The 144,179-nt window shown below is 41.1% G+C and overlaps 1 protein-coding gene across 3 annotated transcripts; it reads right to left on the reverse strand.

The window, feature by feature from the left end:
- Window positions 1-23,136: 23,136 nt before the first annotated feature.
- LOC140734825 (muscarinic acetylcholine receptor M2-like) lies at window positions 23,137-97,476 on the reverse strand. Of its 3 annotated transcripts, XM_073059399.1 has the most exons (3): window positions 96,306-96,952; window positions 95,225-95,306; window positions 23,137-28,619 (listed from the first exon to the last, which is right to left on the reverse strand). In XM_073059399.1, the coding sequence occupies exon 3, from the start codon at window positions 28,587-28,589 to the stop codon at window positions 27,177-27,179; it is 1,413 nt and encodes a 470-aa protein (XP_072915500.1). In that variant the 5' UTR covers window positions 28,590-28,619; window positions 95,225-95,306; window positions 96,306-96,952; the 3' UTR covers window positions 23,137-27,176. The 3 variants fall into 3 exon arrangements, with proteins under 3 accessions (XP_072915500.1, XP_072915502.1, XP_072915501.1); XM_073059401.1 differs by lacking the exons at window positions 95,225-95,306; window positions 96,306-96,952 and adding an exon at window positions 97,380-97,476; XM_073059400.1 differs by lacking the exon at window positions 95,225-95,306.
- Between the last annotated feature and the right edge of the window lie 46,703 nt (window positions 97,477-144,179).

A 144,179-nucleotide genomic window follows, 5' to 3' on the forward strand; every position in this document is an offset into this window, starting at 1 on the left:
TTGATTATTCTGTGTGCATTCAGGTGATTATTCAATGTTTGCCTGAGCATTCAGCATGTCCTCTATCACTCCCAAGGCACCATGCTCAAACTCTGTAAGATTTCAATTACTTCATCAGTCAGTGCACACTTATAAACTCAATGCACATTCGATCCCCAGATGTGAAGCTGAATCTCACGTGGACCGGATCATTTCCTTTGCACTCTGCTACCTAGTGCGCGTGAGAACATTTGACACACGTCAGTAAATCAGCATGCACACACCTGTACCCTCGACCTACATTCCTGTGACCTTTTGTGAGTTCTCCGCTCAGCCTGAACCTTCTTGGTTGCATTCCTAGTGTTTGTAACCTCAGAGCAGGACCTCAGAATGAAATCAACTGGACTTCATATTCAAAGCAAAGGCTCCTATCCATGTGAATTGGCCTCGAATGCAATTAGCAGAATAGCTTATTTGAGAATAGGAGGGCAGTTGTGAAATGAAGTCCTTTGTTCACTCCTACCAAATAGCCTGTTTTTTAAGTTGGTTATTTGTTTTGAAATGTCTATCTCTATTTTAAGACTCTTTCTGTTTGGAATTAGTCTCAGTATGCATAAATAATTCATATCGTCGCAGTGTGAACAACACTGGTTATGCAGATAAGCAGAGTTTTAAGACTTCAATTATACTTTACTGAGAGTGATTTCCACACTAACTTTCATCCTGCAACTATTCAGCACCTCTTGAGCTTTCCTCACAGCTCCTGCTGAAAATCTCTTTGCTCTGTAGGGACTAATGTTAAATTAGTGGAGAAAATGTGGGGCTCTTTGAAGGCAAAGTCTTAAAATCATTGCATTTTCTTGGATCTGCCTCGACATCTCTACACCTATGTTTGCTATAGTAGTTAATGGTGCAGAAACCTGAAGCAGCTCTAATGTGCTGTTTGATGCTTACAAGTGTGCATTTTGGTTAGGAAACCCATGAACGAATACTTCGGTTCAATGGTTCAATTTAATATCAGACTATCTATACAGAATACAACCCGAAATCCTTACTCTTCACAAACATCCACAAAACAGAAAAAAAAGCCCAAAGAATGAATGGCAGAAAATGCTAGAATCCAGAGCTCCTTCTCTCCCCCCCCCCCCCACGCACAGCAGCAAACCCGTCACTCTGCCCCTCCCCCCACTTGCTCCAGCAAAAGCATCAACCCTCCCCCCCACCCACCCACCATGCAAGCACCAACAAAGCCCCCAGAGACCATGATCTAGAGTCCCTCAAACGCTACTGTCCATCCCAACACTTCAGCACGTCAGACAGGCTCCCTCTCCCACTAACGAGAGAGAGGGATATATTGTTCCTGTCACAAAGAGAGGGTTGACCAATAGCCTGCTGTACCAACGTTACAATCTGCCGCGTCGCTTGCCCGAGTTCCCTGACTCGAGGACCAGCGGACTCTCACTCACCATCGAGAGAGAGGGATTGGTAAGGGAGTTCGCCCATGTAGTTACTTCCCCTCGGGAAGTGTACAGAGCAGGCAGATTGTGACATCAGTTCATGTCAATGTTGATTTGGTGTCACTTGCAACTCAATGTTCCAGGTAATTTTCTCCCTGAACGTCACACACAGAGCAGGTGTTTGAAGCAGGAAGGATCCCACCCCTCAGTTGCTTAAAGAGAACCTTGGGTAAGTCGCTGGTTGATTTTCCTTGTAATAGCAATGGCTTTATGAATGTTTGATGCCTTCTTGAGTTTTAAAAGCAGTTTAAGTGTACAGGGAATGGTGTGCCAGATGCTGAAGGGCTTCTGGCTGGCCTTCAAGGCTCCTGCACAAAATCAGCTGCTTGCAGACGTTGGAGGGATTAGTAGTGCAGCCTGACTGGGAGAATGGGCAGAAAACATGGATCAAAGGATGACCGCTGAAGGTGGGAGGAGGAGAGTTTATGTCCTCAGTGGAAAGGTATATCCCAGAATTTCCAGGAGAAACTCCTCTGACAGAGGAACAGCATACAAGCTGCCTGGTTTTTACAGTGTGGAAACCCTCGCAGAAATCTGCTCCCGCTTCAATTCGGAAATAATTTCAGTTGCAGAGTGAGATTTTGGTCACTGTGGCTTTTACAGGTCAGGTTCCCTCCTGACGGGAGCTCAGTTTGTTTGCAACACATCACAACACCTTATCTATTTCTGCATGATACATACTATTTAAGCAGACCAAAGCTCCCTTCACTCTCTCTTGCCTGAGAACAACAGGCAGGGGTCTGTCTCTACAGAGACTGCAGGGTCACAGGTGACACATTATGAAGCAGATTTAATACATTGCTTTGTGACAGCTGAGAAATGTTCCGAATCCAAGAGGGATTCCATTTCTTTATTCTCCTCTAGGTGTGCTCTGAACACAGAGTGTGGCACGGGTCAACACTCAGTGGCTTGGCAGCAGACTAATCTTATTATAACAAAACAGAGGGTGACATCTAGCCAGCACGGGTGTTAACTATGCACAAAGGAGGAAAACACAGACGCATAGATTAACTGAGTCATACCTTCGGCCCAATTCATTCATACCTTCCTCTGTTCATCCCATTTGCCTGCATTTGGCCCATATCACTCTAAACCAGGGGTTCCCAACCTTTTTTATACCATGGAGCCTTATCATTAATCAAAGGGTCTGTGGACCCCAGGTTGGGAACCCCTGTTCTAAATCTTTCTCATTGACATACCTGTCTAAATGCCTTTTCAATAATGTAATTGCACTCAGCACTACTGCTTCATCCACTACTCTCTGTGCACAAAACTTGCTCTTTCAGTCTCCTTTAAATCCATGTGTATATAGTACACATGGGATGCAGTCATGGGGAAGACTACTGGCTTGTGAAAACAGCGATTCCACTGCCTGGAGCCTCTAGATAAGTCCTCCAGTCGGGGAAAGGATGAATGTAAGGATTTGTAGTGCCCCTGCTGAGACAATGGCCATCAATACAGCCCGCAGTTCAGTATTCTAGAAATGAAGGGAAACGTATTACTGAACAGTTTTCAGTAACTGCACCATGGTGATGAGGCTGAAGCCTGGACTTATAAGGGAACAAGGTACACTGTTTCCACTGTAGCATTCAGAGCTCTCCTGGCTCCTGGTTTGTTTCCTAGTGGACCATCAATTACTCTTCTCCAATTGTACCCATATTCCAGATCTATGATATGAAAAGTAGCCATTTTAACTCACTGAGCATGCCATTTTGCCCAGTAAATCCATCAATCCTATTTCCTCAATTATTTCCCAGTGACTTGTTCTCTCTCACGTACCAAGCAAATTCTGCTACTACCCACCTGGAGAACAGGAAGCAACCGCATTGGACAATTAACCTTCAAACCAGCTCATCGTCGGGTGTGAGAGCGGAAACCCAAGCGGTCACAGGGAGGAAGTTAAAAGTCCACACGGACAGCACCCAGGGTCAGGATTGTACCCGAGTCCATGAAGCTGTGAAGCAGCAGTGCTAACCGCCATTCCACTAAGCCATTGTCACGTGGAGGGTTGGCTTAGTTGCCGGTCGAAAGCCTCATCTGCCGGGTTGGTCATTGATTGGCCTGGGTAAACGGTGCAGCTGCTGTTTCTCTTTGGCTGGCTTGCCCTATGCAGCACAAGCACCCCAGAGGTAGAAGAATAGTAGATGCGGGAGGCCTGGTCCTTCTGTTTTCGTCCCCAGGGTTCGCTTCAGACAGAGGTCACGACCCATGCTGAAGAATCATTGGAAAAGAATGCTCCAGACTAAGAAGGCCTGCCTACACTCTTAGCTAGGTATCTATTTGTTGAATATTAGTTTTGTTGTTTGTGTCACTCGGGGGAACTTCAATGTTTGGTCAATTTTTTTAATAAGTAAATGATTAACATGCCTATGTGGAATCAATAGCTTCTGTGTCACACCAAATCCGTGAACTTGCTTCCATGTAACAGCCACCTGCCTGATGTACGTAAGCCGGCTGTCTCGTTATCTGTAGCAGAGACCGTGTGAGCAGCCGGTGTGGAGAGAGAGCTGCCACTTTCACTGAGCTGCCCCTGCGCTGACTGCAGGCCGCTCGCAACACCGACTTGCTGTACACAGACTCTGCCGTTGGTTTAAGTTCTAAATTAAGTGCGGTTTTAGTAGCTGAGTAGCTTATGGCTCATCGATAAAAAAAGGAACTATCCAGGAACAGGGATGCAGTGATGGAAGGCCAGTGGAAACTTCTGGAGAACATAAGAATCTCTGCTTAAAATTTGAAAAACATGTGGGATGATGAAGTGATGGGATGTGAGAAAGGAGATTAGGTGTGTCAATAGTTTCATTTTAGACTTGTGTCATATAACAAAGAAAGAGGCCCACAATATCTATGTTGATCACCCAATACCTATCCATACTAATCTGATTTGCAGCACTCAGCCCTTAGCCTTTTATACAATGGCAATTCAAGCGTTCTAGTTGCTTCTTAAATATTCCAAGTCAATCTGCCTCCAGCACCAACTTCTCAGTCAGTGAATTCCAGATTGCATCCACTCTCTGAATGAAACAACTTTTCCTCAGCTCCCCTTTAAACTTCTTATATTTCATCTTAAATGTATGACCTCTAGTCCTAGACTGAGGGAAACATTCCTTTCTATCTACCTATCCACACCTCTCATAATTCATAATCTTTTGTACCTCATTCAGTTCCTGCTCAGCATCACCTGCTCCATGGCAGACAGACCCAAACCATCCAATCTCTTGTTGTAATTGTAATGCTCCATTCCAGGTAACATCTTGGTGAAAATCCTCTGCACCCTCCCAATTCAGTCAGATCTTTCCTATATTGTGGCAACCAGAATTGCACACAATATTCCAGCCATGGTCTAACCAATTTTGTTTGAAGTTGTGCCGTGACCTTAATGATTTTATGTTCTGTGTTGTGATGAATGAAGGCAAAGATCTCACATGCTTTCTCCCCGACTTTATCTACCTGCGTTATTTTTCTATGATTAGGAATAAACAATGATTACACCTTCTCTGCCATAAAGAGATGTTACAGCCAGACCTGTGCTTCTCAGGTTAATTGCTGCTACTTAATTTTTTTGCATCTTCTTTACCTAGCAAAAGAGAGGGTTGAGCATTTTTTGACTGCAGTGAGTTTGGGTGAAGTTCTTGGGTTAGCTATGAGTTGACAGAGATTATTGGTGAACATGGTGGATGTGTTGCTTTCAGAAGTGTGTGAAGCTGGTGATACAGTTGTTGGCATATACCAATCAAAAATGCATTAATTGACACCAAGAACCAATCCGTTGTGAGGAAAGGAATAGTCGATTTTTTTTTTAGTCAAAACCCTGCAAACAATGCATTAATTAACTCTGGTCACACATGAGATCTAACTGCATACTTGCAGCACTCCGTTGATCTACCCATCCATCCTGGAGACAGATTCCTGGTACTGACTGCCACAGTTAGTGCCTCCCATTGCACAAGGATTGGCTGCTTCCCTGTAGATAAAGTGTATCTCTGCTACCCTGATCTTTTCTAACATGTTTCCAATACAGGATAAGAAGACTGATGGTCTCCAATTTAGCCATTGCTTTACTGCCCAGAATTTTATGCAGTCAAGTTAAGGAAAGCCTTAATAGGATTAGACACAGTAAAACTGGATGTGCCTCAATAATATCCTAAAAAAATCCTTTAGAGGAATCAGAGACGGGATAGGAAAAGACTCCTGACTTTTAGTTCCTACTGCTCGACTTCCCTTCTCAGTGAAGCTCTGAGATGTTGCACTTTGGGAAGTCAAATCTAAAAGGAAAATATACCATAAATTGTAGGAGCTCTGATATGCAAATAGATCTTGGAATGCTGTCCATTGCTCTATGAAAATGACCACATGAGTTGAAAAGGTGATAAAGAGGGTGGACAGCATAACTACCTTTATCAGTTGAGGTTTTAAGTGTAAAAGTTAAGAAGTCATGTTGCAGCTGTATAAATTTTGGTCAGGCCACATTTTGAATATTAAGGGCTTTTCTGGTCACTGTATTACAGGAAAGAGGTGGAGGATCTGATGTGGGTGCAAAAGATATTTATCAGGATGTTGCCTGAAATAGAGAACATTCCCCCTAAGGAGAACATAGACAAGCGTGGATTTATTTTCTCTGTAGCATGCTGTGTGTTGACTTGATAGAAGTATATAAAATAATGAGAGGCATAGATGCAATTGACAGAGTTTTTTCCCTGATTGGAAATGTCAACACCAGAGTGACATTTAGTTTCGGGTGAGGGAGGAATTTTGATTTGAGATTTGTAAGACAGTTTTTACACACAGAGTGGTGGGTGCTTAGAACTCTTGCCTAGGGGAGGTGGTAGAAGGAAAGTTATTGTGGATTTGACTGAAGGGATACAGACTTTGTGCAGGCAGATAAGAGTAGTAGGATTGGCATCCTGGTCAGTACAGAATTCTTGAGCCAACAGGCTTGTTTTAGAGCAATACTGCTCTCTATTCTTTATACACTATATCATTTGAGCAGGATTGCCACAGTCACTTGTTTTCTGAAATGCTCTCTTCTTTAAATTCCAATATAACCCTTGTCCTGCTTGCTTCCTGGGTTCAAACTAAAACAGAACATCATTCTACCAGACCATCAAAGGCAAGGAGTGTATGCTTCTTTCAACTGAATCGGGCACGTGAATCCAGATAACATTCACTAAGTTATAGATAAAATCAAAATCTTCATCATTATGCTTGATAACAGAAGTCATGTGTTGAGCCAGAAATGTGTTTTTATTCTCAAGATCATTGCTGTGGACAAATTCTGTCATGTTACTTTATATATCTATTAGATTTCTGAGCCTAGCATTATGCTTTATTTGTGATTTTTATATCGTCACCACCAGTACATCCAGTTTCCATGGTGAAGTGAATTTTATTTCGCTTACATTGTGTTTGCACCAATTCGATATGAGGTTGAGATAACCGTGTGCGAGACCCACTGTAAATGACAGTTGGCTGTAAGACGTTACAGCCGTATACCGTGAACGAAGCTGAGTTTTGCAGATCCCTGTGTGCACAACTCAGACAATTACCGCAACTACAGAAATTATCATAAATATAAAGTAATTAAATACAGCCTAGCAGCTAGAGTACATTGAAGATTTGTTCCCTAATCAGCTCTTTTATCTTGAAGTGAAAATGCACACACATTCCGGGGATGACATTAAGTATCAGAAATCCATGATCTATAACGTTTCTGGAGCTCTGGTATAATTACTGTTCAGTTAAAATGAAAGGCTTTTCACCTGGTATCAGTCAGAAAAAAAAACACAATCATAAATTCTCACAGTGACACTCAAAGATTGGGGAATATTAGTAGGTTTCAAAATAAATGTTCTGTGATGAAAATGCTCTGGTGACTACATCACTAAGTGAAATATTGTGAGTACAAATGCCAAGACAGTACTAAGTAAGTCTTAAAGGACTAATGCTCTTGTGTATATAGGAAAATGTGTTAAATATCAAATTACAGTGGATGCCTCTTATACAAAGCTGAGACCATTTCCGTGCTATAAGGCTCTAAAGTTTACCTAGAGAATCCAATCAGTGTCCACATCAATCACCAAGATTGCGCTATGCTTCAGTGATAACCTGCATTTCTATCTCTCCATTAGATTTTATTGGCTGACCTAATTCAGCATAGTTATGACTTTAAGGCCACAAATCCCAAGTTGGATTAATCACACTGTTGCTGCCCATTTATGACTTAAAACGAGTTTCCAGAATTACCTCACGTCAAATATTTTAGCATTTCCCTGCATTAAGTCGGGCAGAGCAGCAGTGGAAAATATGCGAGGTAATCCACAATTTCTTGCCCTGGAACTCTTCTGCTCATCACAAGACCTCCTCTGGGTGCTTCAGCTCTGTCTGCTGGGACCTGTGCTCTCACTCCATTTCATCCCTGGAACCAGCATTCTCCAAATGTGCTTTACGTGTTTGGGCCATGTTGGTTAGAGCATTGAGTAATGGACCAGGTTTAGCTAACAGCTGAACAGCGTGTGTGAAGATCTATCCAAAGGCAATCATCACTAGTGTATTTAAATGAGAAGAACACAAACAGCTAATGAGGTTGTTAGTTTAGTGTCAGCTGACTTCCATCAGAGACTCCTTATGGTAAAATGGCAAATCTGCCAATGGGCAAATATATGGGAGAATAGTAGGTTATATTCATCATTGAATTTACTCTGGTAAAAAACTAATAAATGTTCCTAAGGAGCAAAATCAAAACACCTGCATGACAAGAGAGGTAAAGGACAATATAAGTCAATGAGAAACATAAAATTGAAAAGCAAATATTAGTGCAGATCCTCTTAGCTGTAAGAGATGCAAAATAAAGCCAAAACATAATAAAGCAGATTGCAAAAGCTACAAAAAATAGGGAGTAAGAAAAGAAACTTGCAAAACCAAAGTCAAATGCTATTATTTCACAACAATTTTAGGAAAAAGGAAGTGTTCAGTAGTAAGGTGAGGGTTGTATACTTAGCAAAATTACTCATGAAGTCAAGAAAAGTGTCATTACTTGGACTGCACCTCCTCCCATTCTGCTTCTGTAGGACACCATTCCACTCCCCCGGTATCTATGGCTCCATCATGTCAATTATGATGCTGTTTCTATCCACTCCAGTTCTTCTAAAATGCTTTCCCTTCTCCTCACCTCTGGCTTCCCTCCAGGAACTCTCAAATGAGTTCCCTTTCCTTAGACTTCTATTCTCATCCATTCACAGCCCACCCAAATTAAAGATAAAACCTTCCTTTGTCCACACTGACTACCCCACCAGCCTTCGTATTCAGCAGGACAAAGATTTCTCGACTAACAATATCTTCTGCTCCCCTTCCAGTATTCTGAAGGGATCACACCCTAAACAACATCCTGGTTCCCTGTTCCATCTCCACCAGTGCTCACCCCTCCTACCATGGCACCCTCCCATAAATCTATTTGAAATGTAATACCATCTTCCTTTGCCAGGAAAAGCAGCAAATCTCCTGCACATTTTTCAATTTCTTTACCTGTTTTTTCTTGACACCATCTGGTTCTTCCCCGAACTGGGAATCACAAGTTGGGTGAACATTTTGGCCAAATACCTCATTTCAGTACAAAATGTAACCAAAGGGAAGTTACCAGTCCCTTTGATTCTTCATCCCACACTCATATTGACCTCTCCGTGTTCCAACTCCTACACTATTCCAACAATGTAATCTCAAACAAATAACTTGTTTTCTAACTTAGTCCTTCAGACTCGATATTGAGTTCAATAATTTCAGATAATCAGCAAGGTCATGCCGCAGGACGAATTTCATAAAGTTACAACTTTGCTGCAGTCAAGAAAGACAGAATTAGGAGAAATTTAATTTACTTCTATGAATTCCAACAATTTTGAAAAGTTAATTGGCATATTTGTTTCTAAGGGAATAGAACTTAAATTACATATGCATTTTTATGCCATTAAAATACCTCAGTGGGATTGTTTTATCTCAGTAACTGTTGTTTGTTATGCACGTCCCTGACTATTCTGTTTTTCATTGCTCTAATTTGGTCTGTATGTCTGCTGCAGAAACAGGACATCTGTGGGTAGGCAGCAAGCTCCAGGAATGGCAGAGAGGGAGATCAGGAGATCAGGACACTGTGGACTAGCCAGAGATGTATGAAACAAGAATTCTGGTCCACTGTTACAACCCTTTGTTGTTCACAGATGTTTCTTTTCCATCTTCTGTCACAAGCACCATCAACAGTGCACTCACTCTCTCATACCTTTCACCTCACACAGCCTTTCCCTTTCATTTTCTCCACCTCACCATCCTTGCATCTCCTTGAGTTTTGCACATCCATGTATAATCTGATGACACTATGATATCTACACTTGTACTCTGTGAGGTGATGGGAGTTGTATCTACTGATATTCCCAAGAAGCGGTGGTCCTTTGTTCCTATGTCCTGCAATAAGGAGTGGGAAGACAGAGAACAGATAATGACTAATGGAATCATGGCAATGACTTGTAAAGCTGTCCCAGACATGTGCGTGTGCAGTTGCTCACCAATTTACTGTTCATCTTCCTATTACATGGGATCTGGTCAATACCACCACACATATAAACCAGTGATTGTGCAGAGGTTCTCAAGCATTGTCAGATCTGAGTTCTGTCTCCCTGCTTTGTGGCAATTATGGGGAAGGATTACTGTTTAGAGAAAAGGATTCAAATTACAGGGAAAATTAATGAATGCTACAATATTAGCTGCAGTTGCCAAAAATGAAGCACAGCTATCCTCGGTCTCTTTGACAGCTGTGGGAGATGATGTGGGTAACATCCTGCTGGGCTATAGATGATGCGGCAATCATTGTAGAGCTCTGAGCCACTTCCCAGTTAATGAGAGCTTCCTGAAACAGGGATCTGAGGCAAACTGCGGACAGAAGTTCTCAGCTCCACGTGGTCCAGAAAGGTTCAGCTTCTTGTGAACAGCTCCTCTTGTGGAGTTCCCTCTGATGTTGCCACCCCCTGGAGCCTGCCTCCTCCCCTCAACCCATTCTTCAAGGCTCAATAATGGTGAAAGCACCAAATTCACTGAAGCTACAGGAATATGTTGCTATTTCTGATCATTCAGCCCATCGAGCTTTTGACTGGTCTGTGTCTAACACATTGGCTGCTGACCTACAATTATATACTTTATAAACTTTTACAATCCTTTGTGTTTAGAAACATTTTCTAGCTTCACTTGAAAAGGACCTCACATTAATTTTGTAACATGCCCCCGGTTCTTTATGTTTTAGTCGGCCAAAGTAGTTTCTCTTCGTCCACCCTGCCAATTCCAATTAACTGCCTGATCTTCCTGGAAAAGCCTGATCTATCCTTGTAAAATAAACCCTAGCCCAACAGCTCAATCTAACACTCATTGCAAGACCTTGAAATACTTCCTGTTCGCAAAGTTCTACAGTAGTCTTGCCAGAACTACAACAAATGTTTCTATTTGCCATCAACATAGAGGATTGCTTCTTGTATATTCTCAATAGAACTTAGCCATCCAGTTTCTTACCTGATAGCACCTGCATTTCTGTCCCTCAGGCTCCGGTCTGACATTTCACTGTCCTGCTGAAGGGTTGAAGACCAAGTCTTATCACATAGACTAGAGACTGCTGGGTACAGAGCTGGGAACAGTGGATACACTGACGGGCCGAGACAAGATTCCTAGCAAGGGCCTTAGCTGAGCCTGAGTTGGGTTTCAATTGATTTTCAAGCTTGTCTTATCTAGCTACTGTATGTCCAAGGACTGTTTCTGGAGTTTTACTGTCGATACATTATTTTCTACAATCTTTTAAGATCTATATTGGATGGCCAGAAGCTTTCCCCATTGAATTCCATTGTCCATGTATTTAATCTCTTAATATGCACTCAGTGGGGTGTATGGGGCATCCAGGGAGTGGTACACCCCTGGTGAAGGGGCTTGTCATGTCTATTCTAGGGCAGCTCACTCACCTTTGGTCCCCACCGGACACACAGCTCTCACCTGTGGCTCCAAGTAGCTGTTTGCATGCGACAACGGCCACACCCTGGTACACCACTTCAACAGGTGGGCAAGGGCAGCCAGCAGCCTCATACCCCGGTGAGACAGGGACACACCTGTCCGAGCATGTGAAGTCAGCTCTGGCAGACGGGACGGATGGGATCTACAGTGAGATTGAATGCCCAGGAAGGGTGGCTCTGCAGTGCACCGTGGAGAGCAAAGGGCACGGCGAGGCACAGGAGAAGTCATGATCATCCACTACAAACAAGGAAGAGCCCAGTCTTGATGCTAGTTCATACCACTGGACCTGGACTTCCGAGCTTGAGTAGGTGTGACTGAGCAGCTTTTCTACTTTTAACAACTCTCCTGCACAGGTTTCCTATCGTTGTCGGATACAACAGGACAACAGGTGGCCACTTTATTAGGTACACTGTACACCTGCTTCTTAATGCAAGTATCTAATCAGCCAATATGTGGCAGCAACTCGATACGTTAAAACATGCAGACACAGTCAAAGGTGCAGCTGTTGTTTGGAGCAAATCTCAGAATGGAGAATCAATTTGATCTAAGCGACTTTGACTGTTCCTGGCTTGCTGGTTCCAGATGGGGTGGTTTGAGTATCTTAGAAACTGCTGATCTCCTGTGATTTTCACTCACACAGTTTCTAGAGTTTACAGAGAATGATGTGAAAAATTAAAAGAAACATTCTTTGAGCAGCAGTTTGTGAGCGAAAATGACTTGTTAATGGGAGAGATCAGAGGAGAATGGCCAGACTGGCTCAAGCTGACAGGAAGGTGGCAGTAACTCAACCAACCACACGTGACAACAATGATATGCAGATCGGCCTCCCTGAATGGACAACGTCTTGAACCTTGAAGTGCATGGGATACAGCAGCGGAAAACCATGGACATACACTCAGGTACCTAATAAAGTGGCCCCTGGGTGTATATTTGGAAGTTAATATTTCCATCTTCAGTGCAAACAATCTTGCGTTGTCAGCTGACTGGATGTGTGGCTTTCTGACCTAACTTCTACAAATAGAGCGCATAGTTGAGTTCCAGATCCCATTAGGAAGCCCGTCTATTATCTGTCCTTTCTATCCCCTGAGGAGATAGGAAGAGATTTAATGGCCAAGTACTCTAATTGTCAGCACGTGACTAGTGGCATCCTACAGGGACTGCTGCTGATGCTGTAACAATTCACTGTGTTTATTAATGACTCAGATATGACAGACCGTCATTAATCCAGGTTTGCTGATGGCACAAAGATAGGTGGCACTCTAAGCACTGTTGTTGAATATTTACACATAAAAAGATACGTATATTTTAAATAATTGAGCACAACTGCGGAAAGGTTTGATTTCACTGTAGGTCATTTGTGTGACTCTCAAAGGATAGATCAGTATATGTCCAGATGGTGAAAATGCAGAAATAGTGGCGTTCCAGTGGACTTAGGAGGAAAAAACAAAAACACCATAGAAAGTGAAGGCAATAAAAAGATCTGACAAGAACTGGTCCTCAGATAACAGAGCTCAGATCTCACATCGCACTCTCCTGTTAGTCCACGTATGGAGCAATTTCAGCTTTTCAGAGCAACATACCTTAATTGACCACAAAGGAGCTGTTGGGAAGATTTGTCAAATTGATGCCTAGACTCCGAGGGCAGAGTTAAAGTTAGCTTTCCAGAATCAGGAAGAGTACCAAATGACTTGATCATAGTTTTTTATGGTATTAGGAAGAAATTATTTATACTGAGTGCTGGACCTAGATCTCAGGGACATTGCCTAAAAATCTTATTAGTACATTCTAAGGGACAGTTCAGAAGTAATTCCATGTGTCAAAGTTGTTAAAAGTTTGGTAAATCTCTTCTGCAAGATGTAGTTGATTTTCAGTCAGTCGAATCTGCGATTAACAATCCAACAGCTAAGGGTAGGCAAGTAGATGGAGAGAGGTCATAGGTCAGCAATCATCTCATCGATTGGAAGGATAACTGTAAGGTGCAGTTGACCTTCTCAGAAACCCACGTTCCTACAGTTCAGGGGGATGTGGAGAGTGGGTGAAGTAAGCTAGCGGAGGCAGAGGATTGGCTCTTGTCCTATCTCCCTCATTTTCTTTGATGCTGACTGATGGTACATCATTACACATCCTAGCCAACCTACAACTGTTTGGACCAGCCTTGCTTGGAGCAGGAAATGTTTACACACCCTGAAAACTCTGTGTGTGTGTGTGTGTGTGTGTGTGTGTGTGTGTGTGTGTGTGTGTGTGTGTGTGTGTGTGTGTGTGTGTGTGTGTGTGTGTGTGTGTGTGTGTGTGTGTGTGTGTGTGTGGTAGAGTCGTCGGGGCACCGTCACTGATCTTTTTGGTGATTGCTCATCGTACAGCATGTCTTGGGCATCTGAAACCTGGCAAAGCCCATCCCTCTCCAGGCTTTTGGAGCCGGCTGGATTTGAACTCAGGAACCTTCACTCCGAAGCCTGGCGCTGATGCCACTACGCCACCAGCCGGCCTAATATACTACGCATACTATGAACTTCTTAATCGAACCTATCCTAACTTAATTGGAAATGATAAATTTGAAATCACAATACTGCTGAGATATTTTTAAGGCAACACTTCTGTTGTAGTTTATAATTGCAACTGAGTATATTTTTTCAGACTTGCAATGTTCTCTTCCAAATTCAATATCAGTTGCATTTGCAACAGCAACAGGGTCGAAGATTTGCCATTCTCTTATCATCAGGAAATCTACTATAAAAGTGATTACACAGACATTGAATGAATCGAATAATAGGTGCAGTAACAATGTCAGAACTTATTGATGCAAGCAAATCTTTCACTCTGTCACTTCAATAAACATTATCGCCAAGATAGTGTGACTGTAATTTGTTAATTTTTGCTTTTGCATACTACTGTTCTTTGATTGTATTCAAACAGCTTTTCTGAAGGAACTTACAAAGAGATGCAAGATCTTCTAAAACACAATTAAGGACAGTTAACTCTACTCGATACTATGGATTGGTCAAATTCTTCAGCCAGTTCTTACTGATTGGATCGTTTCATTCATTAACTTGCTCTTTGCAAGACAGGCTCAAAACTTCGTAATGCATGATCAATTACAGGATATTTCACAATTATATTAATATAGATTTCAAAATTATAGTGTATTAGTGTTATTTCAAAATTACATTAAATTATATAAAAGAGAATTCCAGCTGCATGGCATCAAAGGAGATGTGTGTGGGAGCATTTCAGCTACTGTGTGGCTGTGCACCCACACAGCTTAGAAGGAACAGTGATCCTAGCATTAGTGGAAGTTATCCCTTTACAATATAAAACCCCCCTCCTACAGTTTAACCTGTTTTGAGATGTCTGGTAAAATCACGAGTGACAGCCAATGTGTAGAATCTCCAACTTCAGCACCACCTACAGTCACAGAGGACGGGCAGTCCATTTTTACTTCTTTGTGTTCTATCTGCTATACAATCACTACCAAATGTAGATAAAACTGAAATTAATTAAGTGCAAATGATTTACGTATTATCTGAAAGTGAAGAGGCATATACTCAATGAACACCTCAAGGTAGAGCTGATAGTAGGACAGTATTTGTCTTAACACCTGTGTTGGGTCATGCGCTTCATTAATGCCGGATAGTGAATGTCAGTGGAGCGTCTCTGAGTTGAAGGACAGCTGGGAAGATTTTTCACTGCTCTTTCTTGACATTTGCCACCATTTTGATTTTTTTCCTGGTGTTAGAAAGAAAGTTGAAGTGACAAATTACAGGAGTTTGGTTCAGTTGTCATTTTATTCCCTGGTATTCAGTGCTACTAAGACAACGTGAAGATTTGGAAATGAAAGGTCACTTTAGATACTGAGAAAATCAATTGCAATAGGCAAGACATGCATTTTAAAGCTTCTGTTCTGAGACTCCTGGGAATGTTATGCCCTGGCATCATCATGGTTAAGTTATTAGACCAGCAGTGAGAGCTCTGGGCCACTGATCCAGGGGCATGCTTTTGAATTCCATTACTGCAGCTGGGAAAATCAAGAAATTTAACTAATCGAGTAACTTGGTTTAAAAAAAGTTCTGGTTCATCAATGACCTTCAGGGAAGGAAATCTGACATCCCTACTCAGCCCGGTCTTTACTCAACTCCAGACTCGCCACTGTGGTTAAAGAAGAAAAAAAAATCCACCAGTGCTGGGAATACAAAACTAAAGCAGAAGATGCCAGAAGCACTCAACATACCCGACGTCCTCCCTGAGGAGAGAAACAGAGGCAGAAATCCAAGTAATGATTCTTGCTGAAAAATGGATGTGAGGAAAAAAAGAGACCAGTGGTTGATGGGGAGAACGGACGGAATGTCTGTGAGAGACGCACGGAAGTTGTCAAGGTAACAATTACTTTAAATGCTGTGTGCTGGCATATAGAGATAGGAAAGAAGCAGTAAATTTAAAAAAAACACAATCAAAACTGAAATACTTGACAACATCTGTAGCGAGGAAAGGGAAACATTGGTTACTGAAGGTTATAGAGCTTAGTATTGTATGTCAAAGACTGCATAGTCCGCAAGGAGGAGATAAGGCATCCAGATTGGATAAACTAAATAATTGGGAGTAGAATACCCCACTCACTGCTCGGAAGTGACCCTGAGCTTCCACTCATTGTCATTTTAATTCTCCACTCAACACTCTGCTTTCTGAGTTGCTTCAGCAATGTCGGCATGAGCTTGAGAAACAGTACCTCATCTTCCATTTAGGCACATTGCAGCCACTGCGAGGTAGTCAGCATTTTGCATCTCTTTCTCTCTCTTGATTAGGACCTGGTCTGACTGCACCATCCAGGGACCCTGCAGGAGCAAATGAGGGAGGCCTGAAGTTGCCGTAGGACCAGAGCTTTAAAGGCGACTGAATCATGTGGCAGAACAGACATTAACCATGGTGGTCTGGTAAGGGTGAGAAGAAATTTCACTGGAAATTAGATCACAGACGTAAACATAAATTTATGCACATAACTGAGTGTTTGCATTTCTGGAAAACACTGAAAATAGATGTATTCATGAGCTCTTAAGATTACTTATTATTTTGATAGTTTGAATTAAAATTATTAATTTTTTAATAAATAAGTTGTGATCATGGCTGCCATTTAATATTTTCATGGAATTCTACCAATCCATATTAACAGCAAAGCAAACAGATTCCAAAGAAATTAAAATCCGGTGTAGACAGATAAGCAAACAGGAAAATCGTGGAAGTGCTCCATTTGCAAAACACTGATATTATAACAAAGTTTAGATTTCTGAGTGCCTCATTGTGTTGAGAGGTATCCAACAAATCAATAATCTCTGTGGGATTACTATTACTATACAACTCATACATAACTGTGCCAAAAATATTAACACACCCTTCATCTGCTTTTAGTGGAGGAGAAAGTTGTCTCCATACACGTGGAAGGGTACCTGCCTGTTTAAGCTTGCTACCTGTCAACTAGCTGATGCAAAGCTATTGGCTATTTAAAATTCCTAAATTGCCAGTGGGGCTTTTTCAGATACACTACCAATATTTCTTAGATTAGGAGAAAAAAAAGTATGTGTTTGGACTGAAGTTTTCAACTGTATTTGTACTGTATAGAATTTCAGGATGGATTTTTCAAGGATTGCATTTTACAGTTTTGTTTCTGAATAAACAGGGCCAAAGGTCTGGAATAATTGGAAGTGCTGGGTTCCTTTGTTATTATACAGGGCACTGGAATTTTTATCTCTGGTTTGTTAATTGTGCGACAGGGCAAATCCTCCTTCATAGCTGGGATGATAAATTGCCAGAGTTTTTATGCAACTGCAACAAAGCTAACCATTGATCCTTAACTTTCATTTATGTTTAAATCGATTGAAATTAAGATTGGGCTGCTCCTATAGTGGCAGCAGATACACCCTGCGAACTGAACACCTGGAGCTGTCAATGAAGAGCCAACGCAAAAGAGACAAAATGAAAATTATTCTCAGTGATTCCATCCATTTGTTCATGAAAATACAAAATCACCAGCTTTGATTATTATATATTATAAATAATGACAGGAAGACAGGGTGTTTCACAGGATCATAAATGCTTTATACCAATTTTCAAACACCATAAAACTAAACAAAGACACAACACGTTACAGCAAATTGACACAAGTCGGTACAGTACTGCCATATTTATGTTGCTGGCCTTGTAATTCATAGGCCCAAATTAATCATCCAGAAGTGCTTAAATGCTAATATGCTACTGTCCACATTTGAATTCAGCTTTAAAGTAATATGGAAATAAAAACCTGTTGCCAGTATTAGAGTGAAGCTGACAAGCCTTCATCAAATCCCACTGGCTCAACAAAGTCCTTTGGGGAATATCCTTCTCCAGCTCAGCCTTCTGTGAAATCTGTGTCAAACTAACACAGTTGACCGGAGACCATCGATTGAAGTGAGCCACCAATCTACCCAGAATCATGAGGGATCAACAGTGAACGCCAGAAAAACTTTCACTCCACTGATAAAAAGCAGCAAAACTGATATTTTCTCCAATACACTAAAAAACCCGATTGTAAAATAAAGGAACTGCATCCCATTTTTAGCACTGCATGAGCACACTACTATACATGTGGTGCATTACCCACCTAATATGTGCATGAGAATATAGCAAGCAATGTCTACTCATATAAATTACAATGCCACTTTTGGCCAATCTCATTTGCTGTACATAAAGATACTGTGGATTGTCCATATCAGCTCGGCTGGAAATAGGAACTCCTTTCATGGTGAATTTGCATTGAATAACTTCCTCGTTTCACATGCTGCTGCTCCTAAATTCTGTGCCACAGTAATGCAATGATTAAAACTAATCAATATAAATATCTGTACATCATGTACAACACAACCATCAGTCTTTTTGTTCTGTATAAATATATGTCTATATTCTTGCTCTCTTAACACTTATAAATATTCTATATACAGATTTATATCAGTCCCATAGTTAGTGCACAAGACATTCACCAATTAGTAAGAAAACAGTTGGCATATAATGCCATTTCACATATTTATCATTCTTAATTTGTTAATCCTACATTTGTATTTTTCCTATCAATAACTATGATGTCATGAATAACTTGTTTATTTTTTTTAGGTTCTAGTAATTTGTCATTAATGCATCATTTAATAAATAAAACTTTCATGATGAAATTATGTGCTATGTGCATCTAATGAGATCATTTACTGAAAGGCACAAGTGTGCTTCAATGCAATTAATCACTGTTATTAACAACGTACCTGCGCTTTGCAAACTGTAAGGGAAGCAAAATGCTTTATTTTTTTTAACCAAGTAATGAAAGACCAAGCGGCTAATAATTAGTTAGAATATGTAACTGAAAAATCTTTGATGGAAAATACAGTATAATCTACCTTTCTCAACATTTCAGTGCAGATTTGAAACTCGCCCATTTCCTTTAGTTGGTGCCTAGTGCCTGAATTGATGTTGGCATTTAAGTTTGCCATCAGATCCATTCCTCCTCAGTGAATTCTGGTTCAATTATGTACACCACCTTGCTGTTAAAGCAGGTTTGCCTGATAGATCTATCAGGAAGCCACAGTGCGATCACGAGTCAAGGGCTGCACCACTGCAATTCTTCTGCCCCTCTTCACCAGAACATTGTGTAATTTTCATACCACAGTGCCCAAAATCCAGCTTGAAGACTTTGTCTCATTCATGGATTCACAACGTAAGGCAGTCATTTCAAACAATGAAACTTCAACGAATCGAGAAGTTAATACACTTTCTGTGCATGCATATTGAGGGTATTAATGAACACCGATGTCAAATGACGTTAACAGAAATCAGAGAGACATCAGAGAGCATGATAGTGTTACCAAAAAGATGACAGTGATACATGTCAGTTTTACATTCATTTCATTCAATCACAATGAATAGAAACTAAAGGAAGGCAATGATGTGGAATGTAAGATGCAACAGGCACCTTACTTTAGCCCTATTGTCCCATGAAATTTTAATAGTAAGATATCGTTAATGATTCACTGGCACTGACCTGAAGGAAAGACATTTCCACTTTGACACATATTTGAATAAAATAAGCACTCTGCAAGTGACCTTGTCTAACAGCAAGGCAGTAATCATAGAGGAATCAATAATTACATATATTTACAGAAAGAGTGTGCTGATCATTTGCATTGAGAAGTTTGCAACCTATAACGCAGCATTGTTTCCAGCGTTCAGAATCAGAGGTAATCAAGCTGGAGAATTTCTAAAAAGCATAATAGTACAAAAGGTATTTTGTTTTTGTTATTTTAAAACAAGACATGATCAGCAAATTACTGTGGCATTCTCTACTTATTTGATCATAAAACTGTGCTGTAAATCATAACGCAGGATATTGAGTAAGGATACAGTCAAGTTACTGGAAACAAAACAGTTTTTCTCTCAATATTCATTGAAGAAGACAAATTAAGTGTGCAGTCTTTAAGGTAGATTATTTTTTGGAATCCATTTATTAAAATAGTAACAATTATTTTCTTTTATGTTGCCTGTGGCACCTCTTCCTTGAGGTTTAGTAAAAGGAGGTCAAATGTGCGTGGGAATTAAAATTCCATACCAGTTGCAGCATGACCAAAGTATAGTCCCTTCACTGCTATCTGAAAACAATGACTATTTTATCGATGTTTGGAACAGGTGGCAGGTTTTAGAGAGAACATCTTTCCTGAAACACAGATATCTGAAAAAACTGTTTCTTATTGATGTTTAGGAGGATGAATTGCTTCTGGATATTCCATGCAATTATCAAAGCCCTTTAGTGTTCATTCCTTCCTCTTCCTCTTTGAGTTGATTGCCCTCCTTCTCCAGGGCCTCACCTCATTCTTCATCACAGGAAGAATGGCTCCAAATCCCTGTCATATCTGGGATAAACTAGTTTCTGCATAAATAAAAGACAAAGCACAGGACACTGATCCCTGTGCACTAGCCCAAGTCTAGGAATTCAAGAAACAAACAAACCCTTGAGACACTCTAATCACAGCAAGCAGAAATCAATCAACAGCCTTGAGACTCCTGAGGACCGACTTTCCTTTTCAAAACTGGACAGCTATTTCAAAATATCCTGATGTGCAATGGTAATCACAAAATGTTTCTTTCCTTTAGACAGCTCTGCCGATACAAAGGTTCAATCCTTTCATCGTTGTGATAAGTGTCTATACAGAGCAGTGATGCATTCCTATTTATTCCAAGACACTTACAGTGATAACACTACACCTTTGAGCACGGCAGGCTATCTTGAAATACTCTCTCGCTTTTTGAAAAACCCAAGTTAGTTGAGACTATGCTGAGAGATTTGATTTATTTCTGATTGGTGAACTGGAAATCTACAAAGGTTTGGTTGTTTCTAACGTTTACCCTTGGGCAGTGTGCAGGGAATAATGTGCCAATCCACTCAGCTTTTGGCTTGACTTCAAGGCTGCTGCTCACACCAGTTTCTCCGAGATATGGGGGGGGGAGTGGATTAGCAGGTATCCTTCTTGTATGCAGAATGAGCAGAGAGCACAGAGAGAAGGACAAGCTGAGAGAGGAAGCTGCGGGAGGCAGCGAGAGAAATCTCTTAGAAGAAGGGCTCTCACACACAAAATATTCAGGAGCAGTTCTCTGAAACTCAGTGAGAGAACAATCTGCCAGGCGTTGGTGGTTCAGTAAAGACGCTCTCACTCAAATCTGTCACCTTCTCCAGCCATAATTAGAAGCTCAAACCTGAAAGGGCAATGCACCGGCTGTCATCCTCCTAGATACAGTCTCCAATGCCAGAAGAGCAAGCTTCTTCACTGTGCAGGGTGATCAGACCACAACTCTGCAGGTGCCACATTGAAGCCCTAGATCAGGGGTTCCCAACCTGACATGCACGATCCCCTTGCTTAATGGTATTGGTCCATGGCATATAAAGGTTGGGAACCCCTGCTCTAGGTGTAACTTCACCAAAAGGAGTAACCACTCTCTCGATGACTGAGCAGTGCACGAGCAATTGGTGCATTGACACAGATCAATGCTGTCGAGGTGGTTGTATTCTGTAACGGTCCGCAGCTGAACCGCCACAACTAACCAAAAGGCAGTTACGGGAGGTCAAGGGTTAACGCCTACAACATGGTCTGCAGCACAGGGATTCTTGCACACACAAATGCCACATGGCTACCAGACAAAATTGTGAAAGGGCAAACTACTGCTGAGCCACAATGAAGACTCTACTGCCTACGCCACCCAAGAGGAGCTCCGCAGTACACAGCAGAAGAAAAAGGGGAAAAGTTTAAGGGGAGCATGAGGGGAAACCTTTTCACTCAGAGGGATGTGTGAGTGGGGAACAAGCTGCCAGCACAAGTGGTGCATGCAAGCTCAATTTGAACAGTTTGCATGGGTACACGGATGATAAGGGTATGGAGGGCTATGGTCCCCGGTGCATGTCGATGGGGGTAGGCAGTTTAAATTTTTCGGCCCCCTCACTAGATGGGCTGAAAGGTCTGTTTCTGTGCTGTACTTTTTGATGATCCTATGGCTCTAATTCTGCTGTGTGCCACACAGGCTTCCCTTTACAGGGGCTCTGCTTCTGTTAACCAGCTCCACGTCAGGCAGCTAAACACTAAGAAAAAGTGGTGGAGGGGGGGTTCAGAAGGAGAAAGGGAACAAGAAGAAAGAGAAAAAGAAGCGGCATGCTTGGCCAGGCTGTCTGCTTATCCAGCTGCAGTACCAATTCATTCAACTGCAGCAGCAAAACACATCCTAATTCCCTATTCTGCAAAAATGTATTCAGCTGCAACATGAAATACAAGCCAACTCAGAATAAATATTCCAAACCGGTTTTATCAATCCAATCTTGGCAAATGGAATAAGAACATTTTTTCACCCTCAGTGTCTTTACCTAAGCGGATGGCGACAGAATAGCTCCATTGGTCAGCTGGAGCAGACAAAGGCCAACAACACAAGTTAATCACCAAAAAGTCCAAATTACTTATCCAAAGATAGGTAAGAAAGTGGAAATCAAAATTGCCATGGCAGAAGGTGCCTTAAGTAAATATACAGACACACTTAAGTGGAGACTGAATGGAGTTTGTGAGGAAGGAAATACGTTTTTCTGCTGATGGAGAGAGAGCGCCTGTGGTATGTCGAATACCGGGTGAAACGTGAAGTCTTTGGGGTAACTGCAAGTCTTTGTTTTTGCTGTTGCTTTGCTCACACCTGAGTGCTCGGTGGCGGTGTCGATGCCAATGCTTGCTGTTTTTTGTCGGTGGGGGGAAGAGGGATAGTTGCTCGCTGCCGCTTATGCACAAGAGGGGGGGAGCTGGGGGCGGACTTCGGGGTTCTCACGTTTAACTGTCGTTCATTCTTTGGGGCACCTCTTTGTTTTGGCGGATGTTTGGGGACATAAAGCATTTCAGGATGTATGTTGTATACATTTCTCTGACATCAAACTGGACCTTTGAACCTTTGATGGAATTATTGAAGCAAGTTGGGAGGAGATTCATGCAGAGCAAAATCAGTGGTAGGGCCGGCTGGGCTGAGTGTAGCCTGGTCGTGGAACTTTAGTGAAGGAGACTGCAAATGGCTTTGGTGTGCAATTGAAGGCTGTCTTTGAACTGTACCCTCCCACCAGGATTGGCATCATTTCTGATGAGAAGGGCTCCTAAATATCCTGTGAGGCTTGAATGTCCTTTCTCATGACACGACAACCGGCAGAATGACAATTGTTGGATAATGAGTGTAGTCTTCACTGCACAGTGCCACTGCTGCTCCCTCCACGTCACTGCCCAGTTATCCCAGCACTGTGAACGAGGTGAGATTGCTGTATTGTTGCAACAGCCTGTCATCTCCTTTGAACATTAGTATTCCCATCATGCTGGCCACATCCTGAGCTTAGACAGTGAAAATCCGAGCTTCCACATCAACACAAAAACATTTGGTTGGAGCCTGCCTGTGCTGCAACAGGATCTGAGATATCAGCTGCAAGGCACTGGGTCTTCAACCCAAAATGACACTTCTGTGAAGCAATGGATGGGCTCCAATCCCTTTGCAAGGTTGATGTGGATTCCTCCATGCTCTTTGACAATGCGCACGTTTTCTGGAATTAAGAATTTCACCTTTTAAACTTTCTTATCCACAAAAGTCCTTACTTAACTCCGCTTTACTAGAACGTGTCTGTGATCTACTGAATTATTTGCACATCCCCAGCCCAAGGTGCGGGCTGCGTGCCCAGAGTCACTCCACATGAAAAGATACACCACTGAGCCCATCTCTAAATAATGCACTTGGTTTGGTCACAGACTGAGTGAATCTGTGCCATCATTTAAATTCCTTTCCATCACCACTTTACTGGAGTGTGATTTTTTGCCAGCTGAAATGGACCGCACAGGAGTAGCAAAGTGTTGAGGGACACGGGCAAATGTGGATGTTGTATTTTTGGTAAAACAGGAGAAATTTGAGAAGGGTTAGGCTTTCAGCCGTGGTTTGACGATTGACCCAATAGGAAAGTCCCACTAACATGAAGCAGCACCTCTCCGTGAGGACATGTGATGCAATGTCTCAGCCATTCTAACTACTGCTCCCTGTCTAGTATCCCGGATGGACTGAGGTGGAATGAGATATCCTGCTTTATGCAACACTATTTGAATATTGTGTCTGTCATTGCTGAATTGCGTGCAGCCTATGAAAAATAGATACAAGACTTACTACGTGTGCAACTGTGCTACTGACTGTGTGGACCTGATTGAAAGACAGTGCTCTATAGGGCAATGCGACAGTGGTGCACAAAGGATGTCAGATGCACTGGGTGGAGTATGCTGTCTGAAGATGTATTCACTGAATGTGGGTGGTTTGCTTCCAACAGTGCGTTAGATTAGTCCAGCTTTTCAACTGGCATATATCGCACAGTGATTTGCTCGGAGTGTGCTAGGGGACATCCCAATCCTTTCTAGAAGCAGAACAGCTCTCCTGCTTTCCAACTCCTCCACCACGGCTCCCACTGCAGTGGAATAGTCCCGAAGTCTTCCCTTTCCTGTACTGTACCATCCGTGAATATCTCCCAGTTCAAAACGAGTACCCAAACAATTTCCACCACCTGGTATAGCTTAATCCCACCCCCTGGAAGGAGAACACACTCAGGCTTTGAGTATTGCAGGCTAGTTTAACTGACGTTTGCTAAACACAAATTTGCATCCATATTGAGGCACTCAGATAATAAATAGCCAGTGAAAGCTGACTTCAAACAACTATCATTCAGAAGTGCGGTCAGCACAAACTGACATAATTCCAACATTGGAAATTACAGGCATCAGGCTAATTGGGCACAATCCTTATGTTAGTTTTCTGAACCCATCAAATTTAGTCCCCAAGATATTGCCTTGACAAGATAGTGGTTTTTGGATGAAGTTTCAGTAGCAGGGAAATTTATTAGCAGTCTATGCATAGGTCTTTTAGATACCAACAGTCAGAAATTAGATGTTGGCTTTTAAAAAAGGGCAAAATATTATCCATGGGTACCTTCAGCTCCAGACTGAGGGTGTGTATTTTGGTTCATCATGTTCTTTTGGGACTAGTCATAGGAAGTCATTCCTGCCTGTGGCCATCAAACTTTACAACTCCTCCCTCGGAGTGTCAGACACCCTGAGTAAATAGGCTGGTCCTGGACTTATTTCCACTTGGCATGATTAACTTACTATTATTTAATTATTTATGGTTTTATATTGCTATATTTCTTCACTATTCTTGGTTGGTGCGGCTGTAACGAAACCCAATTTCCCTCGGGATCAATAAAGTATGTCTGTCTGTCTGTCAGTTCCTAGTGTGTTGTGCTTCTGGTTATACTGTGATTTTTTTTTAACCCTACATTGAGGGTGCCGTACAAATCTCTTTAGTCACCTAATCTTGTGGAGAGCACACTCTGCCAAGATCACCAAGTAATCCCAGTATCAGATAACAAAAGACAATATCCTGATGCCTTGCACTCTTTGACTAAACACACTTACAACAGGCTTTATAGCCAGGAAGACACAATGGAATCTTGTACACATCATCTCAGATTTCCAGAGCTGGAGCAGATAGACCACAAGATTTACATTAGCTTATTTACCAGTGTTAGTAGATGACTCCAGTCAAAAATCCGTGAAGGCTAAAGAAATTTCATTTTACTTACACCTCGTGGATTATGGATGTTGATCCTTGAATACTCAAAGTTTTTGTGTTCTTAATAATCAGAAGTAGATCTTAAAGTGTTGAAGGATAAAAATCCACTAGGAGAATCATTCTGGTATATTTTTATCAGCCTGGGCCACAACAAAATGCTATGAATTATTAGAATAGGAGACCATCTATAGAAAAAAGTGTTTTCTTTCTTTAAATCTAAATTCCAAATAACGAGTGATTAAGTTTCGAAGCAAGCAATTAGAACTACTAACTAAAAGGTAATGAAGTGTGTATCCAGTAGAAACACAAAGTTATTAAGAGGACAAGATACAATTTTTGATACTGAGTAATACTATAAAAATAAACATTACCCCTTGAATGTGCCTATGTTGAATTTTATAATTCAGTGAATTGGGATTAATTGGGCCATTGGTTAATTGGGGCAGCCGCTTTTTTAAGACAACACTTAATGAAAAAAATAAATTGAAAAAAATTAGGATTCCTTTGTTTATTTGGGAAACTATGCCACTTAATTGGGGCAGGAATCTGTTGCCAAACAGTTTCGAACTAGCGTCAGTCACATGCAAGTTATGTGGCCGTTATACACTTCACTGTAATTAAAGCAACAGTTTTAAATAGCATCACTTGCGTGTTTGTGTTCAAAAAGCAGTGACTTTTGTCATTGATCGTAGGCAGATGATAAATAGTAAGACAACTTGGAACTGTTTTGCTCACTGCAGTTTCAAGCATTGAGGCTTGCGGATGCCAGAAACGGCTGGGGTGAAATGAAACAATTTCACTACTTCAACAAGTTAGGTACTATGATGAATTTGAAGGTATCAGCAATCATTTTGAATGTTACAATTAAAACGAGGATTTGGTGGCTCCAATCATCGAAAGCACTGTTTGAAAGCTATCCACTATCTGCACTTGGTGTCTGTGACGATTTTGTTTATTTACAGTCAATCAAAAGAGCACGTCAGTGTACACTGAATGAACTCCAGCATAACAATCAGGAACTAATACAGTTTTATATACTGTAGTGATTTTGGTTGTGTCCTAATTTATTCTGTATTTCATTTCAATACATAATTTATTACTTATTTAAAGGGTAGTTTGTCATTTTTTATACCTTGTTAACTATTTCCATGAAACTTTGGATAATTGGGGCAGCCATTTAATCGGACCAAAATGTACAAGTCCCAGTGAGCCCCAATTAACTGGAACACACTGTTTTTGAAATTTGGGCAGATTAATTTACCATTTCGCACAGAAACATAATAATAATCAGCACACTCTTCATTCAAACAGATATTAGAAATTCATTGGACATAATTCAGGTGTGCTTTCACCATATTACATATAATGTCTACTTGAACCATAACTTGGCATGTTGAACATTTTACTTACAGACATTTATAGATAAACATTATGAAAGTCATCTTCAACATGTATAAAGTGTTCATGGAGATGAGCTTGTTGTTGATTTTATCTTGTTGCACCAATGTTTTTATATTGACACAAGAGGAGATGTTTGAACGTTTTCTTGAAGGTAGCGTTGCATAGTGCATAGCAGGCTGGGTTGATAGTACTGTTGATGTAACAGAGCCAGTATCCAATAGTCCATACTGTGTTAGGGACGCAGACTGAACAGAAAGTGTTAATGAGCACCATGACATTGTATGGCGTCCAGGTGATGATAAATGCCAGCAGGATAGCCAGGATGGTCCTGGTCACCTTCTTCTCCCTGGTTACAGCTCCCTTCTTTTTCTTAGCAGGGGTCTTTGTCATTTTAATGATCTTGTGGGCTGCGGCGAGCTCTCTGTCTTTACCATTCTTGGTGCTGTTGTCTGGCACTATTTCAACTGTGGTAGCACAGTAGTCACTCTTTTGGGATTTAGTGACAACCTTTATGCAGGAGAGCTTGGAGCTGCCGATGCTAAAATGCCTTTGTGCAGTGGAGACCTTTGTGCTCTCATCAATCGTTCCTTCCTCCTTCTGGATGGAAGGGACCACACTGAGGGAAGTCGAGTCATTGGAGACCTCCTTTTCCTCTCCTTGGCCACAATGATCCGTCATTACTTCACCAGCCGCCTTGCCGTTCTGTACTTTGACACTCTGCAACCCGTCAGGTGCACTTGAAATGTTGTTGTTATTCGGTTTCATTATTTTGCCTCGCACTAGATTGGGAGAAATGGTGCCCTTGTTTGACTCTGGCTCTTTCTTATCCTTCTTGATCCGACTCTTGCTAGCACGGGATATGTGCACGTACAAAATAGTCATGGTAATAACCGGGAGATAGAAGGCTGCTATTGCAGTGCCAAAAGTGACAACCGGATTTGAGAAGAACTGCACATGGCACTCACTCTCTTCAACTGTCCGCCCACCTACAATGAACTGCCAGAAGAGAATGGCAGGAGCCCACAGTATAAATGACAGCACCCAAGCTGCTGCAATCATCATCCCTGCCATCTTGGTGGTTCTCTTCACAGGGTAGCTGAGAGGCTTTGTCACACAGAAGTATCGGTCAAAGCTGATGATAAGAAGGTTCATGACAGATGCATTACTAACAACGTAATCTAGAGCCAGCCATAAATCACATACCACTGGGCCCATGGGCCAGTAGCCAATGACGATGTAAATGGTGTACAGGTTCATAGAGAACACGCCAATAATCAAATCAGCGCAGGCTAAGCTGAAAATAAAATAGTTGTTAATTGTTTGTAAATGTCTGTTTACTTTGATAGAAAGCATAACCAGAATGTTTCCGATAATGGTCACCAGACTCAAAGATCCTGCTACAATCACAATGAAGATTACTTCAACTGTTTTATAAGCGCTCCCTCTTTCAATGTCTGTTAGGTTGCCGAGAGATGCGTTTGTCTGTGTTGAGTTAGCCATCCTTTCCCTCTGAGTTAGCACTGAAGCGGCCTAAATGTAGAAAATAAGAGAAAAAGGAGAAAATATTAGCAAACAAGCATTAAAGGATTTCTAATTGAAGTCTCACCAGCAAGAACACACAAGACCATCTGTTGTAATAAACTTCAAGATTATTGCTGAGGGATTAATTTTTAAACAGGAATCAAAGAGATCACTTATTGTACATACAATTAATTATGAATTATTAGTTAATTACTAGTGCCTAACTGAATGAAGATGTTGATGCCTGACACTGCAAACATGTTTTCATTACAGTGGTCCACCTTTGTGCACTTAAAATGAAGGGAAACCTCTGATACTTTGGTTCTTTTAAGTGCACGTGCTTTAAAAGCAAAAACTACATGAATACGAGAAATCCCAATTGCCTACAGAAATGACGCATGAAGAACAGATGCGCAGGATTATCCCTCTCCTACAGGAGGAACAACCATCCAATCCAATAAACTTGCAGTCAGAAGCAGAAATGAAGCGAAGTCCAGCAGGGAGAGAAGAATCTGGGACTAAGTCACATCAGATCAACAGCATGTGTTTCAAAATAGAATACTACAGAACCATGTTAATGGTGGCCTAACACTATTGATTTCCCCTGGTTATGTAGCCCATGAGAATGCTAAACAATTATGGTCTAATTTTCTTGAAACTAATAGCCTAAAAAGGGAAGTTATGACCTGTAGAAAAGGGATAGGTGACACCTGAAGCCAAGGGGCACCAATATCCTTGTGGACAGGTTTGCTGGAGCTGTGGAGGAGGGTTTAAACTAATTAGGCAGGGAGGATGGGAACTGGAATGAGAGGGCTGAAGACGGGGCAGTTGGTATACAGGTAGATGCAGTGATCAATAAAGTATGTCTGTCTGTCTGTAGTGAGACTGAGGAAGTACAGGCAGGTGATAGGGCAAAGTTGCAGTCACTAGAATGAGTTGAAGTCTAACATGGTGGCAAAATTGAAAAGGGTGAGGAATACATGTCTAAAGGTGTCATATTTGAATGCACATTGTACAGTATATGGAATAAGGTAGAGGTTAGAGATTACAGGTATGACATTGTGGGCATCACTGAATAGTGGCTGAAAGATCATAGTTGGGAGATTAATGTCAAAAGATACATTGTATAGAAAGGACAGACAGGTAGGCAAAGGGGGTGGAGTGGCTCTGTTAGTAAAAAATGAAATGAAATCCGTAGAAAGAGGTGACATAGGATTGGAAGATGGAGTACCCTTGTGGGTAGAGTTAAGAAACTGCAAGGTTAAAAAGACCTTGATGGGAGTTGTATACAGGCCTTCGAACAGTAGCCTAGAGGTGGGGTACAAATTACAACAGGAGACCGAAGAAGCATTTAAAAAAGGAAATGTTACAATAGTCATGGGGGATTTCAATATGCAGGTAGATTGAGAAATTCAGGTTGGTGCCGAACCCCAAGAGATGGAATTTATAGAAAGCATACAATTTGGGTTTCCAGAAACGTTTGTGGTTGAGCCCACCAGGGGAAAGGCAATTCTGGATTAAGTGTTGTGTTATGAACCAGATTTCATTAGGGAGTTTAAGGTAAAGGAACCCTTAGGAGACAGTTATCATAATATGATAAATTCACCCTGCAGTTTGGGACGGAGAAGATAAAGTCAGATATATTAGTACTTCAGTGGAAAAATGGGAATAACAGAAGCATGAGAGAGGAGCTGGCCAAATTTAATTGGACGGGGACAGTACCAGGGAGGACAGCAGACCAGCAATGGTTGGTGTCTCTGGGAGAAATTCAGAAGGCTCAGGATAGATACATCCCAAAGCATTCTAAAGGGAAGATGAGGCAACCCTGGCTGACAAGGGAAGTCAATGACAGCATAGAAGGAAAAGAGAACAAATAATACAGCAAAAATTGTGGGAAATTAGAGGATTTGGAAGCTTTTAAGAACTAACAAAAGGCAACTAAAAGTCATAAAGAGAGAAAAGATGAAATATGAATGTAAGTTAGCCAATAATATGATACCAAAAGTATTTTTTCAGAAATATAAAAAAGTAAAAGGAGAGGCGAGAGTGGATATTGGACCACTGGAAAATGATGCTGAAGAGGTAGTAATGGGGGAAAAGAAATGGCAGGCAAACTTAATACATATTTTGTGTCTGTCTCCACTGTGGAAGACACTAGGAGTATCCAAAAATCCAAAAGTATTGGGGACAGAAGTGAGTGTTGTTGCTGTTACTAAGGAAGCTTGGGAAGCTGAAAGGTCAAATGGTAGATAAGTCACCTGGACCAGATGCACAACACCCCCAGATTCTGAAAGAGGTAGCAGAGGAGGAGGTATTAGTCATGATCTTTCAAGAATCACTAGATTCTAGAATGGCTCTGGAAGATTGGAAAATTGCAAATGTCACTCCGCTCTTTAATAAATGGGCAGACTATTATTTAAATGGAGAGAGAATTCAAAGTTCTGAGATGCCAACAGGACTTGGGAGTCCTCGTGCAGGATCCCCTTAAGGTTAACCTCCAGGTTGAGTCGGTGGTGAAGAAGGTGAATGAAATGTTGGCATTCATTTCTAGAGGAATAGAGTATAGGAGCAGGGATGTGATGTTGAGGCTCAATAAGGCACTAGTAAGACCTCACTTGGAGTACTGTGTGCAGATTTGGGCTCCTTATTTAAGAAAGGAAGTGCTGACGTTGGAGAGGGTTCAGAGAAGATTCACTAGAATGATTCCAGGAATGAGAGGATTAACATATGAGGAACATTTGACCGCTCTTGGACTGTACTCCTTGGAGTTTAGAAGAATGAGGGGGGACCTCAGAAACATTTTGAATGTTGAAAGGCATGGACAGAGTGGATGCAGCAAAGCTGTTTCCCATGGTGGGGGTGTCTAGTACAAGAGGGCATGACTTAAGGATTGAAGGGTGTCCATTCAGAACAGAGATGCAAAGAAATTTTTTTAGCCAGAGGGTGGTGAATCTATGGAATTTGTTGCCACGAGTGGCAGTGGAGGCCAAGTCATTGGGTGTATTTAAGGCAGAGATTGATAGGTATCTGAGTAGCCAGGGCATCAAAGGTTATGGTGAGAAGGTGGGGGAGTGGGACTAAATGGGAGAATGGATCAGCTCATGATAAAATGGCAGAGCAGACTCGATGGGCCGAATGGCCAACTTCTGCTCCTTTGTCTTATGGTCTTTAAGAAGGGAGGGAGGCAAAAGAAAGAGAATTATAAGCCAATTAGCCTGACTTTAGTAGTTGGGAAGGTGTTGGAGTCATTATTAAGGATGAGATTTTGGTGTAGTTGGAGGCACACGATAAAGCAGGCAAAGTCAGAGTGGTTTCCTTCAGGGGAAATCATGCCTAACAAATCTGTTGGAATTATTTGAGGAAATAACAAGCAGGATAGACAACGGAAAGTCAGTGGATGTTGATTACTTGGATTTTCAGAAGGGTTTTGATGAGGTGCTGCACATGAGTCTGCTTAACAAATTAAGAGCTCATGGCATTACCAGAACGATACTAGCACAGATAGAAGCGCAAACATGAGAAAATCTGCAGACGCTGGAAATTCAAGCAACACACACAAAATGCTGGTGGAACACAGCAGGCCAGGTAGCATTTTGTGTGTGTAACATAGATAGAAGGCTGGCTAACTGGCAGAAGAGAAGGAGTGAGAATAAGGGGCCTTTTCGGGTTTGCTGCTAGCAATTAGTGGTGTTCCACAGGGGTCTTTGTCAGAACCTATTCTTTTCACGTTATATGTCGATGATTTGGATGACTGAATTGATGGCTTTATGTCAAGTTTCAGGATTGCACAAAAAGAGTTGAAAGGGCAGGCAGCGTTGAGGAAGCAAAACATCTGCAGAAGGTTTAGGCTGACTGGGAGAATGGGCAGATGGAATATAGTGTAAGGAAGTGTATAGTATTGCACTTTGGTAGAAGGAATAAAGGCGTAGACTATTTTCTAAATGGAGAGAAAATTTAATCAGAGGTGCAAAGGGACTTGGGATTCTTTGTGCAGGATTATCTAAAGGTTAACTTGAAGCTTGAGTCAGTGGTCACATTCATTTCAAGAGAACTAGAATACAAGAGCAAGGATGTAATCCTGGGGCATTATAACCATTGGTCAGACCACACTTGGAGTACTGTGAGCAGATTTGGGCCCCTTATCTAAGTAAAGATGTGCTGGCATTGGAGACGGTTCAGAGAGGTTCATGGGAATAAAAGTGTTAATCTACGAGGAGCATTTGATGGCTCTGGGCCTGTACTCACTGAGTTTAGAAGAATGACAGGGGATCTCATTGAATCCTATCGAATATTGAACAGCCTAGATAGAGAGGATTTGGAGAGGACGTCTCTTATAGTGGGGGAGACTAGGTCCAAAGGGCACAATTTCAGAATAGGACATCATTCAGAATAGAACAGAGATGAGGAGGAATTTTTTTTAGCCGGGGGTAGTGTATCTGTGGAATTCATTGCTGCAGATAGCTGTGAAGGACAAGTCATTGGATATATTTAAAGCAGAGGTTGATAGGTTCTTGATTAGTCAGGGCATCAAAGGTTACAGGGAGAAGGCAGGAGAATGGGGTTGGGAAGGATAATAAATCAGCCATGATGGAACAGTAGGGCAGACTTGACAGGCCGAATGGCCTAATTCTGCTCCCATGTCTTATAGTCCAAAAGTATCATCAAATTTAAAGATGCACTTGAGACTGAGACAGATGCTTCATGCCTAAAGTCATAGAATACATCAAGAGATTTAATTAAAAGTAATACTGAGAGCTGTATTCTATTGGAGATAGAATGGGAGGAAATAATGAGGAAAGAATAGAGAAGGATCACAAAGAGACAGGAAAGAGTAATATGTAGAAAGAGTTGACAACTTTAGAAAATAAAGAAATTAAGGTCATATTGAAGATTAAGCAGAGGAGATGTATATAATCTTGGACAAGATGGACTATTTTCAATATTTATAGCAGATTAAAACACACAAAGAGAAAATAATAATTGTCTCCATGTCTTTACGTGTTCTCAGTCATGTGCACATGCATGAAAACAAACCAAAATAAAAATGAATATAGAATGTTTGAAGAAATATTATCAGCAGCACATTTACAGTATTTTGCACCACCTTGAGGAAGTTATTAGCCAAGTAAAATTACTCCTTCAACGTCCAGGTGTAAAATGAAAGTTTTGATTAGTTTTATAACTGCAGACTTGGTGTTGATGAGAATTCCACATTCAGAAATGGCTGAGGCACGAGGTACTTCTGACCAGTTTGCAGGTAACTTGTCAGTGAGATCTCCTACCAGTATGGAATTGGAACTGGTTTATTACTGTCACATTGTGCTGAGATACAGTGATAAGCTTGTCTTGAATATTGTTCATACAGATCGTTACACAGTGTGTTGAGATAGAACAAGGTCAATGTGTAACAGTGCAAAATGAAGTGTAAAAACTACAGAAAATATGCAGTGCAGGTAAACAAATATTGCAAGTGCATAATGAGGTTGATTTAATAAGGTCAATAATTCATCTTATACTGAGGAATCATGTTGTTAAGTTTCACGAATAGTTGCTTAATGACAAGGAGCACAGCAGGAGTCATGGCATAGGACAGCCTGTTGGCCCAGGACATTGTGCCAAACAATGGAATAGTAAAGTTTATATTTTAGAGGATGAATCTTTGTATTTGCAATTCTGGTGAAAACTTCTAACTGGTACAATATCCTCTAAAATATAAACTTTATTATTCATTATTTAATTTCATCCTTGCCATGCTACTTCTGGTAACTGAAACTTCCATGAGTTGTGCAAGCCAATGTCAGCTGATTACAATTAAGTATCCAATCCCACCCCAATCACCTTCAGAGTTCAGGATGCAAATCTTTTTTGGTCCACTTTCTCCTGACCACAGGTAGATGACAGTCACCACAGGTCAGTTAAAAAACTTATCTTGCAAAAATATTACATACAGGCGAAAAATCTCAATGATGGATGAGATCTCCTTCCTCCTGATTTCTTGAGCCAAAAGATAACTTATTTTTACTCCATTTGGAGTGAATGATTAGGCCACTGTGGGAACTGTGGACTCTTCCACAAATGGGGCCGGATGGATGGGAACATAGCTTGAGAAGTACTGTGTTCCTTCTGCTATTTACGCCACCATGCATCACGGATGCTCCTTCTCCACTTTGAGTTGTTATGGGGCAGAGAGTCCCAAAAGACAGTGGGGATGTTGTAATTTTCCAAAGACATGAAACTTTTCCTCTCTCTGTTTAGTCATCCTTTCCTGCAACATGGCTTAGAATAGCAGGCAAACACGAGGAAATCTGCAGATGCTGGAAATTCAAACAACACACACAAAATGCTGGTGGAACGCAGCAGACCAAGCAGCATCTACAGGAAGAAGTAGGGTCTCGGCACGAAACGTCAACCGTACTTCCTCCTATAGATGCTGCCTGGCCTGCTGTGTTCCACCAGCATTTTGTGTGTGTTGTTTGAATTTCCAGCATATGCAGATTTTCTCTTGTTTATGATTGGATCTTTACCTCAGATATCAGCAACATATTTCTCCGTACAACTGCTGTTCTGCACTTCCAGAATGTTTTGCTTACCTTTCCCTGTGTCTATCATTGCTGGGAATTAGATCACATAAGCTCCCGTGAAAGCTACCATTACTTTATACAGAACCCTCTAAGGAAATGACATCGAGCCTTGGTTTAGCATTTCAAATCAGTCTTTGATACCTTGGTAACATGAGGTCCCTGTCATCAGCATCGAATAATAAGCAACTCACCAATACAATTAGCATCTCAATTGCTGCCTCCTACCAGTAAATCTTTTGGCACTTCAGACCCAACACTGCACACTCCCTTTTTATGTATGCTTACCGCACACATTGCAATTGCCTTTTCCCCCCATTATTGACAAGAGTATTTGTAGATATTTAATCAATTGTACTCTGCCTTTTTAAGTTTTCCTTCATTTTCTGCTCTTCCTTCTAAATTGGATGCATTCTCCAACACTTCTGAGAAGCAGATCTTCACTAGAATAAGACGAGCCCTCCGTTTGGCTCAGTTATACTTCAACTCCATTTCCCTTGCATTTGCAACAAAACCCTCCACCCCTACTGAGCCCTCTCTTGAAAATTTCAGGGCTCTCGGCCTTCACTTATTTTATGGGAAGAGCTCCTGAAGTGAAAGGGTGGAGCAGCAAAAATCATGAACACAAGGAAGTCTGCAGCTGCTGGAAATCCAGAGCAACGCACACAAAGCACTCTGAAAAGCACCTATAAGTGGTGTACGAGGGGTAATTGACAGGTTTGTGGCCTAAGGTAGAATGAGATGCGCTATTAACTTCAAACTTTCTGCATAATCACTCAAACAGTTGACTTGCATGTGCATGTAACGTGAGCTGCATAACTCATTTCCTTCTACCTTAAGCCACAAACCTATCAATCACCCATCTGTGGACACTTTCTGGAGGTCCAAGATCCGTATGCTCCACGACTGCTGGACTAAGTGTGTAAATGTAGGAGGGGACTGTGTGGAAAAATAAATGTGCCAGGTTGACTCCTTCTACCTTAGGCCACAAACTTATCAATCACCCCTCATACATTACTGCTCCATTTGATTGTGTAACTAACAACTCAGGAGGAGAATTAATCCAGATGCTACTGTCCTGCCTCCTCACCGCTAACCTCAAACACGGGATCACCGCCTACCCCGCACACCGGCTGTTATCTTAAATGTGCAACCGCGCTGGAGGAACTCAGCAGGCCAGGCGGCATCTATTGAAATGAATAAATAGCCGATGTTTCAGGTGGAGCCCTTGGTTTCCCTTGCTTTCTGAGACCCAGGAGCCTGCAGATGCTGCAATCTGGAGCAACAACAATCCGTTGGAGGGCTCAGCAGGGTGAGCAGCACGACATCCCCAAAGCGGAATTTTGACTCAAAACATCGGACCTCCTTTCCCCATTCAGATGTTCCTTTGTTTCTTGAGTGTCTGGATTGAAAATAAGACTGGATGGAAGAAATGGCTATTAACAAAGATTTATGACTCGAAAGAGGGAAGTTGTATTGAAGAGGGTCTGATAATAGCTGGAGGTGTACTGCTATCGTCTTTGCACTCTGATCCAGACCCTCACATACTTTGTCAGCAGAGACGTTGAGCGTCTGCTGAATGTCTGATAAGATTGCAGCGTGCTCAGTCACAGCGGCCTCTCCAAGTTAAAACGAAGGCGTAACTGTTCCGCCTTTGCATCTTTTGTGTGATCGATAGATATTGAGAACAATACTGCAGGTCTGTCCCACTGGCGTGGTACTCAATGGCGGTGGAGCTGGAGCTACAGCCACCCAAGGAGTAAAGCATCTGAGGCAGTCCAATTAACGGCATAAATGATTGTCTTGGATGCTTTTCTTGTGATTGCAAGATCCTGCTGCACGTTGATAATGTAGAATACTGCAAGTCTGGTTCTCTGGTTCACTGGGGAGAGCGACGGTGGGGGAGCTGCATGGCCTCAGTTGTAATGCGGACCAAGCCCTCACAGGGTCACCTACAGGGAAGGAGGCGCTGGAGCCGATGTGGGCAAGAGCTGGAGTCTGTGCCGGGTTGGGGGCTGGCCCCTCCCGTCAGTACACTCTAAGTGATGGAGGAACTCAGCAGGCCAGGCAGCATCTAGGAAAAGAGTACAGTCAACGTTTTGGGCTGAAACCCTCCCGTCAGTGGTCGCTTGGTGGGAAATGAGTTGGTTGGATTGCTTTCTCTGTGACTGCACTAGCATGTGATGAGGACTGCTGCACCATCAATCTATAGGCTATGAGCTCGCTCTCTCTCTATATATATATCTCACTTTATAGTATGTTTTGCACCTTGGCCCTAGAGAAATGCTGTTTCGTTTGGCAGTACTCATATGTATCACTGAATGACAATTAAACTTGAATTTAACTTAACTTAAAACTAACCCAAGAACTCCCTGTGACCAAAAAAAACTGGCCACAGCCTGGAAACAGTGCGAGACACACAAAATGCTGGAGGAACTCAGCAGGCCAAGCAGCATCTATGGAAAACAAAAAAAGTACAGTTGACTGCCAAGACCCTTCAGCAGGACATGAAAACAGTGACATGATAAATCATCACCTCAAGGACTTCTGTATTCCCTCTACGGACAGGAACAAGCTGTACAAGCAGGGTCAGGTCTGGTAGAGACTCTGAAGAGAACCACAGCAAATTTTGGCTAAGGCACACAGGAAAGCCAGAAGGAAAGTGTCCAATGACTTCATATGGTGAACAAGGCCTTGAATGATTTATTGTTCTTACGCTGAGCTTTTCCAGTAGACCTCTGACAGGCAACTTTGGATGATTTACTGTCAAAGAGCTGGCAGGGCATCCTGGACCAAGTAACGTCCCTTCGTGCTGAATCACTCTGCCACTTTGAACCTCTTGTATAAAGCCTCAAAATACATCTCACAAAGGAAAGTCCACGCTTTCAGAAATGGGCTGCAGTGATGGTGGGTCAACTCACACCATTTCACAAATGTAACTAATTTCATGGGCTACTTTATGGAAGTTATTTCATGGGCTCTAATTAGCACACCCCCCCATCTTTCTGCTCCCTCTGGTTTGACCTCTCACTCTGCCATCCACCATATCTCAATCATCTGGATGAACACACCCAGTTCAGAGAATCTGACTGACTTCCCACTCCCCACCCTGAAATCTGCCAGCATCTTTAGTGTACTCTCTATGGGTGCCCCATATGAAGGAATGCTCCCTCCTCATCAGTGACACCAAATATCTACGGTCTCAGGCGTTACTGGATTAACGAGCAACAGGTCCACACCCGACAATCTTTAGCCTACTGATGCATGACAATTAATGCACTTCTACTTCGATTCAGGATTGCATTCTGTCTCAACACGGCAAGAAATCTCTCCATCTGCTACATTGGCTATAATTGGTAATGGCATCTAATTAACAATCAAATGGGCAAATTAAAGATGGGTGATAAATTCAATGATAATTGGACTGGTTGTGGTATTTGAACAATGTTCACTGCGCTGCATCAGTCTGTGGTCTTGCACAGATATTCAGGCCCCTTGCAGCCTGAAAATAGACCTGACTGCTTCCATCTTACATGAGTGAATTGGGGTCACTCAGGTTCCTCGTCTACCACTTAACTTCTTGTTATACTTTCTTTTTTCAAAGTTCCGATCCCCGTGCTCTTTCTGGAGCTGCGTGCAAGCTCACTTTCTAATGCTCTGTCTGAGGTGTCCATTCCTGACTGAGACCAATCCAGCTCCCTGATCTCTCTCCTCCGCGAGAGGTAGGGTGGACACCGAAGCATTGAAGTGAGAAAAGAGAGAGGAGAGTTTGAAGAAATGAGGGACAAAACCAGACGGGAATAAAAGAGAGGAAAGAAAAGAAAATGATCAAGAAAACAGGAGGAAAATTGATGTAGGACAGTTAATAGCAACAGTGAAGGAATCATTCAGGAGAGAGGGAGTACAGAGAAAAGTTTGACTGTGGAAATGATAGCGACTAAGTGTGAAAGATATACATGAATGTTGGGTGCAATAGAAACAAAAGCAAAGCTGTTCTTTCCTCTTACTCAAATCCAATACCCTTGACAAGTTAGAAGATGCCAAGGACTATGATAAAACTCAGTTGAAAACATTCTCAATCACTGCTAAGTAAATGGCTTCCTTCTAGTGGAAATAAGTATTGAATCTATACAGTCACACAGAGAATGTACAAACTCCGCAGAGACAGCAACGAAGATCAGGACTGAACACAGACTGTTGGAGATGTGAGACAGCAGCATAACTTCCTTATCAGTCACGAGCAGCCCTGTGCTGCACTACGGTGCCACCCAGAACGTTTTAAAAAGTTAGCTGAATTGGTGAATTCACTGCTGAATCTGGAAGGTCACTACATGCTCAGACAGAAGTCAGGATACTATACCTGAAGTTTAAGTTGGGCCTCATTCGAAGTGAAGGAAGCCACAGACAGATGGGGGTGGAATGGAGAATTAAATTCGAGTTATTTCAGATTTCCAGTTTATTTGATTTCTATGGGGGGAAAAGTCAGAGTTTCAAACTATTACGTGGTTTTCATGGCACAGAAGCAAGCATTTCAACACAATAGCGTTTGCGTTTCACAAAAGACTTACTTCACACTTGTGCACGTAACTCACCTGAAATATTCTTCCATTTCTTTCACTATCTCTTCAACTAACTTTCTTATTGGTCATGAGTGGCCCAGCCTTACAAGTGGAAACTTTCCCGTCAAGCCGTCAGAGGTGCAGAGTGGAGCAGCAGTTAGTACTGCCACCTCAGAACTCTGCGACCCAGGTAAGACCCTGGGCTCCTGCACACCCCCTCTGCGGACGTGTGTGCTTTCCTCAGTTGCTGCAGGCTCCCCCTCATCTCAAAGTCAAATTGATGCATTGACCGACCACTCTAAGTGAGCCTTGGTGCAGGCGGATGCCAGGTGAATTACAATGCAGTTTTTGGGCATGTGATTGAGAGTAAGTGACAGGGAAGTAGAAGAATGTTACTGATAGGAATTCTGAGAACTGATAAAAGGCTTGATGGGCCAAATGGCCTCCCCTTATGTTGTCAGAAATTGCGAAATATCTTTAAAGACTTAGTTCAAAAAAACCCTTAGTTTCTGTATACTTTATAGATTTTTAATGTAGACATTTAAAATTTGTCACATTTCCCTTTTGTTTCTGATTTTTTTCCCCTTTCATCTGCTGCATTTTCCCTCCTACTGTTTCTGATTTAACTCTAATTCATTCTTCATCACTATTATTCCTTTATTTCTTTCTCTGTCTCCAAATCAGAAGCAAGTCTGTTAGCTCCGTCGTTTTCTAGTGTTCCAGATAGATTATCAATTCCAGGACAGGTTCTGGATGGAAAAAAATATGGAGTCGGGGGGGGGGGGGGGGGGGGGCTGCAGGTAAACTCTCAGTGATTCAGGTACACTAATCTTGCAAGATTTGGCTAATGATTTTCAAATTGATGCTTAAAAATATCAATTAGTTTGTCCAATCGTAAAAGCCTCTTGTCATGTGTACTGACATTGTCAATACCAATGCATATATTACATCATTTTAATGTTTTCAAAGCATCATTACTAATTGACAGACAATTAACAATAATTCTCATTTGTCCGTGTAAAAATTTCCAACACTGACTTTCTTGCAAGATAAAAACAATGTTCATACAGCAATGAATCTAACATCTGCTCCAGAACAAACATTGCCTGCAGCCAAAAGAACTGCAAGTATTATGAAACAGGGGATATTAATAACACAGAATAAACTTTAAAAATTCCTTGTTGTCAACATTGAGGTGGGAAGCTGGAAGATGTGCATGGACTGGTTAGACGTGTAAAAAAGTGTCAAATGGAATTCTGTCATGACCACTTGAAGAGGTACAACAAGGTGAGGGGTGGATAATTGGGAAAATGTGGAGGAACAGATAGACTTTGGAAAGGATGACTCCTGATGCTGAAAGGTCACAGCATAGATCAATAAGGATGTTAAGAAGCATTCACAAAGATTTCAAGTTCAAGTTTAATTGTTATTCCACCATACACATGTATACTGCTAAACGAAGCAGCATTCCTCCGGGGCCAAGGTGCGAAACACAATCCCTACAGTCACACACTGCGTATCGAACAGAGAGATACAATGGCACATACAGTCACAAAATCATATTAACACAGTTTGCTGAGTGGGATGGCCTGATGATTAAAGCAGAGAATATAAAGCACAGAGATTCTCCACGAGCTGTCTTTCAGATGAGTTAAGAAACAACTACAGAATGGTGAACACATGACTGGAAGAATTAAAAAGGTAACGAAGAGCCTTAACTCAGGCCTGGAAATTTGTAGCTATGGAGATAGATTAGATAAATTAGGGTGAATCTTCACTTTACTCTCTGTATATTCATGACTGTGTCACCACCCACAGCTCCAATCTGCTATTTAAATTTGCTGATGACACTACACTGATTGGCCAAATCTCAAATAATAATGAGGCAGCCTACAGAGAAGAAGTCATCACCCTGACACAGTGGTGTCAAGAAAACAACCTCTCCCTCAATGTCACAAAAACAAAGGAGATGGTTATGGACTACAGGAGGAATGGATTCAGGCTAAACCCTATTGACATCAATGGATCTGGAGCTGAGAGTGTGAACAGCTTTAAGTTCCTCGGCATAAACATCACCGAGGATATCGCGGGGTCTGTACACACCAGCTGTGTGGTGATAAAGGCACAACAGCGCCTCTTTCACCTCAGACGGTTGAAGTAGTTTGGTATGGCCCCCAAATCCTAAGAACTTTCTACAGGGGCACGATTGAGAGCATCCTGACTGACTGCATCACTGTCTGGTATGGGAACTGTACCTCCCTTAATCGCAGGACTCTGCGGACAGCCCAGCACATCTGTAGATATGAACTTCCCATGATTCAGGACACTTACAAAGACAGGTGTGAGAAAAGGGCTCGAAGGATCATTGGGAACCCAAGTCACTCCGACCTCAAACGGTTCCAGCTGCTACCATCCAGGAAGTGGTACCGCAGCATAAAAGGCAGGACCAACAAGCTCTGGGACAGCTTCTTCCACCAGGCCATCAGACTGATTAATTCATGCTGACACAAGTGTATTTCTATGTTATGTTGTTGCACATACTATTTATTATAAATTACTATAAATTGCACATTGCACATTTAGATGGAGATGTAACATAAAGATTTTTACTCCTCGTGTATATAAGACCATAAGATATAGGAGCAGAATCAGGCCATTCACCCCATCGAGTCTGCTTCGCCATTCAATACTGGGCTGATCCAATTCTTCCAGTCTTCCCCACTCCCCTGCCTTCTCCCCATACCCTTTGATGCCCTGGCTAATCAAGAACCTATCTATCTCTTCCTTAAATGTATCCAATGATTTGGCCTCCACAGACACTTGTGGCAACAAATTCCACAGATTTACCACCCTCTGACTAAAGTAATTTCTCCACATCTCGGTTCTAAATGGACGAACTTCAATCCTGAAGTCCTTCCCTCTTGTCCTAGACTCCCCTATCATGGGAAATAACTTTACATATGAAGGCTGTAAGTAATAAAGTCAATTCAATTCAACAGAAGCAGAGAAATCTAAGAAGAAATGTAATTGGGTACATACTACTATAAGAAGGTTAGTGTAAATAGAGAAGGCATTTCCTTAGCAGAGATGTGAACAGTTTAAAATAATTGTTAAAATATTTAGAGGAGAAATATGATGGGTAATGGGTCTGGAACTCAATGTCTGAAAGGATGATTAAAGCAAAAGTATAAAGTGTGTTTGTATATGTGAAGAACCATGTGCTGTGGGACTAAAGACCTGGTTTCAGAAGGTGGAATTAGGTTGGGTAATTCTTTATAAATTGCTGCAGATATAATGAGTCAAATCACCTCCTTTCAGATTCTAGTTTTTCTATGAATCAGTAGATTTTCAATGGAAAGGCACAGTGATACTGTGGGTAATGATCCGAATTCAATCCTGACCTGCTTGTGTGGAGTTGGCGTGATCTCCTTTTGTGTTTGTCCAGGATGCTTGGGTTTCCATCCACAACCCAGGGATGTCCGGATGGTAGATTCATTAGCTACTGTCCATTCCTCCCCTGGGCTGACGGAGTGGTAGGAGAACCAAGGTGAAGTTGAAGGATTTGTGAAAATGGTGACAGGGAAATTAAAGGGAGGAATGGGATGGCCAGGAATGCTCTGAGAGCCAATATGGGCCTAATGGCCTTCTTTCTGTGATAAGAACATGTGGATGTTTTAAAATTAATGTTGAAGAGTTCAAAAGTTCCACTTAATAGCAAAGAATGTATGCAATATACATCCTGAAGTTCTTATTCTTCACAGACATCCATAAAAACAGAAGTGCCCCAAAGAATGAGTAACAGTTAAAATGTTAGAGCCCCAAAGCCCCACCTATTGCCCCTCCCCATGTACAAGCAGCAGCAAAGCAATAACCATCCCTCATCCCCACCTACTTCCGCAAGAAAAAGCATCAGCACCCTCCGCCCACCCAGCAAGCAATCACGGAGACCATGATCTGCAGTACAACAAAAACTATTCATTCACCCCACAGTTCGACATGGCACAGGCTCTTTGTCTTCCTAATAAAGGGAAAAAGAGGTGACCCTTTCCTCAGCAAGAGGGAAGACGTAACAAAGAAACTTGCCGATTTATGGCGTTAAAAGTCGGTTACGCTGCTTTCTTTTCCGAGTGCTGTGACCCGAGAATCGGCAGCAATCTCTCACCCACCAATGAGAGGCTGAGCCCAACTCGCCAAGTACACAGCTTCCCACAGTTGATCCGCTGTTCCCAAGGTGAAGGCTTTAAAATAGATGCTACAGGCTCAAAGGTGATGGGATATGACGAAGCAATGAAATAATAGATGAACAAGCCATCATTAGAATAAGTAATGAGGATCTCACTGATCAGGGAACAAGGTTACAAACAACCATTATATACACAAGAGGGGGAACAGCAAAGACAACATCGTAAGATAGCAGGTATGAGGTCACACAAGGCAGCACAGAGGTGAGAGATTATAAGGCAGCATAGCAACTAGATCCAAGAGCAGCAAAGAACACCCATCAAGTCGACAGTCAGCATAACAGAACAAACATCATCAGAAAGCTGAGATGGGAAACGTAAACTTGAGGTAGCATAGAAATTGGAATAAATTACCAAGATAGCATAACAAAAAGAAACAGAGCAAAACTGTAAAAATGTCAGGAAGATGTACATTAATTTGCAAATACAATGACACATCCTTACTTTACATATCACTGTGCTTAAAGTCCTGATGGATTCTCTACACGTATGCAAATTGTGTTTATGCATTAAGTTGCTCCCTCAGACTGCCCACCCTCATTCCATCCACCCAGAAATGTTATAATTGAGGTAGCTATAATCAGGGTTGTGCTTGAGTTGTTAATATTTGGCCTACTTAATCAGATTTTTTTCATTTGTGACATATAGGCTATCCCCGGGTAACGAGCAGGTTCTATGTTTACAGACGTACATAAATAAATTTTGTCAATAAGTCATAAAATGCTTGAAGATCACCCAGTATGGCAACCAACAGTATCATAATGAATGGCATCAAACACAGCTACTAAGAGTGAATGGGTGCCATTTGTTGGAACAATCATATGTACATATATTGGACCTTTGTATTTAATATTATTTTGGCCACACATTCGTATGTAGGGGTGTGTGGCACGACAGCCGCGTAGCAGTTAGCACCACGGCCGCGTAGCAGTTAGCACGACACTATTCCAGCTCATGCTGATAGAGTTTGGAGTTCAATTCCAATGCGGTTTGTAAGAAGTTTGCAACCCCCCCCTCCCCCTTGAATGTGTGGCTTTCCTCCGTGTGCTCCAGTTTCCTCCCACACTCCAAAAACGAACCAGTTGGTAAGTTGATTGGTCAATGTAAATTGTCCTGTGTTAGGGCTAAAATGGTGCAGCTTGTTTGGCCAGAAGTGCCTGTTCCACACAGGATCTCTAAATAAATAAGTTTAGTATTAACCTCGGATGTCTTGTATGGTACTCCTTTGTAAATAGTTGTGCATCTCCCAAAGGCTTCCCCTTTCCCCAGAACAGAAGGAATGTTGCAACTAAATCTGTCCCTGCACAGTGGCATGTGATCTTACCCAGAGAAATTTGTTATAGTTCCCTATTTAGTATGAGAAAACAAACTATTGCTTATGGTCCTACCACAAACTCTATTTCCTAATCAGTGGCTCCATGCCGCACCAGGGTAATTCTGAGACAATGCTTGCATCCATGCTGTTGTATACGTCCCCTGGGGTGAGATTACTGTCCCAATGGTATGCCCATCCACTTCCATCTCAGTGATGACACTGACTGTACCTCTCCACTGGGTTACCCAGAAGGCAGGGTAGTTAGCCCCATTCTCTAGAACCCCAGTACTCTGGTGTAAACAACGGATCTGCCTCTGATGTCATTGGGCAGCAGTATTTTTATTTATTAATCGAAAGACCTGGGCATCGCAGACAATGGTAGCATTTATTGTCTTTCTGATGTAGGCATCACTACAGTAGAGCTGAGGAGGAAGAACCAAGATTTAAATCCAATGATGATGACATGCTAGCTTTCCTCATTAGGTAGTGTGCAGATTTGAGTAAATCAATATGCCTGTAGGTCTATCAGAAAGCTGTTGTAGCATTCAATCACTTCCAAATACTGCCAACTATTCACCCTTTATCCTATTCTCTCTCAAATGCATAAGACCATTAAACATAGGAGCAGAATTAGGCCATTCAGCCCATCGTGTCTGCTCTGCCATTCGATCAAGCTGATTTACTTTCCTTCTCAATCTCATACTCCTGCTTTCACCCCGTAAAAAGCAGGACACCCTTACTAATCAAGTGGGTGGCGGAGTGGAGATAAGGAAGTGTAAGGCCCTCCTTCCCTCTGTTATCCTGCAGGTCACCTTTGGGCAAGGTGTAGCACCTACTTAGCCCCCCAGTCTGAGTCACTTGAAGCCATGGGAGCAGGTAGTGGATGGTCACATGAGCAGCTGGTGCATATCACACGTTCTGGTTATGCAACCACTGACGCCAGGCAAACAATCTCTGAAGTGTATTGATAATGGCTGGGGTCACCTGACTTGTAGAGACACTGCCCAGAAGAAGGCAAACCACTTCTGTAGGAAAATTTATCAAGAACAATCATGGTCATAGACCATGATCGCCTACGTCATATGACACGGTGCATAATGATGACGATGATTAATTCAGAGTCTATCAACCTCCGCTTTAAATATACCAAATGAGTTTGCCTTCATAACTGAATTCCACAGATTCACCACCCTCTGACCATCCTCCTTGTCTCTGTTCTAAAGGGAGGTCCTTCTCTGAGGCTGTGCCCTCTGGTCCTAAACTCTTTCTCTATTAAAAACGTCATCTCAGTATCCACTCTATCCAGGCCTTTCAGTACTCGGTAGGTTTCAATGAGATTCCCCCCTCAATCTTCTGAATTCCAGCGAGTACACTCCTCATGCATTAACCTCTTCATTTGTGTAAGCCTCATCTGGATCTTCTGAAATGCCAGCACATCCTTTCTAAGGTACAGAGCCCAAATCTGTTTACAATATTACCAGTATGGTTGGATCTATGCCTTATAAAGGCTCAGTATCGCACCCTTGGTTTTATATCGTAGCCTCACAAAACAAATGATAACATTGCATTTGCCTTCCTTACGACAACTCAACCTACAAGTCACTTGTAGGGAATCCTGCACTAGGACTCCCAAGTCCCTTAGCACTTCTGATTTCTAAATTCACTCCCGGTTCAAAAATAGTTTATGCCTTTATTCCTTCTGCTGAAGCGCATGACCAAACACTTCCCTACATTATATTCCACTATAGTAAGCCCATTAACTCCACCCAGCTGTTCTGCCACTCACCCTCAGCGGAGACTACTTACGGTAAGATGAAGCGAGATAAAATGCCAGCATGCCTTTTGGTATCGGGGGACAGTCCTCGCTGACATGTGGAGAACATGCAGCCTCCACATCGAAAGCACAAGAGGTAAGATGTGCCGTTTCTCTAATGAGACTTCAAATCTTTGAAACTCTGAATCTTTTTCTCTCTCCACTGACAACCTCTCCCTGTGACGTAGCTCAGAATAGAGAATCTGGTTTGGGCATGCCGACGATATGACCTGCTCAACACTGCTGACTCTGTGTAACTAATGGACCAGGTGCTTGGAATGTCAGCCCAGAGGAGAAGATTGACATGAATTCATTTATCCTTTCGATGAATTTGGAGGGTTTCACTGAAAACAACTGACTTTTTTCTCTTGCCTCTTTTATACTAAAAGGACAATTTAGCCTTTACCAGGGATATTATTATGCATTGGGGCTTCTTCTACCTACACTCCCTGACCAGTAAGCTCTGCTCAAAAGGGATACGAGATGGGAACCTCCTAGTTTCCGATTCTCCAGCTCAGAAACCCTCAGGAACTTTGTTAGCTGTAGGCCAGGCTGCTTTCGTGCACCTCTGGTAAGAATTTTTTGGTGTTAATTCCCTTAGTTTTAGGTTCTCTAATACTCCCTTGCTCATGTTCTGAGTTGCATGAACTCTCAGCTTCCAGACTTGCATTGCTTCCTGTTTAATTAGTGCCGCGATATTAAACTTCACATGCTTGTTTTCGAAACCATTGTTGAATGTTGCTAATCTACTCTAAAGCCTTCTTATATGGTTTAGTGTCAAATTTTGTTTGATTGTAGTCCAGTAAAGAGCCTTAGTAGATTTCACTGTGCCAGAGACGTTATATTAGTTCAAGTAATTTTTTTGCTTTTGTATTCAACTTCTCTGTAAGTTTCTATTATTATACAGCTCATTAATGTGTTATTCTGCAATACAAAACTTGTCAGTAAATAAAAAGAATCCATCAAAGGAAAAGAAGTGGAAAGAAGTTTTGATGAACATAGTGCAGTGACGATGCATTAAAGAGAAAGAAACATCAGTCCAAAGAAAAACAGGAGGCTGAACCACTAAATTAAAGAAAAGAAATTGTAGAACACAATTAGATTTAACTGAAAGATCCATAAATTATTTAAAGAAAATCTGGGCTTCAGGAAATTTAACAGAAAAAACAAACAGGAATGCAAGTGATTTTAGCTATATCTTAACATCACATAGTGCAGACCAATCCTGACAGAAAATACTGCATTGTGCTGTGCTATTACACAATATGAGGGATTCATCAACAGTGCCTTGTGTCTTGCACATCCAACTCGAAGTGCAAGTACAACTCATTCCATATTACAATAAAATGTCGGCAGAAAGATTTTTCTCAATGCTTTGAGTATTTCAGTTTATTTCTCTCCTAATTGGAACCTGATCATTTATGTTGCTTCAAAATTCAATTAATGATGAACGTGACAGTTTTACTTGAGGTAAGTCAATTACAGATGAAGATGTGAAGCAATAGATTTGCATTTCATATCTATCAGTTAAATACGGAATAAAGGAAGAACACGGAAACCAAGTTCAGCATTACTGAGTGTGCTTTAGCATGTGTATCGATAAAATGTGGCTGCACATGCTGCTCCAATCACAGATCTAAACAGGATTACACATGCATTTATTGCGAATGCTAACATGCAGCTCATATGCCAAAAGTTGACTATGAAATATCAGTAAGCCCTAAGTGAGATAGACAATGTGGAAAATGACCATTCTGGAAGACACTAAGGTTTGGTTATCAGCCAGTGAGCCCAGACACTTTACATATTGCTATCAATTGGTTCCACAGACTATTTCAATTTCTTATCTTTGAAAATGGCTGATTATTCCTCTCCTCTGAGATTCTTCCATGCCTAAATAATAGGAAAGGAAGATTATTATGATGAGTGTCCTTCATGGAATTATCTCCCACCGCCTAGTCCCTTTTCTCTGTTAATCCTTATTCTTAAATCCTGTCATAATAAACTGCCCTCCATCTCTCAGGCTGAGAAGGTAGAATTAGCTTTTGGCACTTCCCCCATCTATCTTCAATCAATATTATGTTTTAACACTTATAGGTCTGGAAAAAAAATACATTATTATTTTCAAGAGGAGACTGGCAAATTCATTTAAAATAATAAAAGGAAATTTAAACAATATTTCCCACCATCAATTGTTCGCATCACTTTACTACCGGCTCATGTGGATCCTGCATATACAATGAGGACTGGTGTGCATTAATACCATACGATTAACCCAGCACGTTATCTTTCCCCTTCCTTCTGAGGATCCGAAAATCCGATGCAAAACCAAACAGGGCCTCCGTTGAAGTGAAGATCAAGAGAGCAGCATGTGGCTCAGGCACCACTAACATGCAAATTGCTCTCCGTCGTGTTTGTCACACCATAGGGCGGCATGTGAGGGGGAAGTGCAAACTTAATCTCGGCAGAAATTCCCAGTGGAATCTCACCTAAGTATAACATATTAGCCCGGGTTAAGCACATAGTTGAACACTGACTGTGTCAACTCTTGCACCAATCCACAATGCACCAATCAGGATTCCAGATCAGGTTCATAGCCTCTTCCAGTCTTCCAAATGTCTTAATTGTATAATTAATTAATAGTGCTGACTTGTTAATTACTCAAAAGGAATGCTGTGAATTCTAATTAACCAAATAGCTGATGAATTACAATTGATGTTTCATCACTGATTCCCTGATGGCTGTCATTTTGGCGATACAATTATGCTACTCATGTAGCACAGTCTTAAAGATCAATAACCTCACTCTGCAGCTTAAGTAAGAGGTTTGTGCTGGTATAGTATATTATTGGAATAATTTCATCTATCCAATTACAAGGAGGTCGCAAAGACAACAAGAATTTCTCTTAAAAACACAAAATGCTGGCAGAACTCAGCAGGCCAGACAGCATCTACGGGAGGAGGTAGTGACAACGTTTCGAGCCGAAACCCTTCATCAGGAGTGAAGTGACATGGGATGGTCGAGGGGGGTAAGAAGTGGGGGGAGGGATAAAGTAGAGAGCTGGAAGTGATAGGCTGGAGGGAAATGGGCTAGGGGGAAGGTGGAGAATTATAGGAAATAAAAGAGAAAGAAAGGTAGGGCTGGGGGGAAGATTATAGTGAGGGGGGAAAAAGAGAGAGAAAGAGAACCAGACTAAAATAATAGATAGGGATGGGGGTAAGGGGGGGCAGGGGTATCAACGGAGGTCTGTGAGTTGGATGTTCATGCCGGCAGGTAGGAGGCTACCTAGGCGGGAGATAAGGTATTGCTCCATCAACCTGCGTGTGGCCTCATCTTGACGGTAGAGGAGGCCATGGACAGACATATCGGAGTGGGAGTGGTCTATGGAATTGAAGTGTGTGGCCACAGGGAGATCCCACCACTGCTGGAGGACTGAGTGCCAGTGTTTGGCGAAACGATCTCCCAGTCTGCGGCGGGTCTCCCCAATTTATAAATGGCCACATTGGGAGCACCGGATACAGATCACCCCAGTTGACTCGCAGGTGAAGTGGTGACTCACCTGAAAGGACTGTCTGGGGCCTGGGATGGTGGTGAGGGAAGAAGTGTGGGGGCAGGTGTAGCACTTCTTCTGTTTGCAGGGATGAGTGCCCGGAGGGAGGTCGGTGGGGAGGGATGGGGGGGATGAATGGACAAGGGAGTCGCGTAGGGAACGATCCCTGCGGAAAGCCGAGAGTGGCGGGGAGGGGAAGATGTGGCTGGTGGTGGGATCCCGTAGGAGGTGGCAGAAGTTACGGAGGAACTTCTCTTAATTTCTCTTAACAAGTTATTCCCACATGCCCAGAGAAGTTGAGATGGACCCTAACTATTTATGGGTCTCAGCTTCGATGCTGTTCAATATTTTTTGAATCAAGCCCAGAGCATTGGGATGGCACTTTTCAATCCACTTTTTGTCAAATTGAAATATATTTCAGGAGAAAAGACAATGGCAGAAAGATGTCATTAATTTGAAGGGCCTAAGGGTCCTGGTGGTGACAAATAGAAACATCATACCGATGCAGAAGAGGATATTCTCTTGAGGAAAGTTTCGGAGCCAGAGGGAAGAGAGATTTAAAACAAGTAGTCATAAACCCAAGCTCTAAAATTAAAAGGACAGTAGTTCTCAGAATGTAAGTTTTAAAGGACCATGGATTCCAAACCAATAAATTAAAGTAGATGCTCATGATTTTAAAATGACTCTAATAAAATGACTCCAATAAAACAGGTGCTGATAGTAAAGACCCAAATGATGGTTTGATTTAAGCTGAACAGTTTCAGGACACTTTTAATGAGGAGAGGGAAAGAAGCAGGGGCAGATGGTCTGACAAGATGGTGCCAGTGACCAATGGCGACATTTTGCAGACAGCTTACCAAACTACTGGATACTTTTCTTCTTCTAAATATACTACTTCTGAACTGCGATCAATTGCAGCCTGTAACTTCCCTTTTAAGAATGCACTTTTGGGCTGACTGAACGATCTGTCACTTCTGTGATCTCCTGAGGGATTCAGTGTGGATGTGTTGATTCCTAATGGCAGATAATGATGGTTGGTTCCATTACTCCTCAATGATTAAAACATCGAGCAACGTTAAAATCGTCAAGGACGGAGTGCCAGCTGCCTGCGTTTGACCAGTCCCTCCTGCTGTTGCTGGCAGGTGGAAGTTTCAGCAGAGACTGTTGCCTGCAACCATTGGTCTTCTGAACATGCTCCGCAATTGTGGACTTATTTGGGGACTCCGCAGTTCATATTCCTTGTTTTCTTTTGTTTACTTCTTTTTTTAAAAAAAACTGTTTGTATGATTTGACCTGGGTGCTTTGGTACTGAAATAATTCTGCCGTTGTGGCATGCGGTCATCAGCACGGTGCTGAGGACTCAGTTTTGGGAACTCTGCAGTTAATGTTAGTAGTTTAGTTTCTATTGCTTACATGATCTCCCCCCTCCCCACACATTCAATGTTTGTTGATGCGGTTGTGTTGGGTTTTTCTTTGAACAGGTTCCATCATGTTTCTTTGTTTTGTGGCCGCCTGCAGAAAGACAAATCTCAAGGTTGTATACTGTATTCATACTTTGATCATCTATCTACTTTGAATTTTGATTATAGTGGGATAAGAAGAGTACGGTGGAGCGACAGAAGTAAAGGATAGAGTGAAGGTGGAGGGGAGAGGGTGAAGAAAGGAAAACAGTGGAAAGAATAAAGAAAATGCAAGGGTGCCATAAAAGAAAATTGAAATCAGCTGCAGTGGGGAACATGGAGCACAGAATACTCCGTTCTTGTGGGAAGCAGCAAGATGCAATGAGTTCAGGTTCAGATTTATTTAACACATGTACAACAAAACATACAGTCAAATATTTCATTTGCATTAACAGCCAGGACAGCCTGCACACGTCGCCACACGTTTTTGCACCAACATAATGTGCCCACAATGCTCAGCAGAACAAACAACAACACAATAAGACAACAACCGCAAAAAAAAAAGCCACTTTTCCAGACTCCCACCCACTCAGCCACAGGACAGGCTACCTTTAGACCTCCAGTTCCTATAATTGATGGTTTACCAGCCAATCTTTAAACCGCCACTCACTCTAATTACGTACCTGTGTGCTCACTCAAAGCTTTAGATCTGTACGGCCATCCTCGTCCCAACATAATGCTGATGAAACCTCAAAGTAACTGAAGCATCAAGCCAGAGGCATGCAAGATAACATAAAATAAGCACTCTCAGGGTCAGTGTAAATATTAGCACAGACTGAAAGATGCTAAAGGACACTAAACAAATAAAGGAAGCAAAAAGTGCTTGTAAATTCATTCCTGACTGGTAGAGTCACGTACACTATACAGGAGCAAAAATGCATTGTATACTTTGTATATCTGCTAGTAAATATCATTTTCAGCTCTTACAAACGGTGAACCATCTCTCAGCTTTAGATAGTTATGAAGAAGATATCGCAATGTTCAGTACACATTTCATTTGTCAGGTTAAAAAAAGGTTCTTCATTCCCATACTAGGAGACAAGAAAATACAGGTGCTGGAATTTAAAGCAAAGTCCAAATTGCTGGAGGAGTCGAAGGACCAGGTAGCAGGTGTGAAGGAAAAGTATTTCAACCCAGTATAACAGCTATCCCTTTCCCTCCACAGATGCTGCCTGACCAGATGAATTCCTCAGCAATTAGTTTTTCTTTGTCTCATGCCTGGATTTGCTTGTTTCCTAATGAAAGATTTTGCTAGCAAAGGGGGCTTTAAAAGAAGTTCACTGAGAAAGGAAATTTCTACTGCAGAGGACTGATAAAGGAATTCTCTATTCTAGAGCAATGATGAAGGAATTCCTTATCTAGGAGAGGTAAGGAAGGAATTTCCCATCCTGGAGAACCAGGAAAGGAATTCCATACCTCAGAGATAGTTGAAGTAACTTTATATCATATAAGAGAGAGAAAGGAATTCTCAATCTCGCAGTGTTGAGAAAGGAATACCTTATCTTAAAGGACTCAGGATATATATTCCTATACCAGAATATTGAGAAATTAAGAAATCCTTATTACAGAGAAAAGAGGAAGAAATTTCTAATTCCTTTTTTCATAAGAATGAAGAATGAACTCTCAGTTCTGGATTCTGAAGAAAAAATTCCTGAAGAAGGAATTTGCTAGCCCACAAAAACTGAGGATGGGATGTTACAATGGGAAGGAATTCTCTACTCCAGTTGATTAAAGAGGAAATATTTTCCTAGATGATTAAAACAGGAATTTTCTAATAAAAGAATTCTCTACTCAAGTGCATTTAAGAAAGAATTCCCTGTCCTGGAAGCATTGAAGAAGGAAGTCTTACTTCAGAATCTTTTGGAAGAATTTACCCATGAAGACCAAGGAAGGAATTTTCTACCCCAAAATAAGAAGGGATTTTCTTTCTCTGAAAAAAGTAGTTACGTATTCTCTACAACTAAGGATAAACAAATGGTGAATTGATTTCAGCAGGGAATTTCCAATGCCAGAGAACTGGGGAAGGAATTTCTTAAAGCATTAAAACGAGGAAGAAGTTCTCTACTCTAGACCATCGAGGAAGGAGTTTCTCCGTTCCACAGAACAGAGGAAGAAATTCTCTACACCAGAGAACAATAATAATTCCTTTCTCAGGAACTCTCTTTGATTAAATACAAATTGAGAATAAACTTGCAATTAATTTAAAAGTGAACTACAAAAGCTTTAACAAAAATGTACAATAATGTCTAGTACATTCAGATTTCAGTTTTCTAGAACCAAAAATGGAGAGTTTACAATGAGGAACAGTGAAATAGCCGAGCAATTGTTGTGCCTTCATAGCTGAATATTCCGTAAGCCCTCTACAAATGTTAAGGAACTGCAAATCTGATAGAAATTAGAAAGGAATTCTCTACCCCATGGTTGGAATAAATAAGCATTTTTCAGAATAGCAGGCAATAAATGGGATACCACATGGATCAGTGTTTGGGACTGAGCATTCATAATATTTGTCAATGATCTGGATGAGGGGATAAGATGCAATATTTCACAATTTTGCTGACAACACTAAATTGGGTGGGATTGTGGGGAGAATGCAGAAAGGCTTCAAGATGACAGGTAGATAGACAGGGTATAACATGAATAACTATAAACTTCAAAAGAAGGAGAAATAGAGTGTACAATTTAAATGATGTTAGATATAGAACTTAATAATAACCAAAAGCAAACATGCAGTTGCAACAAGCAGTTAAGGTGGCAAATTGTTTATTGATTGCAGGAGCAAGGATTATACTGTAATTATAAAGGGGCTTGTTGAGTGCATTACTTAAGAGCTCTCTGTATTTTTGGTGTCCTTTTCTAAGGAAGGACACGTTTGCCCATATGGTGGTGCATTGAAGGCTTAGCGGGCTCTGACCTAGGATAGCAGGACTTCACTATGAAGTGAAAATAACACAACTAGATTTGTATTCAATAAAGTTTAGTATAATGAGAGGGGGATATAATTAAAAATATAAGTTCTGAAAGCTAGCTATTTACAATGATTATTATTAAATTGATGATTAGTTAAATAAGACATCTCTGGAAGAGCAGCAGTTGCAGAATATCATGTTCTCCACGCACTCGCGTGCATACGAACTCATATGCACATTATGTTCTTTCCAGTTTAAATTGTGTATAATTTATGCTTAATTTGTGTGCTTATACGACGCTATGTGTCTGCAGACATGTTTTTCTTTGTACTCGCGCGCACATGTGCTTGTGCAGACGACAATAAACACGACTTCGAATTTAAAGAGCTACAATGAAAGCAGAAGAGATTTTAGATCAATAGAATCCCATGGCCCATTAAGATCTTACTCTAAATCAACCCGGTTGTCCTCAGTGGGATTTCTGGTGAACTGTTCACCATTATCTCTTCATCTTTTAGTTGTCAATTGTTTGACTGTCATAGGGTATTACTACTCTGTGAAAGTCCTGTGGAAGGATACTGAACAGAGTTCACCAAGAATGCCTACAGCACTCACCCAGCATGCTGATTCATGTTACAAGGCTACAACTGCTGAGCAGTCTGATTGCCATGCACAGTCTGGAAGTATGATACTGAAGATTCGTACAGTTCAGTTTCAATCGACCAGTTATCTCTGACTATTTTACACTGAAGACTATTACAATCAGGATTTTACTCCAAGCAAATTATTGTTCAAATGTGCATTTAAAAGTTTTTTTTCCCCTACTTGATTAAAATGTAATTAAAATATATCAGTCCCAACCTATTGCAAAGATCGGATTTGGATGGCACACATTTTTGTTGTTCTGTAGCACATTTTTTGAGTATTAACTCAGGTGTAGTTGTGTATTCCATATTGCCCCAGGTTTGGGGTTGGGAAACCTTGCTATTGAGAAAGAAGCAGCAAGTTTTGCTATCAAGAAAGATATTCCACATCAAAAATTTAAATTTTACCTCTCTTAGAAGTTCTCATAGATATAAATAGAGTAACATTATTTAGGTATTTATTTATTGTTAATCGTTAATTTTTTTCATCAGTTCTTTATTCTTGCCATGTTCCAAATCATTAGTTCGACCATGTTCACTTTCCAGAATACTAAGTCATTGAATTTATTATACTCCTGTGCATCATATTTGCCACTCTGCCTAATTTGACAAGAGCACATAAACCTACTTTCAATATGACTTGCACAATTTTCAAGCCAGATTCTTGAAGAGTATACCAAAATGTTTCATTCAGCTGGCATGTTTTGCTTAAAATGAGGAGTTCTGGCATACATCTTAAGGTCAATTTACATTTAACATTGACACTTGTCTGAATTCATCCTGACTTTCACTTTCACTCTGCTCTTTTCCTGTATGAATTTCCTTTATAAATCATTGCATCTCTGAGCAATTTGACATATAATGAGCTTGTATATGAAAGATCCTCGCTTACAAGTTTTGTCATATTTTTCATATCTGTTGCACATTAACTAATGCTTTCCCTTTCAAATTAAAAATTATTCTCTTGTGGTATTAAATATTTCTCAAGCCTGTCTTTCTGTTTTACTTGTATGTACATCTCGAGGCTTTCTCACCTAATGCATGTCATGAAGTATTCATCTGTATCTTGTCAGTTTTGTTTCTGACATTCATTATTACTGGAAATAACACAGGACTCAATTTCTGATTTTGCCCAATCTCTTCCAGTCTCAGATAATCTGTGAGATATAAAAAAATCCATCTTTATCCCTCTAGTATTATAAAATGGACTCTGTACCTCACAAAATTATGATCTTGCACTTTAATGCACTTTCTCTGTAACTGTACCACTTTATTCTATATTCTCTGTATGACCTTACTGTCAGAATAAAATCATCTGTATTGGTGGCATGCAAAACAATTTTCAAACTATGCGTAGGTACACTCAACAATAATAAGCCAATTTACCAATTAACTATTCATGCAATGTAATGATTTTTATACAATTTTATGAGCACCACTTGGAAATTAAAATTTGTTTTGTTTAAATTGATTATAAATGTCTAAGAGCATGTTTTGTTTCACTCTCAATCTATTTGTTTTCTGATTACTTACTGCTCTATATAACTTCCTAAATTGCATGTTAGATAAGGGAAGTGAATTCATTTGGACTGGACAGCAAAACCAAGTAACTAGAATTATCCAGTGTCCTAGTTAGTATCTGAAGGTGAAATACACCGTCGTTCAGAGGTAACCTTTTAGCAACATCATGTGACATTTTCCAGCATATAATTTATTCTGAGTTGCTTTTCTTCCCACAAGATTTTCTGGATCTCAGCAAGTTGTGATTGACTTAAAATTTAATTCTTTCCCTGTGGAAGAATATAAAAACAAGGATGTAATGTTGAGGCTTTATAAAGCACTGATGTGTCCTCACTTGGAGTATTGTGAGCAGTTTTGGGCCCCTTATCTTAGAAAAGATTTGCTGACACTGTACAGGGTTCAAAAGAGGTGGACAAAAATTATTCCAGGAATGTACAGAGTGTTTGATGGCTCTGGGCCTGTATTCACTGGAATTCAGGAAAATTAAGGGGGACCTAATTAAAACCCGTCAAATGGTGAAAGGCCTCGATAGAGTGAATGGAAAGAGGATGTTTCCTATGGTGGGAAGTCTGGGATCAGAGAACAGCCTCAGAATAGAGGGGCTTCCATTTAGAATGGAGATGAGAAGGAATTTCTTCAGCCAGGGTGAGGTTAATCTGTGGAATTCATTGCCACAGGCAGCAATGGAGGCTAAATCTTTATGAATATTTAAGGCAAGAGGTTGATAGATTCTTGTTTGGACAGGGCATGAAAGGATACAGGGAGAAAGCAGAAGGGGGGCGCTGAGAGGAATAATGGATCAGCCATGGTGAAATGGCAGAGTAGACTTGATGGGCCAAATGGCCTAACTCTTGCTCCTATATCGACATTTATAAGGGCTTATAGTCTGTGTCTCCTTTTCACATGTCCTCTATTCTCAAAAAAACTTCAAATCTCAAATCAAGTCACCATCTTATTAATGTTGTACTGTTCACCATCTGCTCATTGTTCAAATTGCATAACTTGCTATGTCTATGTTCATTTCAGCTTATGATCGCCTGTTTAATCAAACCAGTAATAAAAAGGTAATCAGATTTTTTATTACTCAAGAACCTTCAAAATAAGATGGTTACACTCCAAAGGTTTTCTTTCACTAGGCATGGGTCATGTTTTAGTCAGAGATCCTAACATTTAACAGAAATGGCCCATTAAAATGAATTAATGCCCACAGAAGCAATAATGTTCAAAAAGTGAAATATGTTCAGCTGCAAACACTCATCATGCTGAAGGAAAGAAATAATATAGCAGAGGAATAGCTTCTATGTATATGCAAGATGAAAATTTAAAGCTGTGCTATATATATTAGACTTCGAAGTAATTCTCTACTTAGGAAGGCAAATTATCCAACAAGTTGGTTATTACTTAGTGGCCTGTAAAAGGAACCTGCTTTTTATTGCTAAGATTGTACAACATCGGGCAACTTGATTCTGAGGTAATTCAAACACATTGTCTTTAGGAGGGAGGTCCTCTTCCATATGACTGGGGTAAGGTCTGACACCAATGTAAATATCATTAATAAGCTTGTTACTTGATTTGAGAGCTGAAGACTTTTTGAGAATGAAGGATATGGGTAAAGGAGCCACAGGGGAAGAATTAAATTTTATGGCAATCTAGACTTGCTGAAATCTGGAAAATCTTGTGGGAGCTTACTAAGAATGAATTATATTATATGCAAATATCACCAGACTTGCTCCCAGAAGCTACATGTGATGCTTGTGATAAAGTTACTTTTTTGTCACAGACTGCTGAAGAAAGAATCCCTTTCATATGTTTTATACTCTGCACACCCTGCAATGACGATCCCAGCACCATCAATAATACCCCTTCCTCCTTTCAAGTCAGTAAGGAATCTTTCACTGACTGATTGTACTTAAATGCAATTAACCACAATACTGACCTCTAATGTACTTCTCTCTTTTGGCTGCACTTTCTATGTTTCCTTGTCATGCACTTGACATAGAATTGCTTCCTTTGTCTAGCAAAGCCTTTAACAGTGAAGATATTTATTAACTGGAGTATAATTAATAGAAAAAGTACAAAATTATAACTTAGGGTAATTTTTTTTATCTGAGAAGCAGTCATGTCGGTAATTCCTGGTGTCAGACCAAGACGGGCCTCTAAATTTTCAGCCAGGCAACTGAGAATTGGATTTAAAGATGTGTGTTAAGTAAATAAGAGAATAGCAAAAGTAAATTGGGAGCATTAATTTAATTGCAAGAGTAGGAAAAGAGATTAAGGGGTTCACATTCAGCTTGTACAGCAAGTAGACAGTTACAGACTGGCCAACAGTATTATTTTTTCAATGGACTTTTTCTTCCAAAATTAGCCCCATGGATTAAAATTAGTAGAAGGTCATTTTAGGACTAATGATAGAATGTTCTATTCAGAAAAATAATCAATTTTGATAATAAACCTGGGAAATATAGAGGTGACAAGCTTGAACTTAATTTTGTTGAATCATTGAATATTTTAACAGGGACACAGGTCTTTCTGGATGCATCACCTAGGATAACAAAACGGACTTCCTCCTGCAGAATGATCTTTTAATCTTACAGACCAAATGGCATTGAAAGTAATCTGCAGTTCTGCTGACATATGCAAATACAATCTTTAAAATAATGCTACATTTAAAATCTAATAAAACGCTACAAACCATCCTAAACCAATGACTGAGTAAATAGAGGTCTGGGAAGGTCAAGAGATATTTGGCAGGTAACAAGGGAGCTCTGTATATGTTAGATAAGGTTGTCTGTTTGGTTTATTGTGGATATCTTAAGGAGAATTCTGTAATAGCCTAGCTTGGGTTTATTAGCTGGAGGATATACGTCAGAGTAAGTATGGTGCTTGTGAACTTCAGCTTCTTTAAATGTTATCTTTCACCTTCAATTTGGATTGGCATCTTTTATCATAACCAGTACTCACATTCACATTCATCAAAATGAGTCATTTGAAGTTGAATGTGTTATTTGAGAAGAAGTTCAAGGAATGTTGAGAGTTTATAAGTGAAGATACCATATGATTGATGTGACAGTAAATAATTGCAAGTTCACCAGCTGATGATAAGAACCTCATCAGGACTTCTCGCTGGTGCATCAAGAAGAAACACTGATAACTGAATGATGATGGTTTAGAGTGATTTTTATTCCTGTGTTCTACTTTTTAAGGTTTTAAGACAAATCATTCAATAATTAGTTAGAATTGAAGTTGCCATCCTTATGCTTGAAGCTTATCTAATAAATTGATTGTGTGAAAAATAATTTAACATTAGTCCTAAAATTCATTAGCTTTAATCCATGAAATAATTTTGGAAACATGTAATAATTGAAGAACAGCATAGATGACTAAGCTCAAGATACTCTGAAGATGCTGGGGTCAAAGCAACACGCACAACACACTGGAGGAACTCAGCAGGTCGGGCAGCATCCGTGGAAACGAACAGTCAATGTTTCGGGCTGAAACCTGACGGGTCTCGGCCCAAAGTGTTGACTGTTCATTTCCACGGATGCTGTCTGACCTGCTGAGTTCCTCCAGCATGTTGTGTGTGTTAGATGACTAAGCTGTCCCTGATCAGTTTCTCTATGAGGTGAAAATGACCTCACCAATCTCCTTTCTTGCAAATTAAGATCAATCTCTCAATATGTTTCCCCTAGTTTTCTAGATATACTTGACACTTTCATGTTGTAAGACAAGCTTAACGTGAAATAACAATTAAAAATAGAAGATCATGTCAAAAAAGCGTATAATCTGCAAAATGTTTTGCTGTGCTGTGCTGCATAGGATGAAAACCAAGAAAATAAATGAGAAATGAGATATTAATTCCATTGCTTTTCAGAATGTGACTCACCATGAGAGTAAAGCAAGAAAATAAATAGAAAGCAAAGCCATTTTGGCTAAACAAGAATGTGAGCAGTAGACTGAAAATGTTTCAGTGTTTTGACACAAGCTTATGAATGTGTAGATAAACGAGAACTCAGAAAGACCAATTGAAAATCACTATCAAGTGAGGAATTCAAGGAATAAGGAGAAAACATAAGTGCAATCTGCAGGTAGGGATAATTTCAAAAATAATTTAATTTGGTTCGATCTAGGTGGAGTGCTAAGTAAAAGATGTACAGTTTACAAGACGCTGCTTGTTTGCCGAATGTGTGCTTTGCTGGGAAGGAGCACAGCCAAGCTGGTTTAGAATCAGTATTGCAGGTAAAAATTACCACAGCACATTTCATAGGGAAATCAAAGGATAAAATCATTAACGACTCAGACACTTTTTATGGCTTTGTATCAAAGTATCAAGCATGTATTCACCAAGATCCAATGAGACTGAACTTAAATGATTACGCTTGATAAATAAAGATAGCACTGTGATACTGAGTGTAAATATTGGAACTTACCATTTAGATGAGGGAGCACGATGTAAATGACCAACTTAGATGATTGGGAACTTGATTACTGATAATAGTAAAATATGAAAACTCTGGACTGAATGTGAAAGTGACACACAGAAAATGCTGGAGGAACTCAGCAGGTCAGACAGCGTCTATAGAAATGACTAGTTGGTCGGTGTTTTGGACCGAGACTCTTCTACAGGATGGAGAAGGAAGGAGGAAGATGCCACAATAAAAAGGTGAGTGGGGAGGTGGGGGGGCAGCTAGCTGGAAGGTGATAGTGAAGCCAGGTGGGTGGTAGAAAGCATTCTTCCAGGGTGCATCACAACCTGGTATGGAAGTTGTCCTGTCCAAGACCGGAAGAAGCTGCAGAAGATCATGAACATAGCCCAGCACATCACACAAACCAATCTTCCATCCTTGGACTCACTTTACACCGCACGCTGTCGGAGCAGTGCTGCCAGGGTAATCAAGGACATGACCCACCCAGCCAACACACTTTTTGTCCCTCTTCCCTCCGGGAGAAGGTTCAGGAGCTTGAAGATTCATACGGCCGGATTTGGGAACAGCTTCTTTCCAACTGTGATAAGACTGCTGAACGGATCCTGACCTGGATCTGGGCCGTACCTTCCAAATATCCGGACCTGACTTGCACTACCTTACTTTCCCTTTTCTATTTTCTAATTACGATTTATAATTTAAATTTTTATCATATTTACTTCGATTTGTACTTCAGGGAACACGAAGCACAGAATCAAACATCGCCGTGATGATTGTACGCTCTAGTATCAATTGTTTGGTGACAATAAAGTACAGTAAAGTAAACGTTGAGGGCTGGAGAAAAAGGGAATTTGATAGGAGAGGAGTGAGGACCATAGAAGAACGGGAAGGATGAAGGGACACAGGTGGAAATAATAGGCAGGGGAGAAGAGGTAAAAGGTCAGAATGGGGAATAGAGTGGGCGGGGTGGTAAATTTGTTTAAGGGAAGGAGAAATTGATATTCACGCCTCCACCCTGAGGGTGAAATCTTTTGTAAAAGATGAACTGAGACTGATACAATTCCCCCAACCAACAAAACCTATAGAGTTCTCCAGAATGCATCCACATAATTCTAATATATGTCAGACCTCATGTCAAAACTACTTACAGAAACTAACTTGATGCTCTGGGTATAACCCCTCCCACTTCCCCCAACTCAAGTTCATTTACTTTGCTATTGATTGAGGAGGCTTCCTAGCATGGACTTACTAAATACACATTTTTTTTATCCAGTTGTAATTTCAATTAATTTCCTTTACTGTTTCTGCATAGTGGAATATCTCAATGCCTGAGGTCTTTCTTTCCCTTTGGAATCGTAACACAAAAGTCCACTGAAATTTCAGGCATAATAGAAAATCATAATAAGCCTTCTACTCAGTCCACAGTTAGTGTTGTTTTCTGATTTTAGGCCAGGTGTTGTAACAGAAATATGAGAGTATTAAAAAAGTTGTAGATAGGTTCGTCCAATTGAAGCTTCTCTGTCTAATATTACTCACTTTAAATTGTATTATACACAGTTCAATCGGTGCATCTGAGAAACATTAATACTACATTTTTAGTGAAGTTCTTTTTTCTAATATCTTAATTTTGCAACTAAACATTGCTAATTCTGACATTTGCTATATCCTCTTGGAACTTGTATAAATTATATATGTCTCAGGTTGAAAGAAGTCATAACTGCTGCTGGACAAAATAATATCTCAAGCAGGTAACCAAGAAACTGAGGTCATTCAATTTAGATAAATGCTCACAGTTCTAGAAGAGGGAAAGTGACAAATTTGTCCAGAATTCTCATTCCTTAACATGTAAGGGAAGCAAAGGCTTCATGGTGCCATCGGAATGAACTAAATATCTACCCAGCACAAAGGATGATCTTGAATCAAGCATCTTCAAAGCTCTCACATCCATCATCATGAAGTGTTTCGAGAGGTTCATCATAGGGCACATCAAGACCCTGCTACCCCCCTCACTGGACCTCCTGCAGTTCGCGTACTGTCTCAACCGTTCAACAGATGACGCCATCGCCACCACCCTCCACCTTGCCCTCACCCACCTAGCCAAAAAAGACACAAACGTTGGAATGCTGTTCATAGACTTCAGTTCAGTATTCAACACAATCATTCCTCAGCACTTCATTGGAAAGCTGAAACTGCTGGGCCTGAACACTTCCCTCTGCAACTGGATCCTAGACTTCCTGACTGGGAGATCTCAGTCATTCCGGATTGGGAGCAGCATCTCCAACACCATCACACTGAGCACGGGGGCCTCCCAGGGCTGTGTACTCATTCCACTGCTGTTCACTCTGCTGACCCACGACTGTGCTGCAACACACAGCTCAAAACACATCATCAAGTTCGCCAATGACACGACCATGGTGGGTCTCATCAGCAAGAACGACAAGTCAACATACAGAAAGGAGGTGTAGCGGCTAACAGACTGGTGCAGAGCCAACAACCTGTCTCTGAATATGAACAAAACAAAAGAGATGGTTGGTGACCTCAGGACAGCACGGAGCGACCACTCTCTGCTGAACGGCTCCTCTTTTGAGATCGTTAAGAGCACCAAATTTCTTGGTGTTCACCTGGCAGAGAATATCACCTGGTCCCTCAACACCAGATCCACAGCAAAGAAAGCCCAGCAGCGTCTCTACTTTCTGCGAAGGCTAAGAAAAGTCCATCTCCCACCCCCCATCCTCATCACATTCTACAGAGGTTGTATTGAGAGCATCCTGAACAGCTGCATCACTGCCTGGTTTGGGAATTGTACCGTCTCGGATCGCAAGACCCTGCAGCGGATAGTGAGATCAGCTGAGAAGATCATCTCTTCCCGCTATTACAGACATTTACACCACACGCTGCACCCGCAAAGCTAACAGTATTATGAAGGACCCCACACACCCCTCACACAAACTCTTCTCCCTCCTGCCATCTGGCAAAAGATACCGAAGCATTTGGGCTGTCACGACCAGACTGTGCAACAGTTTCTTCCCCCAAGCCATCAGACTCCTCAATGCTCAGAGTCTAGACTGACATCTACATCATTTATTATATTATAATTTGTCCTTTACTGTGCCTATTGTCTTGTTTATTAATTATTGTACTGCCCTGCACTGTTTTGTGCACTTTATGTAGTCCTGTGCAGGTCTGTATTTTAGTGCAGTTTTTATGTTGTTTTACGTAGTCTAGTGTAGCCTTGTGCTGTCTCACATCGTCTAGTGTAGTTTTGTGTTGTTTCATGTAGCACCAGGGTCCTGGAGGAGCGTTGTTTTGTTTTTACTGTGTACTGTACCAGCAGTTTATGGTCGAAATGACAATAAATTTGACTTGACTTGACCCGGATGCTTCCATTGCTTTTTGCTTGTGTTCTTCATCTTCTTTTCAAGAATTTGAAGTGAATGATGAAGCCAATGTAGAGTCTTCGATGGATACTGCAGGCAGTGGCTGATGGATCAGCCAGCTAGCTAGTTTGTAAGGTAAAGAAGTCCATTCACCACCTACGCAGAGTTTCCCTTGACAGATTGTGTCAAGTTTCTCAATCCCAAATCGTTCCTCTTCACTTTGGGTGGCCATTGGTCAGAGGTCGTCAGGGGTCAGGAGGGAGATGGAAGCTTGAAGCACATCTTTGAATCCTTTTCCACAAAATAAATCAGGATTCTTGTGAGGGGATACAAATGATTTTGGACTAGTACCATTTCATGAAAGTGAATTTCAATATTGGTGAAACGGAGGGAAGTGCAGAGTTAAACAGAAACATTGTGAAAGAGTTGTCCTGAAGTCCTGAAGAAGGATCTTGGCCCAAAACATCTATTGTCTGTTCATTTCCATGGCCCGCTGAGTTCTTCCAGCATTTTGCGTATGTTGCTTTGGATTTTGAGCATCTGCATTATTTCTTGTGTTTATGAAAGAATTTTATAGAATTCAGGCCCATCTGTGCTTCAAAATTAAGTATTAAGGAAGGTATTCTCTACTGAGCAGCAACCAGATTTAATTAGTCAGAAAATCACATCTACTGTTCATCTTATATAACTTTTTCCAATACCAACATGTCAATTATCCAGCATCATTCTGGGTGATTAACAACATTTGGGAGTTCAGTTGCTCGTTGTAGACAGCCTCACCTAGTTTCATGTACAGCAAAGTAAGACATTAAAATTAGATAAATAAATAAGTTTTTTGGTGTTACAAAGTTAAAGGGAGAAAATTAAATCAGAAAATAGTCAGAAGAAGAGGAAATTAAACCTTTGCATCTGATATTAGGGGCAAAGTTGTGTGGTTACATAAACCTAAAACTTTATAATAAAATGTCAATATTTCCCTTTACTCAGTGCCTGACTTAACAAAAACAGCAATTCTTTCTGAAATAACATTTTGGATTAATTCTTTGTTTTGGATGAAGTGGCAGCTGTCATTGGGTTATTGAATTTGTCTTTTGTTCTACAGGAATGCTGGGATTTTTAATTTATGAAAAATACCTACTTTGCTTGAATTGTAATATGCAGAAACAGCACTCTACCATTGAACATTTGTGGTACAAATAACTTGTGGAGAAACCTAAATATTGAATGTAGTATTGAAATGTTGTGACAGCTATTTTCAATATTCACACACAACAGATGGAAACTAAGTCCTACTCCTAGTATTCTGATGAAGTGAGAGATTGGATCTACGGGTTATGTCATGAGTGAAATGACTTACAGTTCAAAATAAACATTAATATTGCTTAGGCTGGGAGATCAGCTGCACGCTTACTTGCCTTCTGACGGGATAATAATTGGAGCAAGATTGAGTGGTGCTGGCTTTTCACTTCTAAGATATAGTTTCACATCCAGCACAGATTAGAGAGATGAAAATCTCATATGCTGGCTTTAAGGATCGTTGTAGTTTATTTGGGTACATTCACCTGGTGAGCACGGGTCTATAGAACAAGATTACACCAAATCCAAGAAATCCCTTTATTTTAAAAATGTTTATTCATGGTTGTAAATGCCTCCATAATCTTGCACTTCCCTCCTAAATTGATTCAATTTAGCTCTTCAACATCCCCAAATTTAATTATTCCAATACTGCTGACGACACTGTCAACAGCTAAGATCCTAAATTCTGAATTTGCTTCCTAAATCTTTCTCCCACTCTAGTTCTATTGTTAGGGTTTCTTAAAATATTCCATTTACCCAGATTTTATTTATTAACTGCTTAACTTACATGTGCTAAGTGTACCTTGAGCTGTGTGTGACTGTTGGTACTGTCTTTTACACCTTGGCCCCAGTGGAACTCTGTTTCATTTGACTGTATTCATGGGTACTCGTGTATGGTCGAATGACAAACTTCAGCTTGATGTGGCTTGTTGTCAAACCTTCTTGATATTGCTCTTGTCTCAAATAAAAGGGAAAAATATACCAGCTTCTATCCCACTGTTATCGATCTCTTGAAAAGACCTCTTATATCTAAAGATGGACTCTTACAGACAATAGACAATAGACAATAGGTGCAGAAGTAGACCATTCGACCCTTCGAGCCTGCACCGCCATTCGGAGATCATGGCTGATCAGCTACTATCAATACCCTGTTCCTGCCTTGTCCCCATATCCCTTGATTCCCCTATCCATAAGATACCTATCTAGCTCCTTCTTGAAAGCATCCAGAGAATTGGCCTCCACTGCCTTCCGAGGCAGTGCATTCCAGACACCCACAACTCTCTGGGAGAAGAAGTTTTTCCTTAACTCTGTCCTAAATGACCTACCCCTTATTCTCAAACCATGCCCTCTGGTACTGGACTCTCCCAGCATCTGGAACATATTTCCTGCCTCTATCTTGTCCAATCCCTTAATAATCTTATATGTTGCAATCAGATCCCCTCTCACTCTCCTTAATTCCAGCGTGTACAAGCCCAGTCTCTCTAACCTCTCTGCGTAAGACAGTCCGGACATTGCATTTACAATCTACCTCATTTACTTCCACTGCACCGCTTCAGGAGATTTTGCACTTAATTCTGCATTATTACTGCTTTACTTTATTCGAGCACAATGCACCGTGTAATATTGAAGAAAGGACTGAGTTTGTGTGTCCGCTCTCCTTGATGTGTACAGGAAGATTTTTTTCAGAATTCTGAGATTTATGTAATTATTGGACTGTATGTTGCTCTTCTTCAGTTTTCGGTGTTCCCTTTCTTGTTGCTGATTGGCAGGTGGGTGATATGTTACTTTTTGTGGGAGGGAGGAGTTGGGGATTTGGGGTCTGATGTTCTTGTTGGTTGGTCTGTGTGGCCGATCTGTTGGTTTTTGTGTATGAAAGAAGGGGTTGGGGTTTTGATAATATTGTCTCTGTTCTTTTCAGTGAGGGATGGGTTTGGGGTTTTGATAATATTGTCTGTTCTTTTCAGTGAGGGACGGGTTTGGGGTTTTGATAATATTGTCTGTTCTTTTCAGTGAGGGACAGGTTTGGGGTTTTGATAATATTGTCTGTTCTTTTCAGTGAGGGACGGGTTTGGGGTTTTGATAATATTGTCTGTTCTTTTCAGTGAGGGACGGGTTTGGGGTTTTGATAATATTGTCACTGTTCTTTTCAGTGAGGGATGGGTTTGGGGTTTTGATAATATTGTCTGTTCTTTTCAGTGAGGGACGGGTTTGGGGTTTTGATAATATTGTCTCTGTTCTTTTCAGTGAGGGACGGGTTTGGGGTTTTGATAATATTGTCTCTGTTCTTTTCAGTGAGGGACAGGTTTGGGGGTTTGATAATATTGTCTCTGTTCTTTTCAGTGAGTGGCGGGTTTGGGGTTTTGATAATATTGTCTCTGTTCTTTTCAGTGAGGGACGGGTTTGGGGTTTTGATATTGTCTCTGTTCTTTTCAGTGAGGGACGGGTTTGGGGTTTTGATAATATTGTCTCTGTTCTTTTCAGTGAGGGATGGGTTTGGGGTTTTGATAATATTGTCTCTGTTCTTTTCAGTGAGGGACGGGTTTGGGGTTTTGATAATATTGTCTCTGTTCTTTTCAGTGAGGGACAGGTTTGGGGTTTTCATAATATTGTCTCGGTTCTTTTCAGTGAGGGATGGGTTTGGGGTTTTGATATTATTGTCATGGCTTTTTGTGAGGGAGTTGGAGTTTTTTGGGGGCTTGCAAGTTCTGTATCTTTTACTTGCCGGGGGGAGGTGTTTCATAACTTTTCTTTTAGTAGCTCCAAAGTTTTCCCGTATTTCCTGGCTATCTGAAGAAGACGAATATCAGACTTGTATTGTACGTGCATACTCTGACAATAAAATGAACCTTTGACCTTTGTATAAACAATCTCTATATTCTCTCTTGGTACATGTAGCAATAATAAACCAATAGCAACATCAGTGCCAACACCAATACCAGTTAAAGACTTGCTGTCTTTCTCACCATAATATATTGTGGTGATTTAAGGCCCACTGAACCAGAGACACTGGTTACATAGGAATCATAACTTCCAATTGATGCAGATTTCCATAACAGCAGAATAAAATTACTTCAAAATATTTCTCAGAGATGTTGGTAGGAATAAGTTTGGCAAGACACCATATATGTCATCATACACAAAATGCTGGAGAAAATGAGGAAATCAGTAAATCAGGAGGCATCTATGGAGGGGAATAAACATTCAACATTTTGGGCTGAAACCCTTCATCAGGCCTGGAAAGGAGGGGACAGCATAGCCAGAATAAGAAGATGGGTGAGGGGAAGGATTTCAAGCTGGCTGGTAAAAGGTGAGATCACTTGAGGGGGGGAGATGTGTGGCTGGGTGATGAGGGATGAAATAAGAAACTGGGATTTGATAGGAGGAAGTAAAGGGCTGAAGAAGAACTCTTTTGTGAGAGGAGAATTGACCGTGGAAGAAAGGAAAGCTGGGAACAGGAAAGGGTGATGGGCAGCTGAGGAGATAAGGGTCAGGTTCAGATATTAAATCCATAACTACAGTACAAAATTGTCTGAGTTTTGCACTGGCATATCAGGTCTGAAAGACTGCTGCATTGTCATAGGTGCCATTTGTGGCGCAACACATTTAACCAAAATCGTCATCTGTCCTTCCCGTTGGATGTAAATCATTCAATCTCATTTGAAACATTTCTGACAGACAGAAAATATGACAAAGTAGCTTCAACCTGGAACATTTCTAACATTTTCTGGTTTTGCTTAATATTTTTACAAAAACTTCCAAACTAGGAAACAGTGGCTTTTGTGTGGGGGCGGGGCGGGGTGGGGGATGGGTTGCGCATGAAATATTAATGTGGGAAAAAGGAAGATATGTATCTGGTATTCAACCACACTTCCTAATTAATGTTCCATTGTTTTCAGATGGAGTTCAAAATTCAAACAAAAAAATTCACCAGCTTTTCTTTCAGAATTTTAAATTATTTCCCTGGTTGCTAACATCTGTGAAAGTAGAACAAAAATGAAGCCATTGTTGTTTCATCCCATACACATAATCACAGACAAAGAGGAACCTATACATACAATTAGATTTTCACAATCCATTTGATAAGGTGCTGCATTAAAGGTTATTGCAGGAAACAAAAGCTCATCATTTGGTGCAGATAGATTTGCTAAACAACAGGAGACAGAGTGTAGGAATAAATGCTGCAGATGCGGGTTGGCATTATGTAATAAACGTGCGCCGCAGATATCTGTGCTGGGATGTCAACCTTTTAAAATTCACATACATGACTGGTTAAAGATTGCTAAAAAGGCTGATGACATAACCAATTGGGAGAAAAGCAAGGTATGATGCAGACAAAAGCATGAATCGACCAAGCTGTGGGGAAAATGTGAAATAGTCCATTTTGGCAGAAGGAAAAATGAAGTATATTATCCAAAGATTACAAAACTAAAGTGCAGAAGGATCTGGGTTTCTTCGTGCATCATTTGCAAACAATAACAGAAAATCATTGTTTATTGATATGGAGATTGATTGTAAAAGCAGGGAGATTCTGATCCAGATATGATGCACTGGTGAGGCCATGTCTAGGATACAGTATTGGTCTCCTTATTCAAGAAAGGGTGTTAACGTATTGAAAGCAATTCAGTGAATTATTATTAGACTAATGCATAGAAGGAACTAATTGTTTTATGAGAAATGTTTAGTGAGGATGGATTTATGCCCACTAGAGCTCAGAGAAATGAAAAGGGGTGTTGGAAAAACAAAATCCTGAGAATAAATGAGAGAGGATGTTTCCTCGTGGGGGAGTCAGAATGAGGGGTGGCTGTTAAAAATAAGTGGTCACTTGTGACAAATAGATTTTTTTTTGCTCAGAGAGCAGCAAGTCAAAAGGCAGAGGAAGGTGAGATTTTTTTTAAAAAAAGAGCTGAATAGATTCTTGGTAAACAAAAAGTTGAGTGGTCATCACAAAATGTGAGCTGAGATTGCAATCAGTTCAGTCGTAATCATATTAAATATCCGAGTCAGCGGGGTGAATAACTTATTTTTGCTGCTACTTTGTGTGTTTGTATGTAACTGATGTCACAAGTAAGAACTGATCTTCTTAAGTAATAAATGATTGTTATAATCAATATTCATGTAAGAATATTCATGTTAAAATTTTCATTCATAGCTCTTTTAGTTAAAGTAGCAATGTCAGTGGTGTGACTAGAATTTGCATTCTGGTTTGGATGTTGACATCTAAGACAAAGGTTCTACACATCATCATCACTTGAGGAGCTTAATATTTGTCTCTTGATCACTTCCCTCTTGCTAAAGTATGTTCCCTCCTATTTATTTTGCCCCTCTTAATCACATCCCCATCTCTCAATTACCTTTGTTCCATGCTCTATACCCAAATACACTGAAAAGCTTGTCTTGCATACTGTTCATACAGATCAAATCATTACACAGTACATTGAGCTAGATTAAAGCAAAGCAGAATAGAGCGTAAAGGCTACCAAAGAGGTGCAGTGTGGGTAAACGATAAAGTGCAAGGTCATAAAGTAGATTGTGAGGTCAAGAATCCATCTTATTGTACAAGAGACCTGTTTTAGAGTCTAATAACAGTGGGATAGAAGCTGTCCTTGAGCCCGAATATTTTCAGACTTTTGTACCTTCTGCCCAATGAGAGGTGGGGGAGAAGAGAGAATATCCAGTGATGTCAGTGTCATTGATGTTGGCTACTTTACTGAGGCAACAAGAAGCAGAGACAGAGTCCATAGAGCGGGGAGTGTGGGGGGCTGGTTTCTACGATGTGCTGACCTGTGCAGAGCAGCTGCTAAATAAAAGTGATATGCATTCAGACAGAATGCCTTCCATGCTGCATCAACAAAATCTGGCAAGAGTGCATGGGGATATGCCGAATTTATTTGACACAAATTACCTTGAAGATGCTGGAAATTCAGAGTAACACACACAAAATGCTACAGGACGTCAGCAGGTCATGCAGCATCCAGGGAAAGGAACAAAGAGTCAACAGTTTAGGCTGAGAAACTTTATCAGAATTTCTTTAGCCTCCTGAGGAAGTAGGGGTATTGGTCAGATCTCTTGGCCATGACATTGACATAGTCGGACCAGGGCAGGTTATTGATAATGTTCACAGCCAGGAACTTAAAGTTCTCAACTCTTTCGATCTCAACACTGTTGATATAGACAGGAGCATCTGCATCGCCCCTTCCTTAAGTAATGCCCAGCTCTTTTGTTTTGTTGGTATTGATGCACCACGTTTCTAAGTTCTCTATCTCCTTCCTGTTCTCTGACACATCGTTAATTGAGATGAGGCCCATTACAGTGGCATCATCTGCAAACTTGTAGATAAGGGGTTCCCAACCTCTTTTTGTGCCATGGACCCCAGGTTGGGAATCCTTGTTGTAGATGGACCTAAAGCAGAATCTGGCCACAGACTCATGAGCATACAGGGTGTAGAGTAGTGGGCTGAGGAAACAACTTTGTGGAGAGATGATTTTAGTTATCCTTACTGATTGCAGTCTGTTGGTCAGGAAGTCCAGGATCCATTTGAACAGGGAAGCATTGATTCCCACAGTCAGGAATTCTGTGATGACTTTGCTTGGAATAATAGTACTGGTGTAGTCCTCACCAGGTACAAACAAAAGATTTTGTGCAAACCACCCACTTGCCTTTTCTTTTAATAGATACTAATGAACAAGTGGTGAACTTCCAATATTTTCGGTGTCTGTTTCTGAAGATGCTAAGTTTTTATTATGTATGCTTACATTATATAGTAACTAGAACTCAGAACGTAAAGCAGTACAGCATAGAACAGGCCCTTCTGCAAAACTTTTAACCAACTCCAAGATCAACTTTACCCTTACCTCCCATATAGCCCTCCAGTTTTCATTCATCCAGGCGCCTATCTAAGAGACTTTTAAATGTCCCTAATGTATCTGCCTCTACCATCACGACTGGCAGAATCTTTCATGCATTTACCATTCTCTGTGTCAAAGCATTACCTCTGACATCCCTCCCATACCTTCCTATAATCACCTTAAAAGTATGTCCTCTTGTGTTAGCAATTGCGGTCTTAGGTAAAAGGCACTGGCTGTCCACTCTATCTGTGTCTTTATCATCTTGTACTTCTTTATCAAGTCACCCCTCATTCTCCTTTGCTCCAAAGAGAAAAGCCTTCCTCATGAGACATGCTCTCTAATCCAGACGACATCTTGGTAAATCTCCTCTGCACCCTAAAGCTTCCACATTTTTCCTATAATAATAATACACCAAAACTGAACATTATACTCCAAGTGTAGTCAAATCGGAGTTTTATAGGGCTGAAATATGACATTGGTGCTCTTGAATGCAATCCCCAATCTAACAAATGCCAACATACCATATGCCTTCTTAATCAGCCTATCAACTGGTGCAGCAGTGTTGAGGGATCTATGGATGTGGACCCCAATATCCCTCTGATCTTCCTCACTGCCATTAACCTTGCATCCTGCCTTCACGATTTATATTCCGAAGTGTATCACTTCACAATTTTCCAGATTGAACTCCAACTGCCACTTATCAGCCCAGCTCTGCATCCTATAATGTCCCATTGTAACCCTTCTGACTATCCAAAACACCACCAGCCTTTGTGCCATCTTTCAGTTCCTCACCCAAGTCATTTATAAAAATCAGAAAGACCAAGAGTGCCAGAACAGATTCCTGCAGAACAGTACTATTTACAGATCTCAAAGAAGAATACATTCCATCTACTTCCACCCTCTGCCTTTAGTGAGCCAGCCAATTCTGAATCAAAGCAGCCAAGTTTTCATGGGTCCCATGCCTCCTGACTTTCTGAATGAACCTATCATGGAGAACACCTTACTAAAATCCACCACTCCACCTACATTAACTTGTTTGTTACTCCCTCATTAAATTCCATCAGGTTGGTGGAGCACAACATGCCCTTCACTAAACCATACTGAATATCCCTGATCAAGCGATGCTTCTCCAAATGCTCATAAGTCCTGTCTTTAAGAATCCCAACCAATAGTTTGACCACCACTGATGTAAACTCAGTGGTCTTTAATTTCCAACTTTATCCTGATGACCTTTCTGAAACAAAGGAATAACAGCTGCCATCCTCCAATCTTCTGGTACAACTCCTGTGGCCAGTGAGGGCAGGAAGATCTTTACCAATGGTGCAGCAATCTCTTCCCTTACGTCCTATAGTAATCTGTTGTAGATCCCATCTGGTCCTTAATGTTTTTCAAATGCTCCTCTTTCTTAATATTGACATCTTGCAACATATCATCATATTCACAACTGACCTCACATTCAACAAGGTTCTTCTCAATGGTGAATACTGAAGAAAAGTATTCACTAAGGGCCTCCAACTCCAGGCACCTTTCCTCTTTTATCCCTGATCCATCTTTTCTTCACTCTAGTCATCCCCCTGTTCTTCGTGTACATGTAGAATGTATTGGGGTTATCATCAAGACCTCTCATGACCCTTTCTAGCTCTCCTAAGTCCCTTCTTAAGATCCTTCCCTTATACTACTTCATAACTCTCAAGAGCCCTATGTGATCTTTGCTTTGTAACCTTAATTATGCTTCTTTTTCCTCTTAACTAAATATTCCACCTATTTTGTCAACCATCGTCCTTTCCCCACCTCAATGGACAAACCTATCTGAAACGTCAGCTGTACTTTTTTTCCATAGATGCTGCCTGGCCTGCTGAGTTCCTCCAGCATTTTGTGTGTGTTCCACATTTCTGTCGTACATTTCCCTTTAAACATCTGTTCCCAATTTATGCTCCTAAATTCCTGCCTAATAGCATCACAATTAGTCCTCCCCCAATTACTTTCCCAATTAAATACCTTCTTGTACGGTATGCTCTTATCCTTGTCCAAGGCTCAGCTAAATGTCAGGGAGCTGTGGTCACTTTCTCCAAAATGGTTACCCACTGAGAGATCTGTCACCTGACCAGATTCATTGCCTAGTACGAGGTCCAGAATGTCCCTCTCCTTCAGTCGGCCTATCTACATATTGTGTCAGGAACCATTCTTAGACACATATAATTCTGCCCCATCTAAACGTCTTTCACTAAGGAGGTGCTAGTCAATATTAGGGAAGTTGAAGTCACCCATGACAACAACTCTGTTATTTTTGCATTTTTACAAAACCTGCCTACCTGTTGCTATAAAATACTCCCATCCTGTGATTTCTCACTTCCTGTTTCTGACTTCCACCCACAGTTACTCAATAGACAATCCCTCCATGACGTCCTCCCTTTTTGCAGCTGCAATACTATCTCTGATAAGCACGTCCTCTACCTCCTTAACTTCCCTCCCTGTCCCTTTTGAAACAGCTAAAGCCCAGATCATCCAGCAACCATACCTGTCCTTGTGATAGCCAAGTTTCTGTAATGGCCACAACATCATAGTTCCATGTGTTGATCCATGTTCTAAGTTCAACACTCTGCTTCCTGACATATCTTGCATTATAGTAAACAAAGTTTAACTCATCCAACTAACTACATTTATGCCCCATCCACTACCTGTCTATCCACACAGTCTATCTTTACACCAAACTGCTCCATCATCTGACCCTAATGCTCTGGTCCCCATCCTACTGCCAACATAGTTTAAACCCTCCTCAACAGCTCTAGGAAACCTGCCCAGAAGGACCTTGATCCCTCTTAAGCTCAGATGTAACCCATCCCTTTCATACAGGTCAAATCAGGCCCCCAAATCTGAAACCCTGCCCCTGCACCATTATTTCACACATTCATCTACCAAATCATGCTATTCTTACCTCATTGCTGTCTGACACAGGCAGCATCCTGAAATCACTACACTAGAAGCTGTGCTTTTTAGCTTCCTTCCTAGTCTTTACATTTGTTCTCCCCTTTTCCTACTTATGTCATTGGTATCAACATGTATAATGACTACCAGCCCCTTTAGAATGCTGCAAATTCAATTGAAGATACCATCTTAGAGTCTCTTTCATATCCACAGAATCTCATGACCATTCCACTGACTTTTGAATCACCTATCACCAACCCTTCTCTTCTGAGTCACAAAGCCAAACTCAGTGTCAGAGGCATGGTGACTGGTGTCCCCCTGTTAGGTCATTTTCACACCCCCAACAGTATCCAAAGCATTATAGTTGTTATTGAGTGGAACAGCCACAGGTGTACTCTACACTGACTGCCTATTTCCTATCCTTCTCTTGTCAGTCACCAGGCTACCTGCCTCCTGCAACTTAGGTGCGACTGCCTTCTGCAAATTAGGTGTGACTGCCTTCTTGTAGTTCCTGGCTATGGCCCATTCATTTGCCCAACAAATGTGTAGGCCATCCATTTCCAGCTCCAATTCCCTAACAGAGGATGGATGGCCTGGGAGGATGGACTTCTTATAGGTGTAGCTATTAGGGACACAAGAGGTCTCCATGACATCCCACATTATGATAGAGGAGCACACCACTGCCCTGTGTTCCATTCCCTCTGCTCTACCTATGCAATAGTAGATAACGTGAAACTTACCAGAAGCTCACTTCAGCCTTTGTCTCTTCTCCCCAAAGCCACTTGAGCCAAGGCCTTAGTTTCCCATTCCAACCCTGGCCACTCTGTTTAAATGTAACTCCTTATTATTGGCCCTTGCTAATTGCCTTAAATACTTATCCTGCTGATTGTTTTATCGTTAATATTGTTGGTGTAATTACATCCAGAGCTATAAATTTCCATGTTGGGTTCCACAAACACAACAGATAATTCCACTCTGGCTATAATACTGTTTATTAGGGGAATGACCTGATTAAGGAAGCTTCAGTATCACAGTGAATGAGTCATCATGAGGATATTTTAAACTCTCTAGGCAAACATTTAAATATTCAGCTGCTCATATGTTCAGACTTTATTATTATAATAAGAAATGAAACAGATATTTAAAATAATTTAAAATGGAAGTAATGCATTTTAAATGCCTTCATCATTTACAATGTTTACATTTCCCTGCTGTATGGCTTTATGTAAATGCACCCACATGCACCCCCACCCAGCTTGTTCACATCTAGACAGAATAACTGTGATTAAAAGAATTGATTGATATTTTCTCCAGTACTTTTTAAGCTCTCAGCCATGATTCTGAAATGTCAGTTTCATTATTCATAAAATGTAGTGATTTATAGAAATGCAGAATCTTCTCAGATTTGATTTTTATATATTAATATTGTAATTATCTGTGGGTATAACAATAAATGTGCAATGCATTGTAATTCTGTATGCATTTTTGTAAATGATGTGCATATAAATATTAGTTGTTACACTCTACGGTACTCTGTTCCAGTGGGGTTCTGAAGCCTCAGCTAGAAAAACATAACACACACAAAATGCTGGAGGGCTGAGACCCTTCAGTAGGACAGGAGAAAAATACATGAAGAGTTAAAAGGCTGGGGTTGGGGAAGAGACACAAGGAGATAGGTGAAACCAGGTGGGGGAGGGGGGGAGGTAGAGAGCTGGGAAGTTGATCGGTGAAAGAGATAAAGGCTAGAGAAAAGGGAGTCTGATAGGAGAGGACAGAAAGCCGTGGAAGAAAGAAAAGTGGGGCGGAGCACACAAGAGAAGTGTTGGGCAGAGAGGGAGATGAGGTAAGAGAGGGAAAAGGGGATGGGGAATGTCGGGGGGTCGGGGGAGAGCATTACCAGAAGTTTAAGAAATTGATTTTCATGGCATCAGATTGGAGGCTACCCAAATGGAATATAAGGTGTTGTTCCTCCAGTCTAAGTGTGGCATCATCATTGCAGTGGAGGAGGCCATGAATCGACGTATCAGAATAGAAATGGGATGTGGAATTAAAATGGGTGGCCACTTGGAGATCCCACTTTTTCTGATAGACAGAGCATAGAGCATAGCTCAGCAAAGTGGTCTCTCAGTCTACATTAGGTCTCACCAATATACAGGAAGCCACACCAGGAGCCCTGGAGACAGCATATGACCACAACAGTCACATAGGTGAAATGTAGCCTCACCTGGAAGGACCCTATGGGACCCTGAATGGTAGTGAGGGAGAAGGTGTTGGGGGCAGGTGTAGCACTTGTTCCACTTGCCAGGAGGGAGATCAGTGGGGAGGGACGACTGGACGAGGGAGTCACATAGGGAGCGATCCCTGTGGAAAGCAGAAAGTGGGGGGGAGGGAAAGATGTGCTTGGTGGTGGGATCCCGTTGGAGGTGGTGGAAGGTGTGGAGAACTACTTGCTGGACGCAGAGGGTGGTTCAGGTGAGGACAAGAGGAACCGTATTCCTGGTAGGGTGGCAGGAGGATGGGATGAGAGCAGACGTGTGTGAAATGGACAAGATGCAGTTGAGGGCAGCGTTGATTGGAGATTATCCCTCCCCCTCCTTGTTTCACCTGTCACCTTGTCTTTCTCCCTCCCCTCCCCCTGCCTTTAAAAACTACTGTTCATCTCTTTTTCTCCAGTCCTACTAAAGGGTCTGGGCATGAAACATCAGCTATACTCTTTTCTATAGATGCTCCCTGGCCTGCTGAGTTCCTCCAGCATTTTGTGTGTGTTGTTTTGGATTTCCAGCATCTGCAGATTTTCTCTTGTTTGTAGCTGGAACAAAATGTTGTGTTCTTTGTGAAAGTGCTTGAGTTAGGGATCAGCCTAGGGGCTGGCTGAAATTTATATTAATGCAAGGCTGGGATTCTACTGATGGTAAGTGAATATATTTGACTCGGCACTTTATTCTGCTGAAACTGAATTTGCTTTTTACTTATATAATTTTGTAACAAGTTCACCAATGTGAATAACAGACAATATAAGGCATAGTGTACGGTACATGTGTATGAAAGTTTGCCCATGTTTTGTTGATGTCTGCTGGATGTTGGCCAAGTTTTTTGTTGATGTATATATTCAGGGATGCATCATTCTTTACAAAGCATCAGTTTCCACATGTACGGTGGTGACACTGAGCACTGCTTCATCAGCTGTCGGCTTGCCTCTTATCACAAAGAGTTCAGATTGCTTTTTTGGCATCCAATACCGAATGCGTTAAAATTCTTCAAACTGATTATAGGGGCAAACAAGCCTTTAGTCCACACACAAAAAACATACACATTCCCTAATCACTGGCTCTGTCCCTCCACCTGAAACTGAGCCAGACCCCAGGAGGAATTTTGAACCATATAACGTCACCATACGCCGCTCCAATAATATTGCTTGACTCTATAACTCAGTTCCCCTGCCAATGAAATGTGTACACCTTTGTTTCCCCATGAATTTTACTAATTCTGCACACCCTCCATTATTCAGCAGAGTTTAGAAGATACTCCTGCCTGACCTAACTTGCACCAAATTGCAATCACTCAGCAAGCTTGGGCCTGCTGAACTGATGCATCCTGGTACTGTATAGTTACAGGAAATGAAATAATTTAATAATTCTCACCTCTGTTTGCATATTCTTATTTGCATATCGCACTTGCTTTAACCTCTCCAACCGTGAAAGTACAGCTTTAAGTTTCTCGGCATACACATCACCGAGGATATCGCGGGGTCTGTACATACCGGCCGTGTGGTGAAAAAGGCACAACAGCACCTCTTTCACCTCAGACGGTTGAAGAAGTTTGGTATGGGCCCCCAAATCCTAAGAACTTTCTACAGGGGCACAATTGAGAGCATCCTGACTGGCTGCATCACTGTCTGGTATGGGAGCTGTACTTCCCTCAGTCGCAGGACTCTGCAGAGAGTGGTGCGGACAGCCCAACACACCTGTAGTTGTGAACTTCCCACTATTCAGGACATTTACAAGGACAGGTGTGTAAAATGGGCCCGTGTGATCATTGGGGACCCAAGTCACCCCAACCACAATCTATTCCAGCTGCTACCATCCAGGAAACGGTCCCGCAGCATTAAAGCCAGGACCAACAGACTCCGGGACAGCTTCTTCCACCAGGCCATCAGACTGACTAACTCACGCTGATTTGAGTGTATTTCTATGTCACATTGAAATACTTACATTTTTTATTTGAATGTGAAATAAGCCTTAAGTTTCAGGACTGCAAAACAATCCACCCCGTTGCTCTAAAGCTGATTAATCTTGACGGGAGTTGAGATGTCGCTGTTTATTAATGACTTAACAGCACCGGACCGATTGTTTAATGCTCGTCTCCGGGGCTCGGCTTAGTGCTCACGGACTACAGAATCATGTCCGAATCTCCATTTTGGCGTCTGGACAGAGTCGTTTAGGGGGAGCGGCGTGATGATGTTAGTTGTGCGCTTTAGGATCGGGGTTGCAGGAGGCGGAGAGTGGTGGTGGGGTTGGTGGCCCGCAATGTACAAAGAACCATCTGGCCAAGGTAAGATGCAAGTCATTCTTCGCAGCTTTGAGGTTATCACTTTTAAAGCTGAAGCTGATGCATGATTTGTTGGATAGAATGGAAACAAATGGAAGAATTGCCAGAATTTAAAACAAGACACTGCGCCCTCCTAACGACCGCACGCACTCTTGAGCTGAGGGAAGCCTCTGAACTTAAAGATCCGGTTACTTTTAAAGTAAGAACATAAAACCACGAATGCTAATCAAGTTTAGAGGGAAAGAGAACGGCGTTTTTAATGTTTCCATCGGTTCCGATGGGGTTCCATTACATGCCGTTGCTTTAGTTCACGATATTTTTGCTTTCATCAAATCGAGTTCGCATCGTGTGAAAAAGAACGGGAAAGGTTAGTCCTGCCGCTCTGAAATATTGCACTGTATGTTGACTCCAAACGCAATCAATGCATAGAATTACTGGGCAAACCATTGATTGTTAAATGACCCGAAACTGAAACTCTGAACCAGCTGGAAAAGTTCCCCGCTCTTTTATTTACATAATCATACTTTCGAAAAATAACAGCAAGCCTCTCTGCTCTATTTACCTGACCTGAAGACTGATGTCATCCTAAACACCCACGCAAAGCCACAATTAAATAAATTCACTTTAACTTACTGAATTGTTATTTGGGACATCGAGGTACTTTGATAATCAGGAATCAGAATCGGGTTTATTATCACCGGCATGTGTCATGAATGTGCCTTTAACAGCAAGTTAATAAAGCGGGTATAATCAAAATGGTATTGAAACTGAGTTCTGAAATAGAGAGAAAAAACTAAAACCAAAAGGTTTACTGCGTGGTAAACTCATCGTTTCTGTTTTGGTTGTGATACGAAGATTAATCGTGTCTTTGTATTAGATGGTTTGCCTTTGTCATCAGATACAAACGCCATTAAAATAAGGAACATTAGAAGGACATGCAGATGTATAAATAAATAAAGAAACATTTTTGTATGCTCAGTGGGAAACCAGTCAGGGATGTTGTGCTAAATCTATTCTACATGTGGACATATAGCCAAGTAAGGGATATACAATGGCTTGAAAAACAAAACATTTTGCGTCATGTCAAATCAAAAGAAAAATTCCAAAACCTGTCAACAATTTACTAAAATATAAACAACAAAATTGTGAGGCTGAAAATGTATTCATTCCCTTTGTAATTACTGTGCTAACTTTTCTCAGGTGCAATATCTTAGTAACTCGTCCAATTTGTTGATGTAGAAAATTGGAGGATCACCTGTTTTCAATGAATTCATAAGAAGAAATACCACATCTCCCTGTAAGGTCCAACAGTGTGGTAGACTTTCAACAAAAGAGCATTCAAAACAAGTCAGGGAGATGCTAATCTGGGGAAGGGTACAAGACCATCTCAAAGGCACTAAACACATTTCAGTGCAGTCCATCATGAAAAGGTGGAAAAAATATGAGACCACAGCCATACAGTCTAGCTCAAGCCACCCCTCTAAATCTAGTCGCCAGAGAAGAATGGCACTTGTAAAAGAGGCTACAGTGACACCAACAGTCACTCTGAGTGAGCAGCAGAAGTCAGTGGCTGCAACTGGAGATGAAGGTCATGGCTCCACAATCTGTAAGGCCTTGCACAAAAGGGGTATTTATGAAAAAGTGGCAAGGAAGAAATCCTGGCTAAAAATAGCATATCCTTGCTCATAAAGACTCTGCAAAGTGTCACTTAGAAGATACTATAAAGATGTGGAAGAAGGACTTGTGGTTGGATGAGACTAAAGTAGAACTTATTTGCCTCAGCACTAAGTGGCACATGTGGCATAAATTTAATGCTGTGCAACAGCCAGTTAACACCACCCCTACTATAAAGTTTAGTGGAGGTTACATCACGCTATGGGGATGCTTTTCAGCAGCAGGGACTGGAAATACGGTCAGGGTTAATGGGAAGATGAACTACAAGGAGATCATGAATAAAAACCTGCTAGTATCTGCCAGAAAACTTAAACTGGAGAGGAAGTTCATCTTTCAGCAGGACAATGACCCAAAGCACACAGCCAGAGCAACCATGGAGTGACTTTAAATGAAGAAGACTAATGTCTTCGAGTGGCCCAGTCAGACTCATGACCTTAACCCAATCAGACATCCTTGACAAGACCTCAAGTTTGCTGTCCACCACCGCTCCTCAAGAAACCTGCACAGCTTGAGGAATTCTGCAAGCAGGAATGGGTACCCATCTTGTGCACTAGCCTACAAAGTGCCCAGGACATCTTCAGGGAGTGGTGTCTCAGAAAGGCAGCATCCATTATTAAGGACCTCCAGCAACCAGGGTATGCCCTTTTCAAACTGTTACCATCAGGTAGGAGGTACAGAAGCCTGAAGGTACACACTCAGCAATTCAGGAACATCTTCTTCCCCTCTGCCATCCCATTCCTAAATGGATGTTGACACTACCGCACTTTTTTAAAATATACACTATTTCTGCCTTTGCACGTTTTTAAAAATCTATTCAATATGTGTGTATTGTAATTGATTTACTTACTTATTATTATTATAACTGTATTTTTTTCTCTCTGCTAGATTATGTATTGCATTGAACTGCTGCTAAGTTAACAAATTTCACGTCACATGCCGGTGATAATAAACCTGATTCTGAATCTGAGAATTCTAATTCTGAAATCCTGCTCCATCACATTGTGCAAAGCTAATAGAGACTTATCCAAAAACACTACTGGCTGCTAATAGCTGCGGGAGGTGGTTCAACTTAAGTACAGAGCAAAGGGGGATGAATACTTTTGAAATGCTAAGATTTCAGCTTTTGAATTTTTAGTTTTTCATGCTTTACGATTTTCCCTGTTTGTGTGTGTGTGTGGGGGGGGGGGGGGAGGGGTGCTCTACTGCGCAAAGGAGCACGTGATTCGCAACTAAAATTTCTCACTTAGATTGATCAGAATTGCTGTTTGTAAAACTCATTTATGTGAACAAAGGTTTGGGGGCTGAATACTTTTACAAGGCACTGTATACAAAAACAAGTGTAAATATATAAAATTACAATGACAGTTCCTATGTAGCTTGTACAGGTGCATTCAGACTCATGGTTTATTGTATCCAAAAGCAGCCAAGACCAGCTCTGCATAGTTTGCATATTGATATGCACTTACTGGCTGTCGCACTTCGGGTAAACTATGCATCCCGACGGTGGAGTCATCCCGTCACAATTGCAAACGCCTGTCGATGACAGTGTTGGAAAGACGCAATAGGCCCTTCCGAAGTTGCTAAGGGAGGAGATCAAGTTCGTTTTGCCTATGTACCCTGCCCGAGGATACGATCAAATCCCACTTTTTACCTTCCATAAATCGCACCTGCCATTTATTTGCTTTTACTTCGGATTTGAAGTATTGTATACAGTACACAAAATGCTGGTGGAACACAGCAGGCCAGGCAGCATCTATAGGGAGAAGCGCTGTCGACGTTTCGGGCCGAGACCCTTCGTCTCTGTAGATGCTCCCTATAGATGCTGCCTGGCCTGCTGTGTTCCACCAGCATTTTGTGTGTGTTGTTTGAATTTCCAGCATCTGCAGATTTCCTCGTGTTTGCATTGTATACAGTATCTTAGATCGAGAGCCCGACACCACGGGAAGAAAGAGAAGGCAACTTTTCTGCCCTCTGCAACAAAAATAAACGCGGATAATGAGGACAACTATTAAAATGCGCTGATTATTTAATAATACAGCCTGGAGAAGCTGACGGGCGATCGTGTTGCCTACTGATATATGCACATGTCGTTAGTTAAAACATATAAACATATAATGTGAAACACTTCTTTAGAATACCAGGTAACTATTAGCTGATAGAGAATGAGCACAGTTTGCTAAATTAAAGTTGTATTCTCTTGGAAAATCAACTGAACTGCTGGAGGCGGGTGGGCTTTTCCTCGGGGTGCTTTTGAGATAAATTTCCTTTCATTGTCTATGAATTCCAAATTTCTTGATTTACCGGCACCCTGCTGTACATAACCCCGCGCCGATGGTTGCAAAATACAAGCGAATGCAACAATCAGGCTCTCCTATATGCTCCATTTAATTTTATAGTAATTCAAAGAAGCTATTCGAATCAGTTTAGTGAGACCCATCAGGCAAACTAACTCCTCGATAACATCTTTGACTTCGATTAACACATGGCACAACTGAGGAATTAAATGAATTACTTTGAAACAATAATCTGATATTTCAAACAACAAGGCTTCTCTGTCCACGGTTTTCCTGGATTGGTAGAACTTTTTTGCTGAAAAACAGTAAAAGGAAGATTGGACTTCGGAACAACAACTTCATTTGTGTGAGTTCCCTGGAGAAAGTGTTTGGACGCCCACCAGGCAACTGAAACGATTTAGTGATGGTCTGGTTTGGAAACTTCTTAAGTTTATTACAGTCCTCTTCCCCCCAGATATTTAGTAATCAATACATCATTGCAATGCATACATACAGCATAAACAAAACAGAGCCAAGTTCAATCGTTACAAAATTATCCACCAGCAGTATATACAACCCTAGATAAAATTGAAATAAGCACTAAAGTAAGATCTGGAAATACTGGGCAAATAGGCATCACCTGTGTGGGAGAGAAACATAGATGCCATTTCAAATGAACGTCTCAAAATAGCTATAATCAGTATGGAGGGCTTTGGTCCTTTGCAGGTGGACGGGAGTAAGCTGCTTAAATGGTTCAGCATGGACTAGATGGGCTGAAGGGCCTATTTCTGTGCTGTACTTTTCTATGATTCCATGACTCTATAATGTAAGAAGATATAACAAAGTATTACATTAAGTTCAATTAAGCTCATTGGCTAAGTCTACCAGATCTGTAACTACCCAGAGTTCCTGTTCAATAGAAATCCATATTAGGCCTCTTTATAGACAGCAAGATCTGTCGTAAACATGAACCAGAAATCCGGAATGTTTAGTTAAAGAACGGTACCTATCAGGTGTATCTGTCTAAAAGTTCAAAGCTAGTAACCTCCACTATAATGAACCTGTAAAATATTAATCAAAATTATTGTTTCATACTTTCTTTTAAAAACATGTTAGCATTTCTAATAGTTCTGTAAGAAACACGTTCTTAATAATTTCTCAGTTTAGGTGCCATTTGGAGCTTTGCTTTGAGGAAAGGATTATTATGAATGTGTAGACTTCAAAACTAGTAAATACAATGCAGGTTGCTGCTCATAGTGCCAGGAAGTGAACTATTCCAGTCTCTGGCATGAAAGCAGATTACTAGGTGGATACAAAAAAAGGTTGATGGGTGCCCTTGTGAAAATGCAACCACCCCAATATCTGACAACAGCTAAAGCTTATTTGGTCATTTTAACAAGTAAGCCCATCTTAAATTTCAGAGCCTTCGTACAGCTTGAGAAGTCCAAGAGGTTTCTGGTACATGAGCATGCAAGGTGGAGGAGCATAGAAGCCATGCAAAATGGTGGCAGAAGTACACCGCCTCACCCATAGGCCCTGTCAGGACCATCTGCCCATCTGCCCACATTGGCCTCATCAGTTACCTCAAAACCTACAAAACCTCTCGATCACAAGGGACTATCTGAAAAGGAGTGGAATGATCTAGCCTCTGAGAATACTTGCCATTTAATTAACTTACATGTCTCTAACAATAATCACTGTCAAAGCTCAATTTATAAAGTCTAGCATTTTCTGGTTTTATTCTTAATTTTATGTCTTTTGAGATGGCACCTCCGAGGCCGATACTTTAACTTTTGGTTGTAGTGTGGTCACTGACACTGTTGCACACAGCTCCTGATTTTCCTTCCCACTGGAGTAAGTATAAACCAATCAAGAGATGTAAAATGGACTATTAACTCAAAACCATCAATTTTACAATATTATGCCAAGCTAATGAAGTAATGTTCTGGGAGACATTCAAAGGACACTAAACATTTGCTTATGTCAGTTGTCCTTGATTAATGCTCCTTACAATATAATATTAATGGAGGGCAGGATGTCCCATCCAGATTGCGGTCCAGTTCAAGCTCCTTCTTCTGGTGCATGGAAAGTTGAGCAAGGTGGTATCTACTGTAAACTAACGGTGAGAATGAAAAGAAGCTGTCGATGCTGAAAATCCAAAGCAGAAATAGAAACACTGGAATGTTGTCTCTGCTTCTCTTCCCACAGAGGTCGTCCAAATGCTGAGCGTTTCCAGCATTTCCAATTTTGTCGCCAACCTAAAGTTGCATTGTTGCTTCTCAGGTTAGATCAAAATTAGGCTGAGCCATAGGGATTCAAAAACTCTGCATTTCCAATTAAATAGCTTGATATTTTGCTGATTTTCAATTTGATTTCATCAACATATTTATGCTGATTTTATATGCAGCAATTTATAAAGAACACTGAAGAAAATAACACAGAGCATGGAATAGTACAGCACGGGGACAGACCCTCTGATTCATCATGCCGCTGTAAACTATAATGGCAATCCCATCCCCCAGCACATGGTCTGTATTTCCCCATTCCCTAACTGTCCAAATGCCACTTAAATATTACTTTTGTATCTGCTTCTACTACCTGCTAGCATGTTCTTTGTGTAAAGAAAATTTTGCCCAGTACACCTCCTTTAAATAATCCCTCACTCACCTTAAAGCTATGTCATCTAATATTTAAGATCTCCACCCTGAGAAAAAGACCCTGGATATCTACCTTATCTACACCTCTCATAATTCTATATATTTCTGTCAGATCTCTCCTCAGACACTGTCACACACCAGAGAAAACAAACCAACATTGTCCAGCCTCTCTTTCTAGCTAATTATCTCCAATCCAGACAATATCGTGGTGAAGCTCTTCTGCACCATCTCCACAGCCCCACATCCTTCCTGCAATGTAATGACCAGAACTAAACACAATACTGTTCTTTAAACACAGTACTCCGAAGCTTTATACAGATACAGTGTTATTTTTATTTTCAATCAATTGTTTATTAAAGAGTTCCCTAGTAGGATAAGATGGACTCTTACATTCAAAATCTACCTTGTAATGATGTTTCATCTTATTGCCTTCCACACTCCTTATTCTGCAGTCATCTACATTGTTTTACCTTGTACTGTTTCAATGTTCTGTGTAATGAACTGATCTGTATGAACAGTGAGTAAAATTGTTTTTCAATGTACCTCAGTACATGTGACAATAATAAATCAATTCCAATTCCAATTCCAAGGCCCTAGCCGATGAAGATAGGCATTCTATATGTCTTCATTACCAACCTATCCACTTGTGTTGCTGCTTTTAGGGATCTATAAATTTCACCCAAATATCTCTCTGTATGTTAGTGTTCTGAAGGAACCTGCCATTTACTTTATACTTCTGTCTTGCGTTTGATGCCACAAAATACATCAACTCCCCCTTGTCTGGATTAAACTCCTTCTGCCATTTTTCCACCCAAATTTACGAATTATCTATATCCTGCTCTGTCCCTTGACAACTTTCCTCATTACCTGCAGCTCCACCATTTTTTTATGTCTTCATCATCACCAATATGTTCATCAAGATGATTTCAGTAAATATTACAACGTAAAATTGTATACATATTGCAAACAACAAAAGTTCCAGCGCTGATCCTCACACACTACTGATTATGGACCCCACAGTCAGAGAAACATCCCTCAACCACCTCCATGACCAAATCACTTCACTGTGGATCCCCATCTGTCTTGATCTGAAGAAAACCATAGAAGGAAGTAAGAAATGCAGTGGACCATCTGGTCCTTGAAGTCAGCTCTGCAATTCAATATAATCATGACTGATCTGCCTTAGGCCTTAATTGTTCTAACATGCATGTTCCACACTGCCTTCAATTCCCCAAATATTTAACAATGGTGCAACTCCAGTTTAAATACCTCCAGTGGTCTAGATTACATAATCTTCTAGTATACAGACTTCCAGAGATTCACCACCCTCTACAAAAGAAATTCTTGCAAACCTCAGTTTTAAATGAGTGCCTCTTAACTCCTTGTTTGAGATTCGCCCACTAGTTGAAACAGCATCATCCATGTTGACATGCCCTGTTATATTCTTATGTTAATAAAATCATGCCTTATTCTTCTAAACTCCAAAAGATATAAATCTAACATTTTCGCTAGTTGTGTTTGGTCAGCCTTCTCATCCAAGTATTCACCTGTTGAATTTCTTTAGGAATGTTTTAAAATACCATTCATGTTAATAGTAGTGTGTAACAGCAGTGTATTCTATCTACAAGATGCATTGCAACAACACACCGAAGTTCCTTAGGCAGTACCTCCCAGACCCACGGCCATGACCATCTAGAAGGACAAGAACAGCAGATACCTGGGAACACCACCACTTGGAAAACCCCCTCCAAGTCACTCAGAGATTCTGACCTGGAAACCTATCGCTGTTCCTTAATTGTCGTTGGGTCAAATTCATGGAATTCCCTCCCTAACAGCGCTGTGGGTGTACCTACACCTCAGAGACTGCAGAGTTCAAGAAGGCAGCTCATCACCACCTTCTTGTTTATAGACATTTTTAATCTTTACGTCTCCCAGTGGAGGGTGCCCTCCTGCTTCAAAACATCCACATTGTTCCCGTATCTAAAAAGACCAAGATAACATGTCTGAACGACTGGCATCCTGTTGCACTCACCTCAATAATAAGCAAATGCTTTGAGAAGCTGGTCAAGGACTACATCTGCAGCTTGCTACCAATCGCACTGGGCCCCCTACAATTTGCCTACCAACACAACTGATCAACAGACGACACAATAGCCACAGCTCTACACACCGTCCTTACACATCTGGAGAAGGATGCTTATGTGAGAACGCTGTTCTTAGACTACAGTTCAGCATTCAACACCATAGTTCCCTTCAGGCTCGAAAAGAAGTTCAGAGACCTCGGCCTTCACCCTGCCTTGTGCAGCTGGATCCTGAACTTCCTGTCAGATCGCTGGCAGGTGGTAAGAGTGAGCTTCCTCAACTCTGCCCCTCTGACACTCGACACAGGTCGAGGGTCTGTGTACTAAGCCCCCTCCTTTACTCTCTGTATGCCCATGACTGCTATTTAAATTTGCTGATGATACTACATTGATTGGCCTAATCTCAAATAATAATGAGGCAGCCTACAGAGAAGAAGTCATCACCCTGACACAGTGGTGTCAAGAAAACAACCTCTCACTCAATGTCACAAAAACAAAGGAGATGACTGTGGACTACAGAAGGAATGGAGAAAGGCTAACCCCTATTTACATCAATGGATGTGGAGCTGAGAGGATGAACAGCTTTAAGTTCCTCGGCATAAACATCACCGAGGATCTCACGTGGTCTGTACATACCGGCTGTGTGGTGAAAAAGGCACAACAGGGCCTCTTTCACCTCAGACAGTTGAAGTAGGTTGGTATGGGCCCCCAAAACCTAAAAGCTTTCTACAGGGGCACAATTGAGAGCATCCTGACTGGCTGCATCACTGCCTGGTATGAGAACTGTACTTCCCTCAATCGCTGGACTCTTCGGAGAGTGGCGTGGACAGCCCAGCGTATCTGTAGATGTGAACGTCAGGACATTTACAAAGACAGGTGTGTAAAAAGGGCCCAAAGGATCATTGGGGACCTGAGACACCCCAACCACAAACTGTTCCAGCTGTTATCATCTGAGAAACAGCAGCATAAAATCCAGGACAAACAGGGTCCGGGACAGCTTCTTCCACCAGGCCATCAGACTGATTAATTGATGTTGATGCAATTGTATTTCTATATTATATTGACTATCCTGTTGCACATAATATTTACTATAAATTACTATAAACTGCACATTGCACATTTAGACAGAGACGTAATGTAAAGATTTTTATTCCTCCTGTCTATGAGGGTTGTAAGTAATAAAATCAATTCAATTCAATTCTCAAGGGCAATTAGGGATGGGCAATAAATGCTGGATAGCTGGCAATGACCACATCACATAAACGGAATTTTTTTTTAAAAAAATAAATAAATACATACATACATACATAAACCTTCTGGTTCTGATACCTTGTTAAGCTGTAGTTTCTACTTATTGTTCCTGGTTCAAAATATCTTCATAGCTTGAGCTCAACAGCATATTTTAACTAAGTAGCTGTTCAGGAATAAGGAATTTCTTTCCGTCCTTGGATAGTGATGGTGAGCCGCAAAGAGCTATACAGTGATACAGCACAGAAACAAGCCCTTTGACCCAAGAAGAACATACCGACCATCACCCACACATTTACAATCCTTATAAACTAATGCCATTTTATGCTCTCTGCTTTCCCATCAACCTACACATTAGGAACAATGTACAATGATCAATTAACCTATTAACTGCAGACATTTGGGATATGGAAGGAAACCAGAGCACTTGGAGGTCGAAGAGAAAATGTACAAAATTATATTGAAAGTCAGGATTCTAATATTAATTGAAATATTAATGTAATGTAATGCTGTGATAGTAAAGAACCACTCCCATAACATCAGTGCCATAAATCAGTGCATCTTCCCTCTAAAACGTGAACAGTGATATGATACATAATGATTTCTACACATTCCACATTTCACATTTCCCTCATCAGTATATCCTCCTCCCCGTCTCTCACAAACCCCTGAATATAGTTCAAAGTTCAAAGTAAATTTATTATCAAAGTACATATATGTCACCATATACAACTCTGAGATACATTTTCTTGTGGGAATGCTCAATAAATCCAGAATAGAATAATAACCATGGCAGAATCAATGAAAGGCCACACCAACTGGGTGTTAAACCAATGTGCAAAGACAAGAAACTGTGCAAATACAAGAATTAAGTAATAATTTTATATATATATAAAAGCAAAAAATATTGAGAACATGAGATGAAGAGTCCTTGAAAGTGAGTCCATAGGTTGTGTGAACATTTTAATAATAGGCAAGTGAAGTTGAGAGAAGTCATCCCCTTTGGTTCAAGAGCCTGATAGTTGAGGAGTAATAATTGTTCCTGAACTCAGCGATGTGAGTCCTGAGACTCTTGTGCCTTCTTCCTGATGGCAGGAGCCAAAAGAGAGCATGACCTGGGTGGTGGGGGTCATGAAGATGGATTCTGCTTTCCTGCATCAACACTTCATGTAGATGTGCTCAGTGGTGGGGAGGATTTTACCGGGGGGAGGGGGTGGTGGTAATGGGCCCTATCCACTACTTTTGGTAGGATTTTCCATTCAAGGAGATTGGTGTTTCCATACCAGGCTGTGATGCAGCCTGTCAATATACTGTCTGCCGCACATCTATACAAGTTTGTCACTTATCTTCTTCCTAGACTGCCACCTTGAGCTGCTTGTTCATATTCATTACTCCTAGTCTTCATTGTTCTTGCTTGCTTCAGAACTTCTCAGGCATTGACACTCTATAGTCAACTCCAACCATTCTTCTACTCATATTCACCCCTATTCAATCCCCCTACAACCCTCAATATCACCTCATTCTACAAAACAGCTTCATTTCACACTCTTTACACACTCACATGTTACTTAGCATTCCACAGCAACCTTCCAATTTTCCTGATCGTTACTTCCATTTGTATACATCCGCCAACCCTACTCTCACAGCCAAGTAGTACTCTAATTGTTCCTCTAACCTTCTCCACTCTCTGCATGTCCTCAGTCTGACTCCGCTCTCTAACCCTTCACTCCCTCCCTGCTACAGAAACAATTACTCCTGCTCTACTTTCCATACATCCTCACTCCTAGTCCATTCAGCCTCACTACAATACACTCTCCACCCCTTCACTCTCATCTCTTTCCACATACCCTCAATCCTCTTTCACTCACCACACACTCCTAGTCCCCACTTTCACGCCTTCTCCACAAAACCCTTGTTCATCCCCTCTTGTCCAATCACTCTCACTTCAATACCATTCCCACCTCACTATCCACACATTAAACTACTGTCTACACTCAGTCCTATTCTTTCCCTAACATTACTCAATTCCACCCCAGTCCTGTCTATTCTTTATATCCTCTTTCACCCCTGCACACACCCTAACACATACTTCTTGCCACATATCTTTATTCCTGTCCCACTCTCTCTGCCTCTCTTTAACTCATCCCTGATGGTTCACACCCCGCTCGTTCCTTCCACCTGTTCAATGCATCCCTTGCCTTCCATTTCCTCACTCCTATCTTATTCTGCATGGATCATCATTGACTCTCAACTCTTTCTTACTATTGACAGCCTCAGAACACTTTCCTCCTTTTATCTCATCTACTCTTCACACATCTTTCACTCCCTTGCCACAAAACAGCTTGACTTCCATCTAACTACTGATACATGCTTAATACTCCAACACTTTCTAAAGAGCCTCATTTCTCCCTTGCGTTCTTCCCAAGCTCATTCCTACTCCACACACCTGCCCACTCTACAAACCACTCTCTTCTACCTCCCTTTCCAGACAACTCCACCCCACTCTCTCTGTTACTACTTGTAACAAACACACTGCCTATTTCATGCTCCACTCATACCTAGTCACATCTCTCTCTGCACTCACCCATCACACCTACTCCACACCTAATCCTTTCTCCCTTCAATTTCAATCAACGTCTGAACTTTCCAGCCACATACTCCCACCCCAATCTTCACACACCCCATTTATTCTACAAAATTCGGCCGACAGCACACACCACCCCTCCTCAGCATCCAGTCCCTCACATTCTCTGAATCATTGCTCCGTTTAACCAGCGTGGGACGGTGGGTTAACATTTTCTGTAGGGTAGTTCGGTTAATTCTTTAACCCCATCGCACAACCGAACTAATGCTTTAACTCCATCAGCCCCCGCCGATGTTTACCCCGGGGACTCAGACAGAATCCTCATCGAAGCAACAATATGAAAGCCCTGTTCCCCGGAGATTGCTTCCCTTATTCGCGTAACTCCATCAAAAGGAAGATATTTCCAGATAATCTTTATATTTTTGGCTGCGACATTACCGTAGTATATAAAAACCTGGGGTTAATAACCTATTTGAGTTGATAACAACCTTATCTCAGTTCCACGGCAGGAGAACGCTGTTGATCTCAGACTGGTGCTGGGAAGTAGCAATGGGGGAGTAGAAGGAGAGGCGGTGAAGGGAAGGGGGGGGGGGTGGAGGGTGTCTTTCTTGATACGGTTTATTTTCTTGTAGATCCGGCCTCAAATTCCTATGTCCGTTGAGCATAGCGGCACCCCGTAGTGCTCCTTACATCCAGGTACGTCCATGACCGGGAGGCGAGTCATTGCTCCAAGTTTTTGTCAATGGGCACTAAATGCCCCTGATGTGCGTTGTCACTGCCGTTAAGTCATTGGGAGGTTGGAACACACACACACACACACACACACACACACACACACACACACACACACACACACACACACACACACACACACACACACACACACACACACACACACACACACACACACACACACACACACACACACACACACACACACACACACACACACCTAGAGCTGGCCACTGGTCAGTAGTCCTGTTGAAAATTGTTGCGCCTACTCGGAACTCCTCGCGCCCAGCTCCAGCAGTTGGAACTGCCAGCTCTGTGTGGAGGTGGACATTTACATTTGCAACCTGAAGTTCGTCGTGTACTCCGTGAAATAATCTAGTATTTTGACCAAATATAACTGTTCGCACAACCGAACTAATAAACCTCGTGGGAGGGAACTCCACGGGTATCAGTGTCGCCGACTAAAACGCCAGCCGAAAATATTCAATATTTTAAAAGAAATCAAAGTATTTAAGCATTCTACGAAGTGAAGCAGACCTGAGAAATATCAGCAAGGTCTTGTCCGTTCCCTCTCCGACAATCGCATAGTTGGTTAAAAACATTACTGAACAGTGTGGTCTGTTGCGCTTCCAAACCTGCACGGGGGTTTAAAACGGAGCCTCGTTTCTCTGCAGAGAGAAAATCTTAAACCGCTTTCTGATGAATGTCCGCATATGACTCAAGTAGATGGGTGTGAGGGGACGTGGGGGATATGGGGCCGATAAGCGACTGAAGCGGACTGATATTTTGTTACATAAATGAACTACTAAAGGAACCGTTCTGGCACTTTGAAGTGCCATTGCCAAGTGTAAGCGGCTGGAGCTATCGAGCTCTTCCGCGGGAAGTTGCATTTGATTCCGCCAGAAATGGGGAAACCTACCCTTGGGCAAATCGACGTCATTCTGCAAAATCTATAATCACAGATGTAGTTTCCCGGTGCTGAGGCTTCCGGGGGCTTTCGGGATATATGCATTATTGATTTACCGTTATGCATAATGCAGCATAAATCAAAAATCAGAGAGAACATGATACCCGCCCCCTCCATTGTTTCTCAGGAAGAAAGCAAACATGCCCGGAGACTCTGCATTTAACCCTTTGTGTTTACACCTCGGCCAAGACTGGTCCAGATGTTGTGTGTGTGTGTGTGTGTGTGTGTGTGTGTGTGTATGTGTGTGTGTGTGTGTGTGTGTGTGTGTGTGTGTGTGTGTGTGTGTGTGTATGTGTGTGTGTGTGTGTGTGTGTGTGTGTGTGTGTGTGTATGTGTGTGTGTGTGTGTGTGTGTCTGTAGGGGAGGATGCTCGCAGCAGAACATAAAGAACCTACTAACATTTGTACGTCAAGGGAGAGTTGAAATTGCTTGCAAAATCAGTAAGAGTGGAATTGTATCAGAAAATGAGTCAAGATCGAAAATTATATTATTTCCCTTATTCCAGTAAAACCACCCCATCCAAAAAAAACTAATTTACGCTTCACAAGAGATCGTTTGTTTCAAAAGAAATGGCATGCAATTCTTTGTTCTGTGTTGATTAGTTTATACTCGTACCTATTGTAACGATCCTGTTGTAGTCTTAGGCATTGCCCCAGGCGTTCTTGATTCCAAAACTGAAATATCTATTTTCGCTGTACTGTATAATAAAAGAGAGTCATAAGGTGAAATAGCGTTGTTACTATATTGTGTCTGAGCCGTAGCAGTCTTTTAACAATCGCAATGGCTTCAACACTGTCTGATGGTCAGAGAGAACAAAGAATAGCGTGTTCGCCTACTGCAAGCCAGAAGTGATAAAGACACTTACTCAGTATAAATGGGTACCACATTAACTAGACAGCTCTGAGGTGCTGGCGCTACCATTTCAGCATCTCTTCGCACTAGATAAGCGCTGTCCTGCTCTAAATCACTACTAGCTCCGAAGGGACTGCTATCTGTCAAGTGCCGATGATGAATAATGCCGTGTCGGTTTCAGAATAGCCAACACAAAGCGCCTCTGACTACACATCCAATAAGTCACTTAAGGAGTTTGGTATGCAGGAGTACAAGCCTTTGGCGAAGATACTCGTGCACTTAATAGTGATTAAGACCTGTTTTTCGGGATAGCGCGAGTTGTAGGACTGAATCTAGAGTAATAGATGTGCCAGTTTGGGATGAGCGCTAGGGTTTCGCCAGAAGTGTAGATCCATACAGAGATTTGAGTTGATATGTGAAGATTGAAAATATCGAGACCTACGGCGTCAAAACCAATTAAACTGAATTTAGGCAACTAATGTTCATATTGATACCACAAACACCATTATACCCGCTGCCTTTGTCATCATGCGTTCGATTTCTTTCAGAGACAGCAGGATTACAGGATCTTTCAATCCTAATAATCCACGTTTTTGACCTCAGCTACTATAGTAGAAGAGCCGAGCTGCGTTTCGCTTTCTAATCGCGCTCCATCAACAGAGAGACCCAGGAATAGCTCGTATCTAACCAATACGAAGTAAGAAATACGCAGACATAAATCGACCGTGTGGTTTTGCAACTCATCATTTGGAATCGTGAGCAATATACAAGATTTGGAGAAGCAACCCGCACCAACACAATTAGATAGTGACTGTTTGCGAATTGTATTTAGTTAGCCCCTTACCTGAAATCCGGCTTGTGAAGTTGAGCTCAGATAGCGAGATTTGCAGATCCAGCACTCGAGCCTTCTTTGACTCGGCACTCTTGGACTGATCCAGCGTCAGTTAAAAGTGTCAATGCTCATCCTTCTCTTTCATACCTTCCAGTAGTCTCTGTAGGCGAGGCGATTGACAAAACAGTTTTGAAACGTCAAAACGCACTGAAAGTAGATAGCTGATAGGAGCTGTCTGCTACATAGCTGCGAACGCTTTGGGACGAAAGAAAGCCTTAACTGAAGATACCCTGACAATTGTGGTGTCTTCGTGTAATGGACGGGAGGTCAATAAGGAGCAACGTGCCGCTTGGACCATCTCTCGTTTCGGATGGAAGAAAATAAGGGAGTTGCACTGAGAAACTAGAGCACTGCGACAAGGAACGTTCCCTGCAAAATACTGATAGTCGCTAACATGGTGCAACTGTTCAAACATTACTGTCCATGCTGTCATGAATATCTCGGCGCTTTAAGTATTCACGATAGTAATAAACCCCGAGTCGCTAACTCGGATGAAAGCTTTAGTTTTACACAACAGAACCGAATGAACTAATTTGGCAGCTACTCTACACAAGGCATTACAATCCCTTTATATGGCGAAGCATTTAAAAGTGTGACGTGCGTCCGACGCCGCCAATAAAATAAACAGTTGCACCTGATTTGGTGCAACATTGCAACATCTCTAGGATCGACCTCTTATCAGCAATTTTCACATTACTGCAGAATTCGGACCTACTGCTTTTTTAAAAAATTACTTTTGAAGTCTGACATCAATAAAATTCTAGCGCTAAGGGCACAACAGGTCAAGGATAACAAACGGCCATCTGATCGAATGATTTATCCAAGTACCTTAACTCAGTGCCGCCTAATTTGCGGAGCCGATCTCGCAAGAAGTTGTATTGCAATAATGATCAGATCATCACCCGAAATCTAACATCACACTCCGTATAACCGCTGTCCGATTGGCTTAAAGTGACCAAGTAGCAGTTAGAACCCAGGCAATGAATCGGCTAAAAGATTTATTTTCATTGAGTTTTTTAAACGTACCTGTTGTCAATTCGCTTCAGGTGATGACCTATAGCGCTTTCTTTCTTCAGGCAAGAGATCGCAACATGCTGGAAGCTGACGGGAATTTTATATATGCAGTGCCTGAAATTGACTGAACCCTGATAAGTGGGATCGATACAGTACACAATCCATTAAACGATAATCATCGCTCACATCTCTGCTGAGTGTAAAGAATGGTATCGTAGGGGGTGGGGAATGGAAGACCGCGGTCAGTGAAGAGGAGTAGGGGAGTTGTAGAGGTAAATATGAGCCCGGGATCTCAGCTATCCTGTGAACTTAAATATAGTATATACCTTTCAGAGAACAAGTCCACAGTCCCTTCGCCCCAGCTTGCAACGCGTACGCTTTGGCCGAAAAGCTTCGCATCTGGAGTGCGAGTGCTTGTATTTATTTGTCCAAATATCTTGTGAAACTTTAGCTGCTGTTGGCTGCCCATAGCGAATACAATCCCTGAGATCCTGCAAATGAAAAGCTTGGACACTTAAATGTGGTTCTGTGATAATCTTCTAGTCTGTGGTAATGAGTCCTCATGCATTCCAGCGCTATCTCCGGATTAACTAATAGTCTCTCGACTGCCTTATGGAAGCGACGCCAGTCTTCCCCCCGCCCCAGAGCACATTCCCCAGCCCCAACTCCAGATATTTCCACCGGGTTTTATTCTCGAGGATTTCCTTTCTTTAATCATGTTCTCATCTGGCTCTGAGAATTGGTAACTTCCACTGCATAATAAACTAAGTTACACTTTACAATGCTTGGAGGTTCATTATGACCCTGACTTCTCCCCTTCCTTTCCAGTCCTGAAGAAGGGCTTCGGCCCGAAACATCGACTGTTTACTCTTTTCCATGGATGCCGCCTGGCCTGCGGAGTTCCTGCAGCAGTGTGTGTGTGTGTGTGTGTGTGTGTGTGTGTGTGTGTGTGTGTGTGTGTGTGTGTGTGTGTGTGTGTGTGTGTGTGTGTGTGTGTGTGTGTGTGTGTGTGTGTGTGTGTGTGTGTACCTCTCTCTGAGCCCATGCCTTCTACTTTTAGACACCCGGGGAAGAGAAACATATTGAGCCTATCTACCCATATCAGTATAAAATCAAATTATCCGTCCGTAATTTTATACTGATAACTCCGGCAAGTCGCTCTCTGCTTCCTTTGTTCCAGGAAAACAGATCCAGCCTATCCAATCTCTCCTTATGACTCACGCACTTCAAACCGGACAGCATCATCATGAACCTTCAAAACACCATCTCTAGCTAATTCACAGCGTTCCTGTAGCATGCTGAGCGGAACTGTACACAATGCTCCAAGTGCATCCTAACCAACTTTTGTTGAACTGTAAGAGAACGTTCAAATTCTTATATTCGGCACTTCGCTGATGTAAGATTCCTTTACCGCGCGTCCATCTGCGTCTCCACTGCAAGGGAATGATATACTCGTGTCGCTACGTCTCCGTTCAACGGCGCTCTCCATGGTCCTGCCATTCAGTGTGCATGCTCTCTCTGGGTTACCTTTCCAAAATACATCACTTTCACACTTGCTTGAGTTGTGTTCCATCTGCCATTGCTTGGCCCAGTTTCCAGTTGATATCCAACCTGTGCTAACCAGAGAAAATCTATTTTACTGTCTATTACACCACCAAATTTGGTGCCATTTGTAAACTTTCTAATCAGGCTCCCAAAGCAATCCAGCAAACCCCCTCCACTCTTACCTCCATCTACATCGCACCAAAAAGATTCGTATTCCTGAGCATTGAGTTACCAGGTCTGCCCACCCTTCAATAGTGTTTCCATAATAGCTATAATGTCATAATCCCATCTGCCAGTCCATGTTCCGAGCTCATCTGCCAGAACCTTGAGGACTCTTACGTTGAAGTTAATGCAAACCTAATCTAATCTGCTGCTTCAACTTCATTTACCAGCCTGATCCCCACAAAACTCGATACCTCTATAATACAAAATTCTTTTTCAGTCTTGGTTACAAAAAGTCCAGAGCTATGGCCGAGAGCTCAAGAACTTCACTAACTACTGAATGTAGCACCTCGCACATCCCAGGTTAAAATAGCCGATAATATATTTCAGTCCCCCCCCACCTCACTCCCCAAGCAGCAGAAGATAGACCCTTACAACATCACAGGCATGTAATCCGACCATTTTCCTGTGGGCCTTTTACATTTCAGCTCTCATTTTTCTCAACACCGGGAAGTGCGTACCCATTTGGCCATTTCTTCCTCATAAGTTAACGCACTCATCCATGGAATAATTCCAGCAAACTTTCGCCGCATCACATTCAGGGCCGCGTATCCTTTCTAAAATTAAGGAGACCTAAACCGCACCACCGGCAGTTCCTTGCTGGTTTTCTCTGAACTTTCAAATCCTCTTTGCCCAGGGGCGGGGAAGAGCGTGGGAATCAAAATTATTCTGCTGTCATGCCCTGTCGTAGTGGTCACGACCTTTGACCGCATTCTAACTGTACTTCTCGGAAGTGGGTTGGCTCACGTTGCCGCTGAGTGCAGAGTGCCGAGTGATCGTGATATGGACATTCTTCCCACGCAAGTTTAACCTTGCGCTGTATTTTAATAGTAGAATAACCCCAGAGGCGAGTATTAGTCTATTGGAAGCTTAATGCAAATCACACGGATGATGTGGTAAGAATTTGCTAATATTCTGTAAGGTTCTTGCGTTCAAAAGAGAATTGGGAAGCTCCACAGCAAATCAAAAGTTGAAGTGATAACTTCGCAAGGTTTTGACAGTTCATTTTCCCATAACTCCAATGTCAAGTACAGGTGGTTTGGTTAGGCCCTAGGTATGATTTACACTGGTTTGTCATCAGACTCAACAAAGCGTAATCGCATAAATAAAGGCACTCCATATATATCGCGCGTAAGACCTGTCTAGACTTTTGATATACTGTACAAAGCATCACTGGTTTAAAAACGACTTCCAGTTGTCTGAATAAAGGAGAGTCCCTCACCAGAGTGAGCAAAATGACGATGGTAAAAATAATTTATCAGACAAGTGAGCTAAGAGTTCGAGCGATAAGGCCACGTAGCTCTGCTGGTCACAACGGGTGGAATTGACAAGCAAAGAAATTTCGCGTGATTCTATGTGGAAGTCAGCGTGGAACTTGATGGTTATGACTTTGTTAGAAATGATGATTAATACGCACATATGCATCGATGACTCTTTTATCTAAGCCCAATGAAGCACAATTCCCCTTTTACTTTCGCCGTAGCTGGCGCTAACTGCAATGACTATTAACCATGGCTAGATCACGATGTTTAAACGATTACCCGGCGTTATCCAGAGAAATAAACATCAAAAAGTAGATTGTACGGCAAAGAGCAAATTGTGGGCGGTGAATAGCGCAGGCACAAACACGAGAAAGCCTGCAGATACTGGAAATCGAAAGCAATATACACAAAACGCTGGAGGAACTCAACAGATCAGGCAGGACCTATGGGGAAGTGTAAACAGTCAACATTCCTGGCCGAGAATCTTCCTTAGGACTCACCATTTTAGCAAATACAGAGTTGGAATTGTTACCAAAAGGATATTTATAGAAACCTTTCCCCTAAAAGCAAAAATTTTGCACCAGATAAAATGGCCAGTATATTAAAAACCAAACAGTAATGCTTCCGTCTGATGCAGTTTTTGGTTCTATAGCGCCTCGACCTGTAAGCGCTATTTTGTTCCATCAGTGCACTTCGAGGTTGCTAACAACATAACAGACCCAGAGGAAAGAAAGGACTAAATTATTTTTAATTTTAGTTTCACGTGGATATTCATCCCTGAAGAGTTGCATACTTCATTGCCTTAATCCAGATCGGCAAAGTCCCTCGCACGCTCTGAGATTGGGTGTGCTCTGGAATTGAATGTGTCTTTCGTTTTGGAATTTTAACCTGTTAATGGATTTATTTTCACCATGCAAGTTCAGGCGCTGAGTTTCAATTATGGTGCAGCGGAGTTACTATTGCAGAAATAGGAAAGACATGGTTAGAAAAGAATCAGGAGTCCTTGAGGAGACACCTACCCTTACTTATTTTTTACAAAATTTCCGGTATGTTGCAAAATATTGCCAGTACTTTTTAGTTTATTTATTTGAACAAGTTTGCGCCCAGTTCAGGCAGTTGATTTGCCCTTTTAGTGGAGCAGATGAGCTCACAGTACCAGACCTCCCTAATATGCAATGAACTGTCTAAGAGCTAATGAAAGGTCTCGGCCCGAAACGTCATTTCCCTCCATAGATGCTGTCTGACCGGCTGCGTGTGTTGGTCAGGATTTCTAGCATCTATAGAATCTCTTGTGTCTACATGAAATAAACATTCCTCAGTTCATTGCTCTTCGGGAGGACAGAGTTGGCAGCGCAATACTTATAGAAACAGCTCAGATGATGAGTAAGGGGAACAGATCGCAAGAGGCAATGGGATGGCCCCATTTACAAGATGCCGTCTTTTCCTAGATATCCCCTAGCCTGATTACACATCTACCTCGGCATAATTTACAACATGCATTTACCTAAAGGGACATTATTATCCTCGTAACAGTTAATTACTGTAAAAGCATCGTAAACGTGTAGGATGTTTATTCAGGTATCTAGCTACAAATGACTCAGTTACTGCATTCGAATCCCAACTCTAGGAATCGTTGGCCAGTGATAAGAATCCCGTTTTTTATTTGCAGAAGAGATCTTCCCTTGTACAGCTCTAAGTAATCCCCGCGGCCACGCATTTCCAGCCCACGTTTTTCCACACGCAAAACGTGCAATTCTATTAGTAAACATATTTAACACATCAGCTCCTGAAGATCCTTGATTCTAACATAATCGTTGCGCTTTGGTGCACGTTTAGATCTATGCACTAGAACCAGTGACCTGCGAAACCGGGTCTTAGATTGAGTGATGAAATGGAATCCATTGGCAGGTTAAATTTTCAAAACAAAACCCAGGGACCAACAGACCAGGCCACTTCAGGCCGTTTTTATTGCCTTGGCGAAAATCGCAACCCGGCTGGCATGGGCCACGCGAGACCGCATTTTTCGGCGGGTGTGCGGTGGGAGGGGCTGTTGTAGATGGTGTTTCCAGACTAGTATTTGGGGCCAGCCGCTGTCTATTGATATCAACGTGTAGTTGAATGTCTGAACGCTTTCGCATCGGGGAAATGGCAAGCAGGTCTCGCACTCTTTAGATTAATCTGCACACGGCTGACTTGGCTGCGCAGGAAATCAATGTAACAATAACAAGTGAAATTCATCACGATTGTAACATATAAACAGGGTGATTCAGTGGGAATCGGCGAACTGTAATTGATTCTATTGAGAAAAGTGATGAGTTCGGCTCGGACTGAACTGGTCATCTACATTTGGGATTGCTGTTACTACGCGTGGCAGCTTGGACAAAGCATGTCAAACACATTCACTTTCCTAATTCGACTCCACCTGGGCTGGAGGCACCGCCGAGATTTTTTTTGAGTTGGATTTTTTAATAGTACGACCGACGGTCAAAATTAGCCTCGTCTTATCATCCCTCGCTTGATTCCTTTTGATTCCCATGTTGTCCGATTAGTAGCGGCTTCGCTTGGGGACAGGGTAGCATGTCTAAATGTACCGTAAAGGGATTACCCGTTGTCAATCCATACCTACACCCCTCCTCTTGGGCACAGTGGTTGCTCCGGTGTGGAGCAAAACGCTTACCCAGATTTGTTTCGGTGTCGGATCTTACCACGAAGTATTAGGCGGCTCCTCGCGGTTATTTGTAGATCTGTCAATCGAGCCGCTAAAAATCAATAATTATTTCATACCGGGAAGACTCGGGTTTTTGCGCTGTACTCCAAAGGAAGAGATTTGAATACAGAGATCAGGGTGCTGGAGTGGCCATTGTAAGATCCATGACTGAAGGAAAGCAGTCAGGTGCAGAGATGTTAACATACAACAGCAAAACGACCGAACATGGCTAAAGTAGGTTAGAACATTTCAAGAAGACAATGCATATTCTGTTGGTTGGAAACATTTAACTGAATCAAGTTTCCAGCACTCGCCCAGAGGCTGGGTCTCTAGAATTGCCCCTTATCCCGGCGTCACGTTACACAGCGCCACAACCAGCATGGAGTCAGAGAGAACCGTGAGCGGGTCTAAGCCGATCAACCATCCTTTTGGCTCGAGTACTTCCATCCCGTAGAGACAAAGGCCTAAGCCGATCTGTGTGTCCCCCAGCAATCTCGCCCTCACTCTTGCGAGTAATTTTGGATCTGAATGACAAGCAGGGGTTAGTTTTGAAGACAGGCAGTACATACAGTATATATTATCTAAGCTATAGATAGACTTTTTAAAAATCTATGCACATTTTAGTTAACTATTTTGCATTTATACACAAAATGTAAATTAAGCCATTTGATCAATCGTATTATGTTTCACATTAAAAGCTGTAGCTAGACATCAATGATTTTTTTCCTCCAAACATGAGGGACGGATCTCCATCTTGAATTCAAAAATCGCATGTCATGGAAATGAACAGTTATTGTGACTTTATTGGAAATGGAAGTGAATGAATAAGAAACATTCATCAAGTGTTGTAATGGAGTTCACCAACTCTATGACGAGTGCCCCAAGATCTTCACAATCTACTTGGATCGCGTGCAAACTTTACCTCTATTTAATACTTCATTTCCTGAAAAATGCTGAATAAAGGAAGACATATTCAGGGGATTGCACAAGTTACAGGATCCCTTGCTAGTTCCATGTCCTAATGACGACTGCTTCAGACAACTCTGCTGCTTTCATGAATTGAAGCGATTTTAACTGCATTCAGCATTACTCTTAGAACCAGATCATGTTGATCACTGTTCATTTCCTTTTCACTTGTTTTTTGCACTACTCATTTTAACTTAACTATTTAATAGACAGTATATAATAGACAGGAAGTGTATATATATATTTACTTTATTTCAGTTTTTTCTCTATGTTTATTTATCATTTATTTCATTATAAAGTTAACAAATTTCAGGACGTATGCCGTAGATATTACACCTGATTCTAGATTTCTTCATTGGTAGCTGTTTTGAAACTTGAGACAATTTTTCGAAACTAATTTCTGTCTCTGTATAGCAAGTGATGGTTGACTATGGTCAATGAGAAACATCTAGAGACTTAGTTCTCTCCGGAGAAACCTATTCTCAGTGGCTGTACTGGTTTGTGGTCGAAAGTTTGTGACAGCAATCATTCACATCAAACAGACCATAGCTGCACTCAAATCGCAAGTTAAATTTTTGGACAATTTTAGACCCTTTCTAGACAGTGAGCCCCAATTTGTAATGAGCTAAATATGTATATCTTCATAATAGGTTGGAAGATGCTATGCTATACTGTATCTTTAACCAGTAGACTATGAGGGTAGATTTAGACCAGGTGGACCCACGTGCGAGAATGGAATTAAACAAAGCATCTTTACTTGTGGGTTGGTTAGGATTCGAGAATCAATACACACAGGTAGACCAGGCAAAAATGAACAAAACAGAGGAACTTAATAGACAACTGATAACTAAAGCAAGACACAGATGAAAATAATCAACTAATAATCGGGGAGGGGGGAGGGGGGAGTGCATCCGAGCCTGGAGGAATCTGGCGCCCCAAGATGGTCATACCGAAGCATAACAATAACCGATAACAATAGCATAACATAACAATAATGTGGAATCGTGTCCGCATTTTTGTCGTGTAAGAATCAGAATCAGGTTTATTATCACCGGTATGTGTCCTGAAATTTGTTAACTTGGCAGATTAAAAATCGTGCAAAACCAGAAATAATATATATTACAAGAGTGAGGTCGTGTTCACGAGTTCAATGTCCATTTAGGAATCAGATGGCAGAGGGGAAGAAGCTGTTCCTGAATCGCTGAGTGTGTGCCTCCCACCTGATGGTAACAATGAGAAAAGGGCATGCCCTGGGTGCTGGGGGATACTGTCTTGCCTTCTTTATAGCTGCATCAATATGTTGGGTCCAGGCTAGGTCCTCAGACATATTGACACCCAGGAACTTGAAATTGCTCACTCTCTCCACTTCTGATCCCCCTGTGAGCATTCATATGTGTTCCTTCATCTTACCCTTGCTGAAGTCCACATTCAGCTCTTTCATCTTACTGATGGTGAGTGCAAGATTGTTGCTGCGACACCACTCTACCAGTTCCTGCACACCCTTTCGTCTCTATCTGAGATTCTACCAACACTGGTTGTAACATCAGCAAATTTATAGATGGTATTTGAGCTGTGCCTAGCCACACAGTCATGGGTATAGAGAGAGTAGAGCAGTGGGCTAGGCACTCACCCCTGAGGTGCACTAGAGTTGATCTTCACTAAGGGGGAGATATTATTATCAATCCACACAGATTGTGGTCTTCTGGTTAGGAAGTTGAGGACCCAATTGCAGAGGGAGGTAAAGAGGCCCAGGTACTGTAACTTATCAATCAGGATTGTGGGAATGATGGTGTTAAATGCTGATCTATAGTCGATGAACAGCATCTTGACATAGGTGTTTGTGTAGTCCAGGTGGTCTAAGGCTGTGTGAAGAGCCATTGAGATTGTGTCTGCCATTGACCTATTGTGGCAATAGGCAAATGTTAAAGGAAAGGACAACAAAGTACAAGATGGTTAGGAATTAGAAGACAGGCTAACATTTCTCTGCAATCAGAGCTTTTCAGTAATGCTCCTGGAAGGGTTCTGCACCATAACAAGTCATGCTCCCTTGCATTAATTGTCAGTGAGAACATCTTTCCCATTCTGTCCATACCTTCCTGTAAACTGAATCTTCCTCAAGACTTCTATGAGTATTCAATTAATATTGAAGCCCTATTAGCAAAGTAAGACAGACTCTACAGACATTCAGATTTCAAAAATCAGATTTTTTTTTTGCTAATAAGTATGTGAATATTAAGTGCCACTGCCATGAGCACTAACTGACAAACTCAAGTATTCCAGTATTAGAGTTGCAAGCGGTAGAAGGCTGCTTTAGATAACAAAGTGAAAACAGAAAGTGCTGGAACTAATTAGCAGCTCAGGCACCATGTGTGAAGAGGGGGGCAGAGTCAGCATTCTGGTCAACAGAACGGAAAGGGAGAAAATGTGTTGTATATCTGGAGCAAAGAAATACTGCTGGAGAGTCTCAGCAGGTGATGCAGTATCAGTGGGGAATGCAATCATCATCATTTTGGGTCAGGAGCCTGCATCAGGAGTGAGAGTGAAGAGGGAAGATGAAAAGTAAAAAGAGGAGAGAGAAAAGTGAGGACGCTGGGCATGAGGACTGGGGGTGGCATGGGTGGAGCTGGGGGGGGGCAAAGACAGGTATTTAAAAAACAGAAACATACGAGAGAAAAGAAGAAGCAGATTAAACCAGGTGGGGTGGAGGAGATGGGGGGAGAGGAGGTGAAAGGGGAGACAAAGTGTAGTGGTAATATGGAGACAGAAGAGACTGTAGCTGCTGGAATCTGGGACAAAGAACATCCTGCTGGAGGAGCTCAGCATGTTGTACAGAATCATTGGAGAAAAGTTGCTGTTGATGAAGGGTCTCAGCCCAAAACATTGACCGTTTATTTCCCTCTGTAGATGCTGCCAGACCTGTTGAGCTCCTCCAGCATTATGTGTGTGCGTGTTACTCAAGATTTCCAGCATCGGCAGAATCTCTTGTGTCTGTCGGCCCTCTTCTCTCTCAGTCCTGATGCAGGGTCTTGAACTGAAACACTGATAATTCTTTCCCTGCCCAAAGGGGCTGCATTACCCATGGAGTTCCACTAGCTGTTTGCTTTCTGCTTCAGATTCCAGTATTTGCATTCTCAGGTGTCCCCAGGAAGCAGACACATTTAAACTTGCAGCAGAGTGGGGATAATGGAGAGACTAAAGGGAAATTCTGTGGCTGCATGAAACTAAAAGCAGATAGATGACACAGACTGGTGACACTAGAATAGGAAGTGGCGGCTTGTTTAATGGCAGCTAACCTGTGTGGCGAAGGTGTGAGTAGAAGTGATCGAGAGAGAGAGAGAGTAAAAACTGCTGGACTGTTAAGAAACAGAAACAGAACACAATTGCCATAACGCTGAAATAAAGGAGAATAATGTGCGAGCTCAGTGATGCACCATCAATAACTCTCGGAGGCTGGAAGTGAACGATAGGCTTTTATTAACAGCAAAAGGGAGCACGACATCGCAAAGACTGAGGGAGGAGCAGTACCCCATTCGCCTTTATACAGGGGTCTGTGGGAGGAGCCACAGGAGCAGTCAGCAGAGGGGCGAGTCCAGACAGGTATACATAGTTTACCACACCCAGCATATTAGCCAACTACTGTGGAGTGAACAAAACTGAGGTACACTTCGCATGACTGATGAAAGAAGAGCAAAATATCTGCAGATGTTAAAAATCTGAAACAAAACTGGAGAACAGTAGAAACAATTAGCAGGACATGAGGTGTCACAGAGGGAAAAATAGTACTGACATCTCGGACCAATGACGTCACCTCCACCATCTAGACAAGGTAATGTTGTTTGTATGCCTTATAAAAGAAGATGCTATTTAACACTTTAATAGGATTGCTATCAGAATTCCACCTTTCTGAGCAGTATGTGTGCTCAAGGTAAGATATTTCATGCATAAATTTCATCAAGTGAAATGAAGCTGACGATTAAACAATAGTGGCACAGGTTTACGTTGGCCCTTCAAGTAAATGTTTCATCCACCACCTACCTAATTTACACTATATATGTTGTATAATTTCTATATCCATAATAAATGCTTCTTATAATCTCTGTAATCTTAATCAATATGGATTCTCTCTCATAAAATTTTCCCAAGCATTTTACACTGCTGACTAGGCTAACTAAGGAATCAACATGTCCTCTAACTTTATGCAGTTCAGCAGATTATTGATCAACAGCTCTTGTCAATTATTACAGCATTGTCCTTATCTTTCTTCATTTTCACCTAAATTTTTCTTGCAATTTAGCATTCTCCTATCATAACCCCAATTAAAAAATCAACTTTGATCCATCATTACTTGTGGCATTTCACCATAGCTTTGAGAGATCCAGGTTTAAGTAAATATTTAAAGCAACCAGCTCAATTGCAGAAACATTTTATACATTGAAGAATCAATATTTTCAGAGAATTGCTGTTTTTTCATGTGAACAATAGATTATTGATTACTTGTTATTAATAAAAAGAAGAGAAATTATAGAACTAGAACCTTTGCAGTCTGTGAGAGTCACTACTTCTATTTTCTTTAAGTTTTATTCAAATATTAATTGCATATAATGTCCAGAAAATCAATACAGCTGTATATAACCCAAAAAATCATTACTTTAAACAACACCACACTTCATCAAAATAAGTTTACCACTTCATGACATATTCATATAAATGTTTGACGGAGTGGGCAGGAATAAAGTGTGAAATTATCCACCTTGTTATATGAAGCAGAATGTATGAAGAATATAAATAGGATAAATGCAGAATTAATGTACATTAATAAATCTGCAGATGCTGGATCTTCGGGAAGAGAAAGAGAGTCAAAGTTTCAGCCCTTTATCAGAATGTTCTTACAAGCTAACAGTCTTCACCCTGAAACGTTTTCTTGCTTTACTTCCCACAGATGCTGCCTGATCTCCTCAGAATTTCTGTTTTTTGTTTTTGGTTTAGTGCAAATGGATGGTTGATGGATGGCATGGGCCCAGTGGGCTGAATGGCCTGTTTCTGTACTCACTAATTATAGCCCGATGACTGCTCTTATAGTTTACTTCCTTCCTCTTTCTTACCTTTATACTGTTTGCTGATTTATCAAATTCCCTATAGTTAAAATAAGGCCAATTAACTCAAACTGTTCAGTGCTCAGACAAAAATGTTATGTATTTCCCCACTCTTTCCACACTTCTCATACAACATTTTTGTGTGCATTTAAAATTATGGCTGTAGGTTGATATATAACTTTAAAGCATATTGCAGGAATAAAGATAAATATGTAAAGGAAATGCATACAATGCATAAAAATATAATAATTCACAATTCCAAATACATAGATATTCACCTCTTTGCTTCTTTCTTGTCATACAATAAGGACCACTATCCATTTTCTGAAATCTTGATCTTTTTGACTGTCTATTTTTTAATCCAACATATCTCACAAACTGAGTTCTTATATTTAATTTCATCTGCATTTACAAATCGTAACACCATCCATTTTCTATCCCAGAGTTATTCTATTTTGTTTTTTAAATGAAATTTGTCTTGACTGGGAAGACATTTTTGTAATAGATTGTGGAGCTCAAGTTTGTCTATTTATAATTAGAAAGACTAATACTGTAATGCAGTATCATGCATCCAATTTCAATTAAAGCAGTGATTGTATTGCAAGCGTGAAATAATTCAGTTTGTGCGCAACTGGTGTTATTTAAAACACTATGAATATGTTTATTGTCAAGAAAATCAGTGTGTACATATTTAGTGTGCATTAAGTCATTGTCTGTATATTTAATGTTAATTAAAACTGAATGCATAGAATTAAATCAGTGTTTATACTGTCAGTTTTAATTAAAACTGTGTATATGCAATTAGATTAATTTAAATCAGCGTGTTGTCATCCTCAATTATATCAATTTAGGTAGAGTTTGTGTCAACTTAAACAAAATGCATACTTCACTTAAATTAAACCATATACAATAAGTCTCGATTGAGTCAGTGCATATATAATGAATACTTATTAAATCAAAATTTATAGTCTTTTGCAATTAAATCCCTATAAACAGAATTAAGTTGGTTTGCATTTAGTCTCAGTATATTAATACAGCATCTGTCTCGCTTTAAGTGTCACTTGGTGTGCGCATAGCTAGACTCCTTTAATATATGTAATCAAGTTCAAGTTTATCATTCACCCATACATGAATACCCATGAATAGAGCCAAATGAAACAGTGTTCCTCCGAGGCCAATGTGCAAAACACAGTAATAACAGTCATAAAAAAGCACAAGGTATATATATCACATATAAGGTAGCAATAAACATACAGTCACACAAAAAAAAAGTATATCCCAGATCCCTGAGTCTCATGTTGTATAGATTGGTGGTGTATTGGATGTTGGCAGCATGAACAAGCCCAGTGCATCTGATCATCACACACTAGAGTAGCCACAGGCAAACACAATCCAGCTTGCCTCCCACCGAGCAAACAATGGAGAGCAGCACCGGTGGAGGGGCTCGCTCCCAGCCCAGCACGGGTAACCGCCACACCACACTGCCTTCAGCGTCCCCTCCCTGGGTGGCAGCAACAGGCAGCTCCGCAGCATGGAGCCCTGGTCTGCCCAACAACCAAGTCCACGCAGCTTCTCCATTGTCAATCTCACCAGTTTACCAGTGAACAAGACTTGCAGTGTAATAAGACCATATGACCATATGATATAGGAGCTGAATTAGGCTATTTGGCCCATTGAATCTGCCCCCCATTTCATCATGGGTGATCCAATTTTTCTCTCAGCCACAATCTCCTGCCTTCTCCTAGTATCCCTTCATGCCCCAACCAACCAAGGATCTATCAACCTCTGCCTTAAATATACATGCAGACTTGGCCTCCACAGCACCCTGTGGCAAAGAATTCCACAGACTCACCACTCTCTGGCTAAAGAAGTTCCTCCTCATCTCTGTTCTAAAAGTAGCCCCTCTGTTCTGAGGCTGTCCTTTGGTCTTAGACTCTCCCACCATAGGAAACATCCTCTCCACATCCACTCTCTTGAGATCTTTCACCGTTCGATAGGTTTCGATGAGGTTGCCTCTCATTCTTCTGAATTCCAGTGAGCACAGGCCCAGAGCCATCAAACGCTCTTCTTATGACAAGCCAATCAATCCTGGAATCATCTTCATGAACCTCCTTTGAACCCTGTCCAGTTTCAGCACATCCTTTCTAAGATAAGGGGCCCAAAACTGCTCACAACACTCCAAGCGAGGCCTCACCAGTGCTTTATAAAGTCTCAACATTACATCCTTGCTTTTATTTGTAGTACCCTTGAAATGAGTGCTAACATCGCATTTGTCTTCCTCACCACTGACTCAATCTGAAAATTAACCTTTAGGGAATCCTGCACAAGGACTCCCAAGTCCCTTTGCACCTCAGTTTTTGTGTTTTCTCTCCATTTAGAGAATAGTCAACTCTTCAATTTCTTCTACCAAACTGCATGGCCATACAACTCCCGACATTGTATTCCATCTGCCATTTCTTTGCCCATTCTCCTATTCTGTCTGAGTCCTTCTGTAGCCTCTCTACTTCCTTAAAACTACCTGCCATTCCACATTACCAATGTTCACCAGGGTCTTGTGACCACAAGAAAAACATCCAAGACAAGCATTTGCACAGTTTGTTTGATTGTGCACGGCTCTCAATGTCTTCCAGTAACAACTGGCAACACGTTCCACACTTAGCCCAGTTCCACCACTATCGAGTAACTCATTAGTGGGGTAAACCTGCAGTACTTGATGTTCTTAATACCTTGATTTACACTTTCTTGGAATGCTCAATGCAAATTATTTATTATGCGACTGATTTGTACAATTTCTGTGTCCCATTTTTATAATTGTCATGCCTTTTTACACAATAAATAAAGCTAACTGAAAATACCTTCTGGTTGCTCAGGAGCCAAGTAATACTAATGTTAAAACATCATTAACAGGCATTTATTTCTGCAGGTTTAGGCGGGAATGTGGAAAGCTTGAAATGATGGTAAAGAAGAATTGCTCTCTGCTCGCTGCAACAAATCTGGTTTTATCTATGGTCTCAATATAAGATCATGAACTTGCAATGGACACCTGGATTTTTCATTGGGAATATCACAATGATGACATTTTGAAGAGGAGAATAATATTATGGAGGTAGCTAGATATCAGAGAAAGGAACTCTTTCAAACACTTGATACATACAGATCAAGAGGATCTTATTAAACCTGTCCCGTCATCTTTTCTTCTAAAATACAACCTGTTGGGGAATGGGCCAGGCACAGATTTAAGACTTCCAAATCAATTTGTGCACAAAAAAATTGGCTAACGTCTTCGATGTTACCATGGCCTTGAATATCTTGTCACGTTAACAAAGAACAAGAGAAGTATCTATCACCTTATTGAAGTGGACTTCAGAACTCTCTGCTCTATTGGTTCAACAATGGGGACTGCATTGTAGAATAGGGAAGGAAAGAGATTGAATATATTGTGTGTTATGTTGAACACTCTCTGTTGTTCAGAGTAATCATATAAATTTTATTAATGTACCTGAAATCATAAAGCTGTACAGCATAGAAAGCCGTTTGGCTGAAAGAGGTTTTCCCTCTTAAATCAGCTCACTTAGTCTTCCTTTCACTGTTACCTCCCTAAATAATTACTTTTTTTCTGCCATCAAGAACTAATTCAATTCCCTTATCAAAGCTGCTGATGGGAAGCACCATTTTAAGTATATGCCATTTATTGCATAAAAGGAGAACTTTCTCTCATTTAGCCTCTGGTGCTGTTGCCAATCATCTTAAAGCTTACCCTCTGATGAATGACCTTTTTGCTGCTGCAAACGCTAAGCAGTTCATGATTTTAAACAGCTTTATCAGATCTTTATATTGTCGATTCTGATCATTTTTGTTTGGAGGGAACTTACAACTTTTTTTCTGACAGAAGGAGGCCATTCAGTCAATCAAGTCTATGCTTGCTCTTAACATTCAGTCAGCTCTATTCCCTCACATAGTTTATTGTAATCTATTTTCTCTCATATGTCTGTTAACTCTCCTAATTCATCTTGCCCTCACCTAAACAAGGCTTAACTTATGCCAATTAACCATCCCGTACATCTTTCAGATGTGACTGGAAATCAGAATACCCAGCAGAAGTCTACCCAGGCACAGAGAGAATGTGTGGTTTACCAAGGTTGGGATGGGAGCGTTATTGCTGGGGCTGTGCAGCCAATGTGCCCTCATCTTGTCTGATGGTGAAGGGAATTCATGCAACAATTGAACCTTTGTGAAATCTGCTGGAAAAGACACTCAAATGAGGGTGCATAGATCCAAGATAAGGGGCTGGTTAGTTAGAACTGGAGCATATAGAAATTTCTTCTTGTTGAAAGTTGTGATTCTTTGAAATTCTTCAAAGAGCAACGTGAAGGTTAAATCACTAGGATCATTTACGTAAGTAGTCAGAGAATTGAGGGCAATGGCATTTTTGCACAGAGGATGAGCTGAGACCTGGAGTTGATCAGGAAAATCACAATGAGTGCCAGAGCAGATGGCCTACGCTACTTAATTTAGTCTTGTAGGTGGGGATGTAGATGCTGGTGGTTAAAGTGGTTTTTGTAAGTGTTGCAATACGGATCAACTGGTGCAGCAATATACAATATACACATAAGGTCAAGAGAGAATGGATTTTCATGGCATAAATGTATCATGGTACCTATATATTCATGATAAAGTGGACACTCTTATCTTCAGGACTTACAGATTGTCTTTTGTATGAAAGTAACAAGACATTTTCCTGCAGAAACAAGTGTGAGGTTTTTTTTAAAATAAGGAACCATATGAAGTATTAGCTGTCAAACTATGAAATCTCATTAGCATCAGTCACTGATCATCTCTGCCATTTTTGTTGACAGTTGGTCTGTTGCACATTATCTCCAAGAAACTATTAATAGTAACTATTTTCCTAAATTATCTCTGCCAAACATGGCCAGAAAGAAACTGAAAACATGTCTTACTCATTCTATGAAGCTGAGCCAGCCTGAGCTATTTTCCACTCTTTTCCAGCATCATCCCTCTCAACCGCATCCCATTCCCAATTTTTCCCTCCCTCTCCAAGCTACTCCCAGAGTAAGCTGGAGAAATGTGTTACTTCTTGGGATCTCCCTGAACCTGAAGCCTACTACCATGCATATACCTACCAGGGTGGAGAGAGGAGGTCTTCTGCGAAGTGAGGGTGGTAGATTTGGCTCCCAGAAACCCAGAAGTGCACCTGCTCCTCTGGGGCAAGTAAGTGGTTCACCGCAGGCACTAGTGGCAGGTCAGGGTTCAGCCCGGAAAGTCAATAGATGGGACTGACTTTGATCGGAAACAAGGTTTTCCCAGGTATTCATGGCTGGAACAACCTGTAAGGCAGTGGGACGATCAGGTCAGTGTTGCAGAGTTCACATGATTGCTGGCCTTTCCCGTGTACAGCACTTGCCTCATCGATCAGCAACTGAGAGGCTTTGATTTGTCTTTGGCAGAGATCTAAATGGACTCAGCAACGTGAGAGTACGGTTACTGGCTTCTGAGTGCAACAAAAAGGCTGCAGGTTTCTGACGAAAAGTGAGATCAGTAAAGTGGGCACTCTCTGTAGATCTTGTCATGAGGTGCACCGTTTGTGAACACTATCCTTCCCCCAGCTGTTCTGCCATTCCTACCCACGTCTCACCTCACTGTGCTGTTCCCTTCCTCGCTCCACCCTTCTCTGCTGTGGCTTTTTCTACTCAGTAGCTCTAAGTCTCTTAAAAGCTGAGTCTTGGCTCTGAGATCCAATCTAACCATTTTCTCGACCCACAATTCTGCCTTGATTCATAAATTCTCCAGTGCAGCATGTAACCTCTCCACTAAAAACTATGAGCAAACCTTTTGCATTAGTAAGCAAAAAAGCTGCAGCAGGTATAATTTATATTAATTATAATCAGCCCCCTCAATAGCTGTTCTGTTCATACTGGCAAGTTTTAGGAAGCCTGGGAAAACCTAGGCATGTGATATTAAATTGAAGTGCTTTGACATATTGCTGTAATTGAGCCATTACCTTATGTTTAAAGCCAACCAAATTCTCCTGAGGGCCAATGAGCATAATGGACTTGAGTTAAATGTACATGTTAGTGGGCTGGAATTGACCTTATACTTTTACAGCTATTAACTCAACACCCTCATCCTAACTCATGCACTCCTCCAGGTTTTCCCAGTTGATGCACGGCTGCAAACTATGTCCTCAACCAATACACATTATAACACCCCAGCCTCAAATTTAATACCTTTTTTGTTAACTATAAGAATACTTTAAACCAATGGTGAATGACTGAAAAGGTTATCAAATGAATACATAAGTTAGGAATAAACTCTTCTCGGGCTCCCAGCCGGGTACTGATTATAATCGATATCTGTACCCAACGGGTACTGGTTATAATTGATGCCTGAGAAGAGTTTAGTTGTCATATAGCCAGGAAAGTACTAGACCCTTTTTCATTATAAATTTAGCTTATTTTTTAGTTCTGAAGGAGGGTCTGGGCCTGAAACGTCAATTATTTACCCTTTTCTGTAGATGCTGCCTGACCTGCTGAGTTCCTCCAGCATTTTGTGTGTGTTGCTCTGGATTTCCTGCATCTACTCTCTCTCTCATGTTTAAGGTTCTTTTTTGTGTTGTCATTGCATATTCAATGGAAGAAGATATGAAATCATCATAGATGCTGGTTCTTGTCTTTAATCTTGATTTTAGTTAAATTTTTAACCTTAATTAAAAATATACATTCACAGGATTAAATTAATTCACTGTCTGGTTCAACTGATTCGATATCATTACTTCCAAACATGTGGTAATCAAGGGTCTAAGAGCACAGAAAATCAACTGGCAATGACTTTGCCAAAGAATTTCCCAATCACCCAGTTGAGATGGATATTATTCCAAATGAAGTAAGCAAATCGCCCATTTGTATGTGTTCCAATTCACCAACAAGAGTGAGAGTTATACAGTTAAGGAATAAAAAAATGTCTGCATCAACCTTCAAGCACACATGTACTCTACTCCTGTGCAAATCTAAATTTTCTCAACTCCCTCTAGATTCTATCACTCACCAACACACTAGGGGAGAGCTAGAGCATTCGAATTAGCCTGCCAACTTTCATGTCTTTAGGATCGGAGATGAAACTAGAGCACACACAGCAAATCCATGTAGGCACAGACAGATCATGCAGCCTCCACACAGACAGCACAGGAGGTTATGACTGACTGCACCAGTCTACTACCTACACCATTACACTGCTCCTAAATGATAGAATCAGTTTTTGTCAAGATGGTGATGAAACTCTTCCCCTGGTTAATTTAAATGAGACACATGGTAAGAACTAACTCATGCATGTTATTTCAGAGTTTCCCTTCTGGACCAAGAAGTTTTCAGAAGTAAAAAATAGCAGAGCTATGCAGATCAAGCTCCTTTCAGATCTGATTTTCTGCCAGAGACAGGGAAAGGAAGATTAATTAGCAATCTCATTGTCACTTCTTATCCGTTATCCCCTGCATTAAAATGTGCCAGGGTGATCACAGAGTGAGGATACGATTTGTCCTCTTGTTTCACAGTTGAGTCAAAGGGGAATAAAACGTTTAAATTGACAGCATGGACTCAATGTTTTCTGACAGTGGAAAAAAATAGTGATGTATAGAAAAGTCATCAGATGAGGAATTTATGCAAGTACTCCTTGGTATCAAATTAGCTGTTTTGCAACAAAATATTGCAGAAGTGTTATTTCCAAAACCAGAGTATCTTTTATAATCTCCATCTTTTCAGATGAATGTTTATATTTTAAATCATTTACAAAACTATTTAAAATATAACCATATATCTAAAACTGCTACTTAATGAAGAAGAATACAAATTGAGGATGAGCAAATATATTCAACCCATCAAAACTCATCTGTCCATTTGCTTTCCTGTCTAATTGTTTTTAATTGTCACAGCTAACAGGAAAAGTGGTGTTAAGAGAGAAAAATAGGGTTTGAATTCACCTGTTGAAAATAAGGAGTACAGACAACCCACAGTAATATTTGTAAGTCAAAGTATAGAACAGTTTTTCAAACCAATTATCTCCAATAGACTTTAAGCTCTGTGTGGTGATAACCTCTTGTTACTTATGTTCACTGGGAGGGAGTAGAGCAGATAAATCTAACAAGAAATCAAAGCAGTGAACATGCTCCAGGCTATAACCATGAACAATATAACTGCAAATCTGTAAGTTTATCCATAAAGTGTTCAGCTCTCATTATGGATTGATGATCATTCAATTCTTTTTATTGGAAGCAATTGATTGCTACAAACATTGGGACGCGAAAATAGTACAATTGCAGTTTTAACCCTGTTTGTGTGGTAAAAATGATACCTATGAGCGAGGGGTAGTCAGCCATCAGACAGATTTACTTATTTATTTGTTTGTTGATATACAGCATGGGATAGGCCCTTCTGGCCTTTCGAGCCTCACTGCCTAGCAACTCTCAGTTGAACCCTAGCCTGATCATGGGATAGATAGATAGATACTTTATTCATCCCCATGGGATACAATGTATCCCATTATGTAAATACATAATGTAAATACATAAATACATAATTATGTAAATACATAATTTACAATGACCGATTAACCTACTCCAGCTGTAATATCTTCACGCTGATTGCTACATTACTATAGTGCCCAGACATATTCCCAGATATAGGACAAAACTGGGCCCAATGTCGTAATGAGCCTGATGACCAACAACAAGATCGCAAGTGTCAGTTTTAAGTAGCATTCCAAAAGCAGAGAGAGCGAGAAGTTGGTTTCGGGAGAGAGTACAGAATATACTATCATGAGAGCTCCAAGTAGGGTTGTCATTGGTGAAAGGGTTACAAAAGATGTGTATCAGGCCAAAAATGCAGGAACTAATCAATCTAAAAGAGTTTAGGGCTGGAGGAGGTTATGAGTGTTACGAAGAGTTGAAGTCAAGAAGGGATTTGAAAATAGGAGTGGGAGTTAGTCAGTGCAGGACATGAAGAGCAGGACAATGTTATGAGTGTCATACTTGCACATATTGACCTTCATCTGTTTTCAACTGAAAACCCTGAAGCGCAGCAGGTACTGTATAAGAGATGTAGGCAGGGCCAAGGATTAGTTATTATGGCTAACAGAGATGTCTTTGAGGGTTATTTGAGCTTGAAATAAGTCTGGTGGAGCAGGAGATAGGTTTCATGGACAACCTAAAGTGATGCTACAGCGAAGCAAGGTGCAAAAGTAGGTAAAAATTGAGAAGTGGAGCTGGAAAAGGGATGGGAGTGACAGAGGATGGCTCAATCTTAATAAAAATCTTCAGCAGCACCTCATGATGTTGTCGGAGCTGAGAGCAGGGGAAGAAGGAGTTTTGGGAGATTTATGAGAGATGCAAGGTAGGATTTTCATAATTTTCCAGGGCCATCCTAGAATAATAGCTGTTTTCATTAAGGGTGGTGTCCAATATTGATGTCAGGATTTGCTCAATCCACCTCTGGTTAATGAACATACATGTTGCATTCAGACAAATAGCCATTCCTTACATTTATGGGATCATTATGAGGACTGAACAGGGAGAACCACCAAGTTGAGAGAGAATGGTGCCATTGATAGGAACAAAGTGGAGGTGAGAGTGTATGATTAGATCATTAGCCAAACAAATGTCCTGGTGAGTGGAAGATCAAAGGCCATCAAGCAGAGAACTGGAATAAGTGACCTCATTAAGTTTCTCCCAGGATGGAAAAATATTGGATAGAAAGGGGGAAGGGAATGAAAATAGGGAGGAATACAAGGAAGTGATTAGATCTACCTACAATAGACTAATCTTTAATTGTTAGGATGGAAATAGCAAGCCCATATGCGATGATGAGGTCAAGCAAATTGCAGAAGATGTGAGTAGAGGGATGAACAGGAAGCATGATGAGGTGAGACATAGATTCTTGTTGCTACACTAATGTTATCAGTACGTTGTCACCAAGATTGAGAAGTTGCTCATTTCAGAGGGTGAAGTTTGTGAAAAGATGCGTTACAAAGTTTGATTTGTTTCATCTGTCTTTCTGCCAAACCAGAATTGAAAAAGCCCTGACTCCACTATGCATTAGCATTCCTGCAAGTTTATACCCTGTTGTGAATTATGACGTTGATTTGTAGCCCTAAAGATTTTCTGTTTGTTGATGTTTTTTAGTGAGACCTGATCTGCCTTACATGATTGCTTTCTTTATTGCTTCTTAAGAGGATTCTTTATTGCTTCTTTCAAGATGGATAGTAAAGAGATGTGAAAGAAGTTTAATCTTGTTTCATTTTTAAAAAATTGTTCAAACTAAAATTATTGGATTGTTTTCATATTAAAAATGCTTGAGTGTTCTCAGTGAAGTTTCTCCATTATTCTGCTTTGTAGTCCTTGGGTATAACTATTCTACCTACAGTTTAGAAGTATGACATCTACATAATGGAAAAGATTTATACTTTCAACCTAATGTGTTTGAATCAATTCAGCTCAAAGTATTTCCATACAATCGCATTAATGGTGGTTCCCCTTGCATCAATCTTCCCATCTCTAACTCTGGTAGAGGAAAATCACCATTCAATGCCGGTAGTGCGTATATAGTATTCTGCTGAGTTTAATGGTGCATACATCTCTGTCTGTGAGAGAGCAATCAGCAGCTCCTTCAATGCCCCTAACAATAAATACTGATCATTAACTTTCACTTTAATTTTTAAATTGTTAGGCTTTCCACTAATATCGCAAATAGTGTACGTGCTGTCTAAGCATAATATTTCATACTATTCATCAGATTCAATATTCCAGAGGCCTCTCCTTTGTGTTCCTAGTGTTTCATTACATTTAGAACCTAGATGACTGACATTATTGAGGCTTACTGTCCTGCGTCCAGCCTAACCTTCCAGCTATTTGCCAGGGAAGCAGTGCCCCATGTCATTGGCAGCAGCTTCTCCTGCTAGTCTGACCTTACCCACCACATTCAATGTATCAGAGCTCTGGGCTGTTGTCGTTTGCCAGTATGACACAGACATAGTCACTGCATGGAATTCTTTGCTCTTTTTGGAAGCACTTACATTGATATGGCTATTTAACATACAGGCATCCATGTTAAGTTTTATGTATGTAATAATTTATATTCAATCTACTTATCAATTAAACTGCACACAACTTGCCTATTGTATTCAATTCAAGACACAGCCAAAATTACAGTTTTAGGAAAGATTCTTTCAAACATATCTATGGTGTCAGTAACAGTCTCATCTAACCTTTGTGTTTTGATTTGACCATGTAGCTTTCTACAATCTTCAATGATGACCAGTTAAAATGAGCCTGCAATTAAGTCATTCCATCTGCCCTTCTTGGTGCTGGGAGATTTATCGATCTTGACTCTGTGGAAAGATTGCTCATTTACTCTATCACAGGACTTTGTTTTGATCAGGCACACTCACCCCCAATTTCAATAGTACTTTTAGAAGGGCATCTCCATCCTTTCTACACAAGAACTGAAACTGACACATTCTGGCATCAAAGCCAATCCTCCCAATATAGCCAGACTGCTTCTGAGCTGCTGTCCTACACTTTTCCCACTCTTCTCAGTTCCCCTCCCACCCCAAAGGTAGCAAGGTTGATCCATTTGTACTATCACCATCTGAGCTCCAGTCGTATCACTTAAAGACTTTTCACCGAAATTACTGCGACTAATTTTGAGTTTTCAGACTCACCCTAACAACATGAGAAGACCATCTCTGGGAAATTTTTCACTGTTGGGCAACTTCTTCAATTTTTCTCATTCCATCCTCTTTACTCAAGTAACGTACAATCCCACATAGGCAGAGAGCCTGTAGTGCAGTCACATGCTGAGTGTGCGGAGCGATGCTGAGGAAGTGCAAATTTAGGAGTGCTGAAATAAAGGTATCTGATTTGTTCAAGGTTCTTAGACCGTGCAGATGGCTTGGAATTTGGGAGAACAGCTTGGCCAAGATGTAAGAGGTAATGGCAGATAAAAGATAAAGAAGGAATAAGGGGAAATAGAACTGATAAGCTCCAGTAAAGGCAACATATAAAACGATCATCTTAATAGACACAGGAAAATGGAAGTTATGTTCTATGTAACCTACTCCAGAAACTGCCTAGAATTTCCCTGGAGGGCTGTAAGCTAGGGAAATCCTGGGCAGTTTGTGGAGTAGGTTACATAGTCGGCACAACGTTGTGGGTCGAAGGGCCTGTAATGTGCTGTAAATTTCTATGTTCTATGTGTAAGTATGAAGAATATTCTGGCAATAATATTAATTGGGAATTTAAGAAAGGTGTGGAGGTTGAGTGATTCCAATGATCAGTTGAAATGTGGAAAAACTGCTTACATTCCTTGCAAAACCAAGGATTTGGAACTGGCTCCAGCAGAAAATCGGTCATACTTCTGACGTATGTGTTCCATCCTGTTATTGCCAAGTTCCTATTTCTTAATTGCAATTTAATATTCAGATCAGCCGCTTGTGTCTCTTTTTATTTTTAAACCTCAAGTTGTACATACAATGGGCTGGTTATTACCAGACCTACCTCCACACTTGAACTGTGGTCATATTTTGCTGCTGGATATCCTCCTCTGTTTGCTCATGGTAAATCCCCCGTGACAAGGAGATCCAGTGTGAGCTTTGCCCCTCCTGGTGTAACAAAAAATACTTTAGGGTAAATTTGAAAGAATTCTGTAAGGGCAAATTTCTGTAGTGAGACAGAGCCTTGGCCGCGTGTACAAGGCTCCAGACACTAGGTGAGAAGCAAGGAGTTCAAAAGTTGTCAGAGAAAAATGCAGTCCTGATGGAGAGGATAAGATTGCAGGGATTCTGGGGGAGAGATCTGTTTATAAAGACTTGGTGTTTGAAGATTGGCCAAAATGCCTGCAATTCAAATCGAGCTGGATACTTCAAGAGAACTGCACAGCAGAGCAAAAGCAGTTCAAAGGCTCTGAAGATCATATGCAGAATATTCTGCAGGTACTGGCTTGCTAATGCCAGCCTGGTGCACTGTAGCTGGAGAGCAGTAAGATAGACTGAAAACTGCCCCGGCAGAGTTGAAGGTGTTGGAAATGATCCAGAAAGGCAGAGTCAGTGAAGTTGACTTGGTGACTTTAAAAAAAGGTCAGAATGAAAGAGAAAATAGTCCTTGTCTACTAAGGATCAGAATGGGTATTGAGTGAAAGCAGATATATAAAAACAGAGAGTTTTAAACAACAAACAGAGATTGTTATGACAGAGTTTATGGTATCTATGAAACATTAAATAGAGTATAACTGTAATTGTCTAGACTTTGATAAGAATTATGTTAAATTTTGTGTGAATAGTTTTTCTGTACTATATTTTGTATTTAGTCATAAAGACAATTATATTAATAGGATGTGAGGACAGGTGTATGTATGTTAGACCATAAGGCAGCCTATTCAGTCTGGTCTGCTCTGCCATTCAAACATGGCTCATTCATTTTCCTTCCTCAGCTCTGCCACAGTGGCATAACAGTTAGCGTGATGCTATTACAGCTCGGGGCGTCGGAGTTTGGAGATCAATTCCAGTCTCTTCTGCAAGATGTACGTTTGCCCTGCCTGTGAGTAATGGGTTTCCTCCGGGCGCTCCAGTTTCCTCCCACAGTCCAAAGCTATACCAGTTAGTAGGTTACTTGGTCATTGTAAATTGTCCTGTGATTAGACGAGAGTTAAATAGGTGTTGCTGGGTGGTGTGGCTTATTGGGCTGGAAGGGCCTGTTCTGTGCTGTATTTAGAGTTTACTTATCTAAATAAATAAACTCTATTCTCCCACATTATTTATGATGCCATTACTAATCAAGAGCCTATCAACCTCTGCTTCAAGTATACTTAACAACGTTCCCTTTAATTTTTGTTTACAGCTGCATGGACCAACCATTGCTCTGGGCAGGAAATTTTACATGGCCTGAAATCTGCATGACACTTTAATAAAACGTGATATAAAAGAAAATTCTAAGTGTGTGGCAACAAAGTCTATGTGTGTGGGAGCATTTTAGTTGTGGCACGGCTGTGCACCTGTGCAGCTTAGATGAAGCCGTAATACCCAATGACTTGGCCTCCAGTGGCAATGAATCCCACAGATTAACCACACTCTGGTTAACAAGTTCCTCCTCAGACCCGTTCTAAAGGTACAACCTTTTATTCTGATGTTGCATCCTCTGATCCTAGTCTATTGAAAATATTATCTCCATGTCCATTCTATCCAGGCCTTTGCACATTCGGTAGATTTGAATGAGATCCCTCCTCATTCTCCTGAACTCCAGTAAGTACAGACAAAGAGCCATCAGACTGAATCAAATCAGAATCAGGGTTCATATCACCAGCATATCAATTGACTGGTCAGGACATGAAGGGATACAGGGAGAAGTCAGGAAATTGGGGCTGAGTGGAAAATTGGATCAGCCATGATGAAATGGCGGAGCAGACTCGATGGGCCAATTGGCCTAATTCTGCTCCTATACCTTATGGTCTTATATGTCGTGAAATTCATTAACTTTACAGCAACAGTACAATTAAATGCATGATAAATATAGAGAAAAAATACTGAATTACTGTAAGAATATATATGTCTATTGAATAGTTAAGTTAAAATAAATAGTGCAAAAAAACAGAAATGAAGAAGGTAGTGAGGTACATGGGTTCAATGCCCAATTAGAAATCGGATGGTGGGGGGAAGAATCCTGAATTGCTGAGCGTGTGTCTTCAGGCTTCTGTATCTCCTTCCTGATGGTAACAATGAGAAGATGGCATGTCCTGGATGGTGGGGGTCCTGAATGATGGACACTAACCTCCTATGGCATGGTTCCTTCAAGATGTCCTGGACTCTATGAAGGCTAGTACCCATGATAGAGCTGACTAATTTTACAAGTTTCTGCAACCTACACCGGTCTTGTGCAGTAGATCCCCATACAAGATGGTGATGCAGCCAGTCAGAATGCTCTCCACTGTACATTTGTACAAGTTTTTGAGTTTTTTAGTAGTCAAACCAAATCTCTTCAAACTCCAAATGAAACATAGCTGCTGTCTTGCCTTTTTTATAGCTGCATCAATATGTTGCATCAGATTAGGGCCTCAGAGATATTGACGCGCAGGAACTTGGAATTGCTCACTCTCTCCACTTCTGATCCATTTATGAGGATAGGTTTGTGTTTCCTTGTCTTACCCTTTCTGATGTCCACAATCAGCTCTTTGATCTTGTTGACGTTGAGTGCTGGGTTGTTGCTGCGACACCACTCCACTAGCTAGTATATCTCTCTCCTGTACACCCTCTCGTCACCATCTGAGATTCTGCCAACAATGGTTGTATCATCAGCAAATTTATAGATGGCATTTGAACTATGCCTAGCCACACAGTCATGGCTGTAGAGAGAGTAGAGCAGTGGGCTAAGCACTCACCCCTGTGGTGCATCTCATATGTTAACCCTTTCATTCACAGGATAATTCTGATAACCTTCTCTAGACCATCTCCATTGCCAGCACAACCTTCCCTTGACATGGGGACCAAAGTTGCTCACGATACTCCAAATGTGTTCTGACCAATGCATTACATCATCACTGGGCAAAAGGGTTTCACAGCATCTCAGTGCTTGAAATGGCTACTGCAGGAAGTGCCAAGTGTAGCTTGCAGTGAGGAATTTACTGAACAGACATCAAGTGAGTTTATAGTTTGTTGAACTTGCAGCTGTGCATGATGCAAAAAGTTAATGTATAATTTCATGTATGTAAATTGTTGACAGCTCACATGAGATTATTACTCTCTCTAATGAAACATCTTTCGACACTATCTGGGCAAGTCTACCTTAAAGAACAGAGTGCACCATATGGCTTTACTTTTGATATATCATTATACCCTACAGTACATTAGTTGAGATTTAAACTCCAATAGGTGATGTTCCCATTCTGTTAACTGCACCAACAAACACTAAATTAAGAACCTGGACACTTCTGCAACGTCCAACTTGCTTATTTTCCTAGAACAGGTCACGTTGTGTTAAGATACACAAAGTGTATTTTCTGCACAGATCCCAATGGTTTTGAGAATATTATGGTGCAGTGAATACAAATAGACTAATTTTTCTCTGATGAAATAGATCCCATTCATTCTTGTAATAATAAAACAATTTTTTAAAAACTTTAAGTGCCAGCAATTAGAATCAGCTTCTCCTGAAGCCAAAAATTAAAAATGCTGAAAGAATTCAGCAAGTCATGCAGCATCTCTGGAGGTTAAAAAAGGTGAAGTAGACTCTTTGAATCAGGACTCTGCATCAGGACCTCTGAGCCGCATGTCTTGGTGTTCAAAGATTTCCATATTCAGGGCCCAGAGATTGCTGTTTCCCATGGGAACAAGGATAAAGACCATAAGACATAGGAGCAGAATTAAGCCATTTGGCCCAACGAGTCTGTTCCGCCATTCAATCATGGTTGATTTATTAACCCTCTGAACCCCATTCTTCTGCCTTCTCCCTGTAACCTTTGATGCCTTGATTAATCAAGAACCTATTGACCTCCGCCTTAAGTATACCCAGTGACTTAGCCAGCACAACCTTCTGTGGCAATGAATTCCACAGATCCACTACGCACTGATGAAAGAAATTCCTCTTCATCTCTGTTCTAAATGGGCGACCTTCAATTCTGAGGCTGTGCCCTCTAGTCCTAGGCTCCCCCACTATGGGAAACATCCTTTCCACATTCACTCTATCCAGACCTTTCAATGTTCAATAGGTTTCAGTGAGATCCCTTCTCATTCCTCTAAACTCCAGTGAGTACAGACCCAGAGTTATCAAATGCTCCTCATGTGTTAACCCTTTCATTTCCAGAATCATTATTATGAAACTCCTCTGGACCCTCTCCAATACCAGCACATCTTTTCTTAGATAAGGACCCAAAATTGCTCACAATAGTCCAACTGTGGTCTGACCAACGCTTTATAAAGCCTCAGTATCACATCTTTGCTCTTTGTTCTCAAAATGAATGCTAACATTGCATTTGTCTTCCTTACCACCAGCTCAATCTGAAAGTTAACCTTTAGTGAATCCTACATGAGGAGCGCAAATCCCTTTACACTTCTGCGTTTTTAATTTTCTCCCCGCTTAGAAAATAGTCCACACCTCTATTCCTTTGACCAAAGTATATGACCACACACTTTCCTATACTTTCCATTTGTCACTTCTTTGCCCATTCTCCCAATTTCTCTAAGTCATTCTGCAAACTCCCGGCTCCTTTAACACGTCCTGCCCCTCCATCTATCTTCGTATTGTCTGCAAACTTGGCCACAAAGCCAACAATTCTTTCATCCAACTCATTGACGTATAATGTGAAAAGAAGTGGTCCCAACACTGACCCAGCTACACACAACTAATCACCAGCAGACAACCAGAAAAACACCCCTTTATTCCCACTCTTTGCCTCCTGCCAGTCAGCCAATCATGCCAGTATCTTTCCTATAATACCAATGGGTTCTTACCTTGTTAAGTAGCCTCCTGCGTACAATTTGTCAAAGGCCTTCTGAAAGTCCAAGTAGACAACATCTAGTGATTCTCCATTGTCTATTCTGTTTGTTATTCCTTCAAAGAATTCCAACAAGTTTGTCATGCAAGATTTCCTCTTGAGGAAACCATGCTGACTTTGGCACATTTTATCACTATGCCGAAACCTCAAACTCAATTACTGCAGTCAGGCTAACTGGCCTACAATTTCCTCTCTTCTTCCTCCCTCCCTTCTTAAAGAGTGGAGTGACATTTGCAATTTTCCAGTCATCAGGAACCATTTCAGAATCTAGTGATTCTTGTAAGATCATTACTAATGCCTTCACAATCTTTTCAGCCACCTCTTTCAGAACCCTGGGGTGAAGTTAATCTGGTCCAGGTGACTTCTCTACCTTCAAACTTTTCAGCTTCACAAGCACTTTCTTAGTAATAGTGTAGGGTAATGCAACTGGTGGAAAAGTACATGATTCACAACTACCGACATTGAGTTGGGGTTCACTTTAGGAGACTGGTTTGACATGATGACGTATTATGTGAAGCATTACCACGCTTTTTGTGTTCAGTGTTTGGAGTACAATAAATGAGTTGTTATGGTTTTTCTTATACATAAAATGCCTCACGCTGTTTATTTGCAAAAACATACAACAGCAACGATACTCACATCCCAAGTTTGCCACGATAGGCCTGCATTTGGAATCCGGTTCCAGCTAACTCGCGCTGGCAGAGTTCAATAGGAAACTTAGAATGGAGAGAAAGTAAAGTTAGGAACTCAGAAAAAAATGAAAACTGTTGTAATTACTGAAAGTTAAAATGAATACATTCAGTGTTTGTAGACCCTTATTTTGATTTTCTTTTTGCTAATCTCATTTATTAGCTGAGAGCTCTAGGGTATTCCATTTATTCATAGTCCTGCCTGCAGCACATTAATTATCCCAGGTCTATTTCATTCTTATTACCATACACAGCCACTGTTAATTTGACAGTGAAGTCACAGGCGGCAGCTTATCGGGCCACACATCCAGACCTCTGAAAGCCTTCTATTGCATAGGAAATTGCATGGTGAATCATAATCACTTATATTGCTTTCCACCAGTCAAGAACAATTACTACAGGTACACTCGACTTTCTCCCACTAACACTGAATTGTGCCAAATGAGATAAATTTAAATGAAATAAGTTTAAAGTGGACTCTCACGCAATGAAAATAAAATTCTATTTTATTCATATCCTGATTACATAAACTGAGACATCAGAGGAATTTTATATTTATTATAGTTGCTTCTTGTCAGATCAGACACATTGCTCAATCAATGCATAAGACTTTGCACATTAAAATTTATAAAAGCATATGAATAACTTTTATGTGTCTGGCACAGGAAGTGACTTAATTTGATCAGGGAGAGTCAGTAGGAAGCTGAAAGTATATGTATTTCAAAAGTTGTGTGTGTACTTGTGGATTCCAGACTTCCAGTGCAAAAACAGAAAAGTTTTAGCAATTCAGTAACTATCCTAAATGTTCTTACCAGTGACTGCACTTCTCTGGTCTCATGCAGAGGTTCCGAGCTGTGGTTGGGAGATCCGTAGGAGTCTGTAGATTATGTTTAAGGGAATGTGAAAACTGACTAGACTCTCACATCTATCAGCAGAAAGAAAGAACAAGGCATCAAACTGAAAATGAAAGCTTCCTACAGTAATTTCGCTGAGCTTGACGCTGTCTCACCAACTTTCTCAAGCACAGAACTAAACCTCAGGTTGGAGCCTGGGAGCAACCATTGTGTTAGCAATTGAACCAGGTTGTGATAACTAATATGAAAGAGAAGAGCATGTCCCACAAAGCCTGGAAGCTAGATTGAGATCAATTGAGCTTGGCTATCACTTTTCTCCCTGTTTTGGGGCACCATTGTTTGAATGATAACTATATCTGTCATCAGGCTATGTTCGGGTGCGAAAATAAATTCTCAAGCATTAGCAATAGAATAAAATACTTCAATCCCTGAAACCTCAAAGCTCAGAGTGGTGATAAGGGCAGGAGGGCAGGTGCCCCGTGGTACAGAGAGAGTTGAATGTAATTTCAAGAAAGATGCTGTTCAACCTCTCAGATTTAGACCTTGCATTAAAGCTTCATCTCAGTTAACAGCACGAGTAGCACGGCACTTTTACAGTTCAGGGCGTCAGAGTTTGGAGTTCAGTCCCAGTGTCCTCCGTTAGGCGCTTGTACGTCCTCTCCGTGGAATGCGTGGCTTTCCTCTGGGTTCTCCTGTTTCCTGCTGCAGTCCAAAAAAGTACCAGTTAGTAGGTTAATTAGTCATTGTAAATCGCCCCTGTGATTAGGCTAGGGTTAAATCAGGGATTGCTGGTGGCTCGGCTCGAAGGGCCAGAAGGGCCTGTTCCACACTGTGTCTCTAAATAAATACAAATACTAAACAACAGCTGGAAGAGCAACATTTGGAAACCTGTGCAACTATCTGTGTCCTTTATCTTTGCATTTTATTTGCCGCCAAGCTTCAAATTTCTATTGAGAATTGTTTGAGGTAAAGAAGGTGAGGAGAGCCCTTGAGAGAATTTTTCATAATTTTTTTTACGAAAAGAAGGATGAAGTAATACCTGGAAACATCGAGGATTCAGTTTGGCTACTACACCCGAGCTACGAGGGAATTACAATCTAAAACTGAATATGCAAGTTATTCTCCAAATACACTTGGGCAAACTATGTGCTTTCAAAGTGAGTAATTCAGTGGCAAAGTTCCATTTCTAAATGAGATAGAGAGCTGCAGTTGATGCACAATAGACCCAAGTGTACTAAATGTGCACACGGTGTCACACCCACAGCCAGAGCAGTGGAGGTTGGAAGCTGGAACAGACAAAATTCTGATTTCATCAGAGAGCTATGGAAATACAAGTCATTCCTCTTCCCTATTGGTGCAAACAATGAAATGTTGTCTTCTTGCAGAGGATTCAGTTTTGCACTTGTGTTAGTGCAGGGATGGAGCCCGAAGGCAACAAATGCAGCTACTTTATTTAACAGCTCCTTTTAAAGCCATAAGTCAAAAAAATTGAATTGTGCAGTATCTCTGTTGTTGGTGCTATGAAATGCAATTTTGCTTCTTGCCAGAGTGCCTTGTGACAGAGATGATTTCTGGATGAAAGCAAATCATACAGAAAATTGAACATGACTCTAGCAGGCACTATCCAAATGAGCACTCTTGACCTTTTCCCAGTGTCGGTATGCACCTGATGATGTCATTAGTTGTTAATATCTATTTCCACTGATGCTGATATAATATGCTGTTTGATGTTCACAGAACAGGAATTGCATGATAATCTCATTGGAGCGAGGAGCACATCACATGAGTTTGTTGTTTGCCGCATCATTTAATGGGAGTCTCTGATGATCACAGTACATTGATTCTATGCTACTCAAACAGCTTCAGAAGCTCACAGTGTTTGCTAACGCTCTGTTTGTGTGCATGAGTGAGTGTGTATGCGCGCGCGAGCACGCATACATGCGTTTCCCAGTATTCAGCTGTCAAGGCATTCATGTAATGGATACCTCCTCAAGGCTACAGGCCCCGTTGTGGCGGAGATTGGCCAATCATGGTGGATGAGCTAAGATCCGCCTGCAAGAGATCCACTCCCACAAGCAGCACTTTGTTTTACAAGGACCTTTCCAATGAACAAAGTATTTGCGGGCACAGATTTTCCAAGTCTATCATCACCGAGATACTTGCCAATCTGCGGGGATATGTTCAACAGCACTCTCATCCTTGGTCGCTGGTGACATCGAGGTCAATGTCACATTGCTGCCAGCTTCCTTGCCACTGGATATTCTTACATGTCCACAGGGGATTGCTGGTATGTCTCCCACTTAGCCGGAGAGGTTACTCCAACACTGTATTCATGAAGAGCTAATTCCGCTGACTTCAGTGAGGAGCAGTCTTGAGGACTTCTGCTCTGCCAGGTACTTTCAGCAGCTAGAACTATTCAGGAGAGTTAATCAATGGACAGTATGGCCTACTCTACTTCCCTGGGCCTTCACAATAGCTAAACTGACAATTGGTGTGCCATGTTGGCTTAGGGATTCGAGAAAGGACAGGATCACTTGGCCACTGACAAATTTTATTTGCAAGTGCCCTGTGAAAATTACCGCTGATTAGTGAGCCCCATACTGCAATCTGCAGTAAGCCTGCCTCTACCACTCAGCTGAGGGGAGGCTGAGGATGCGCCCTGGGAGCCTCCATCTCCCTCTTGCTCCTGTTGCCCGTCAGGCTTTATCTCGCAGCACCCAGTCTCAGTGTTTCCTCCAATGGCTGGCATTGTGCAGCATACAATCAACAATGACGTTCCCACATCACTGAGGCAGGTGTCAAAATCTCTCTTCTTCAGGAGACTGACTTAATGGCTCCATTAATACCCTTGCACTTGTGTGGCTCCTGATGAAGACACTTGGCTGTTGTGTGGCTATAGAAACATTACAAATACCAGAGAACATGCAGATGCTGGAAATCCAGAGCAACACGCACAAAATGTTGGAGGGACTCAGCAGGTCAGGCAGCATCTGTGGAAAAGAGTAAACAGTCGATGTTTTGGACCAAGACTCTTGTTCAGTCCTGAGTTGCTTCAGTATTTTGTGTGTGTTGCTAGATAAATATTAACTTCTAAGGGCTTCTAAGGGAGTCAAGGGAAAGTGAGCTAGTGCAAGACATTATCAAATGACAGATCAGGCAGGTAATGACCTACTCCCGTTTATATTTCTTATACTGCCCTCGCTGAGGCATTGTAACATAAACTAGACAGTCAGCTAAACTCCATTCAAAAATGATATGAGAGTCAGCATATAGCCTCCCAGCTCCTTGGTTTTACTAGACTCAATGGCAGGACATAGTGAATTACAAATGATAAGGCAATACTTCTGCTGGGGAAACAACAGGATAGCTGTAGATAAAAATTTATTTTGCTCCTAACATAAACCTCTGGCCTTTTGCCGTCCAGTGGACTTTCCTACTTACTACTTCCTGATGGCACAGGAAGTGACCTAATAAACAATCTGAAACTGCTTATTTCAAAATAAAAGCTGAATGTGCTTAGTCACATGGTAAAAAGAAACTAATTGCCTGAAGGGCAGAACATCTCTTACTTTTGTTCATTATTTATTTATATATTATACTAGTTAACTGTTTGATACAACTGATATAGAAAACCTGGTTGAAGGCACCTCAGTTATAGTTGCTAAATTTACTGGTGACATAAGGGCAAATAAAAAGGTAAGTTGTGAAGGCAACAACAAGATATAGGTAGATTAAGTGAGTGGGCAAGAATCTGGAAAAAGGAGTATAATGTCAGAAATTGTGGAGGAAAAATAAAGAAAAATGTATTAATTAAGTGGAAGAATTTGCAAAGCTCTGACATGCAGAAGAATCTTGGTGTTCCAGTGCATAATTCTCAAAAAACTGACATGTAGGTACAGCAAGTAATGAGGAAAGCAAAAAGAAAGTTACCATTCATTTGTAGGGTAATTGAATTACTAAGTGGGAAGTTATGTTTTAGTTAAAACAACATTGGTAAGAGCACACCTGGAGTTCTGTGAGCAGTACTAGCCTCCTTATTTTGGGGAGTTCATATGCACTAGGAGCAGTTTGGAGTACATTTCCTACCTGACTGGATAAGCTACCTCATGCGGAAGGGTTGAACCGGCTTGGACTGCTCAGCAGAAGTTCCAAAGAGTGAGAGAAGACTTGGTCAAAGGTTGATGTCTAGATTTCCAACATCTGCTTTTCTATTGATTTTCAATGATTTCTCAGCAAGTAAATCTAGAAAATCAGGTTGAATGCATTTCATGAATTTACGTTTCATACTGTTACATAGTAATTGGTTTGACAGTAACTTTGCAGTCACCCATTATTATCATATTAACCTTGCAGTATACACCGCCAGTTTTTTTCTGATCTATCTTGCATTACTCCTACAGTTTTCAGCATACAGACAACTCACAAAAATGTTTTCTTCTTGCTGTTCTTTCTTAGTTTCACCCAAAGTGATTCCACTTGATCTTTTGAGCTAAAATCCTTACCCCTGATGGCCTTTAGCCCTTTCTTTATCATTAAGGTCTTCTTTTCCATTTGCCTACCTCATCTATTAATTAATTATTCTAGAATATTAATCATGTATAATCATATCTTTATAATAACTACTTGCTCATTGATTTCTATTTGTACATAATATACTATATATGCTGTTATGAATGTTCTCTGTCTCCAGACAAAGTGCATTTAGTTTAATGGTTTGATTACTTTCTCCGCTCTGTTTCTAACTGGAGATATACTCTTATGTTAATATGCTTTCACACTCACCGACACGCTCTGATTATCACTATCCTGTTTCTCCACCCTCAGCTATTGTCTAACCCTTCTCTAACATTATAAATTTCTTCTCACTAGAATACCGTCCCCCTACCCTCATGACCCCTAGCCCTTTATTTAATTAATTACGGTACCTTATCGATTGCCATAAATGTCCATTTGATTTGGACACTTACCCCAGCTTGATTCAAATTAAATCTGTTCCAACAGTACAGTTCAATTCTTCCCCAGTGCTGTTAAAATTACACCATAATTTGAATCCATTTCTTCAGTATCAATCTTTGTTCAGCTCACTGGTTCGATAGAACACAGAATATAGAACATTACAGCACTATACTTTGCCCCATGATACCATACCAACCACAATCAATCTAACCCTTTCTTCCTACATAATCAATAACCCTCCATTTTTCTTTCATCCATGTGCCTATCCAAGAGCCTCTTAAGTGTCGGTGATATATCAGCCTCCATCATCACCCCCAGCGAAGCATACCAGGCACTTACCATTCTCTGCGTAAAAACTTACTTTTGACATCTCCCATAAACTTTCCTCCACTCACTTTAACAGAATGACCTGTTTCAGTTTGCACATGACTCAGACATTAATCAAAAGGCTTTTGTGATTCTGCTGTTTAATTGGGTCCCTACCTGTTCAAGCCCATTTATTTTAGTCCTTTCCATGTGGTCATTTCACAAATGAGTATTTGACCTTTCACTCCGTAGTTCCACTCCAAACCACAGGAGATATGGTTATCCCTGGCACCAAGCAGGCAACACATCCTTCAGAACTGCAGAGAAATGAATGCAGCTGCCTAGCTGAACTCTATCTTTATTCCATTTCATTTCACTCCCAGCCTAGAAAAGCTATGGTCAACCTGATCATCCTCCCTAATGCATCTTCTCTCAGTCACATAGCCTGCTGGAATTTTATAGCTACTGGACAACTATAAGGGTTGTGCTCCTTCTATGCTGTCTTTAGGATCTCTGTACCAGACTCACTCATGTCCACAGATTGCTACCCCTATGCTCTGACCTAGTCCATAGTACTTAACATAAGCAGAGTGACTACTTTTGAGAACAAAGTGTCCTTGTAAGTGTCTATCTTAACAGTGCTTCCATTTTGCCATTTTTGCTGGGAGCCCATTTTTGTGTTAATACATTTTTTTAGCGCTTCAAAATTGGTGCAAATCAGCTTCCAATATATTGCAAGTTTACCAGAACTAACAAAAAGTAAACTTAAATTATGTTTCAGAAAGGGAGAAAGTATAATTATTTTCCAAATCAAGAAAATGTAAATGAAAATGCTGAGTATATACACGTTCATTATCTGTAAGTAAAGAGAAAGACAGCGAGTCTATAGCCAACTAGAAGCAGACAAGCTAATCAGAGATGAGAAGCCAGCCAGTTCCCTAGAATTTTGCGTATGTGCCTGCCTTCGTAGAGATCAGGTCCTATCGCCCAATGTTTTAGTGCAGGGTAGGGAAATTAGAGTATGTATATGGGACATTATTTCAGGAGTTTAACAGAGTTCCAGCTGTTAGCTCTCCTTTTAGAATAACACCAACAACCTGATTTTGCCCAGAAGGTGTTTAGTAGCGTTTCAAGAATTGTGAAAGAAATTAAATTGTGACAACAACCATGTGGAGGAAATTGGGTGGAAATACATTGTGTCATCCTGAGAACTTGAAGCAGGGGATTGCCTAATTGATCCAGTAATTTACACTCACAGAGCAGCTGACCCACATACACTGAGATAAATTGAACTGCACCCCAGTGAGAAGAGAGCACAGCCTTACAGTTGAAAGCAGAGCACAGATCTGAATATTTTAAGGGAGAGAATCAGAAGCACATTTATTAATACTAACTTACATGATGTGAAATTTAATTTTTGTGTATAATGCAATACATAAATTGCTATAATTAGAAAAATAAAGAAATAGTGCAAAAGTAAATAAAGAAGTAGTGTAATGATGGCTGCCTCAGAAAGACGGCATCCGTCATTAAGGACCCTTGTCACCCAGGACATGCCCTCTTCTCATTGCCAACAGCAGGAAGGAGGTACAGTAAGCTGAAGGCACACACTCAATGATTCAGGAACAGTTCCTCCCCTCCACCATCCAATTTGTGAATGGAGAATAAACCCATGAACACTACCTCACTACATTTTTGCACCCATTTAATTTAACTATTATATTTCAACAAATTTCATGACACGTGCCAGTGATATTAAACCTGATCCTGGTTCTGATTTCTGGGTCCATGGACTATTCTGAAATCTGATGGTGGAGGGGAAGAAGATGTTCTTAACATGTTCTTGGGCATTTTACCTCCTCCCCAATAGTAGAACAAAGAAGCCATGGGCCAGATGGTGAGTGCCTGGCATGGGAGAGGGTCTTTATGAGGTTCATGAGAATGATTATAGGAAAGAAAGGGTTTTACATATGAAGACCATTTGATGGCTCTGGGCCTGTACCCTCAGGAGTTTAGAAGAATGAGGGGGGAGAGCTCATGGAAATCCATTGAATATTGAAAGGTCTGGATAGAGTGCATGTAGGGCAGATGTCTCCTCCAATAAGCAAGTCTAAGACCAGAGACCACAGCCTCAGACTAGAGGACATCCATTTAGAACAGAGATGAAGAAGAACTTCTTTAGCCAGTGGGTAGTGAATATGTGGAATTCATTGCCACAGATGGCCGTGGGGGCAAAGTCATTGTGCGTACTTAAATCAGTGGTCGATAGGTTCTTGATTAATCAAGGTATCAAAGGTTATGGGGAGAAAGCAGGAGAATAGGATTGAGAAGGATAATAATTCAGCCATGATGGAATGGTGGAGCAAACTCAATGAGCAAATGGACTAATTTTGCTCCTATATCTTATGGTCTTCAATGATTGGTGCCAACTTCTTGAGACCCTTGAGGATGTCCCGAAGGGTGGGGATGATTGTGCCATGATAGGGCTAGCTGAGTTGACACCTCTTGCAGATCTGTGCATTAGAGATTCCATCGCCAGACTGCGATGCAACTAGTCAAAACACTGTCCATTGTACAAGTATAGAAATATGAAAGCATCTTTGAGGAAGTACCGATTCTTCTCAAGCACCTAATAAAGCAGAGCCATGGCATACCTTCTTCATAATTGTATCAATGTGTTGGAACCAAGATAGATTCCCTGAGATGATGATGGGCAGGAATTTGAAGCTGGTCACCTTTTCCACTGCTCACTCCTGAATGAGGACTGGTATGTTTTCTCCCGACTTCCCCTTCCTGAAGTCCACAATCAATTCCTTGTCTTGTGCCAGATGTGATGCTCCTTGATTATTCCAGTGTGCTGATTGTCATCTTCCTCCTTACGGATGTGCAAACACGTGGCCTCTGGTTTCTCTGAAGCATTATACAAACCCAATTTGCAACAATATTTTGGAAAGGACATTAAAGTTGGCTGGGAACCCGCACAAGTTACTTTTGAGTTACAGACAACAACTCTGAGAAAATAAAATCCTCTTAATTTCGACATTGATATTCTTAGTGTTAAATTTATCTGCAATCCTCCATCCATTTAATATAAGATAGAGTCTTTTGGGTCAAAGGTTCTGCCACCATTGAATACTTTGAAACAGAGGTCATTCAATTTGAGGTCCTCACCTGCTTTTAAAAGATTCAGGTTCATTTATTTATCACATGTACTATATGTCAAAACCTACAGTAACATATATTATTTGTGTTTACAACCAACACAGCCTACGATTTTGTTGGGAGGCAGCCCTCAAATATCACCACACATCCAGCCATCAACATAGCATGTCCACACTGTTCAGCAGAACAACACAAGTAACAACAACACAATCACACAAGCAACAGCAACAAAACAAAACGGTAGTAAAACAAGCCTCTTTCCTCACTACCAGCCAACCACACACACACACACACACACACACACACACACACACACACACACACACACACACACACACACACACACACACACACACACACACACACACACACACACACACCCGCCCCCCCCCCCCCCCCCAACTCAAGGGCCAGCCCCTGTCAGGCCTCCAGTCTGCAGCTGACATCGGAACTCCAGCTTCCTCGGTGGACTTGCAGACTCACAAACATTGTGTCTTCAACTGCTTTACTCACTGACCCAGGGCTTCGAACATGTCTCCTCGACCTTCGGACTCACCAACTTTGGTCTTCAAGCTTCGGTTTTCGATCTCGGGTATTAAGCCCAAGACTGACGATGGGAACCTGAATTACAGGCCTCAAACTCCAGACTCACACAGATCTCTGACCCTGGGACTTGCTAACCTAGTGCCATCTTGACCAGAAGAGTCCAGATTTTAAGACAACCATTATCACGATGGCACCTAAGACAAACAGAGTAGCGTTCTTTAGCTCTGACATCCACCATCATGAAGTGTTTCAAGTGTCTGGTCATGGTATGCATTAACTCCATGAGAACCTCGGCCCACTGCAACTCAAAAGATTTCTACAGCAGATGCCATCTCTGTGGCCCTACATTTATCTCTGGAGCATCTGACCAGTAAAGACATCTAGGTTAGAGTACTACTTACTGCCTACAGCTTCTGTGATGTCATATTCTCTTTGATATTATAAATCCAACACATTCATCTCCAAATTCCTAACCTGGGTCTCAACACCCCCCTTTGCAACTGAATTCTTGACCTCCTGACCAACAGACCACAATCTGTAAAGATAGGCAACACTTCCACCATGATTATTCTCAACACTGGTGCCCCACAAGATTGTGTTTGTAGCCCTCTACTCTACTCCCTGTACTCTCACGACTGGTGACCGGATTCTGCGCTAACTCCCATCTACAAATTTACAAATGATACTATGTATTAACTGTATCTCAATAACAATGAGTCAGAATACAGGAAGGAGATAGTGAGACTATTAACATGCTTTCATGATAGAAATCTTTCTCTCAATATCAGCAGAACAAAAGAGCTGCTCTTTGAATACAGGAAGAGTAGTGGTGCTCATGTTCCTGTTTACATTAATAGAGGATTGATATCGTCAAATTACTCACCAACAGCCTGTCCTGGTCTAACCATGTTGATGCCATGACCAGGAAACTCACCAACACCTCTACTGCCTCACGAGGCTAAAGAAATTTGACAGAATCCCTTATAAATTTTTTATCAATGCAGCATAGAAAGCCTCAGCTCTTACACCATGGCTTTGTATGGCAACTGCTCTTCCTGTGACATGGCAAGAGAACTGTGGACGTAGTTTAACACATCACAGAGACCTGCTTCCCCTCCATGGACTCCACCTATTCTCCATTCACCACCTCAGCAAAGTAGCCAGCATGAGCAAGTGGACAAGATGGACTACCACATGGAACATTGTAAGGTTCTCAATATTGGTAAGGAGAACCAAGAAACAAAATAATTTTAAAGAAATGAAAAACCAGTAAATGATGGTGTTTAAAGTGGCCTTGAAGGGTGATTTTGGAGAAGGAAGAGTATGAAATTATGATTACAAAGCACTAACGTACAAAGTAAGAAAATCATTTTAAAAGTGTGCAGAAATTTGGTGACAACTAATTTGGAATACTGTGCACAGTTCTGATCTCCAATAAAGAGTACGTTATTTAGATTGATTCCAAAGATGAGAGGTTTTCCCATGAGAGGAGTTTAAATAAGATTGACTTACAGTATCTCAACTTAGTGAACCTTTCCCGAGCCGGTCCAAGAAAGTTGATCGCTCTGGAGTACAGGCACCAAATATGTGTGCAGTGCTCGTGAGGTGGTCTCACTATTCTGTACAGTTGTGGTAAGATAGCCAGCTATTATATTTGATCCCTCTTGCAATTAAAGTCGGTATTACATTTGCCTTCCTAATTACTTGCTGTACCTACATGCTAAATTCATATTTTCATGTATAAGTATATCGAAATCCTACTACACAGCATCATTCTTTCATCTACCCTGCTGGAGTTTTAACTAATTACAATGTGCATTAGCAACTTAATGAAGTGACTGTGTAACAAAACTTGCTGACGATATATAGATATGTGGGCAGCATCCATAAGGAGAACTCAAAGGTTCTTATGGGATATTGATCTATTAGATGGAAATCCCTTGCAAAATTTATTAAACTGTTTGAGTTGCTTGATTTAGCAAGATTATTACCACTCTCTGACAACAGGATACTGTTGTGAGCCGAATGAGAAAGAAAATTCAGAGAGAAATGCTTCACTCACATCCATTAGAAACCCAGTCAACATCAAGATCACTAAAGGTCGAACACCAGCATTAATCATGGTGGCAGCTATCCTCTCAGAGCAAGGGCAGCATGGTAGTGTAGTGCTGAGCACGATGCTTCACAGCACCAGCAACCCGGGTTCAATTTCCGCTGCTGTCCGTAAGGAGTTTATGTGATCCCCCCCCACCCCCCCCACTCCCAGCACCCTGGAATTGTGTGAGTTTTCTCTCTTGATTCCTTAAGGTTGTTATACTTGGGGGTGGTAATGGGGACAAGCTCCCACTACCTATTAAATGCTCCCAATGGTGTGCCTCAAATAGCCTCTGACAACCAAGTCCAGCTCCTGGCCTTCACATGTAGCTAGCTACTAAGCCCAGCAGAAACGTTTCTACCAACAGAAGATTGGGCAAAGGCAGGTAACTGGCACCTTCAAACCAGTCACTTCAGACAGATGGCACTCATCGGCTATGGTTGGCAGCTCATCCAGGAGAAGGGAAACTCTGATCTCAAAACCTCCGCTGCCTGGCGGCTACACCCACAGATGGGGAAGGCTTCGGGGGTAAACCCTGTGGGAAATATCAGAGTCGCAGTCCCTAAGGCAGTCCTACACTGAGTTCAATGCTGACTGGTAACTCTTGCAACACCACTGGTATCATACTGTATTGGTCTCTGCTGATCCTTTGGCCTCATAAGATGTGTGGAGAGGGGGAGCTTGCCACATGGGCAACAGCTTGCTCTCCATATCGTACTGCCCTGGCTTGCATATCTAGTCAGCCAGGATGCAATGTCCATGGTCAACTCTGATAGACGGAGGCCCTCACCTCACCTCTCCCTGTTTCATCACAGTGTCCAAAGACATACAAGCTGGCTGGTTAATTGGCCATTGTAATTAGTCAGCAGTTGTCAGGCAGCCTGGTCCACAGGGCTTGAAGAACCTACTTTACACTGTATCAATCAATCACTGTATCAATCAATCATTCAAATGTTCTACTAAGGTCCTGTGGAAAGTGCAACCTTTCATGAGAGCTAGCAATCATAATGCATCAAAGCTCATCAGGTAAGTATTGCATCTACTACAAAGGCTGACTATATTGCTAAAAAGCCTTTTTATTTGTTATTCATTCAGCTTACTAGAGTACCCAGCTACAGGTAGAGGTAAATATTTGCAGTTCATGAAGAAATGTACAAGTTCAAGGGTTTAAAGGTTCAGAGTATGTTTCCATATACAACTCTGAAATTTGTCTTCTCCAGATAGCCACAAAACAAAGAAAGAATATGAAAGTCATTCAGAGAGAAACATCAAACCCAAAAGTTGACATGGTCAATGTGATAAGTGTGCAAATCTTCAGAAACTCTCACAGTTGTCCTCTAATCCAGTGAAGAAACACTAGGGTATTTCCCTATAAGTTTGATAATTTTAACAGTTCTGGGGATATTTCCATAACAAATGATATTCAATTCTCTTAATGTTACCTTGCCAGTCTTTGTGATCCCAGTGCAATGTGACACTGTGTTGAGTTTCCACACAGCATCAACTCTATGGATTATAAAGAGTACATATTCAATGCTTATTCTTCACTCAAATGGCCACAAAGAAAAGGTCACATACAGCGCATTGGCTTTATGAGATTGAACACAGCATCTAAAACAATGACACTAAGTGAAATCAGAGTCTATTGCTGCACACAGCGGCAATTCAGTCAAACAGGTCACAGAAAATTAATGTTCTTGTGATGTCATACTCTGCAAGATTAGCACAATGTTTACAGAAAAATTATCTTTGCACCTAATAGAACAGAATTCATTCCATGAGCTAATAAATAAATGATCGTTCCACTAATTGTAAATAATTACATACAAAGGACATTAATGAATCGTGAAACCTGAGCAATTCTTTAAAAAGAAGTTATGCGGTCCAAGAACAATTCATTAAGATAGTTCTGAGCATATTCAGTATCTTGGATATGGCAGCAAAGAAGGTAGCTACTGAATTTGTTTGTCTAATTAATCACACATATTAAAGATGTATTAAGTGCAGTTTACATAATCCAGCCAAATTAGCTTAAAAAAGTTGTATGCAAAACCCTAAAAATCATATTGGAGAGTTGAAATGTGAAATTATACTGGAGATAATTATGGGAGAATAGTGGCTGTGGGTTAGGTGAGATGGGATGAATGGCCTATTTCCAGGTTGTATGATTCTATGACTCTATAACAATCACATGCACTGTTGTTGGATATGATATTGGTGCAACAGTGCATGAGAGATTGATTGCAGTAGGCTGGAAAATGGATAACTTCTGTTATAACCAACAGTGCATAAAACTTTACCACTGAGAATCTGAAAGCCTTTGAAACCCAATCCACGATTTCAGTAAATATGCGTACCTGTAAATAGAAAATTGCAATCCCAGTTTAATGAAGATGGAAGTTAATGCAGCATATAGAGAACAGAATTAATATGGCTCCTTCTCCAAAAAGTAAAAAAGGTACCTGGATTACCACAACATTAATTAGCAGAAAGCTATTCCATCTTTAATGCAATACACTCTCAAGAACTGGTTGAATGTTCGTACTTAATGTTCTCTCTCCTCTTTCAGTTTAAAGAGAGAATTCAGACATTACAAACACATTTCAAACTCTCACATACCTTCTTCCAGAATAAATTGTTATGTATTTAATGTTTCGTGCAGAGGTCTATTCAGTGCCATGCTGTGAAAGGATCTTTGCAAAATATTAGTTGTCCTTTGGGTTCATGTTGGCAAATTCCAAAGTGGAGCAAGGTATAATTTATTGTAACAGTTGAGCATACATTTTCATGTATAGCACAAAATTAAAATGATATAGAAAAATATATATTTCAATGTTAAAAAGTCATACCCATGCATAAATCAGAAATAACCCACCACGTCAATCACAATAAAATCCTCTTCCTTGCTTCCATTTTTGTTGTGCTCTGTTCTGGTTTTTCACTCTGATCTGTTTTATTGTATTAAATGACTTCATTGTCTGTGGCATCCATAACAATCTAGTCTGAACATATAGTTCCAATGAATTCCATTATTAGTCCAACTCACTGACATTTGAACATGGAAGTCGTGTACTGTCTTCTTCAGAGTCATTGCCAGATAGGACCTGTCCCTTGAATTTAAGTTGCTCTGTTTTAAACTCTTCATCCTGATAATTCTTAACTTTTTCTAAAACATAGACCATAGCACAGCAACAGGTCCTTAGATCCACAATGTCAGTGTCTACCATGATGTCAATTTAAACAGCATATCTGCCTGTATATGGTCTATTTTCCACACTCTGCCTAATTCATGTGAATGTCTAAATGCCTCTGTAACATTGCTCTCATATCTACTGCCAGATCTTATTTGGACTCTCAGCCTTTCACCTTAAATGTATGCCCCCAGTAAAAGTGCGTTTCCATCTTGAGAAAAGGACTCCTGGCTATCTAGACTGGCTATGATTCTCACAATTTTTTAAACCCCTCAGCTCCAATGCTCCAAAGAATTTGTCCAAACTCCTCAATAGGCATGACCATTTAAGGTCACTCTTAGTTTGTGAGTGACCTTGGCAATTAGCTTATTTCTATTGCTCATTATAGGACCATAAGACATGGAAGAATTAGGAAGAATTAGGCCTCTCGGCCCATTGAATCTGCTCCCCATTACATCATGGCTGATTTATTGTCCCACTTGACTCCATTCTCCTGCTTTCTCCCTGTAAGCATGATATGTGATATGCTACCAGTATCACTTATATGTCTGTTCCCTCATTCCCACAAGGCTGCAAGCCTTGGCAATACTTCATCCAATGTTCTCAAGATGTGTGAAATACATGATTCCCTAGTCACATGTCAGCTCAACATTTTATCCTCAGTTTAAGTTTAATTTTCCTTGAAAATGTCCCAGTATTTGTTCTGGCAAAGAGAAAAATGATCTAAACTAGCCTTGAGCTGCGACTCTATTACAGCCCTAAGCGCTGACTCACCTTGAAAAGAGTCTTCAACTGTTCCTGATGTTTATTGCTTATTTATTTATTATTATTATCCCTTTTTTTCTTCTTTTTCTTTTTGTAATTGGAATTTGTTATCCTTTGCACATCGATTGTCTGCCCTGCTGAGTGTGGTCTTTCATTCTAAAGAGTTTCTTGTATTTACTGTGAATGCCCACAAGGAAATGAATCTCATGGTTGTATATGGTGACGTATATGTGCTTAGATAATAAAGTTGCTTTGAACTTTCAACTTTGCTGTACTTTCTCATGTCACAAATTTGACATTACTTCTTAATTCATACATTTCCATGTATAGTTATTTTACTTTTGATCTTCTAGTCTGTGTTATATATCTCCGGTAATTATGTTCTCTGATAAATTATCTCCATGTATGTTTCCCAGATTTATGGTGCAAAGTTCCTATTTCTTTACAGAGAAGTCAAACTTGAAAGAAGCATTTGAAACCTACATTACTATCTGATCAGATAAAAGGGTTTTCAAATTTCTATAGTTCCATTAAATATCAGAGAACATATACATCATACAGCCTGAAATTCTTACTCTCTGCGGACATCCTTAAAACAGAAGGTGAAACCCCAAAGAATGAATGACAGAAAAAAAGTAAGAACCCCAAAGCCCCATGCCCCCCTCCCACACATAAGCAGCATCCACCCCTCCCTCCACTTATTTTAGCATAAAGTATCAGCCTTCCCACCACCCACCATGCAAGCAACAGCAAAGCCCCCAAAAAGGGACCATGGTCTACAGAATGTCAAAAACTAACTGTTCACTCCACCATGTCAACATCCCACAGGGTCTCTTGATCACAAACAAGGGAGAGACATATATCGCTCCTTCCACAGCGACAGGGAAGACAAACAGTTGCTGTTTTAATG

Source organism: Hemitrygon akajei, chromosome 10 (genome assembly GCF_048418815.1).
Source record: "Hemitrygon akajei chromosome 10, sHemAka1.3, whole genome shotgun sequence".
Taxonomy (NCBI): Eukaryota; Metazoa; Chordata; class Chondrichthyes; order Myliobatiformes; family Dasyatidae; genus Hemitrygon; species Hemitrygon akajei.

Bases quoted from the DNA above. Each gene is read 5' to 3' on its own strand.
- LOC140734825 (XM_073059401.1), bottom strand. From the start codon at position 28,589: ATGGCTAACTCAACACAGACAAACGCATCTCTCGGCAACCTAACAGAC.